This window comes from Beta vulgaris, chromosome 4, assembly GCF_026745355.1.
Source record: "Beta vulgaris subsp. vulgaris cultivar EL10 chromosome 4, EL10.2, whole genome shotgun sequence".
NCBI classification, from domain to species: domain Eukaryota; kingdom Viridiplantae; phylum Streptophyta; class Magnoliopsida; order Caryophyllales; family Amaranthaceae; genus Beta; species Beta vulgaris.
Window position 1 is genome coordinate 13,573,063 of NC_079205.1, and position 143,843 is coordinate 13,716,905.

The 143,843-nt window shown below is 36.2% G+C and overlaps 15 protein-coding genes and 3 long non-coding RNA genes across 25 annotated transcripts; 7 read left to right on the forward strand and 11 right to left on the reverse strand.

The window, feature by feature from the left end:
• Positions 1-5,485: 5,485 nt before the first annotated feature.
• Positions 5,486-7,012, forward strand: LOC109134712 (uncharacterized). Its single transcript, XM_019248769.1, has one exon. The coding sequence runs from the start codon at positions 5,486-5,488 to the stop codon at positions 7,010-7,012; it is 1,527 nt and encodes a 508-aa protein (XP_019104314.1).
• Positions 7,013-9,935: 2,923 nt separating this feature from the next.
• LOC104891528 (uncharacterized) lies at positions 9,936-12,067 on the forward strand. Its single transcript, XM_057393959.1, has 4 exons — positions 9,936-10,176; positions 10,318-10,854; positions 10,971-11,474; positions 11,571-12,067. The coding sequence occupies exons 1-4, from the start codon at positions 9,936-9,938 to the stop codon at positions 12,065-12,067; spliced, it is 1,779 nt and encodes a 592-aa protein (XP_057249942.1).
• Positions 12,068-20,357: 8,290 nt separating this feature from the next.
• LOC104891527 (uncharacterized) lies at positions 20,358-21,020 on the reverse strand. The gene has a single exon (XM_010677235.1). It carries the CDS (start codon positions 21,018-21,020, stop codon positions 20,358-20,360), a length of 663 nt encoding a protein of 220 aa, XP_010675537.1.
• A 248-nt stretch (positions 21,021-21,268) lies between these two features.
• On the reverse strand, positions 21,269-22,925 carry LOC104891526 (protein FAR1-RELATED SEQUENCE 5-like). The gene is made up of 3 exons (XM_010677234.2): positions 22,823-22,925; positions 21,750-22,766; positions 21,269-21,630 (listed from the first exon to the last, which is right to left on the reverse strand). The coding sequence occupies exons 1-3, from the start codon at positions 22,923-22,925 to the stop codon at positions 21,269-21,271; spliced, it is 1,482 nt and encodes a 493-aa protein (XP_010675536.2).
• A 2,403-nt stretch (positions 22,926-25,328) lies between these two features.
• LOC104891457 (histone H3.2) lies at positions 25,329-26,023 on the forward strand. The gene has a single exon (XM_010677155.4). It carries the CDS (start codon positions 25,437-25,439, stop codon positions 25,845-25,847), a length of 411 nt encoding a protein of 136 aa, XP_010675457.1. The 5' UTR covers positions 25,329-25,436; the 3' UTR covers positions 25,848-26,023.
• A 2,583-nt stretch (positions 26,024-28,606) lies between these two features.
• On the reverse strand, positions 28,607-36,934 carry LOC130591231 (uncharacterized). 2 transcript variants are annotated; one of them, XR_008968964.1, is made up of 3 exons: positions 36,553-36,925; positions 33,915-33,971; positions 28,607-28,995 (listed from the first exon to the last, which is right to left on the reverse strand). It is a non-coding gene; the product is annotated as an uncharacterized LOC130591231 (long non-coding RNA). The 2 variants fall into 2 exon arrangements; XR_008968963.1 differs by lacking the exon at positions 33,915-33,971 and having other exon boundaries at positions 36,553-36,934.
• On the forward strand, positions 29,045-33,327 carry LOC104891455 (uncharacterized). The gene is made up of 2 exons (XM_048641965.2): positions 29,045-31,577; positions 32,477-33,327. Exons 1-2 carry the CDS (start codon positions 29,093-29,095, stop codon positions 33,145-33,147), a joined length of 3,156 nt encoding a protein of 1,051 aa, XP_048497922.2. The 5' UTR covers positions 29,045-29,092; the 3' UTR covers positions 33,148-33,327.
• Positions 36,935-38,821: 1,887 nt separating the features above from the next.
• On the forward strand, positions 38,822-48,386 carry LOC130591232 (uncharacterized). The gene is made up of 3 exons (XR_008968965.1): positions 38,822-39,060; positions 39,153-39,204; positions 46,896-48,386. It is a non-coding gene; the product is annotated as an uncharacterized LOC130591232 (long non-coding RNA).
• On the reverse strand, positions 42,845-46,897 carry LOC104891453 (uncharacterized). The gene is made up of 2 exons (XM_010677149.4): positions 44,793-46,897; positions 42,845-43,946 (listed from the first exon to the last, which is right to left on the reverse strand). The coding sequence occupies exons 1-2, from the start codon at positions 46,738-46,740 to the stop codon at positions 43,246-43,248; spliced, it is 2,649 nt and encodes an 882-aa protein (XP_010675451.3). The 5' UTR covers positions 46,741-46,897; the 3' UTR covers positions 42,845-43,245.
• Positions 48,387-64,556: 16,170 nt separating the features above from the next.
• LOC125496492 (uncharacterized) lies at positions 64,557-65,474 on the forward strand. The gene has a single exon (XM_048641966.1). The coding sequence runs from the start codon at positions 64,557-64,559 to the stop codon at positions 65,472-65,474; it is 918 nt and encodes a 305-aa protein (XP_048497923.1).
• A 4,156-nt stretch (positions 65,475-69,630) lies between these two features.
• LOC104891525 (uncharacterized) lies at positions 69,631-72,786 on the reverse strand. The gene is made up of 2 exons (XM_048641967.2): positions 71,486-72,786; positions 69,631-70,489 (listed from the first exon to the last, which is right to left on the reverse strand). The coding sequence occupies exons 1-2, from the start codon at positions 72,732-72,734 to the stop codon at positions 69,837-69,839; spliced, it is 1,902 nt and encodes a 633-aa protein (XP_048497924.1). The 5' UTR covers positions 72,735-72,786; the 3' UTR covers positions 69,631-69,836.
• Positions 72,787-81,521: 8,735 nt separating this feature from the next.
• On the reverse strand, positions 81,522-85,391 carry LOC125496493 (uncharacterized mitochondrial protein AtMg00810-like). The gene is made up of 4 exons (XM_048641968.2): positions 85,124-85,391; positions 84,427-84,520; positions 83,744-83,911; positions 81,522-81,879 (listed from the first exon to the last, which is right to left on the reverse strand). Exons 1-4 carry the CDS (start codon positions 85,131-85,133, stop codon positions 81,522-81,524), a joined length of 630 nt encoding a protein of 209 aa, XP_048497925.2. The 5' UTR covers positions 85,134-85,391.
• A 3,971-nt stretch (positions 85,392-89,362) lies between these two features.
• Positions 89,363-90,077, reverse strand: LOC104891452 (histone H3.2). The gene has a single exon (XM_010677148.4). The coding sequence runs from the start codon at positions 89,976-89,978 to the stop codon at positions 89,568-89,570; it is 411 nt and encodes a 136-aa protein (XP_010675450.1). The 5' UTR covers positions 89,979-90,077; the 3' UTR covers positions 89,363-89,567.
• Positions 90,078-91,687: 1,610 nt separating this feature from the next.
• LOC104891451 (uncharacterized) lies at positions 91,688-98,465 on the reverse strand. The gene is made up of 7 exons (XM_010677147.4): positions 97,973-98,465; positions 95,134-95,361; positions 94,760-94,833; positions 93,965-94,124; positions 93,742-93,861; positions 93,532-93,640; positions 91,688-92,338 (listed from the first exon to the last, which is right to left on the reverse strand). The coding sequence occupies exons 1-7, from the start codon at positions 98,255-98,257 to the stop codon at positions 92,157-92,159; spliced, it is 1,158 nt and encodes a 385-aa protein (XP_010675449.1). The 5' UTR covers positions 98,258-98,465; the 3' UTR covers positions 91,688-92,156.
• A 2,804-nt stretch (positions 98,466-101,269) lies between these two features.
• LOC125496494 (uncharacterized) lies at positions 101,270-102,352 on the reverse strand. The gene has a single exon (XM_048641969.1). The coding sequence runs from the start codon at positions 102,350-102,352 to the stop codon at positions 101,270-101,272; it is 1,083 nt and encodes a 360-aa protein (XP_048497926.1).
• A 766-nt stretch (positions 102,353-103,118) lies between these two features.
• Positions 103,119-114,187, reverse strand: LOC104891450 (vegetative cell wall protein gp1). 3 transcript variants are annotated; one of them, XM_057394200.1, is made up of 9 exons: positions 113,895-114,187; positions 112,826-112,911; positions 112,699-112,744; positions 112,428-112,584; positions 108,001-108,076; positions 107,854-107,905; positions 105,892-106,035; positions 105,694-105,813; positions 103,119-104,791 (listed from the first exon to the last, which is right to left on the reverse strand). In XM_057394200.1, the coding sequence occupies exons 1-9, from the start codon at positions 113,946-113,948 to the stop codon at positions 103,436-103,438; spliced, it is 2,091 nt and encodes a 696-aa protein (XP_057250183.1). In that variant the 5' UTR covers positions 113,949-114,187; the 3' UTR covers positions 103,119-103,435. The 3 variants fall into 3 exon arrangements, with proteins under 3 accessions (XP_057250183.1, XP_048497927.2, XP_057250184.1); XM_048641970.2 differs by having other exon boundaries at positions 112,699-112,759; XM_057394201.1 differs by lacking the exons at positions 112,699-112,744; positions 112,826-112,911; positions 113,895-114,187 and adding an exon at positions 110,368-110,478 and having other exon boundaries at positions 112,428-112,568.
• A 10,565-nt stretch (positions 114,188-124,752) lies between these two features.
• Positions 124,753-128,443, forward strand: LOC104891449 (uncharacterized). Of its 5 annotated transcripts, none has more exons than XR_007273269.2 (7): positions 124,753-125,219; positions 126,147-126,193; positions 126,274-126,321; positions 126,413-126,592; positions 126,691-126,881; positions 127,568-127,814; positions 128,221-128,443. It is a non-coding gene; the product is annotated as an uncharacterized LOC104891449 (long non-coding RNA). The 5 variants fall into 5 exon arrangements; XR_789794.4 differs by having other exon boundaries at positions 126,691-126,705; positions 126,798-126,881; positions 127,568-128,443; XR_008968966.1 differs by lacking the exon at positions 127,568-127,814 and having other exon boundaries at positions 126,691-126,705; positions 126,798-126,881.
• A 10,469-nt stretch (positions 128,444-138,912) lies between these two features.
• Positions 138,913-139,635, reverse strand: LOC104891523 (uncharacterized). The gene has a single exon (XM_010677230.2). The coding sequence runs from the start codon at positions 139,633-139,635 to the stop codon at positions 138,913-138,915; it is 723 nt and encodes a 240-aa protein (XP_010675532.2).
• Between the last annotated feature and the right edge of the window lie 4,208 nt (positions 139,636-143,843).

Consider the following 143,843-nt stretch of genomic DNA (forward strand, 5'->3'; position numbering starts at 1 on the left):
CCCTAATTCATACTTTCACCCTAACCCTAGATTATGAAACTACTCACTAATCATGGAGTTAAAGCAATCAAACAATAAATCTATGACTAATCTAAGGCTAAACATGATTAAGTAATGATTAAACTAATGTAAATTGCAATTATGGGAATAAGAGAATAAAGATCTAGAATAATCAAAAGCAAGAACAAAGACGGAAAGAATGAAATAAAAACTAAAACTTTGAATTGAATTGAATGAAAAGTACCTTGAATGTCAATCGAATCACAAACTATGATCACTAATCTCAATTATCAATGGAAACTAAAGTGTTTTCTCTCTAATACAAAACCCAAAAATATTCTGTAAAAACTAGAATGAAAGCGTCCGTCGTAAACTAAAAAAGAAAAAGGATTTAATGAACGAAATTTAATTTCCGGAACGCATGGTGCGGGCGCACCATAAGGAGGTGCGGGCGCACCTGAGTCTTCTGCCTCATGGTAAAAATCCTCCGTAGCTGGTGCGGGGGTACCATTGGTTGGTGCGGGCGCACCTGACACAGGTGCGGGCGCACCTTGTGCTTGGTGCGGGCGCACCAATGTCGTCTGTTTTCTGCTCCAAAATCGGTCGATGGTGCGGGCGCACCAGTAGCGTGTGCGGGCACACCATCGTGTGCGGGACATACCGAGCGCACCTCATGCTCCCTTTCATCCTCTAGCTCGTTCCCTTGTGCCATGTCTCGCATTACTCGGCCCCGAAAAGGGTCATACCTGCAATAAAAACACGAGCAAACATGGTGAAAGCATATGCGCTAGAAATTCGATCAAAATAGATCGAAAATCTAGCAAAATGTCACTATGATCAAGTATGATCAAGTGAATGAAATAGAAGGGAAAAGTGAGGAGAAAAATGGAGCTAAAACAAGCCAAAAGAAAGTCATAAAGTGCGTTAGGAACGCACTTATCATTGCTAAGGTGCTTCAATGTGGTATGTTTTGGGCATCATTCCGAAAGGATGCTCGGGAGTTTATTTTGAGTTGTGATAAATGTCAAAGTAGTGGTGGCATCACAAAAAGACATGAGATGCCTCAACAAAACATCCTCGAGGTTGAACCATTTGATGTTTGGGGAGTCAACTTCATGGGTCCATTTGTTCCTTCTTTGGGCAATATGTACATTCTTGTTGCGGTTGACTACGTAACTAAATGGGTTGAAGCCATTGCCTCCCCCACCAATGACCACAAGGTTGTGACCAAACTCCTGGAGAAGATCATCTTCCCTTAGTTTGGAGTGCCCCGAGTATTGATAAGTGATGGCGGTTCACACTTCGCCAAGAAGCAACTAGAAGCTCTTTTGAAGAAGTATGGGGTAAATCACAAAGTCGGTCTTCCTCATCACCCCAAACCCAAGGCCAAGTTGAAGTCTCAAATCGCGAAGTAAAGAACGCCCTTGAGAAATGTTGGCAACAAACTCTCCTTATTGCCCTAGGGAAGCTGGAATGCAAAAAGACCTCAAGACCCTAACCAAGGAAATCAACAACTAATTAGCAAATTAGTAAATTTAATACGTAGGAAATAAGTACAAAAGCTAAACACACAAACTTACCCTCATCCTGTCACTAATGAAGGTCCAATAATCTCTTGCACAACCTTCTTGTTAAAACGCAATATGAAGGTCTTTGAAGAAGTAGGTCCAACTTTCAATGCTCTCGGTGTCCACAACGCCATAAGCAATCAAGAAGATTTCATTATATCTATCATTCCTAAGGCTCACAACAAAACACCTTGTAATACCCACGCAGGTGGGCCCTTTTAATGCCTACAACAGGCCTACACCCTCTTAGAAATCCCCTGAAATGTGCAGTAAAGGAGAAAAATAGGCCACAATCTTAGTGGCAACACTTGCAGTGTTCCCAGTCCAAGTCACAAGGGAATAAGAGCTAAGGTTGGTTTCTTTGGTCTATCTGACCAGCTCCGCATACCTTAGCAACAGTCCACAAGAGTCCCCAAACCCCCCATAGATGAACTCCTTTGACATCACTTTCACCTTAATACAACAATCTTGTTTTGACCCTCACCCTAAACCTCTCCAAAGCTAATTTATGCAGCCCATCAACTGGTACATCTGGGTTTGCAGATATATGATCAGCAAGGTGTTTGCAGAGCTACACAAAGCTCACCATAGGATCATCCTCTAATCTCCCACATGCCTTGTAACACCTCGTATTTTTATATCTGTTTAATAATTAATTATATTATGTGAGTTTATAAAAGTAATTCAAAATATATTTTTTTATTAAATGTATTTTGTTACCTCATGTTGACTCCACCTTAGAAAGGGTCAAATAACTAATTTATAGATTTATAGGTTAATTACCTATCTAAGTTACTTAACAAAGTACAAAAAAAAAAAAGAAAGGAAGCAAAAAGGGTTCAATAGTTTCCCCGGTAGCCCATTCCCCTTTTATTTTATTCATTCTTCCTTCTATTCATCTTTTCTCCATTTATTTTCTTTTAATTCTTGATTCAACCCCCTAAATTGACAAACTTTGTTCAACCTTTATCACAATTCAACCTTCATTCATCTATCTTCCACGATATTTGATATTGTGTGTGTTTCAAAGGTTGAAAATTTTGGGTTTTATATTGCACTTTTTGGGCGGAATTCGGATAAAAAAAGGGGAGATTTTTGGATCTTTCTCTTGAGTAATTTCATCTCTTTATTCAAGTAAGATTCAACCTTGAATTTAATTTCAGTTTTGTTTAGTATTTTGGATTTGTGTATGTTGTTAAATTAGGGTTTTTGAGTAAATCAAATTAGGGAAAATTTATGTTATGTGAAATTTGTTTAATTGGCTATTGTATAATGTATAATTCGAGTTGATGAACATGTTTTTGAGTTTAGGTTTCAAAGTTTATTACTTTCAAAACTTAATCTGAATTATTAGTCATATGTTATAGTTGTTTGATAAATAAAAGATTTTTTATATATATTTTGCTAAGAATTCTGATTATAAGTGATAGTTACCTTCTTAGTTTGATTAGGCAATGTATTGATAATTATTTTTCTAATTTGTTAGTTGATTAGTAGTTCACCTGAATAGTACATTAATGTGGTTGTTTGATTAATTAAATTTATTAGGATTAACATGAGTGCTATGTAGTTTGATGTTGTGTTATGAGTAGTTAGCATGAAAATTGCTATGTCTGATTTGTTGTTATGTGAACTAAGTCTTTTTTACCCAAAAGGGAATGAGTTCTCAAATTGTATTCATATGCTTCATGGATGCAGTGTATTGTCTCCTCAAAATTGTTCTTTTTTTTTCCAACTTAATATTGTGGGTTATGAATGACAGTTAACCTTTGTCAAGTTGGTAATAATTAAAATGGCCTTATTACAGAAAATTAACACTGCATATGTATATAATACGTCTATGGTTTGTTTATACTGGATGATATGGAACTTTATTAACTTCTTCAGTCCAATAACACCTTAAAATCTGGGTAGTATATAATTATATAAGAGTTGTATTGTTTTTCTTATGAAGTTATACAATGGGTAAAATGCTTTTTAAGGATGAATCAAAATACTTGCCTTGCGAGAAAATAGAATACAATAGAATGAATAGGGAAATATTGTTATTGTTATATGTGGTTGTGCTCTTTTGATGTACTTGAGTCGTGTTAGAAAAAAAATCAATTAAAGCTCTTTCACTAGGTAATATAATTTATTGGTGAATTACGTGAAGTATAGGCAATTGACTTGTACTATATTATTATATTGTAAATTGCGGGTTCGAAAAGGAACCTTTTTGACTTGAGATTGAGATTTGTTAACTTTGGTTGCTGATAAGGTAAGATTTCTTACTAAACGTGTACAATTATGTTTTGTATTTATTTAGCATTGTCTTTGTCAAAGTGAAATCCTTTTACTTATGATGCTCAAATATTGAGATTTAAACCATTATCTACACTCGTATTTGAACTAAAAAGTTAATGAGATTTATATTGGAAGGAGGAAGTTCCTCGCCCTTACGAGGGTTTATAGAGTTTTATTGTAGGGTTGCTGGTAAGCGGTATTCCCCGAGTTCGGAAGTATGTTGAGTTAACAGTGTCTCAACAATATATTTTAGTAGTTGGGAGTATGTTAATCAATACTCTTGCCATTTGTCTTCCTTCTTGGTACGTTATTAAGTTAGGGGTATGCATACTAGGGACTTTGGTGTTTGTCTTGTCTAGTGAGCCTAGCTAGCTCATTAGATTCTTATTACTTCCTACTCACAGATTAACGAAAGGTTATATTTAAAAGTTTTACAGAATAGTTGAGAAAGAAATAAAGATTGGATTTGAGGTTGTTAGAAAGTTAATATATTTTATAAATAATCTGTACAACTTTTAAATGAATTTGTAAGATATTCCTATATATCTTACGTGCACATTGAATAATTTTGTTTTATTATAGTATTAAATCTTGCTCAGCCTTTGGCTGATATTACAGTGTTTAATGTGCAGGGACTTGAAGATAGTTAGCTCCGGTTGGGTTAAAGAGTGTGTTGGATCTCTTTCGATCTAATAAGACTTTAAAAAGACTTCCGTTATTATTTATATGACTATAAGATTTATATTCTGGTTTGTAATAAATAATTTACATACTATTTAGTTAGTCTGTAATAATTATCTAAAACTTATTGTTTATTGTTTTAATTAGAATCATTGGCCTTGCGGTTATTATTACTAATTATCGCGGCGTAGCACCTTTAGATTTTCGCGTTTATTTATATTAAGTTGTTTTTAGAATTATTGGAAATTCAGGGTTGTTACAGTTAGTTATCAGAGCTTTAGGTTACTAAGATTTCTTTAAGAAGATTTAAACAAGAATAGGTAAATAAACTTATTAAAATTGAAAATAAAGATGTTGTGAGGAAGTGTTATGGGAAGGCAAGGAATTATACTATTATGAGTTGATGATATATACTTCTCTTTTCATGTTATTGCTTGATTTATTTATATTTCCTTCCTTTCCCTTCTTTTGTTAAGAATTATTTGGTAAGAGTGAATCATTTTTGGTTTATTTTTGTTTCGATTGTGTGTTTAAGATGATGCATAGACACGCGCGTGCCAGAAACTCAAGCTCGAATCGTATAATGCGTGGGATAGCTCAATCCACTCGAGCCCTAACTGATGCTATGGAGAAACTTGCCGAGGCTCAAGCTACTGCCCTTAATACTCCCGTTACTCATGTTGCTGGCAATGTTAGTTCAAAAACTGCTGTGATTTCTAAAGCAATTGACCAGAAGAAACCTTCTTCTTTTGATGGTAAGGGTGACCCTATCAAGATGGAGAACTGGATTAGAAAATTTGACAAAAAAATTTACCACTCTCCAAGTCCTTAATGAGATGAGGGTTGATGTTGCTGCCTATTATCTGGTTGAGGATGCTGATATTTGATGGACTCACAACAAGTTTGATCTGACTACTAGGGTGATTGTGGATGAGGAAGGAGAAGAGCTCATGGAAGAGAGAGAGTTTGGTTGGACTAAATTCAAGAAGGCGATTCGTGATGAGTTCTTTCCAGCCCATACGAGGAAGAGGAAGAGGACGGAGTTTAATGATCTTGTGCAGGGAGATATGTCAGTTCATGAGTTCTACGTGAAATTTCAGGAGATGGCTCGTTTCGTTCAGGGGTTAGTTCCTGAAGAGCAGGAGAGAGTGGTGAAATTCGAGGAGAAGTTAGACCCTGATCTTCATTCTAGGATGGGAGCTAGTGAGTATACTACAGTGAAGGAGGTGTACACTCGTGCTTGTAATGCTAAGAGGATTGAGGAAAAGAGACTAGCTGCAAAGAAGTTGAAATCTGCTCCAGCAGGGTCTGCTCAGGCGACAGAAAAGGGTGATACATCTGGTTCCACTGGTTACAACAAAGGTAGAAAAGTTTTAATAAAGATCGAAACTTTGGGAACCGTGATTCTAGTGGTAACTATAACAAGGGAGGTTCTAGTCAACAGTATTCTAAGTACAATCAAAACTTCACTTCTTCTTGTAGCCAGCCCCAAGGTCAGATTCAGAGGACTGATCGAATTTTTCTATTACAAATGTTGTAGTGAGAACCACCCTGGCAAGGATTGTGATGGTAATTTGGTGGAGTGTAATCACTGTGGGAGGAAAGGGCATCGTGCTTATGAATATTTTAGTAATCCTAGATCGAGGAACTTCAAGCCTGAGATGAGTTCGAGGAATGGGGCACAAGCAGATAAGAGACCCCAGAATGGTAATAACAGTCGTCCTGCTCTTTCTACACCAGGGAATGTTGCACCTAATCGCAATGGAGGGACTGCAAATGCTACTAAGGGACACAGAGGTGATGTGAGGAGGAACACTGGGCAGGTTCATGTGATGAACCATACTGAGGCAAACACTAAGGGTAACGTGGTCACTGGTACTTTTTCTATTCATTCGATGTCCGTTTATGTGCTATTTGATTCTGGTGCTTCTCATTCTTTTGTGTCTGAACCTCTTGTGAAAAAGTTAGGGTTAGAGAACTCTAAAACTTGTGATATAGACATCTTTATTCCTTTTGGTGTGATCATTACTTGTAATAACTTGTATCCAAATGTCCCTATTATGTGTGGTAGTACCACCCTAGTAGCTGATTTGATAGCTTTTCCTTTGCATGATTTTGATGTAATTATAGGGATGGATTGGCTTAGTAGGCATAAAGACAACATAGATTGTGAGAAACAAAAGGTGTCTGTAGTTGGTCCTAGTGGAGTCCATGAGTTTTATAGAGGGTCTTCTTTGAAAATCATTTATGCTTTGACTCTAAAATCCGATTTGCGGCAGGGTTGTCCTATGTATTTGTGCCATGTTCACGACACTAGTAAGGAAGAGTCATGCGTTGAAGATGTTCGTATTGCTAATGAGTTTGTAGATGTTTTTCCTGATGATATTCCTTGCATGCCTCCGAGACGTGATGTTGAGTTCAGTGTTGACTTGATGCCTGGAACTGGACCTATTTCTAAGCCTTTCCTTACAGAATGACTCATGCTGAAATGAAAGAGCTTAAGGCTCAATTAGAAGAGTTGCTTAATAAGGGCTACATTCGGCCTAGTGTATCTCCACGGGGTGCTCCTGTTTTATTTGTGAAAAAGAAAGATGGGAGTCTGCGTTTGTGTATTGATTACAGAGAGCTCAACAATGTTACAATGAAAACACAAGTACCCCTTGCCAAGACTAGATGATTTGTTTGATCAGTTGGTGGGAGCTGGAGTTTTCTCGAAAATTGATCTAAGATCTGGATACCATCAACTTCGTATTACAAAGAATGATATTCCTAAGACAGCTTTCATAACTTGCTATGGGGACTATGAGTTTACTGTTATGCCGTTTGGGTTGACTAATGCTCCAACAGTATTCATGGACTTGATGAATCGAGTATTCAGACCGTACCTGGATAAGTTTGTGGTGGTGTTCATAGATGATATACTGATTTATTCAAAGGATGCCATCCTCATACAACCCTATTAAGTGACACAAGTTAGTGTCTTTAACCCTCACATCAAAATCCTCACTGTTACAGTGAAAAAACAACCAAACAGATGTCATCCTAACCAAATAAACAACATCAATAAATTTCCAACACACATAAGCATAATACATTTGAATGAAAGGAAAAAAAATTTCAATATTTTGTTATGATTAACTAAAGAAATACTTCCATAAAAATCGAAACAATAAACAAACCCTAACCCAAAAAATTCTAAACACAACAATTGTCAACAACACAAACAAAGGGAGAAAGAACCTACTTGGAACGAAAAGTAAGAGCCTTGAAATTTTTGAAATTCAAACCAACTTCCGCAACTCAGCAAGTCGGCATTTTTCTCCCTCCTCAAGAAAACCCAAGCAAAAATTTTGCACCAACAATGAAGCTCTTACAATTGCGCACAAACCAGTGTGCAAAAGTTCAATATTGGTTAGCGATTTTAGGTTTCATGGATGTCTAAGCTCTTATAAAACATAGCGTTAGAGAAGTTGAGAATGAATAGGCGTTTTTTTTCAGTTTTTTCACCAAGTACCCCCGAGTTTTCAAAAAATTCACCTGGTACCCTCCAAGTTTTCAAAATTCACCTGGTACCCCTCAGTTACTGTACAATATCATTAAATGCCTTTAGACTTAACGGACGTTAGTGTTCCGTTAGGCCAAATTTACAACTTTGCCATTAATTTTGTGGCGCCATAATGATAACCTCCTGTCAGACATCTTTAGTTCACTTCCAAAAAATTCGTCCCCTCATCTTCCACTCCTCTGTTTTGGTTCATCCATGGAACCCTAAAACTGGGGATTTTTCTCAAAATTCCACATCAATTTGGTGCGCATTAGGAAGCTATCTGGGTCAGATATTTGTGAACTTGAAGAATCTGATCAGAAGATTGAAGGAAAAGTGCGATTTTGTGGAATTGCGAAGAACTTGAAAAATTGCAAAGCAACGGTTTTTAAAGTGCGAAAAGGTAAAATTTTTCTTCATTTTTTTCAGCCTAAATTGATTTGAAGTTAAATCACTTCCATGTATAATTTTCTGCAAGTTTTAGTAAGTTAGGGTGATTTGTGGTTGTTTTCTTTCAAGTTAAATCAGTTGCATGTATAATTGCGCTTTGTACTTAGGTTTTCTCTACTTTCTTTTTTATTTTGATCTTATGTGCTTATTAGGATGGCTGGTGTGTGGTTATTGGTGCATTTTGGTAGTCATGATTTTGATGTTAGGGTAGAAGACACTGATTTGTGTCATTTAATGGGATTGTTTGAGGATTTTCTGGAGGAATCAGTAAAGCAGAATGTGTACTTGCCTAAAGTATTTAAGGTGTTAGTTGAGAATCCTAGGACTAAGAAGAAAATAGAGTTGAGGACTGACTCTGACTTGATGAAAGTCTGGGTGTGGGGCTTAGGCATGGATACCATTGAGGTATGGGTGGAGGAGACTGCAGACCCTTGCCATGTATTTAGATCTGTTCTTGCAAAGAAAGATAATGAGGAAAGGGAGAAGCTTGAGAACATAAGGAGAGTACAAGAGATATTAAGGAGGGAGAGAGAGCAAGAGGAGGAGGAAAGGAGGAGACAAGAAGAAGAGAGAGCAGAGGAGGTTGGAAGAGGAGAATGAATATGCTACTGGATTATGTGTTGCTATTGAGGTTCTTGTGCTGTCTGTTGATCTAGATGTTGTTGAGTACATGAGAGTATACTCAACACATGATGCTGATGAAATGGTCCCTGGGTTTTCACAACCTGAACCTGAGCATGGAACCCAAGAGAACCCCAGCCCAAGTGAGGCACAACCCAAAACAACAACACCCACAAAGGATCCATAGCCCACTGAAACTACTAAAAGAAATGATTCACAGCCCACTGAAACTACTAAAACAAATGATGATCAGCCCAAAACAACATCACCCAAAAAGAGAACCCCAAGAAAAAAAACCATTGCCACCCCCAAGAAAAAGAAACTGACCCCAAGGCCCAAGAAGGCTGGCCCTAAATAACCCACCCCCTCTCATCCCACTGAGGCACAACCCACCCCCTCTCAGCCTACTGAGGCACAACCCACACCCTCTCAACCCACCTCCTCTCAACCCACTAAAACACAGCCCACACCCTCTCAACCCACCCCCTCCCAGCCTACTGAAACTCAGCCCACCTCCTCTCAACCCACTGAAACACAGCCCACACCCTCTCAACCCACCCCTTCCCAGCCACTAAAACACAGCCCACACCCTCTCAACCCACCCCTTCCCAGCCACTAAAACACAGCCCACCCAAATCATCCCCTCTGAGCCCACTAAAACACAGCCCACCCAAACCTTTGCATCTGAGCCCGGTGAAACACAACCCACCCAATCACCACCTATTTCACAACACACCCAATTTGAGCATACCCCATTTGAGCCCACCCCAACTGACCAAGGTTCTATGGTGAAAGGAAAGGCAAAGAAGGTTAGGCCCTCAGGTTTTAGAGTGCCTAAAATCACAGCTAAGAGGGAGGGCACCTATGTCCCTAAGCCTAAAGGAACTGGGAGGGAAGGCACTGGAAGGAGAGAAAAAAAGATGGTCTTTGTTGATGATGATATAGATGATGAATCAGTAAATGATGATGAAGACTTAATTGCTGAGGAGGATGAATCAAAGATGATGATGTCTTGGGGATTTCATTGTGGACGAGGATGATGACTCATTTGCATATGATGATGTTTCTGAGAAGGCTTTTGAGGATTTCTTAGATGGTAGCTCAACTATGGACAAGTTGTATAGGAATGGTAAGATATGGAATGAAGAACCATTTGGGTCCATTAAGCTAGAGCCCTGGTTGATCTTCCCAACAAGAGAGGTGTTTTTGGAGGTTCTGAGGGATTTTTGCATCCAAGAAGGCTTTGTCTTCTTGTATTGAAGGCTGATAATAAGAGGTTTACAGCTGCTTGCATAATGGAAGCATGTGAATGTAGGATACATGCTTCCAGATTAACTGATAAAATCAGTTGGGCCATCAAGACCATTAAGGGGGAACATACCACTTGTGGGATGTTAGAGGAGAACCCCATGGTCTCTTCTGCTTGGTTGTGCAAGAAGATGTTGGATGTCATTAAAACAACCCCTGATATACCTGTTGAGTCTTTGCAAAGGGTAGTTCAGGAGAAGTTTAGGGTGACAGTTAAGAAGAGATTGTTTTACAAGGTAAAAACAATGGCTAAGGAGGAGATTTATGGAGGGTTTGCTGAGGCTTATAGCTTACTCCCCACATATGCTGAGATGATTAAGTCAACAAACCCAGGGTCATATGCCCTTATATCATGGACAGGCAACACAGGTCAGGAAGCTCCAACTTTCAAGGCCTGTTTTTTTCATTTGCTGCACAAGTGAGGGGCTTTTTAAGGGGATGTAGGCCTTTGATAGGCATTGATGGAGCACACTTGAGTGGCTATTATAAGGGGATTTTGTTGTCTGCTCTAGGTATAGATGGTAATAATGAAATCTTTTTGATTGCATATGGGATTGTTGATACTAAGAGCACAAAATCATGGGAGTACTTTTTTAGGAACTTAAGGTTGTGCTTTGAAAAAGAAGGTTGCAACAAGGAAGATTGGTGCTTCATTAGTGATAGGATGAGAAGGGTTGATGTTGTTGTGCATGGGGTGTTTCCCAAGGCTACTAGGAGGGTCTGCTGCCAGCACTTATATATGAACTGCAAGAACATGGGCTGGAGTGGATCAGCCTTCCACAAACTATTCTGGTTGCAGCAAATGCCTACAAAAATATGTGTTCAACAAAGCAATGGGGAAGATATTGCTCATGATAAAGATGCTGCTGCCTATCTAGATAACACCACAGAGCAATGGTCTAGGCATATGTTTGACACAACAATCAGTTGTGATCACAACACCACAAACTTTGTGGAAAGTTTCAATGCCTGCACAAAAGCTCACAGAGATCTACCTGTGCTCAACCTACTTCAAGGTATACAATTGCAAATTTTATTTTTTTTTTCAATTTTCCTTTGATCTGTACTATTATTGCTCGAACAATTTGCTTCACTTTTTTTCGCTATAAGAGAGTGGTCAATGAAGAGGATTGGTGCAAGGTTTGACAAGGCTATTGACATGGAGCCTGGGCACCTCACTGATTATGCTACAAAGGTGTTGGAAAGTAGGAGCGGGGATTCTAGATTCTGCCATGCAACATCATGTGGAGGAGGGGAGTTTGAAGTGACAGATGGTAATGTCACTTTCCCAATCAACTTGGCTAGGTTAAGTTGTGGGTGTGGCAAGTGGCAAGGATGTGGTATCCCTTGCAAGCATGCATTGAGAATTATGTACAATGAGAGAGTTGACCCTGTGGCCTATGTCTCTGATTATTACAAGGGGGCAGCTTACAAGGCAACTTATGCTGAGCATATCCACCCCATGCCTGATCAATCTCAATGGCCAGATTTCAACCTCCCACTGATTCATCCTCCAAACAAGAAAAGAGGTGCTGGCAGACCTCCAAAACAGAGGAAGAGAGGTGTGAATGAAGCTAAGAAGGCCAAGAGACACAGCTCTGTGAAGTGAGCAAGTGCAAGCAGATGGCCATAATGCAAGAACATGTGGCAAAGGAGATGCAGGAAAAAAAAGATCAAGACCACAAGCTGAGGGTGAGGCTCACCCTAGCACTTCCAAGAAGACACAGAAGAGAGCAAGAAGGCCACCTAAGCAACATACTAACATTTGCAACTTTTGAACATAATTTTTAGGGAAGTAACTAAAAGCAGTTTTTTTGTAAAGCTACATTGTTTGTTGGAAAACCAGTTCTTTGTAAAGCTACATTGATCTTTTTGGATGCAATGATAATTATGTTAAGCAAATTTTTTTTCACTATTGTGCCCAAATTACAATGACAAGCAATACAACCATAAGTAAACCTAACTTAATTGTAAGCCTAACTAAGCTCCTTTGTTCTTTAAGCTTCTTTTTCATTCTCTTCAACTCTTCTTGCATATTTTCATTCTCTGACCTTCCCATGCTCTGTGCCTCATTATGGATGCCTCCACTTTGCTCCACCCAACCTTTGCACCACCTAAAAGTGTCACAAACATCACACTTAAAGTACAATCGTTGTGGGTTTAAACTTGAATCAGAACTTCTAATTGCAAATTTCCTCCCACATCTACACATTCGATTTGGAACCCGAACATATGTTGACTCTTGGGTTGAGGATGATGTTTTAGAGAGAGAACTCATTTTAGAGAGATGGTAAAAAGAGATAACTACTAAAGATGTCAAGAGGGGGATCCGCAATATATAAATAAACTTAGTAAAGGCACCTAACAGCTAGTTTTTTAAAATCAGAAACTAGCCGTTAACTTGCAGGTTGTATTTGGTAACATTTAGGGGTACCTAGTGAAAAATGTTTATATTTAAGGGTACCTTGTGAATTTAAGTTTGGTCTAACGGAGCTCTAACGGAAGGATGACAGTAGGGGTATTTGGGTGTATTTACACAAAACTGAAGGGTACCAGGTGAATTTTGAAAACTTGGAGGGTACCAGGTGAATTTTTTGAAAACTCGGGGGTACACTAGTAGAATAATTGCTATTTGCTGCGGTGATATTGCTGCGGTTTCACCCATACGCAACAATATATCACGTAAAAAGAAAAGAAAAAATATAAAATAACCATATTGCTGCGGTTTCGGCCGAAAACCGCAGCAATATGGTTTCAAAGGAAATTTTTGAAATTTTTCTGAATATTTGACCAAACATATTGCTGCGGTTTATTTCCTTAACCGCAGCAATATACTAAAATAACATAAAAAAATATTATTTTAGTATATTGCTGCGGTTCCTTATAATAACCGCAGCAATAGGGTTAATAGGGTTTTCTAATATAGACGAGGAGCCCGCCGTTTCACTTTCTTCCTCACGTTATCTATCTCTCCTTCCTCTTTAGATCTTCTTTCTTTCTCTTCACCCACGACATCTCTTCCCTCATCCTTCCTCTCATCTCTCCTCTCTCTCCTCTCTCTCCTCTCTCTTGTCCTAACAGTCGTTTTTTTTCTTCCGGTCTCGGCTGTCGACTGTTTGTTCATCGTCTCGGCCAGAAGTAACTCGATTCCTTCATGGTTGTCGTCGAAAACAACTCAAATCATTCGTGGTCGCAGTCGACCGTTCGTTTCGTCGCTCGCCATAAACCAACTCGAGTCCTTCGTGGGTTACGGCAACCGTTCCTTCGTCGTCTCGGCCATAAATAACTCGAATCCTTCGTGGTCGCCGTAAACAACTCGGATCCTTCGTGGTCGTCGACACAGCCATTGAATGCACTAGCTGGGTTTTCATGATCCACCGGTGACACTGCCATTGAAGATGTCGATAGTATCACCCTGACGAACATTATGCCAGTTAAACGTCTACTTCTCCTTCATCACGTTCTGATTGTAGATGAAGAACTACTGTTCATATTTTTTTTATAATTCCTTTTTATTTCTTTTTATTTAATTTTCTGGTAATTTTACTAGATCTAAATTTTTTTTGTTACTTCATATCATTTCATATTCTGTTAATCTGTTTGTTCGTCTGTTAGTTATTGTTGTGGATTATAAGTTATTGATTACATTTTCTTATAAGATGCCAGTTTGTTGTTTTCTTATAAGTTATTGATGCCAGTTTGTTGTTTATTATAAGTTATCGTCTTCTAAAAACTGAAATTTTTCCAGTTTGTTGTTTATTATAAGATGTTATTTCAACTTTTGTTCGTATTTGAATTTGTTGGATAGTGGATGAATTAAGCCTAGTTTTAATATTTCAAATTTAATTGCAAAATGCGAAAATAAATTTTTTTTTTTGCTGTACCGGTAAATATTGCTGCGGTTTCAGGTTATAACCGCAGCAATATGCGTATTTTTCATTATTATATACCGCATATTGCTGCGGTTTTAGGAGAAACCGCAGCAATATCCTTTATTATTATGATATAAGATACATATATTGCTGCGGTTTCTACACTAGAAACCGCGGCAATATGTTCAAATATTGCTGCGGTTTAAAACCGCAGCAATATAATTAATACCTATTGCTGCCCCCTTAATTGCTGCGCGCCCAAAACCGCCGCAATAGGCAACTTTTTGACCGCAGCAATTAGCATTTATTCTACTAGTGGTAATTGGTGAAAAAACAATTTTTTTTTTGCAAACTGTTAAATTACTCCTTTCCCAAACATAACCATAATGGCGCCATAACTTAATGACAAACTTGTAATAAAATGCTAACGGCGACTTAACGTCGTCTGTTAACAAAAAGGGCAATAAATGCTATTGTACGGTCGGAGGGTATATGGTGAATTTCAAAAGTTGAAAGGGTATATGGTGCAAAAAAAAAATTCGTCAAGGTTATATGGTGAAAAAATCGTATTCTTTATTATCTTCAAGATTATTGTTGTTAGAACTATAATATTAAATTTGAATGTATCCCATCTATAAATATATTTAGATCTAGATATTTTCAAAATAAAAATACAAATTTTGGTCCGGTCCAAAATAAGATATTTTAGACAGGATTTTTCTAGTCCGCCCGGTTTTGGACTATTTGACATCATTTTATTTATTACCGAATTAACGGTGACTAGTTTGCTTAACTTACAATTTATATAACTTAATTGAACTCACCTTAACTTATTTGAATTTATTAAATTTAATTCTAAGGGTGTTACATTGTTTAAAATTATCCAAAACGAATTTGTTTATACTGGACTTATCTTAACTTATTTTGTCTAAAATAAGACAATATAAGAAAAAAAAAAAGCTAAATTGAATGAACTTTCATAAGCTGCTATGTTTCATCTAAACTTACTAGAACTTATTACTTCTTCCGTTTCGTTTTAAATGCAACAGATGTCCTTTTTGGCCATTTCAAATTAAATGAAACAAATTCTTTCTTACCATTTATGGTATGTTTTTTTTACATGAAATTACCAAGATATTCCTCATAAAACTAAAAACCTCATGTTATATACCCTAATAAATTATTAACAAAATTAATGTAATCTTTATTACACTAATCTCCTCCACCTATCACACACACTCTCTTCCCCCCTCTCTTACCACCTACCCTACACTCTATATCATCTTCTACCACCACCATTTCCACTTAACAATTTCCAACAATAACTTCCACCACAACCACCACTTCCTCCACCATTATCGACTCAACCACCACCATGAGCCTTGCAACCACCGCTGAACATCTTGAATTTCACCGCCTCAACCAGATCTTATCCCAACCACCAACAATTCGATCTTCTTAACAACCGCCACACCTCTTCTTCTTCTCTTTCTATGGTTGACCTGGGGTTTCGAATTTCATCGCCAAACTCTGGATCTCACTTCTTCATTTCTCGAATTTCGCCACCATGAACAAATCTCACTTCTTCATCTCCCTTTCTTCGATATCTTCACCGTCACCTCTTTTTCTTCTCTTTTTTTTTTGGTTGATTTGAGGATCGAATTTATGTGGTTGGAGTTGTGGTTTACGAAAAGTGGAGGTCTTTTTAGGGTAATTTGGTGGATTTCGGTGGTGTTAGTGGTGAATTTGAGGTTTGGTGGTGGACTTCGGTGGTGTTGACAGTGAAATTAGGGTTATTTGGTGGGTTTTGGTGGTGTTAGTGGTGAAAATAGGGTTTGGTGGTGGATTTCAGTGGTGTTGGTAGTGTTTTTGTGGTGATGGCGGTGTCTTGTTGGTTGTGCTGGATTATGTGGTGGTGGCAGTAGGTGGTTAGTGTTGTAGACTCATAATAGTGGTGGTGGTTGCTGGTGATGGCGGTGTTTGGCAATGTTGGTAGGAGTGGTTAATGGTGGTGGTAGCTCCCAAAAATAATTTCCCTTTTTATTTTCTTTCTTTGTGGGCGCACTTTCCTCTCCAATTAAATATAATCACATGCTTATTCCTTCTTCTAATCACCCCTTACATAATTTTAACTAGTAGTTCGTGTCACTACAACTGTTGCGTTTAAAACGAAACGGAGGAAGTAAAACATAAATGTAATTATTTTTTTTAATTAAATAAAAATAAGTTGAATTGAATAGAGCCTTAATTATGTAACGCCGTTTTAGAACAATACCAAAATAAGGTATGTTCTTTTCACCTTATTTTTAGTCTTTTTAAGAAAAATTAAATTTAAACAAGATCTATCAATGATTAATAAACACTAATAAGTAAAAAAAGCAAAAATAAAATTTGCAACACTTAAAAATAAGATTTACATTTAGATAAAATATACTCCATCTGCTTTTATTTATTTGCTACATTCTTGTTTACACAAAAATTTAGGAGATGTCCCTTTCATTCTTTTTTGATGTACTTTTTGACTCCTTTAGCATTAAATAAGGTGGAAAAAGGGAAAACAGTAGTACTTTTTGGTGGATGAAGAGGGGAAACAAATGGAAAATGTTTGGCTAACCCTTAGGGTTGCCAACCCTCATGACATGGCACATGACATGGGAAGGTTTATGATGATATGACAAGTGAATTAATGTAAGGTATATTTTGAAACACTCATTCATTCAATGTTAATGCAACAACCAATGTGATAATGTGAATGCAAAAACCAGTAATTGGATTGATGAACTTAATAACTTTTCTATCATATGTTAAATATTTTGGGCTTTGGCAAAGTTTATGACTATCAGTCCAAGTTTACGTCTATATTTTACAGTTGTGAGGAGAATATTACTCTAAAGCTATTAAAAATGAAAAAGTGTTTTTTTCACTAAGCTCTCAACCGATAATTTGGCATATACTCCCTCAATATTTTGCTTACTAAGCTCTCAACCGAGACAATTGGAAGTTACTCTCTCGATATTTTGCTTTCCTTTTAAAAATGAAAAAAAGAGCAATATATCATTCTATAGCTTCCAATATATTTTAATATTAATGCTCATCCATTTTTTTTATAAAGTTGGTATGAATTCTTCTGCTGTTGTATTGCCAATTTAGCATAAGTTCATATAACACCCTTTATGAAGAAGTGTAACAACAGATGTAAAATTTTTTATACCAGCGGCAACTTCATAAAGTTGGTAAGAATTCTTCTGTTGTTACACGTGTGCTGTTGTATTGCCAATTTAGCGTTCAAAATTTGTAACAGATCAATTTTAGCGTTGATCTGTTGTATTGCCAATTTAGCATTGATAAATGGGAAGCTGCCACAATTTAGCATTGTATTTTCACCTTGACAAGAAACAAAGCAGTGATATAGTGGTAACAGATCAAAAAAATTGAAGCAGATCAATGCTAAATGTAGATAGCTGTTAATATAAAACTTCATATATTATATAACAATATGGATTGAAATCTCATTTACATCTCAAATTCTAAACTTCTTCACATATAAAGAAGAATTAAATAAAATAAAAAGTAAAGCAAGAAGAATTAAATAAAATAAAAAGTAAAGCAAGAAGAATTAAATAAAATAAAAAGTAAAGCAAAAAACACCATAACCGACATCATACTGATAAGGAAAACTTAAACCCACAAAACAAAAATCCTTCGAGAGAAAACCACATTATCACCCAACTTTTTTAATTATCATCCGACTCTACAAGGATAAATTCTGCAGATTTTGGAGGAACACTTCTACTCTTCTTGCTCGAGGATGGTGGAGTTCCTTGAAATAACTTCTTCTTCAACTTAGGGCTTTTAAAGTTAGGAGATACAACCATACCTTGAGGATAAACCATACCTTTAGGAGAAGAGCACAACATTTCTTCTCCCAACAACTTCAAAATATTCCCAAGTGGAACATCATGCAACATAGCATTTTTCAGAGTAGGACCAAATCCTATTCCAACAATGTGGTTGAATAGCTCCTTAACTTCAACCGTTTGTTTGTTATATTCAAACATTATACTCTCATACAAGTTTTCAAGCCTTGTTGAAGTGAGTTCAATATCCATTCTTTTCCCTTTTCCCTCCATTGTTTCAGTATTTTCTATTAGTAATTTGTGAATTTGTGATGGGTGTGAAGAATAGTTTGATTATGTGATTGATTTATATAGAAGAGATTATGGGTTAAATTGGATGAGGAATAGAAATCAAAATCTGGAAAATTGGCCATGGTGTATTCCGAAGAGTTTTTTTACAGCAAAACCAAAAAATGAATTGGGAATAGAAGAAAATTTTAATGGCGTTCTTTGTTCTAATTCCTCCTTCTTTCTCTCCAACTACCCATATTAATTGTCAGAGTGAATGGAGTAATTTTATTTTATTTTTTGACGGGGTGAATGGAGTAATTTATGGCTGAGTATCTAAACCTTATTTTCCTTTCAAAAAAATATCTATATCTTTTATATTTTTATCTATAACAATTATGATTTTTTTTTATCTGTATAGCTTTTTATTGTTTTTTATATATATAATTGTAATATGTATATTGTAAAAGAATAATAGAGTATAGTTAATATATTTTTGTTTATATTTGTTTGATATTGTGATCACGTGTAATTTATGGTTATTATTTCACTAACGTTTATATAGGGTTAGTTGCCTTATTTTGTGATTTGATTTTTTTGTAAATAAGATAAGAGAAGATTCTATCTTATATTTTGTATACAATGGGAATTATATGTTGCGGCAGTAGAAGGACCTACATGGACTAAAGCATAGTTATTTGACAAAGTTGATCAAAACATGATAAAACCAATTTGAGTCATTGATCCAATATGCACCAACACATAGTTAGTCGAAACAAATCAAAGTGAAATAGACTAGAACATAACATTAAAAATTTTGCATCAAAGTGAAACGAACTTAAATAAGGTTGGGTAAACCAAATCAAAGTAAAAATTGATTAAAAAAAATGTTACCGAACTGAAACAAATCGAACTTGATTAGAACTGAAACAAATCTAATTATTACTATTATTATTAGGAGGAACATGGTTTAGGTCAAAGCACAAATAAACCCACGTTTTTTAGCCCATAAACCAATCAAATCGCGTCAAAACGGTTTATGATGTAATTTTCGCGGTCCAACCCAATCATTTATTTTTATTACTAAATATTATTATATTATTAATCTAATTATTAAAATAGTAATATTTAATTTAATTTAATATTATTAAGTTCAATTCAGTTCAGTTTAGCTGTTTTATGCCGAAGAGAACAAACCCTTAAACAAATCAAACTTGATTTTAACTTAAACAAATTGAACTTGATTTGAACATAAACAAATTGAATCAAATCAAACTTGACTTAACTTACTAGAATAAAATCGAAGTGTAATGGATCAAACAAATTTAATTCAATTTGATCAAACTTGAAATGGATCCAATCGAAGTTGATTGAGCCAAATCAAAGTGAAGTGGGCCAAACAAATCCAAATTGAATCAAATTGAATTTGAAATAGATCCAAACAACGTTGATTAGGGTGCGTACACCTCAACTTCCTAGCCTTGACCTGATATGACCTGATCTGACATAGCATGACAGTCCTTACCTAATCTAACCTCACGTGACCTAATTAGCCCTTATCTGACCTTACATGACTTGATTAGCCCTAATCTGAACAGGCGTGATCTGATTAGCCCTTATTTGACTTGACCTTACATTACCCGACCTTACTTGATTAACCCTAATTATATTAGAGGAGTTGGAGCTTATTAGAACTGACATGACTTGATCGAATTACCCCTAATTAGTTTTGAAAACTGATAACATAAGCTGGAAAAAAAAACACTCTCAATCAAATTGAAATGATATGATATGAACTCAAACCAATCTGATTGAATCAAATCAATTGTAATGTAGTCAAACAAATTAAGTTGATTGAATTAAATAATGTAACTGTAATTGAATCAAATCGAAGTGAATTGAATCAAACAAAATTAGGCAGGGGAGTATTAGGAATATTAGAAACGTTTGATGACTTTTTTGCTCTTTTCCCAGTGCGGTCATGATCATTATCATAGCTCTTCCGCTTAGTTGGCGGTCTACCTCTACCTCTTCGATCGCTAGGATAAGTCACCGGTTCAAGGTGGTTGTTTGCGGTATCATTTTCATCCAACTCAACACTTTCATGAGTGGTTTGAGTTGTTCTCCTACCATAGACTTTGCCAACGTTGTTCAAATTTTGTGACATGAGCCCATGACCACAATCGATGTTGGATTGCGACTTCAAATTCAAGTTAGAAAGGGCGTTCATCACTTCATCATAAACTGCATTGTTTGACATTGCTTTTGTTGAGATGGGTTCAAAAGTACTACGCATTTTTTCATACCTTTTCATCTCCTCAGGCTTCTTTTTAAGCAAAGAATAGTAAGGAACCGGAACCTTTAAATGTTCCCTAGGCAAATCTTTTCTCCATCGGTCTAGAATGTATCTCTCTGGAACATAATGCAACTCCTCTTCATGAAATACACGTAGAGAGTGGCTACACATGATTCCTTTGAATTCAAAATTCTTGAAACGCAACTTATAGCCAAACGTTCTCTGTCCAAGGTCACACGAAAAACCTTGCGTCTTGTTTGGCCAAGCCATTGCCTCCTCTCAATAATGTCATACACACATTGCTTTTCATCATCACAAAACTTTGTCGCGTTGTTGTACGTCATGTACTTGACTTGTTTTTGTAATTCCCGAAATTTCCTTGATGTGTATAGCTTTTGAAACACATGCTCAAAGATGTGATATGTTGCACATTAAAGTGGTGAATCAAAGGACTGATACGTCTCCTTATCTTCTTTATTCACTCTTTTAACTAATACAAATCCAAATTGCTCCAAAAATTATTTAAGAGTTGTGTTAATATTGACAAATCCTTTGAAAAAGAAGTTCATGCCCTCACTTCTCTGAGTAGAGGACATCCCTGCCCAAAACTCATTTTTGAAGTACACGGGAACCCATCGTTCCCTTTTATCATACATCTCTTGACACCATTTGTATTCCTCAAGGCTAAATGTGTGAATCCACTCATGCCAAGCATTTTCAAACTCAGCAATAGTAAGTGAATCATGGAGAGTATTTTTCAATTCTTTCATGACATCTTCATATTTTGAATGCTTATTCAAATTATTCTTTGCATTTTTCATTATATGCCAAATGCACCACCTATTTTGTGCATCCAAAAACACCTCTGCTATAGCTTTACCTGTAACGCAAAAAAAAAAAACAAGTGAATCAACCAGAAGATATAGCAAACAAAATATGTATGAAACCTGATATGAGTAATGAGATGACAGTAAGGTGCAATAAGCTAGAAATACTAACCAATGGATTGACATTGATCAGTTAGGATAGCCTTTGGAGCCTTATCGAACATGCATGTCATCCATGCTTTAAATAACCACACAAATGTTGAAGCTTCTTCTCCTGATAAGAGTGCACAACCTAATAAAATAGATTGACCGTGGTTATTAACTCCAATAAAAGGCGCAAATGGCATCCTATACCTATTTGATACATAAGTAGTATCAAATGTGATCACATCTCCGAAATCCTTGCAAGCAGCTCTACTCCTTCCATCAGCCCAAAATACATTCGTTAATGAACTTTTTTCATCAGTGTCATACATGTAAAAGAAGTTTGAGTTGCTTGATATCATCTCACAAAAATGCCTCCTCATGGCAACAAAGTATCCTTCTTCCAAGCTTAGTCTCCGGGTTTTACTAATCAAGTTACGACAATCCCGCTCATCGAAAGGAATATTATCATGGCCACCATATTTAACCACAAAAGAATTAAAGTTCTTCGCAATTGGAATACCGGCGGTGTCATTTTTCAAAATTCTCTTCTTGTCATCCTCACTTATGTGCTTATAGTTCCCCATGAATTTGACATTTTTTGGCTCACAAGGGTGGTTATGGTCTAAAATAACCTTTGTTAGCTTCCATAAGCCATCTTGACATAATGACGCATTCACTTTGAATTGGCACCCCGTAACGGCAGTGGTCGCTGGTCGTCGAGGATTATTTGATTTCGAAATAAATTTTCCCTCTTTGGAACATACCAACCTTAACCTTACACAATCACTATAGTCTATGATGTTACGATTTCTTTCAATGCCATTCTCCTTTGTTGTGTTTTCACTTTCCTTCTTTCTGTCAGAGCTTCTAATTCTAATTTGGAATCCACTCTCGCGTGCATATTCATGACAATCATTAATAATTTCATCAGCTGAACAAAACACCTTACCCACATATGGAGGGACTATTTTTTCAATATTACCAGGTTCAACATCTTCAAGGACTCGATTGACCAATTCATCACCCACTCGATCACCATCCCCTTCATCAAAACCATCAATTCCCTCATTAAATAAAAAATTCCATCATCATCCTCACCGACATCGAGATTTAGGTCGAACTCATCACTAGAATTATCAGAGTCATGGCACATGCTAACCCCTTCACCATTTTCTTCCAACCCAACATTTAGATCAATCATCTAGAGTAAACTCAAACATTAGGAAAGTAGAAAATGTATTGCAGATTATTGACAACATATTTATCACCACCCAAGTAGGCATAAAATAAAAATACTAATCAACAATAAAAGAGTTACATACAGCCAAGTAATTTAAGTACATTTACATGATTTACAAAGGGGATTGAATGTCATTTTACAATGCCAATTTTCTTTCTATCGTCATTTTACAAAGGAAACACAAAAAAAATAATTTTCTCTGTTTCGGGAAATTACAGGGGCCAATGAGAAGATTGACAGTGTCAACATTCACAAAAAGATTGATGTGTTTTACCTTGGGTCAAATGATAACCCATGTAATCTCATCACACCAATTCAATTGAAAGGTAAGAATTATGATGATGGTCACTAAGCTTTTTTAGAAGGAAAAACACAATACAGGATTGTCACTAAGCTTTTTTAGAAGGAAAAAAAATGATACAGTACTCGTTAATAAAATCTTTAACAAAAAAAATTGCAAATATATCATAATTCAACCACAAATCTCTAAAAACATTCTATTTTATACATTCAGAAACACATTTTTTTAACATACATATACAAAAAATTGGGATTGTAATTGTATATCATAATTTTACAGAAAATTTAATTGAAGATAAAATTTGAATTAGACAACACAAAACTTCAAAATAAAAAAATGATACATAATTCTTGAAATTCATACCTTTCTATTAGGGGTGTTCGCGGTTTGGGATATAACCCAATCCAAACCGCAAATATACGGTTTGACATTTTTCCAACCCAAACCGCACCACACTTTTGCCCAAACCAACCCAAACCGAATCGCGCAAAACGGTTTGGTGCGGCTTGGTTTGCGGTTTAACCATTTTTTCCTCCGCGACATTAATTTTGTAATCTAAGACTACAAAAAATTGTTAATAAGAGTCCAAATAGATATGAAGTTGACTTCATAATTAAACATAAATAATAATTTATCAAAAGTGTTAAAGTTCTTTACCTCAAACTTCTTTTTTCAGTTTTATACTTGTATGCCGCCTTGTCAATTGTATTTTAATTTTTTTTTTTAAATATAAAATTGCGGTTTGCGGCGCGGTTTTGGTTTACAAAAATTAAAACCCAACCCAAACCGCAAACCGCGGTTTGCTTGAAATCCTAACCCAAACCGCAATTTCAAAACCGCAAACCAACCCAAACCGCAAAAAAACGATTTGGGTTGCGGTTTGGTGCGGTCCAGACCGCACTCTGAACAGCCCTACTTTCTATGGTATATTATGATTTGAATAGACAAGACCAAAGAAATTCGATCAAGATGAATACACAATTTGGAGTACTTCCTTGTTCATGGTGTTCTTCGTCGATAATAATTTTTCATCTTCTTTCCTTCTTGTTGATTGTATTAGAATTGCTGATGGTATTAGAATCTTCCATTGATGATTAGTGATAAGCCCAAGAGAAACGTTGAAAGTTGTAATTGGGACAGAGTTAATGCAATATATTACTGAGAGACAATTGCCTTGATTAGGGAACCATCTATTACTCATTTACTCTAATAAATTTGCAATTTTTTTTCTTAAAAAAATAACTAACATCAGCTGCCACCTAAGAAGGGTTGGTGACCCTAAGGGTTACTCAATCATGGTCCGAAACAAATATAATACTACTCCCTCCGTTTCATTTTAATCTACACACTTACACTTTTCACGCATGCCAATGTAAAACTTTGAGGACATATATCTTTAGTTTTGTATTTGTAAAAATTATAAAAAGTACATATTAATAAAATACATACTAATACGAATCTAACAAGATCCCACATGACTATGTTTTTATTCATGTATAAATCACAAACGAGAGTCACAGTGCAATTTGTGAATAGTGTAAAATGTCAAAATGTATAGATTAATATGAAACGGAAGGAGTATTACTTTTCGGTGGGTCAAGTCTCATAATAAGGAAATGTAAAAAAAACAACCTTTTTTGGAAAATATAGCACATAAATAAAGACAGAGGGAGTAATAAATTTAAATAACATTTACTAAATTCAAATAAACAGAAATAAAGTTAAAAAGAACCAACCTTATTATTTGGAATAAACAACACGAAACTGTTTTTGTTTGGTGACATTGGAAGGCACAATCCCATCAAACAAAATTTCCTTTCCATGAAATAGCGGCGTTGCTCTAATTTTTTTTCCGTAAAATTCAAACTCTTCAAAAGTAAAGCGGGAAAATACATCCACGTCATCGATCCGCAACACCACAATCCGTGTACACCACACTCTAATCAAATCTCCACCTTCAATTAACTCCATCATCAACGGCTCTCACCTACTTCTTCAATCTCTTCATTTCCACCACTCTTCCCTCCTCACCCCAAAATTCCCTATATAAACCTCATTCTCCTCCAAACATCTTCATCCCGCCTCATTTCTCAAACTCAAATAATATACTCTCTCTCCCAAATCTCATCCTTCATCTTCCCTCTTTTTTTCCCACTCTCTCTCCTCAAACAATGGCTCGTACTAAGCAAACCGCTAGAAAATCCACCGGAGGAAAAGCTCCAAGGAAGCAACTCGCAACCAAAGCTGCCAGGAAATCAGCCCCGGCAACCGGAGGAGTTAAGAAGCCTCACAGATTCAGACCTGGAACTGTTGCTCTTCGTGAGATCAGGAAATACCAGAAAAGCACTGAGCTTCTTATCAGGAAGCTTCCATTTCAGAGGCTTGTTAGAGAAATTGCTCAGGATTTCAAGACTGATCTTCGTTTCCAGAGTTCTGCTGTTGCTGCTCTTCAAGAGGCTGCTGAGGCTTACTTGGTTGGTCTCTTTGAAGATACTAACCTTTGCGCTATTCATGCTAAAAGGGTTACTATTATGCCTAAGGATATCCAGCTTGCTAGGAGGATTCGAGGTGAAAGGGCTTAATTTCAGAGTCTAATGGAATTGGATTAATGAAATTAGGGATCTATGGTGGTAGTTGTAGTAGTAGTTGTATGTTTGTTCAGTTGATTTATCTCAAATCTAAGCTGGGTACTATTAGTATTACATATTGGTATATGTATTGTGAATTTTGATGAATGAAAAAAATGTTTGCAGTTTTATATTGTTTGTTGATGCTATTCTAATTGCTTATGCTTTGTTTAATTTAAGATCTATGTATTTGGTACTTCGTGATTGAGAACTGATTTCTCTTCAATTTTGCTTTATCTGATTTTACATATTAGATCTGTTCTTGTTTTCTCTAATATATTTTGAATAGTGAGTAAATTTGTATTCTCTAGATGATGAAGTTTGTATGAAAACCAATATTGTGAAAAATGGGGTTGCAAATTAATTTAGGGGCTTTTAGATATTAGTACTGGATTGATTTGTAGTTAATGCTTAAGGGGTGTTAAGTAATTGTTTTCATGTTTAGCTTCATGACTGCAGAAATTTAAGGATTCATGGCTGGCTCAAATTTGGTTGTTGATGTTGGATATGTAAACCTAGTTATTCCGTGACTTAGGAATTATGAAATTCTTAGAAAATGAAAGATTTTTGGAGTTAAAGTTGTCTAATACTATATATGTATTGATGCTCTTAATACTGTATGTACTAAACAAACAAAGGATGCTATGCAATTTGCAATTGGAGTGTATATATTGATGCTCTTAAACATGGGAGATAGGTTGTCAATTGGAGTTTGATTGTAATAGTGTCATGCTTGGAATTTGTTCATAAATAGCTAATGTTTTATGAGGAATAAATTTCAGATTATGGAGATAAGCTATGAAAAGGGTGGAAGATTAGAAGACGAAGAAGGTAGAAATTGGAGTTGGGTTGTGATTTGTGAATTGGGGTTGAAGTATGACATAATCTTATACTTGGTGAATGGATTTTGAATTAAAGTGGTGACTGTTGAGTACATATTAAGGTTTCTTGTGAGTTGTGAATGAGATTGTAGGAATTTTACCTGCTATAAGTGAGGAAATTAAACCAATTATTCATGCTAAACCAGTAGTTTAGTGTACTAGTAGTACTATGTAGAAATATGATCTCTTCTCCTGATGATGATTGACTAAAATTAATTTGCTAGGGATAGTATCATGATCTAGCTTGTTTGGTGTATGATCTTTTAGGTTCATTTAGTAATGGTAGCAAAGTCCAAATACATTTAAAGTCTAAATATCTATACGTCAATTCTAGAAAAACATCCTAACCTCATAATATTATATAAATGTCATGTCTTAGCCCGCTTTTAGCCTCTTAATATGACATAAATGCCAACAGAGTTAGATTGAAAATTATAGTTAAAGTATATGATGAAGTTTCATACTCAAAGACAGCTGTGAAATGTCTTAAATATATAGTATCACTTAAGGCAGCAACGAATGTAACATATTTGAAGAGAATATGCACTCGAAGATAGTTGTCACATGGCTTTACACTTGTATTTTTCACCTATTCCAACAATTGACCTACTACAATTTTACAGCTTTTCTAACTTGTACACCAAGAGCATATGATATATTAAAAAACACTATGAAACTCTCCTTATCGAGTGTCATTTTCCTTCATTTAACAAGTTTAATTTCACGTGATTCTCATATAACTAAAATTGAATAAATATGGTGAATATAAGACTCAATCTTGCAAACTCAAATTTGTAACATTTACACTTGTCCATTAATAAAGTTACTGTGAGTCTGTGACAACCTAAAGGGAAAATTTGAGAAGATTTAGACATTTATTAATAATTTTAATTGTTGAATAGTCTAAAAACTAGTTTTTGTCTCATAACTAGTTATTAGGCCCGGGTTACGCCCTGGGCAAGGAAAATTTTCATTTATTAAAATTATAATTTAAGATGATAACACTAAATATTATTTGGTCTAGTGGTTAAGATTTTAGTGTATGTTCTTGAGGTCCGGGTAGGGGTGAAAGTTTGGTGTGCGGTTTGGATTAGGGCCTAATCCAATCCGATCCGAATAAAATTTGGATTTCAATTTTGAATCCGAATCCAAACCAATTAGGTTTTGAATCCGATCCAATCCAATCCGAATCTTCATACTCTAGATTGGATCCGATCCAAAAATCCGATTTTTTTAAAACTCTAGCTTTTTGATGAAATGAATTAAGTACAACAACTTAGTAGATTTAGGAAATGAGGAATTAAGTGCACTTAGTGTTTTTAGGAGAAGGGTTGAAGTGCTATGTGTATTGGGCTATGGAGTAGGTTTTTCTTTATAAAAAAAATCCAGATATATAATACAAGGCATATTACTATTTGGTTATATTGGATTTTTGGATCTGATTACCCTCAATCCAATGCGATCCGAAAATCCAATTTTTGCAAAAAATCTCAATCTTAATCCAATCCAAACACAACTCAAATCCGATCCGAATCACTAATTCGGATTGGATTGGATTGGATTTTGGATTTTATCCGAATAACTTTCACCCCTAGGTCCGGGGATCAAACCTTACATTATGCAATTTCTAATTTTTTTTTATTGTTGTGGATTACATGGAGTAAAACCCCCTTAGAGAGAGCGCCACGTGGCCCGTTTCTGACTTAGACACGCCTTTTAATATATTAGTATAGATTATTGTTTAGGACACATCACACACTGGGATAAAAAAAAAAAATAGAACCTAAAAAAAGAAATCAAACCCATTGCTTTCTCCAAGCCCAAAGTCTCATGTAAGATCAACAAATTATCAATAATAAAGTTTAAAGAGAATTGTCAGCCCAAAAGAGCAAGCACAAAAACCATTACGATAATCACAATATCTAATAATACAATTATAATCAGACTTATACGAAGCAGATAAAGTTTGAGAAAACTACACCATTACCATTATTAGACTTACCAATTAAGGCAGTGGGGAAAATTTTCCCATATGAAAAGGACCTTAGAAAAAGACTAGTATAAGAATGACCAAATTTTCAGCAATTTTATTTTACAGGAGAAAAATTGTACATGCTGTACATGAGGAAATCATTAGTGGTCATATTCATGCTTGGATTGACTCTTGTTCGACACAATATGCTGCCCACGATTAATGGAGTTCAGTGCTACTCCGGTGTCGCCTGCAAACGTGCAAACAAGTAACTCCATGTTAATCATTTATAAAGCAATAAACAAATCCTTCATCAAACTGCAAATTTCAGTATAAAAGGTTATCAAATGTTTGATAGCATTATATCATTCAGCTTCTCTGGGCACCCATCAACTACAAACATGGGTCTCAATCGTCTCCTTTCTCTGTCCACTCTTCTCTGTTTGTCATGCTTGGCTATAGCTTCTGCTAGTGAGTACCGCTCTGTCGATGTGGCTCCTTCACCAATATACACACCATCAATTGAGTCTTACACCCCATCATCAGAATACGAGACTCCATCTTACACTTCGACACCAGTATATAACCCTACCCCTTCTCCCGAATATGAAACTCCATCTTATACTTCTACCCCAACCCCATCATACAACCCATCAACACCAATTTATACCCAATCTCCATCTCCTGCAAACGAAACTCCATCTTACACACCAACACCAATTTACACTCCTACACCAATTTACACTCCTACACCATCACCTGAATATGAAGCTCCTTCTTATACTCCAACCCCAACTTTTACCCCATCTCCCGAATATGAAACTCCGTCTTCCACTCCAACTCCAACTTATACCCCATCTCCTGAATATGAAACTCCGTCTTACACTCCAACCCCAACTTATACCCCATCTTCTGAATATGAAACCCCATCTAACACCCCAACTCCAATTTATACCCCATCTCCTATAAATGAAACACCATCTTACACTCCAACCCCAACTTACACTCCATCTCCTGAATACGAAACTCCATCTTCTACTCCAGCCCCAATTTATACCCCATCTCCGGAGTATGAGACCCCAACTTACACTCCAACCCCAGTTTATACCCCATCTCCGGAGTATGAGACCCCATCTTACACTCCAGCCCCAGTTTATACCCCATCTCCGGAGTATGAGACCCCATCTTACACTCCATCCCCAGTTTATACCCCATCTTCGGAGTATGAAACCCCAACTTACACTCCAGCCCCAGTTTATACCCCATCTTCGGAGTATGAGACCCCATCTTACACTCCAACCCCAGTTTATACCCCATCTCCGGAGTATGAGACCCCATCTTATACGCCATCCCCAATTTATACCCCATCTCCGGAGTATGAGACCCCATCTTACACTCCATCCCCCACTTACAACCCATCTCCTAAGTACGAGACTCCATCTTACACTCCACCCCCAACTTACAACCCATCTCCTAAGTATGAAACCCCATCTTACACTCCATCCTCAACTTACAGTCCATCTCCTAAATACGAGACCCCATCTTACACTCCATCCCCAACTTATAGCGCATCTCCTAAGTACGAGACCCCATCTTACACCCCATCCCCAACTTACAACCCATCTCCTAAGTACGAGACCCCATCTTACACTCCACCCCCAACTTACAACCCATCTCCTAAGTACGAAACCCCATCTTACACTCCATCCTCAACTTACAACCCATCTCCTAAATACGAAACCCCATCTTACACTCCATCCCCAACTTATAGCGCATCTCCTAAGTACGAGACCCCATCCCCAACTTACAACCCATCTCCTAAATACGAGACCCCATCTTACACTGCAACCCCAACATACAACCCATCTCCTAAGTACGAGACCCCAACTTACATTCCATCCTCAACTTACAACCCATCTCCTAAATACGAGACCCCAACTTACAACCCATCTCCTAAGTACGAGACCCCATCTTACACTCCATCCTCAACTTACAGCCCATCTCCTAAATACAAGACCCCATCTTACATCGCATCCCCAACTTACAACCCATCTCCTAAGTATGATACCCCAACTTACACTCCATCTTCAACTTACAACCCATCTCCTAAATACGAGACCCCATCTTACACTCCATCTCCTAAGTACGAGACCCCATCTTACACTCCAACCCAAACTTATAGTCCATCTCCTAAATACGAGACCCTATCTTACACTCCAACCCCAACTTACATCCCATCTCCTAAATACGAGACCCCATCTTACCCTTCAACCCCTACTAATAGTCCATCTCCTAAATACGAGACCCCATCTTACACTCCAACCCCAACTTATAGCCCATCGCCTAAATACAACACTCCATCATATACACCAACCTCAGTCTATAAACCATCTCCTAAGCACGAAGCCCCAACTTACAGCCCATCTCCTAAATACGAGACCCCATCTTACACCCCAACCCCAACTTACAGTCCATCTCCTAAATACGAGACCCCATCTTACACTCCAACCCCAACTTATAGTCCATCTCCAAAATACGAAACCCCATCTTACAATCCAACACCAACTTATAGCCCATCGCCTAAATATGACACTCCATCATATACACCAACCTCAGTCTACAAACCATCTCCTAAATACGAGACTCAATCGTACACTCCAACCACAGTTTACTCCCCATCTCCTATATACAAGACTCCATCATACTCTTCAACCCCAACTTATACCCCATACGATGAGACAAATTACTATCGTCCTAATGCCCTGCCAACTATTTATGGTATTCAAGGTGTGATCTACTGTAGTTCATGCTATGACTTCACACCCATCGAAGGTAAGTTCTTCCTCCAATGATTTTTCTTTCATTTTATTTAAGGATGGGAATTAAGCATATAAAACACAGGTCTTTATCTTTCATCCTTCATATGAAACAAGTTACAAGTAGGAGTAAATGAAATAGGTATTGACGTCTTGTGGTGGAGTAATGAATTGTGTTAATAAGTACGGTATGGTCCTAAGATACATAAGTCATATCCACATTCCCATATTTTCCACTTAAATTTCTGGACTAGTTTCGCAACATGAAGTTGCAAGCTAAGTAATCCAGATTCTAAGAAACTTTTTACAGCTAAATAACCCATATTCATTCAACTCTTGAATCTTTGTGAATATGTTGACACTTAAGGTCTATTAATATAATTTATTAAGACATCAGTTCATCATGGAACATTACTCATTAAAGTTTGACTATCCGAAAGTAATAATAGCACATTCTATTTACCATTTCAAAATTATTTTCAAATTTAATATGTAGTGTATAATTCTGTGTCTATCACTAAAAGTCTAAGCATTAATCTTGCACATAATTACATGAAACTCTGGTATCACACGCCAAAGAAGAAAAACATTGATAGAAGTATCATTTACTAAACTTGTTACCTATATTAATTCAAAATTTAGAAATTTTTTAGTGACAGATCTAAAGAACACTGCTAATTTCTGTTGCATATGCTCCTCATCACATCCTATGACTAGTGCATTAATACTAGAGTGAGTTAGAGAACGAGGGTAAGAATTTTTACAGTCATAAAACTCAAAAAAACGGGTACAAAAACTGATGCAAGCATCCCCCACCAATGTCAATATAGCATTCTACAACTTGAACATTAATTAAATATGCGACCTACCGTTTAATCACACTATATCTGATCTATGAAATGTATTTGCGAGCAGGTGCGGTTGCCAAAATTTCCTGTGAAGCAAAGAGTACAGACCAGTACAAGGCAGCAAAGTTCTCAATGCTAACCCCAAAAACTGACAAGAATGGTTACTTCCTCGCTACATTTACTCCTGAACAACTTGGAAACTCTTTGAAGCCAACCGATTGTAAAGTTTACCTTGAAAGCTCTCCATCATACACTTGCAATGTTGCAACCAACATTAATCTAGGGGTAACCGGAGCTCGTCTGACTTATTCACGTGATTTTGTGGAGTACAAAAAAACATACGACTTAGAGTTGTATTCAGCTCAAGCTTTTGTTTACACATCAACGTCAAAATGCGAAAAGCCAACTTACTACAAGACACCAATTTACACTCCAAAAGCAAGCTATAAAACTCCAACATACACCCCAAAGTCAGGTTATGAGGTTACAAAATATACTCCATTAGCCTACACCCCAAAATCGAGTTACAAGGCTCCAACATACACACCATCAACCTACACCCCAAAATCGACTTATGAGGCTCCAACATACACTCCACAATCAAGTTACAAGGCTCCAACATCATACTCTCCAAGTGAGAAACCTGCATCATACAGTCCAAAGTCCAGTTACGAGGCACCAAGTTATGTTCCAAAGTCCGAGGATAAAACCCCTGCCTACACCAATTATGGCTACTAAGACAAATCTACACCAATTATTGCATACTAGTTCCCTATTCGTTGAGCTAGATACAAGTCCAAGAGACGATTGTCTTTAGTAGTATGTTGATTACTTAATTTTCACTATAAAACCTAAGAGACTATTTCCTATGTTTTATCAAACGAATTCCTATGTTCTATGAGAATTATGAAAAAAGAATTTGTGCTTGTTTGCTTATAAGTAGGAAGTATAACTTCTTAGGAAATCCTAATGCCCATGAAAATATATTTCTTGGAAATACTAAATTTTGTTTGGTTGGATATGGGAACTTCTAATTCCCACGGGAATTTTCACTTACCTAGGGGGCCTAGGTAAGTAATTTCCTACATTTTATAGGAAGTTAATTCCCATAGGAATTTGTATTTCCTACATTATTGTCAACCAAACAAATGCACATGAATATAATTCTTGGGAAATACAACTTTCCATGAATTTATATGGCAACCAAACAATACCTTTGTTTATTTCATTACACATAATGTCTTGTCTCTCTAGCAACTTATACTGCACATGTTCGTCTTGTTTGTCATTTTGTAGAGTGTGTCATTTGATCAAAATTCTAGGAAAGCACAATTGCTTTACAAAATTTAACCCGAGCAATTCTCATCCTATAAAATGCTAACACTTCAGCAATTGTGATATATGTTTCATGTTATCTTGAAAAATAATTTGCTACATCAAATGGTTAAAGAGAACATTAGAAGCTACTATTATCTGTCTGGTAGCAACATTATGCCTCTGCTTACCTCTAATGATCCATCAATGCCATCATCTCCGAACTTCTCAGATTCGTACAACAACCTCTATTAGCATAGAAAAATGAAATGGTTACACTCAACAATTTACTTCTGACGTTAGTATTTCTATTACAGTAGAACTTTACATGCCTTGAGGGTTGAGACTTGAGACTATACGACAGATTATGTGGAACAAAATTTCCAAATATTTATTTCAGATACTCCTTTTATACAGGAGACAAACCCCCTCCCCCCAACACCCCAAAAAAGAACCAAAGAGAGGAGAAAGAACTGGTGCTAAATTTGCCTTGGCTCACACGAAAATCATTTCTAGACCCTGACCACTGTCTCAACTATGTGCGAGGAAGTGTCCACGTGTATCTGTGAGACGCGATGCTCACATCTAACACCCCAAACTGGTACCAAATGCTCTAGCAATTGGTACAAAAAAAAGCCTAATTGGTACTCAACCCTCTTTTTGGTGCCAAATAATTATTTTCTTGTACCAATCCATATTTTTTTTCATTTTTCTTTCTTAAACAAGTAATAAAAGATATGCTAGAGTGAATTCGAGGATGAAGGTGAGAATATAGGAGTGATAAGAAAAACTGAGGCAAGCAAACACCCTCACCACCCCCCCCCCCCCCCCCCCCCCCCCCCCCCCCCCCCCCCCCCCCCCCCCACCAACAAAAGAAAAAGAAAAAAGAAAGAAAAGAAACACGAAAACAATAACAAGAAGCCCCTAGGAATTATAGATATTAAGAAACAATCTGTCGCCTTAATCAGTTAATTGTATCCCTTCTAAACCACTGTATTCCTTGCAAAATCATTATGTTATGTGATTTTATTTGTTTCTAGTTCTTCCAATTTTCATCTAAATATCAAAATATGGACTATTCCACTTGTCTCATGTTAAAAAACACCCACCACATCATTACCCTATGCCCAACCCCATATCAGTATAGCATTTCACAACTTCAACATTAGCATAAACTTGAAATATAATTTTATCTCATTTTTTTAAGATTCATGAAATGTATTTGAGAGCAGGATCGGTGGCCAAAATTTCCTGCGAAGTAAAGAGTACAGATGAATACAAGGCAGAAAAGTTTGCAATGTTCACCCCAAAAAGCGACAAGAATTGTTACTTCCTAGCCACACTTACTCCAGAACAACTAGGAAACTACTTGAAGCCAACCAATTGTAAAGTTTATCTTGAAAGCTCTCCATCATACACTTGCAATGTTGCAACAAACAATAATCTAAAAGTAACTGGGGCTCCTCTGTCTTATTCACATGATTTTGGGGAGTACAAAAAGAAATACAACTTAGTGTTGTATAATGTTCCAGCTTTTGTATATAAGTCAAAGACAAAATGCGAGAAGCCAACTTACTACAAGACACCAGTTTCGTACTCCAAAAGCAAGCTATGAACTCCAACATACACCATTACACCCCAAAGCTAGATTACGAGGTTACAAGTTACAACATTACCCCACCAGCCTACACCCCAAAATTGAGTTACAACTTACAAGGCTCTAACACACACACCATCAACTTACACCTCAAAATCGAGTTATGAGGCTCCAAAAATACACCCAAAAATTAAGTTATGAGGCTCCAACATATACGCTATTTACCTACACTCCAACATTGAATTACAAGGCACCAACATAGACACCATCAACCTACACTCCTAAAGCATGGCTCCAACATACACACCATCAATCTACGCTCGGGGATCAAGTTATAACTTATAATAGTCCAATATACAACTCATGAACCTACAATGATAAAATCAAGCTATGAGGCTCCAACATACAGTCCACCAACATATGAGCTAAAATCAAGCTATGAGGCCCCAACATACACTACACAATCAAGTTACAAGACTCCAATATCATACAATCCGAGGGACAAAACTCCATCATAGGTCCACCTGTCTATACTCCAAAGACCAAAGTCCAGTCATGAGATACCAAGGTTCCAAAGTCCGCAGATAAGACCCCTGCCTACACCAATTATGGCCACTAATAAAATCTTTTATGATCTGATTCTCTTCATTATATACTAGTTCCCCATTGATTATGCTAGAAACAAGTGGATTGTCCTCATGCCTATATTGACTTTAGTATAATTCCAATAGGCTAACTATTATGGTTAATTACATATACATCATCTCGAGTCTATCTTGTAGCACCTTATAGACATGTTGCTCTTATATGGTATGATGTGGATGGTGTCCTTTTCTCCATATCTATCGAAAGGCGAAACCCGTATTCTTTACTAATCTTTACCCACTCAATCACCATCCTTGAACAGCAAAGCACTCATGAAACCAGGCTCATTTGTGTCACAATCTTCTTGATAAATAGCTAGCTATATCATATTATAAAAGAGAGCACTAGAAGGCAATATTTATTGTTTGGGACATAGTTGAAGCAGAATTGAAAAATGTTTACGTTAGGAACACAGGAAAACCTATCAATTCTGACAAGTCAACAGTCTTGGGCAAAATCTAGAACAATAAGCAAACAACAGAATTCTGACTTTCGTTGTGAGTATGATCAAAAGCACAATATGAAACTAAAGTAAAAGAAACAATGTGATAAGAGAATAAAAACATGTAGAGAAGAGGAAGACTGACCTTCACAAGGCAAAACGTCGAACAACTACTATATGTAATTTCTATTATAGGATCTTTGCATCAACGAAATACGAAATGCTCACGTTCCACCATATTAATATTGGATAAACAACTAGGATTAGAACCTTTCACATATTATTTACAGCACCTTAATTTTAACTATTAGGCCAAAATATCCTTCATATTTATGCATTGAAGGATAGGTAGGAGGAGGATTAGCATTTACTTACTGGCTACTAGTGCGGGAATACGGCGGATAATGGATTGAAGAAAGAGAAGTCTAGTGGTATTCGGAAGATGGACCTGAAAATTAGTAGAAGGTTTTCTATGATTAAGATTTTTCGGTTTCCGGTACTTTTTTGTTTGGTAGGAAGGATTTGGATGAAAAAAAAGGAAAAGAAAAAAATAAACTTTCTCATGTTTGGTAAAAGAAAATAAGAGAAATTTGATTGGAAAGGACAGGAAGTGAAAGAAAAATAATACTCTTAAATCCTTGCTTTCCTTTTCTCTCAAAATCGGAGGAATGTGACTGGAAAGAAATCTAAGAAGCCTTTACCTATGTTTTGTTTGAGTTCACTCATGGTACACCCGAGTGTACCATGAGCATGGTACATCTAGGGGTATTTTTGTAATAAATTAGAATTTCAGGTGCTCATTTAACACCAAATTTGCTCATATGGGCATTTTGCTCATTTACTCACTTGCTCATTTTGCGTATTTTGTAATAAAGTGTTTACTCATTTTCTTAAATGAGTAGAAATGTTTGTTCATTTGTTTATTTTGCTCATTTGCTCATTCACTCATTCTACTCATTTGGAGAAAATAGTCTTAGGTGTACCATGAGCATGGTACACCCAGGTGTACTATAAATATTCTCGTTTTCTTTGTTTCTTTCTCCTTTCCTTTCCTTTATTAATGACAACCAAACATGTGATTCATCTCAAATCCACCAATTATACCAAACATTAGAAACTACAACTACTTTCTTTTCTCTTTCTTTTCCTTTCTATTATTTTCTCTTCCTTTCTTTTTCCGTCCTTTATTGAAAAAAATACCAAACACAAAGTTACTGAATTTCCACTATATGTCCTTGATAAATTTTTTACTCACCATATATTCTTGTACTTTTCAAAATTTATAAAAGAAAAAATTGACATAAATAATCTCAACTTTCACCAGTCTCTCAAAATAATCCTAAATTTAAATTATTTTAGAATAATCCTAATTTTATGGGGTATTTTCTCAAAATAATCCGAACTATTAATTTTCAACATATTATAGACGTAAAACGTATTAGTACAGACAAGGAAAAAGATAGTTTGGTTTACTTTGAGAAGGTCCACTCAAAAGTTGGATTATTTTGGAGTAATCCAAATTTGAGATTATTTTGAGAAGACGAGTGAAAGTTGTAATTATTTATGTGAAATTTTTCTTTATAAAATAATAATCGAATCACTAATCAAATCGACCGAAAGAGAGATTTATAAACACCCCTAATAATTACTGTTGCGAAGTTGAGAGAAATAGCATGTTTAGAGCAACTTCAATGGTAGAGCAAAATAAAAATTGGCTTAGAGTGCCACATAAATTTTTCTAGCTAACTCCATTTTAAGCCAAAACTTCTCCAATGGCTAGCCAATATGAGTAGGTCCCACTTAAAGTAAGATAGTTTTTTTTTAGAGAAGAGTATACAAATTGTTCACCAAAATTCCCACATGGGCCCACAATTTTAGCTCAAGCCAATTGGCTTAGTTAAGCTACATTGGCTAGCAAATGAAATTCTAGCTACTTACTCCAACGGGGCGTTTCGTACGAGGGATTGGGAGTTTGGGGATTAGAGGATGGGATTGGGAATGGGAGTTAGAAGGTGGAAATTTATTAAATATATCCCAATCCCTTGTTTGGTATGTTAGTGGGATTAGGTAGGGAATATATTGCTAAATTACAAATTTACCCATTTTAATGAAGGATAGCAAAAGAAGAGCAAACAATATTAGTGAAGTATATTTTAATGAAGGGTAAATTTGTCTTTTAACATAACCAAAAATAATCCCCCTCCCTAATACCTGCTCCCCCATGTCTTAGGGGTTTTAATCCCATTCCCCTTCACATGGGAATTTAGATATCCCTTCAAACAAACATGGGATATCTACCCATAGGGATATAATATCCCATTCCCACCCCCTAATCCCCCTAAACCAACACCCCGCAATGGTTGGGCTAATTGTTTAACTTTTTATTTATTTGCTAGCAAGTTCCTAATATTCACCATTGGAGTTGCTCTTAATAAGCTCCATCAAGAATAGCCAAACATACATGTTTTGAATTTTGAAGCTGCTAAATATGTTGCCATATTGGGGGTTTTCCACTTACAAATTGATTTTAGTTGTACGATAAATCTCTAAATCCTGCACTATATTCTGTTCTTTACATAGTAGCTAGATTACCCTGAGTCCTGCCTTCGAACTAAACCTACTCCGCCTTCACCATATCTTCGTGCGCTCGTTGGTAAACAATCGTGTCTCTTTCTCATTTCTTTCAAAATGTTCATCGAATATTTATGGCAATAATTGTGTAATTATCATCTTTTGCTCATGTAGGGTCAACAATATTGATTATGCCGATTAACTGTTCGACGGTTTGCCTTTGAAGGTAATCGTACAGTTTCTGATTTTCTGTTACCTTTTTTTTTTTTTTTTCTTATTATGCTTGCTTCATTCTAATATTATTGGAACATTTGCGCTTTTGCAGTCTCCAACGAATTATTAGGCTCAGGCTATGAAAAAAAAATTTCATTTATTAATATAATACTTTATGATAATAGCACTAAATACAACTTGGTTAAAACTATAGTATATGTATTTGAGGTCTTGGGATCAAACCCTATACTATGCAATTTCTTAATTTTTTTATTGTACATGGATTACATGAACTAAAATTTCCTAGGGTGAGCGCCATGTGGCACAATTTCTTGTTTTCGCACGCCTTTTAATATATTTGTATAGATGCACCAGACGTATTCCATATTTGTAACTGTTATAAGTTATAAGTTGGAGATTTAGGGGAACCCAAAAGAAAAATGGGGGTTTTGGGAAAATTGTAAGAAATGTAAGACTTTTATGTGTGTTATAACTTATAACCATTAGAAAATTGTGAGTTGTTCAATGCACTACTTTGACCGTTACTATCATCAATTACGTATTTGTAACAAGGATGAAAATTTGATATTTAAAAAACCACTCATTAAGATGCATTCAATGGGATCCAATGGGATCCAATGGTGAGGATCTTTGGTGAAAAAGTTTGACTTTAAGAGTGTAAGCGTAAACTTGAATGTGGAACTGAGGAAGTATTATTTCTAGTATACACTATACACAAACCTCAAAACCTGTTTAGTTGGTTCATGGTGTAATTTATCTGTCTGTGAATTGTTGTGTGTCCCTCCTATATAACGTGCTGTTGTATTGATCTGGTGAAGAAGGATGCTAATGCATACTTCATTACTCTCTTTACAACCTTACCTTCATGAATTTGAACACTGGTCGTTGTCTAGATTGGCTTAACTTTTAAGAAGTGTTGGTGCTGAGACATGAAATGTAGTGAGTGATGGAAGATTGATTATGGATTTAAGGGAGTGATATTGCTGAAGTGTGTAATTCAGTGTTCTATGCTGGAGAATGGAGAGTGATTGCAGGTGGTAGGTGGACGATGGAGTATCAAGAATGACGAAGATTCATAACTGGCTGGTGCACCCTAAAGTGGGGTTAGGGTGTATGATTGGGTTTTGAACTTTGGTCATAGGCTCTTAATCAAGGCTAAGATGTATGATGGATTTTCACACTAAATAGATGAGCTGTAAATTGAGGTAAGGGCGTTAACATTTTGCATATGGCATGTGAATCGGGTTTTGGTGTATGACAAAATCTAATACTTGGGCAATGGGGGGTACATAGAGGTTGAGTGTATAGTGTGACTTGTACTTTTGAGATATTGTAAATGGGGCTGGGGTTTATGAGGAAGTGTTATACAACGGGCTGTAAACTAAGGTTTGGGAGTTATTGACGTCTCATACTTATGGTCATAGACTCTAAACTAAGGTTTGAGCTTTTCGACATATCTTGGATTATATACTTTGGAAACGAGATGTAATTTACTTTTAGGGGTATATGATGGACTCTGACAATGGGTGATAGGCCATAGATATCGGTGGTTTATGTATGATGAAAACTTATAGGCTATTCACTAGTATATCAACTATGAACAAATCTCACATTTTGGAATTAGTTGGTAATTGGACTCAAGGTCTATGTTAGGGTCTTGTGAGGGTGGCTATAAACATGGTTGATAGGTTGTAGATTGGTTACTTATATAGTATAGGTTCTTTACCTTGGTAGTGGTTTGTAAAGTGGCTGGAAATAGCTTGTGGCTGGAAATAGCTTGTGGCTAGAGGTGAAGCAAAAGTTCTCCATTTATCCTACCATTTTAGGTAATGTATCCGGTAGTGTGGTGTATGCTGCCCTCATACTTTGAGGTGGAAATTGGGTTGTAGTTAGTTCACGGTGCGCAAATTAGAGTCTTAGGTTGTGATACTGTGGTGATGTATTGTAGTGTTGTATTCAGTTGTTGATGGGGCTCATGTTGCGTGCATGTAAGTTGGTGTTGATTATTCGTGTAAGCTCGATTTAGAGTCTGAGCTCTGATGATGCCTTTAACTAGGACTGTGTTGTGGGTAGATTATTGTGCTTAAGCTGACTTTCATCCTATATCAGCTTCCATCCATGGGAGTCTTAGATTTAGTGTTCGAGTTATAAACCCAGTGTCTTGTGTTTTAAGTTAGGCGGACATAGATAACTGCAGAGCACTCCTGTGTCAATGAGTATGTGAAACGAATATAGGTGTAAAGTTTGTGTTTACTCCTTAATTGAGAGCGAAATAGGAGAAACGAGAAAAGAAAGCGTTAACAGAATCATGTGACCTGGACGTGAGTATTACCTCAGTGGCATGTTGAAAAGGAGGCTATTTCTCTGTGAAGGCTGTCAATGGAAGTTATTTCAAAACAACAAGTTATTGATATAAAAAGTCATGATTTGGCTATTGAAGGCGAATCCCACCATTTCAAGAAAAGGTGTTATGGCTTTTGATTGTGGGTGTTGTGGCCTTTATTTGTAGTGTTGAGTTGAGTGCGATGTCAATGCTCCATTTACCTTCAATAAAATGTTTTAAATATGCTAGGTATTGCAGGGTGCATGCACAGTAACCTATTATGAAAATACTAATAATGTTTATTCTAAAGAAAACTTCATTAGTGTAGTTGCATATTATCAAATAGGAAAATGTGTTGAATTCAATGTTTTATGCCTTATTCTAATGTAGCTCTCCTAAATTATCTATGATATATAAAGTAAAAAAAAGCTGTCTATATATTGCATTTTGTAAAACTAGTTTCAGTGAATTACTTGTGATAAAATCTTATAGAAAACATATACCATAAACCTAGTTTTTGTATAACGAAGAAAGTGCCATGACAATGAATCAATGAGACTTCTGCCTCAATGTCCCCTCATATTTCACAAATCACAACATAACACGCACTCGCACATACTTATGGTAAATTTTGTGATGTACTATTTTATCATCTTCGTGTTCGTGTACCTATGTCCAAGTTTACAAAGTTGCCCTGGGTGCTTTTTTTTTAAAAAATTTACGGTAATGTATTTGTATTCATTTGTGACACCTTTACTCGAGTCCACGTTACTTAGCTTGTGTCCGCACATTGGAGCTTTAGGCTCGAGTTTCATACTCAATGGTGGGGGCTTTAACTCCATGATGGTGCACAAACTAGAGAACACTGAAGATCATATCTATTCTGGAACAAGAGCTCAAATTAGGATTGGATGGGGATGTAAGCTGGTATTGGTGGTGAATACAAAACCCTTGCCAGAGTCTCTTTTCTATTGCTGGTGGGTAAACTGTTGTGGGGTATTGTAGCTTGGTGCTGCTGCATATGGTATTGAATAGCATAACATACAGGGGATGGTGTTTGTCTCCTGTATAGAGGGATTTATTCCAATTAAATGTTTGGGACTTTTGCTTCTCACAGTATGTCACATATTCCCAAGTCATCCAAAGTTCTACTATATAGTAATTGTGGCATCTGGAGTAAATTGTTGTTTTTAATCATCTCATTTTTCTATGCTAATATGAGGCTGTTGTGACAAATTTTATTACTTGGCCATATGGGAGATGATGGCGTTGATGGAACATTAGGGTTGAGGAGAGGTTTATGTTGCTGCCAAACAAATAATAGCTGCTTCTGATGTTTTCTTTAACCATATAATGTAGCAGTTTTATCTTTCAAGAAAATATGGAACATATGTCATTGTTGCTATATTGTTAATGGATAAGAATTGGTTCATCAGGAGAGGTGTGTTTTCCTCTTTTTTTAAAGTTTGATCAAATGACACCATCTATATAATAACAAACAAGATAGACATTTGGAGAAGTTACCAGAGAAACAAGACATTGGGTAAATCAACAAATTTTCTCTTTCATAATTCTCATAGAACATAGAAAATCTTGTGCTAGGCTTTATAATTAAAATTAGTATTATATTAAGGACAACCCACTTCGATTTAGCATAACCAATGGGGAAGTTGTATATAATTGAGAGAATCAAATTATAGCAAATATCTCTTAGTAGCCATAATTGGTGTAGGCAGGGGTATTATCCTCGGACTTTGGAACATAACTTGGTGCCTTGTAAGTGGACTTTGGAGTATAGGCAGGTGGACTGTATGATGGAGTTTTGTAACTTGGACTGTATGATGTTGGAGCCTTGTAACTTGATTTTGGAGTGTAGGTTGATGGTGTGTATGTTGGAGCCTCATAACTTGGTTTTGGGGTGTAGGTTAATGGTGTGTATGTTGGAGCCTTGTAACTCGATTTTGGGGTGTAGGCTGGTGGGGTATATGTTGTAACCTCGTAATCTAGCTTTGGGGTGTATGTTGGAGTTTTATAGCTTGCTTTTGGAGTGTAAACTGGTGTCTTGTAGTAAGATGGCTTCTCACATTTTGTCTTTGATGTATAAACAAAAGCTGGAACAGAATACAACACTAAGTTGTATGTGTTTTTGTACTCCCCAAAATCACGTGAGTATGTCAAAGGAGCCCCTGTTACTCCTAAATTTACGTTGGTTGCAACATTGCAAGTGTATGACGGAGAGCTTTCGAGATAAACTTTACAATCGGTTGGCTTCAAATTGTCTCCAAGTTGTTCAGGAGTAAATGTGGCTAGGAAGTAACCATTCTTGTCACTTTTTGGGGTTAGCATTGAGAACTTCGCTGCCTTGTATTGGTCTGTACTCTTTGCTTCACAGGAAATTTTGGCGACCGCACCTGCTCTCAAATACATTTAATAAATCAAACATAGTGTGATTAAACTCATATTTCATAGTTCAAATTCACGTTTAAGATGTAAAATGTTATATTGACGTAGAATGTTAAACCTTAGCATGGAGATCTATCACCGATCTTTTTACAAATATTTAGTTTGATTTGATATAGGTTTAGCAAATGAGATCAATATTTAAATTCTTTTGTATATGATATACCTGAGTTTTCTAGTTCAGTAAACTATGTTCAATTAATGCTAACATTTCAAAAATCGGCTTAATTATATTCCCTATACTAAATTTTACAATAAGTTTAAAATTATAAACGAAATATGGTATATTTTCAATTTGGATAGATAAAGTATAATGAGTGATTTTCCATGATGCTAGTTTTCATGAATTATAGTTAAAAGACACTTTTTATTTATTTTTGGTGAGAACACTTGAATACTTCAAGAGTTTAAGTGGACATCTTAGATAAGAGTAGGAGTTTGTTATATTAGATTGTTGCATCATGCAATCAAAATGATTATTTATAAACTTCTGACTGAATATATTAGCTGTAAAAGCTTAGAAAGAAATAAAGAAAAATATCTTGCAGCTCCATGTTACAAGGCTAGTCTTTTAGATGGTGAAGATGGGAATATGGGTGGCACTGATGTATCTTTAAGAGCATATCCAACCCATTATTAGCGCAATTGTAATTTATTACTCCATAACAATACCCATTATAGTTACTCCTACTTTGTGGTTTCTTTCATGTGAAGTCTTAATAATGAATACTTGTGTTTACGTGTCTAAATGTCATCTGCATATAAATAAATGATATAGCATTGGATGAAGAATTTACCTTCGATTGGTGTAAAGTCATAGCATGAATTACAATAGATGACACCTTGCACACCATAAGCAGTAGGCAGGGAATTTTCTTGATAGTAGTTTGTTTCATCATATGTTGGGGTATAGACCGGGGTTGGATAGCATGATGGAGTCTTATATTTAGGAGATGGGGAGTAAGTTGTTGGAGTGTATGATGGAGTTTCATACTTAGGAGATGGTTTATAAACTGAGGCTGGTGTATATGATGGAGACTCATAGTTAGGCAACATATTGTAAATAGGAGTTGTGGTGTACGATGGGGTCTCATATATAGGCGATGCGTCGTAAATTGGGGTTACGGTGTATGATGGAGCTTCATATTTTGGGGATGGTTTGTAGATTGGGGTTGCGGTATATGATGGAGCTTCATAATTTGGGGAGGTTTTGCTAACTGGGTTGTAAATTGGGGTTGGCGCTTTAGTATATGAAGGGGTCTCATATTTTGGAGATGGGCTGTAAGTTGGGGTTTCATATTTAGGAGATGGGTTGTAAGTTGGGGTTTCATATTTAGAAGATGGGCTGTAAATTGGGGTTGCTATGTAAGATGGGCTTTCATATTTAGGAGATGGGCTGTAAGTTGGAGTTTCATATTTAGGAGGACTGTAAGTTGTGGTTGGAGTGTAAGATGGGATTTCATATTTAGGAGATGGTTTATAAGTCGGGGTTGGAGTGTAAGACGGGGTTTCATATTTAGGAGATGGGCTATAAGTCGGTGTTGGATTGTAAGATGGGGTTTCATATTTAGGAGATAGACTGTAAGTTGGGGTTGGAGTGTAAGATGGGGTTTCATATGTAGGAGATGGGCTGTAAGTTGGGGTTGGAGTGTAAGATGGAGTTTCATATTTAGGAGATGGGCTGTAAGTTGGGGTTGGAGTGTAAGATGGAGTTTCATATTTAGGAGATGGGGTATAAACTGGGGTTGGAGTGTAAGTTGGGGTCGGAGTATAAGTTGGGGTTTCATATTTAGGAGATGGGCTGTAAGTTGGGGTATAAGATGGGGATTCGTATTCAGGAGATGGGGTATAAGCAGGGGTTGGAGTGTAAGATGGGGTTTTATATTTAGGAGATGGGTTATAAGTTGGAGTTGGGGTATTAGATGGGGATTCATATTGTGGAGATGGGGTATAAGATGGGGTTGGAGTGTAAACTGGAGTTTCATATTCAGGAGCTGGGTTGTAAGTTGGAGTTAGAGTCTCGTATTCTGGAGATGGAGTATAAACTGGGGTTGGAGTGTAAGACGGGGTTTCATATTCAGGAGATGGGGTGTAAATTGGAGTATAAGATGGAGATTCATATTCTGGAGATAGGGTATAAGTTGGGGTTGGAGTGTAAGATGAAGTTTCATATTTGGGAGATGGGTTGTAAGTTGGAGTTGGAGTCTCATATTCTGGAGATGGGGTATAAGTTGGGGTTGGAGTGTAAGACGGGGTTTCATATTCAGGAGATGGAGTGTAAGTTGGAGTATAAGATGGAGATTCATATTCTGGAGATGGGGTATATGCCGGGGTTGGTGTATAAGATGGACTTTCATATTCAGGAGATGGGGTGTAAATTGGGGTTGGAGTGTAAGCTGGACTTTCATATTCAGGAGATGGGGTATAAATTGGGGTTGGAGTGTAAGACGGAGTTTCATATTCCGGAGATGAGGATGGGGTATAAACTGGTGTTGGAGTGTATGATGGGGTTGGAGTTGAAGTAACAGATGGAGTTTCATATTCAGGAGAAGGGGTAGGGATATATACAGGTGTGGAAGTGTAAGATGGACTCTGATATTCTGGTGAAGGAGTGTAAGACTCAATTGATGGTGTGTATACTGGTGATGGAGCAACTTCGACAGAGCGGTACTCGCTAGCAGAAGCTACAGCCAAGCATGACAAACAGAGGAGTGTGGACAGCGAGAGGAGGCGGTTAAGACCCATGTTTGTAGTGGATTGGTGCGCAGGGAAGCTGAATGATATAATGCTACCAACATTTGGAAGCCTTTTATACTAAAACATGCAATGTTATGAAGTATTTGTTTATTAATTAGTTTAGTAGACATGTTCATCATTAGAAGTTTGAAACTTTGAACCAGTGATTTACATGTTTGCACGTCTGGAGGAAGATATCAGAGTAAGCACTAAGCTCGTCTAATTCGTGGGCAGCATATCATGTCCAGCGAAGGAGTCAATCCGGCTTGAATGAGGAAACAAATGTGACATAATATTATATTAGCACTTTTTATGTATGTGTCAATGCTGAAAGATTAATGTTGCATTCTCCTACTAGTCTTTTCCCAGGGTCCTTTTCATCATCAAACCCCTCCCTTATTAGGTAATCTGAAGAACCTTTTGGCCGAGACGTGTGATCATCACTCATCAGTCCACTGCCGTTTGTGGTATCTAATTATTTTTTTGTCAACTCTCTTTGCTGAAGGTACTTTCATCAGTAATTTTTTGTGATCCAGGAAATTATACTTGCTTCTCGAACATTCCTAAATGGCTAATATAGGTATCCAAAGGTAGTTTCAGATGCATCCTGTAGAGTCGACTATGTTTAGAAATTGTAGCTTATATCTTCAAGACCAATCTAAGACCACTAATAATATTTATTGATGTATCATTAAAAATCATAGAAATGATTATGAAACTAAACATCGAGAGATATTTTATAAGATTTCACATTATACTCTTTTTTTTCATCTGCTAGTGACAATAAAATGTCATAATTTATAAAATTTGACCCTTAAGAAATAGACATAACATGAAATTAGGATGAGTATTATTACTCAACATTCAACAATTATTCCTTCTATTCTCAAGATGATGTCTCACTTTTCCGTACATGTCACTCATGTCTTTTTTTGATCCATATGAGTTACGAAGGCAGTACAAAGTACAAATAAGGAGAGGGAGGTTTGAACCTGTAACTTATCGTTCACTGCACCTCAATTTTAACCATTAGGCCAAGACATCGTTGGTATTTCAATCATGTCTTTGAACAATAGGTTTTGTGTGAGATGCGTCACTAAATTTGATGAATATTTGCAATTTTATCTAGTACAAGCTATTTTGTGTCATTTTAGCATGGACTTATGCTAGTTTTCAAATATTTGATGTCATTACTCAATTTAACATGAACATATATCCTTTTTTTATAAGTTATTAATTATTAAGCATATGCTTTGTAAGTTCCTAGTTGTTTAGCTACTTTTATTTTTCTTGGTAAGCAAGATAGGATTATAGTACACATCAAAACAAGTTTTTAAGACTTAAAGATATCTAAACTTGGAACCTTCTAGAAAGGTCTTAACCTAGAGGGACTCAACAATCCCTATTATAACCGAAGAGATCATTACAAACGAATTTGAATCATTTCCTATCTCGGGAGTTGTTTTTTCAGGGTATATTCTATCCTATTTTGTACTGTATATTCTATGGTATTCTCTACATCTGTAACTTGAAAACTAAAAAGCGCATTATCTATTTCATTCCATATGTTGTAGATAACACTGAAGATTAGGGGTAAATGTTATTCGGATTCGAACCAAAATTCAATCTAATTCAATCCAAATCGAATTAGTAGCTCGGACTTGACTTGGACTATGTTTGGATTGGATTCAAATATAGTGTTTTCTATTTAAAAATTTGGATTTTTAGATTGGTTTGGATTGAGGGTGATTAGATCTGAAAATTCAAAATAACGAAATAGCAAATAAGCCATGTATTGTGTATATGCATAGTTGATATTGGGCTTAAGTGTTGCCCAATAAAATTTATGGGTTTGTATGAATAATTAGTTGTTACCGCATTTTTATGGGATTGTGCAAATTGCTTTTATTTAAAACGTTTTATTTTGGTGCTTGTACTTGAATTATTTCAGCAAAAGAATAGATTTTAAAATTTGGATATTTTGGATTGGATTCCATCTAGTGTCTGAAAATTCGGATTGAATTGGTTTGGAATTGGAAACTTGAAACCCAAATTTTGTTTGGATTGGAATCGTACACCTACTTTCATCCCTACTCAAGAAAGCAACAACATATACACCTATATTTAAACTTGCTTGTTGCACTTTAATATCCCTATCGCTATTTACCGTCCGTATTTACTAAAAATTGCTCGTATGTTTTTCAAAATTTTCCTAAACTACCCTATGTATACTCACCTTCTCTCTTCCTCCTCTCACTCTCTTTCTCACGTTCTCTCGCCTCACTTCAACCACCACCACCACACCGAAACCACCATCGAAACCACCACTACCGGAACTACCACCACCGATATCATATCCAGCGAAATCACCACCACACCGGAACCACCACCATACCGGAACCACCACCGCCATTTTTTTTCGTTTCCTATACCGAGGAAACGAAATTCTATCTCGTTTCCTCCATGGAGGAAACGAAAATTCACTTTGTTTCCTCGGTGTAGGAAACGAAAAAAAAAAAATTGGCGGTGGTTCCAAAGTTGGTGGTGGTCGTCGTTGTTGTTGTAGTTTCGGTGGTGGTGGTTCCGGTGTGGTTTGGTGGTGGTTCAAGCGGTGGTGGTTTTCCGTGGTGGTTAGGGAGAGGTGAGAGAAAGTGAGAATGAGAGTGAGAGGAGGAGAGAGAGAGAGAGTCAGTATATTAAGGGTTAGTTTAGAAAAATGTTGAAAAAAATACGGACGATTTTAAGTAAATACGGGCTGTAAATAATAATGCCCTTTCATATTCTAACTCAGTCTATCATATCAGAAAGCTCTTTCAATCTTTACTAGAACTCTGAGTCAATTCTACATAACTTATGGATCTTAAACTCGCTTTGAATCAAACTTTGGACAAACCCTAATGTTGAGGAAAACATGAGACCTGATTGCTTTCATGGACAGGGGATTTGACAAAGAAATTGATGGATTTTGTGGTTCTTGTATAGTATTGCAATGAAAATGGTAGGATAGTAACCTTATGATCACTGTGCACAAGGGTGATTATTGTGACCACGACTTAAATTAATCCCGAAGAGCACGACATGAGTTTGAAGGAACTAGACTTCACCTTTTGCAGCTCTTTTTCTATCTACTTGCAATAAAAGTTCAATATGAACTTCAAGAAATTCGACTTAGAATATCTATACAAATATATTAAAAGATGTTTCTAAGCAGGGAATCGTGCCACGTGGCCTACCACAATAATCATGTGTATCTTTTATTCTTTTTCAAAACTTAATTCCCAAAACCATTCGATCACCTTCTCATTTTTTGGGAAACTGTTGTGCATGTACATGTTATGTTTTGATGATGAAAATTAATATAGTATGTTATAGTATGAAAGTGTGTAACAGTTGCAACAGATGCATGAAGAAAGGAATTAATAAATGAAGACTTTGAAGAAAAGAAGAATCAAGATTGAAGTCAAGTTTATATGTTCCTAAGAATATTTACTTTGGATTCAAATGTAATATGCTCGAACTTGGTAATATGCTATGTGCTAAATATAGAAATGTAAAGTTAGTATAATTATTATTTTCTTAGAGTTAAGAAAATAAATAATTGTATTAATATTATATCTCTATATAAAAAGGAAATTAGTTTTCGAAATAAGAAATAAAAAGAATTTTAGGAAAACGTGTTTTTAGAAAAAGAATTTAATAAAACCGTGTTTTATAAAAGAATTTGATAAAAACGAGTTTTAGAAAAAGATTTTACAAAAATCGTGTTTTCATAAAAACGTGTTTTTTAAAATAAAAGATTTTTTTATAAAACAGAGTTTTACTAAAACGTGTTTTCAGATTTTCTAAAAAGATTTGGAAAATACTTTTTGATAAAAACAGAATTTGAGTTGAAAAAAAAATCTAATATGGAAAACTTATCTTTTTGAGATTAAAGATAAAGATGGAAAAAGATAAAGTTTGTTTTTCTAAAAAGAGAGTTTTATCCCTCAAATTAAGGATTAAAAGATAAAGATATTTTTGAAGGATTTTCATCCAAACCAAGTCCTATAAAAGGGTTTTGTAATTCACTTTTAGATCTCACGTTTTCAGAGAGAAAAATCAGAAATATTAAGAGCTGAAAACTATTTTCTAAGGCACTGAGCATAGCACTGAGCGAGTCAGATTCAAGTTACTATTATACGATTGTAATTGTCCACTACTTGCTTAACTAAGAAGCACATAATTGAGGATCGTTTTCTTTCTGTAATTTCACTATTATAGAGAGTTTCAATTCTTAGAGTTAAGGGTTGATTGGCACTACTAGGGTTAGTAGTGGGGGAATCTTTTTTTTTTTTTTTTGCTCGATAAGTAAATTTCATTCATTCAAAAACCACACAAACAACACCGTTCAAAGGTTCTAATTACAAACCACCAAATATAATTGCCTCAACCAATCTCTTTCCTTCCTTGAGCATTTCCTAGGCAACACACTATATATTATGTCAATTACATTCCATTGGATTCTACACACAGTTTTATCTACCTTAGAAACCATTTGCAACCAAAAAACTTCATTCCTAACACACCAAATCTGACAGACACTTGCAGCAAGGACAACATAGCATATCCGTTTCCTCACTCTAGACATTCTCCTATGTTTTATGTATCTGTATATGCCTTGGACACTGGTGCTTCTTGTTCTCCACAGCATCCATCTCTTAATTCTGTTCAAAACATCACAGCAATATACACAATTGAAGAATAAGTGATCCTGGGATTCCTCTGCTAAACCACATATCAGACACATGGGGTCCCTGCTTACTCCAATGGTGAATAGTCTGGCTGTTGTTTGCATTTTGTTCTTCATGGTCAGCCACATGAAGAACCTATGCTTGGGAGTAGTCAATCTGTTCCATACCAGTGAGTCCCAGTTAACTCTCTCATGATTACCACACAGCTTTTGATAAGTTTGTTTTACTGAGTAATCTGCCATTTGTAATTTCTCAGCTTCACTCATTCTACCTTTGATACTCTCTTTCACCTCACATATCTTCCTCTAGTACCAACTACACCCTGCTTTAGGGACATAATCCCACCAATTCACCTCTTTTACATACAGTTCATTCACCCATTTAAGCCATAAGCTGTCCTTTTTGTTTGCAATGGCCCAAACATAACGCCCTAGAGCTGCAGTATTCCACACTTGGATGTTTCTTAAGCCCAGTCCACCAGCATGATGAGGTGAACATACTTGAGTCCAAGCCACATAGCCAGCTTTTCCACTGTAATATTCACCTGACCACAAATAAGCTCTACATATACTGTTAACTTCCTTCAGAACACTCCTAGGCAAATTAAATACATGGGCCCAATACACATGCAAGCTTATCAGCACAGAGTTTATTAACTGTAATCTCCCTTGATAGGACAAATGCCTGCTACTCCAGGTGCGAATTCTAGCAGTCATCTTTTCAATGATAGAGCTACAATCCTTTGCTGAGATCCTTTTATAACATATGGGCACCCCCAAATACTTGAAAGGTAATCTTCCAAGGCTATAGCCAGTAACATAAAGAATTCTCTGCACTTCTGATCTTTTCATTCCAGCAGTATACACCTCAGTCTTCCTTTTATTCACCACCAACCCTGAAACATCTGAGAAGTGTTGAAACCCCTGAAGTAATGTATAGACAGAAACAAAATCTCCCTTAGAGTATAGGATTACATCATCTGTAAAACAGAGATGATTGAGTTTCACACCCATACACCTTGGGTGAAAATGAAATTGAGGCTTCTCTGCCACATTTAAGAGTCCTTGACAGGTACTCCATACACAACACAAAGAGAAGGGGAGACATTGGATCTCCTTGTCTCAACCCTCTCTTTCCTTCAAAGAATCCATGTAGACCACCATTTATCTGAAGTGAGAAACTTGGTGTACTAACACACTCCATTATCAACATAATCATCTGCTCTGGAAAATGTAATGCATGCAACATGTTCTTTACAAAGTTCCAATCAATGGAGTCATAGGCTTTCATCATGTCCATCTTGATTATAACCCCAAGCCTTGCACTTTTCCTACCATACTCCTTAACAATGTCCTGGCAGATAATAATGTTATGAGCAATGAATCTACCTTGAATAAAAGCACCTTGATTGTCAACAATTAACTCTGGAAGCACCTGTTTTAATCTCACACACAACATTTTTGTAATACACTTATATATTACATTACAGGAGGCTATTGGTCTGAACTCAGCCACACTTCCAGGGCACTTGACTTTGGGAATCAAAGCCAATACAGTTGTGTTTATCTCCTTCAGCAATTTCCCAGTCCTGAAGAAGTCACACTAGTGGAAAAATGAAAAAGGGCTGCGCTGAAAAAGGCCTGTAGGGCTGCGCTTTTTCATAGCACCCCTTTCAATAGCAGCCCTTCACTTTTTAAGTAGGGCTGCGCTAGAAAAGCGCAGCCCTTCACAACGAAGGGCTGCGCTTTTTAGGTAAAAGCGCAGCTAGAAGGGCTGCGCTTTTACCTAAAAAGCGCAGCCCTTCCTACCAAAAAAAAAACAAATTTTTTTTTTTGACATTTTTTTACTCATAATCTCACATTTTCTGAAATTATACAGAAGAGAAGAGAAACGAAAATACTAAACCCAAAACAAAAACTAATATACAAAAGAGAAGAAATTATAGATCTGAAAATACAAGAACATTAAACAAAACAAAGAGAAGTATACAAGAACATTAATCAAAACAAAGAGAAGTATATAAGAACATTAATCAAAACAAAGAGAAGTATACAAGAACATTAATCAAAACAAAGAGAAGTATACAAAAACATTAATCAAAACAAAGATTAAGAAATTATAGATCTGAAAATACAAGATTTACCTCCAAACATTAACCTAATAATGTTTAAATATATAAAACAAAACCCTAATACATAATTAAGGGAAAAAAAAATTCTGAAAAACTTAAAATGTCTATTTGGAGGCTTAAACAAACTCGGATGGCTTAAAAAGCCTAAACATCACAGCATAGCAGTGAGTTTGACTCGTTGGCCCGTTCTGCTTCCGAAAAGGTATCACAATAGGCAATCGGACTCCGTCAGCATGATTCGTGCAAATCATTTCAGGGTTTTTGTCGCGCTTGTCGCATTTCTGGGAGTTTTTGAGAGAGAAGAGAGGATGAGAGAGAAGGAGGAAAGGGAGGAGGGTCGTGAGAGAGGAGAGAGAAGGAGGAAAATGGATGAGGGACGTGTGAGAGGAGAGAGGAGGGATAATATATTTGAAACCCGCTCAATATTTGAAAGCCCGCGATTTTTTTATTTCAATTTTTTTTAAGAAGGGCTGCGCTTTTCCTTCAAAAGCGCAACCATACTTAGTCAGAAGGGTTGCACTTTTTATAAAAGCGCAGCCCTTCACTTCGTAGGGCTGCGCTTGTAGAAAAAGCGCAGCCCTTCTGAAGTAAGAAGGGCATCGCTTTTTTCTACAAGCGCAGCCCTTCACTCTGAAGGGCTGCGCTTTTGTACAAAAGCGCAGCCCTTCTGTTATGTAGGGCTACGCTTTTATCAAAAGCGCAGCCCTTCCTCCGCAGCCCTTCCTTTTTTTTCCCCTAGTGTCAAGAACTGCTCTGATAACATCATCACCCACTACAGCCCAGCTTTCCTTATAGAAACCTGATCCAAAACCATTTAGACCAGGAGATTTATCCTCAGGTATGGAAAATAGTGCTGTTTTCACATCATTTCCAGTGAAAGGCTCTAAGAGCTCCCTCTGTTGCTCAACATTTAAAACAGGGCCCTGATCAATGATTGCATCAGTGTGGGAATCTTGTTGTATCAAGAGTTTAATATTTTAGGGTTCAAAGAAATAAAGAGTTTTGTTTCGTGTGGACGTAGATCTCAGAGGTAAGATTGAACCACGTTATATCCTGTGTTTTCGTATCAAATCTCACATACTTTTAGTTTATTATTTGCAAAAACTCAAATCAGCGATTTACGAGTGTTTGGCACAGTGCCAGGCACTGAGACATAAAAGAGATTTTGGAAAAAATCGATTAGATTTCACCACTCAATTCAACCCCCCCTTCTTGAGTGTCACCTTGTGTTCCAACAAGTGGTATCAGAGCAGGCTATTCTCGTAAGACTAATATCTAGAGAATAGAAATCATGAACACGCAAGATGACTATCGTGACAGGTATTCCAAGTGTCCTATTTTCAACGGAAAGGATTACGGATGGTGGAAGACTAGGATGAGGATCTACATTCAAGGTTCTGATTTTGAATGCTGGAGAATCATAAAGACTGGACCTCTCCCTATTCAAGTCAAAGATACTGAAGGAAAGCTGATCGACAAGGATGAAGATGAGTACAATTCTGTTGACTATGGAAAAGCCGAAAAGAATTACAAAGCTATGAGTATTCTCCAATCTGGAATTGGACCTGATGAATATTCGGGAATCTCGGCATGTACTACTGCTAAGGAAATTTGGGACACACTGGAATTGGCCCATGAAGGTACAAATGAGGTAAAACAGTCTAGGATAGATTTACTAGTCCAACAATATGAATTGTTCACAATGAATAAGGACGAATCTATTAAAGATATGTTTACCAGATTCACACTAATAACTAATGAACTAAGATCTTAGGAAAAATCTATTCTTCTGAAGATTTAGTTAGAAAAGTGTTAAGAAGTTTGACTAATAAATGGCTTCCCAAAACACTGCTATTCAAGAGGCTAAAGATCTAACAAAACTCTCACTAGAACAACTATTGGTTCTTTAATGACTCATGAACTTGTTTTAGATTCTAAATCAAATGAACCAAAGAATAAAGGGTTGGCCTTAAAAACTGAAGTAGAAACGGATGATAGTGAAAGTGATGAAGAAGTAGCGTTTCTAACTAGAAAGTTTCAAAATTTCTTGAAAAAGAATAGGAGCAACAACTTCAGGAGAAGTGGAAACTTCAAAGGTAAAGGCACTACTTCTAACCCTAAGAAAAGTGCTACTAACTCTGGTTGTTTCAAGTGTGGTGAGTGTGATCACAGGATTAAAGAATGCCCTCTGTGGGATGAAGAAAAGCCTAAGAAAAACGGAGCAGTCGAAGAAAGAGTACAAGAAAGCTATGATTGCGGCAGTCTGGGGAGACTCGGATTCTGACGAGGATCAGTGCCAGGCACAGTGCCACGAGGCCAAATTATGTCTGAATGCTGTACAGACAACTCTGAATACGACACTGTGCCCTGACGACTCACATCTATGCTTAATGGCTAAAAGTTCGAACTCTCTCGAAGAGGTAGAAGACAGTGAGGTAAGCCTAACTTCCTTAAAACCTTCAATTCATCTTCTTTCAAAAAGTCAACTTGTCACTTTGCTTGGAAACGTAATTGATGATTGTCAAAACATGAATGATAATTTTGATATCATGAAAAAGGAAATAAAAAACTTGACCAGGCTAAAAATTGGATTAGAAACGGAATATAAGGATTTATTGAAAGAAAATAAAACTCTGATGAAAAGGATTGACGAGAAAGACATAGAGATAAACACACTAAAACACGAAAAGACTCTAGTTGATGACCTCGTAAATGGCTCAGTGCCAGTCATTGAGTTCGAAGCTGAAAAATCTAGTCTTGAGAAACAAACTGAAACACTAAATCACGAGTTGGTTGAACTTAAGAACTCAAGACAAAAATTTAGGATTGTTCCACTAATGCTGCCTAGTGATGCAAAGATAAGAGAAGAGCTTGATAAAGTTAAAAGAGACTTAGAGATTTCCAGAAAAAGAAGTAGTGATTTAAATACCTCAGTTGAATTTTTGGAATCACAACTTTCTATTGCTCGAAAGATGCACGAAAAATGGACTAATGGAATGAATGCTCTAAATTACTTAACTAGCACCACAAACAACATGAACAAAACTGGATTAGGATATACTGACCAGCAACCCAGTGCCAGGCTCAGTGCTAGAACCTTCGAAAGAGACTTTCGAAAGAGAAAATACGTGGGCCTTCCTGAATATCTAATTTGCAATTTTTGTGGAAATAATGGTCATCTAATTGACGACTGCAACAAAAAGAAAAATCGAATAGCAAAGAATATCAAACATGTTACTCAAATCTGGGTTAGGAAAGACATACTAGATGCTCAACTTAAGAAAAAGGGACCCAACCAAATATGGGTTCCTAAAATTAACAAGTGATTCTTGTGCAGGTAAACGTGAGAGGAGGCAACCTATGGTATCTCGACAGTGGTTGCTCGACACATGACTGGTGACAAATCTCAATTCCTCTCACTAGTAGCCCACAACGGAGGGTGTGTTATATTTGGCGATAACAAAAAGGGATAAATTGGTATTTGAAACGTCGGCAAATCCTTAACACACTCCATAGAGAATGTGATGGTGGTAAGTGGTTTGAAAAGTAATTATGTGATCAAGTTAATTATGTTGAATGTCATGCATGAACTTTTTACAAGATAACTCGTGGCTTTGGGATTAATTTCTGGAAATTAGTTGAGTATTATGCCTATTGTCCTCCTTTGAATATGTTAGTTAGAGTGTTATTGATGCATGTCTTGGTGAAGCTTTGTGAGTAAGGGTCCACTTGATATAAAAGGACTCGTAATGGTCTAATGATGCTGTCCTTATCTCATGATCCTAAGTTGCCGAACTAATAAGCTATATGATCCTAAGTTGCCGATTTTTTGAGCTATGAAATGCAAATTCTTTCTCCTATAGCAAGCTTGATCTTTAGCCCAATATTATGATTTTCTATTCATGAAATTGACATTTGTGCCTCATTATTTCTTTCTTTCATATATCCCACCTTATCTTCATTTCCCTATTATTATCCTTCTTTTCTTCACACATTCATCGTCCAAAGTTCAACAAGTGCTTTTAATCTTGATTCATGGTATATGGAGCATAGACATATTGATAAGATGGTGAAAGAAGAAGACGCATTAGTTAAGGGGGAACATGAAAAGGTTGGAAGAAACTAGGGGTGTTCATGGGTGGTTAACCGTCCCGAAACAATATTTCGGTTCGGTAACCGGAAGTTTCGGTACGCTCTTTTTGCGAACCGTAACCGTAACCGTTTAAACCGGTTACCGCCTAAGCGGTTAACCGTTTTTTCGGTACGGTTTTTCGGTTAACCATTAACCGTTGTTTAAGTTATACTATTATGTTTTACTTAATGTACATACATATTTTCAATTTTTTTTTGCATATATTTTAATATTATATATACTCTAATATAAAATGTATTATAAAGTGGATAATAAATCAATTGGAAAACATAACTAACACTAAGAATTCACTTCATTTCCTAATTACAGTGTTTATATTAGTACTAGAGTTTCTAAATAATTACATACTTCCTCTAATTGTTGTAACTTAGCAACAAATGTTAGAATTAATGTAATTGTTTGAAAATGTTTCACAACAATTAAATAGAGAAAAAAAGATTTCGGTAATTCGGTTAACCGTTTACTCAAAAATCATAACCGTAACCGTACCGTTTAACCGCTAATTTTTTCGGTTCGGTAACCGTACCGTTCAATTATTTTTTTTGTCGGTACGGTAACCACCCATTTAGACCGGTTTTTCAGTATTTCGGTACGGTATTTCGGTTTCGGTTTTTTATGAACACCCCTAGAAGAAACCCTCATGCTTGAAAGAATGAAAGTACTGTTTCACATTGTGCAGGGAACAATGCCATGAGATGTATCTAGAAGAAAATGAGGTTCGAATTAACTTATTTCACCTTTGATATCTTATTGATTGCCTCTAGTAATATTGTATGGTCTGACTCTCTTTAAAAAAAAAAAAAAGGGAAGAGAAGAAAAGAAAGAAAGAGTAAGACACTTGTGTTAGATAAATCTTAGAGTTCAATTCATAGATGGAAAAAATATTATCAAAGTTTTGAAGATCATCATTTTGGATTCTAGTATATCCGAAGATTGGGTATATTTGAAAGGGAATGGATTGTTCAGTGGTGGCACAGTGGCACACACAGTGCCACAGTGAAGAAAGTCTTATGATGTTGATGTGCGGAAGTTGGAAATTTGAGAAAAAAATGGTTTAAGCACTTGTTGAGCCAATTGCCATTTCAAATCTTTAAGCTTGCTTTACCTATCTCCATCTTACATTCTTAGCTATTAACCATGATCCTTCATGATTATTTCTTGCTTCATAAATTCGGATTGTGAGTTGGATTATATTTTTGCTTAATGACTTCGGATTGTGAGTTGGATTATGACATAGCACCAGCATCCTTAGTATTTATTGCTTGAGCTACTTGAATTATTTTACTGACTGTATCTCACTTGGACTCGCTAAACATGTTGATGCTCTCCTTTTTGATAATGTCAAAAGGGGGAAGATGGGTATATAATACTTAGACTATTGAATGAAATTATCTTGGTTACCAAGTTACTTGTGAAAAAGTATGTGAATGATATTATGTTGCTTTCCCTAATATGATCAATGATGCATACTTTGAGGGGGAACAAGTGATTTTAACAATATTATATTTATGGTTTGTCATCATCAAAAAGGGGGAATTTGTTGTGCATGTACATGTTATGTTTTGATGATGAAAATTAATATAATATGTTATAGTATGAAAGTGTGTAACAGTTGCAACAGATGCATGAAGAAAGGAATTGAAAAATGAAGACTTTGAAGAAAAGAAGAATCAAGATTGAAGTCAAGTTTATATGTTCCTTAGAATAGTTACTTTGGATTCAAATGTAATATGCTCGAACTTGGTAATATGCTATGTGCTAAATATAGAAATATAAAGTTAGTATAATTATTATTTTCTTAGAGTTAAGAAAATAAATAATTGTATTAATATTATATCTCTATATAAAAAGGAAATTAGTTTTCGAAATAAGAAATAAAAAGAATTTTAGGAAAACGTGTTTTTAGAAAAAGAATTCAATAAAATCGTGTTTTATAAAAGAATTTGATAAAAACGAGTTTTAGAAAAAGATTTTACAAAAACCGTGTTTTCATAAAAACGTGTTTTTTAAAATAAAAGATTTTTTATAAAACAGATTTTACTAAAAACGTGTTTTTCAGATTTTCTAAAAAGATTTGGAAAATACTTTTTGATAAAAACAGAATTTGAGTTGAAAAAAAAATCTAATATGGAAAACTTATCTTTTTGAGATTAAAGATAAAGATGGAAAAAGATAAAGTTTGTTTTTCTAAAAAGAGAGTTTTATCCCTTAAATTAAGGATTAAAAGATAAAGATATTTTTGAAGGATTTTCATCCAAACCAAGTCCTATAAAAGGGTTTTGTAATTCACTTTTAGATCTCACGTTTTCAGAGAGAAAAATCAGAAATATTAAGAGCTGAAAACTATTTTCTAAGGCACTGAGCATAGCACTGAGCGAGTCAGATTCAAGTTACTATTATACGATTGTAATTGTCCACTACTTGCTTGACTAAGAAGCACATAATTGAGGATCGTTTTCTTTCTGTAATTTCACTATTATAGAGAGTTTCAATTCTTAGAGTTTAGGGTTGATTGGCACTACTAGCGTTAGTAGTGGGAGAATCTTATTGTATCAAGAGTTTGATATTTTAGGGTTCAAAGAAATAAAGAGTTTTGTTTCGTGTGGACGTAGATCTCAGAGGTGAGATTGAACCACATTATATCCTGTGTTTTCGTATCAAATCTCACATACTTTTAGTTTATTATTCGCAAAAACTCAAATCAGAGTGTCACCTTGTGTTCCAACAGAAACGTATTCACCTTATATAATATTGATTACTCTTAATTCAAGCCTCTAATTATCACTTGAACATAATTTTTTAGTCCATATTTTCAATTAACATCAAATGGAACACCGAAAAATATGGTTTAAACTGGAAAATTCGTCTATTACCTATTTATTTGCAACTCGTTTCCACTTACATTTATCTTTAATCATTAAAAAATGTTACTCAAATATTCTAGTTATTTGGTCTATTTTCTTTTCACTATCTGACTATATGAAGTGAAAAACCATGAATGAATGAGCTATTACATTATTGAATTCTTTAAATATGAAATACTTTTACATTCCTTTTTGTCGTTCTTTTGTGAAAAATCTTTTTTGTTTATTTGCTAGTGTTTTTGGAATTTCACATTATAATTTGTACTGTGGGTTTTTGGGCTTTTATAATGTTGATATTATCTAGTATAGATAATTTAACTAACTTTTTACGTTGACTTTTTTTTTTTTTTACCTATTTATTGGTATTGTTCCTGAAATGTCTTTAAAAAGTAAGATACTCAATTTGGAAAATTTAGTAGTTTTACTTTAATTCTTTTACTTTTTAACGCATAAAATAATGTCAGTTTTTTAAATTTAAGACTATACTCTTGAGTGAAATCTTTATAAGCAACTCCAATTAGAGTTTACAAAAGAATACATAAAATAACAATCAATTTGCTAATCACTACTTCTTATCGCGTGATTCACACGTAAAATAACTTCACTCTAAATGAAACACTCATCATAATTCGTAAACAGGAAGTTCCCTGATACTCTGAATGTTTATAAGTTATTTAGAAATTAGCATTGATATTTTTTTTATTTTTTTGAACTTTTTCTAATGAGCATTATTTTGATAATTCACACAGCCCCTCTTTATAGTTCGAAATGATCCTGTCCAAAACCCAAATGCTTGATGCATGTTTACGTTGAGACTTGAAATGCAAAAAGGAGTGTGCATTATTTTATACATGTTAAAAGAAAATGAGTGCACATTATTGAATATTTTTAAGAATCTACTTTTCGAAAAGTGAGTTTGTTTTCTTAAATTAATTTCCCTAACAAATCCTTTTTTCCCCTAAATTTTTTTAATGTTTTATTATTTTTTCCAAAGCTAATATAATTTTTTTTCTATACTTTGCACAACTTTTTGGAACTACTATGATGTTTTTGAACTTATTTTAAGTTTTTGTGAACTTATTTGAACTTTACATGTCGCGGGTTATATAATAAACTAGTTATTAGGCCCGGGTTATGCCCCGGGTAAGAAAATTTTCATTTATTAATATTGTACTTTGATATGATAGCACTAAATACTACTTGGTCTAGTGGTTAAAACTTTAGTACATGAACTTGAGGTCACGGGATCAAAACCTATACTATGCAATTTCTAATTTTTTTATTGTACATGGATTACATGATCTACAACTCCCTAGGGAGAGCGCCACGTGGCACCGTTCCTGATTACGCACGCCTTTTAATATATTAGTATAGATGTAGTTTTTATGTCCGGCCTATACCTTATGTAATCATAACTTTCATTTATTAATATTTTATTTTAAAATTATAACACCATACATTACTTGATTTAGTAGTTAAGAGTTAAGTATTTAAGCTTAGCGTCATGGGACCAAATCTTATAACATGCATCTTTTAATTTGTTATTGCACGTGTGTTTGCTTGGAGTAAATACTCTAAGTGAGATCGTCACATGGCATAGTTTGTTCTGTAGGATGGCTAGCTGTTAATATATATTTTTATAGGTGATGGGCTAAAAATGATGCTTATGAAATTATGATGAGGGGAGAATTGAGAAAGCCCTATGAAATAGTAGACTTGTTTGACAATCCCTTGTTAGTGCTTATTTGGTTGTAATGGAAATTATTTTTCCATAAAATTTAATTTTTTAATGAAATTCCTAGCAATTAGTCATGTTATTTAATAGTCATAAGGAAAATTGTAATTTATAGGAATTTATGTAGGAATTGTGAGTGACCAAGAGCAAAGTAGGTAAATCAATTCCTATATTTTGTGGGAATTTCAAATTCCCATTAATTTCAACTCTCTCCATTTTTGCATTTTAGTATCAACCAAACAATAGTCATATTATAGATTTTCGTGAATTTCATTTTCCACACAATATAAGGTCAACTCAATAATACCTTAATATATAGGTATAAATTTATATATCGGGTCTGTTTGAGAAAGTATTTTAGAAACCTTAATAAGGTACTAATATATTGTAGGTGCTAAAATGATACTAGTGTTTGGTAAGTACCTAAAATAAATTTTCAATTGGTTAAAATAACTTAAATGGTAAGTTAAATTTTTACCTTTTCAAAATCAGGTGACTGAAATTTTGGAAAATCTTTTCAAAACTTTGATATCAACTAATTTTTCCAAATTGATTTATCAACTAAAGCAACTAATTTTGTCAAACAGTTAAGTTAATTAGCTATCTTATTAGTTCCAGTACCTTATTAGTTTCACTTTTATCTTACTAGCCTTCTATTCAAGCGATGCGTGCGTGAATTATTTTGGTGATTATTCTTAAATTTCATCTAAATTTAATTTGAAGGATGTAACTTATAATCATCATTAGGACTCATTAATAAATTATCATGTTGTATAAATACAAAATATAGAAATACTTAATGTGAATAGGAAAGCAAAGAAAGAAGATTGTATTTAATGTTAAAAATTATGATGCGGATTTAGATGTAAAGTTATATTGTCAAATCAAATTTGTGAGAGATTTTTCTTTTGTATAATTGATTATTTTGTTCTTTATGTCAAAATTTCTTTGAAGGTTGTATGCTAAGTTGTTTTGTGATTGCTTAATTGTGAGAAATTTCCATAACTTCTATTTCGATTGCATATTACTATGCAATGGAATAAAAAAATCACACATGATAAGATGCAATGACATTAAATTGATATAATTGACTTTTCATTTATTAGTAATAAATATACAGGGTGGTTATATACTGTAATTTTAAGTAAACACCACATACATTTGTATCGACTTATATAATATAGACGAACTTTTTCTTAATAATCATTGCATATTCTCCTAAAAAGTAAAATGATAAGATTATTTTAACCGGCACAAATAAGAACTACAATTCCCAAACTAATTAAAGGACAAATTATAGTAACCGACACACATGACAATTATTGACCCTCGAAAAGTTAAAAGCTAAGATTATCCTCTTTTTTTTCTCGGTATTTTTATGACTTGTTAATGGATGTTGGTATTGCTGTTCAATTCAAAAAGTTTTGGTAGAATTAATATTGATGTCTTTGGTTTTGTATTTGATTTGAAAATTGCTTTAGTTATGTTAGTTTATTCTTTAATAATAAACTTTTCCTTTCGGCTTTCACTACACATATTTCTATGACAGTTTATTTTACAGCTTTGAACATTCTTTATATACATATAATATACTAGGAAGAGCGATGATCGAGGGAAATCTTAATAGGTAATATTTTTTGCTGAATTAAGAGTTAAAAAGTCTTTTCAATGAGGGGACACCATAGCTCTCCGGCTTATATAATAGAGATCAGTTTCAGTTAACTTATTATTGAGCAAGTAGCTCTAATTACACTTAAATAGCTTAATTACACTTAATAGCTTATTCTGTAAAAGTGAGTGTGGTATGGCTCCATGTTCTAGGATGATACTCTGCTGTACTAGACTGCTAGGGCATTATTGTTTTTTGTCCGATCCTTTTGTGATCACAAACTCTCATGCTATTGGTGTAAAATTGGCTGAGTCAATGTCCTTGTAACGGACAGGTTTTCTCTCCTATTTAAAGGAGTTTCTTGACACATTTCAAGTAATGAGAATGAGGGAAAAATATCTCACAACTTGAGAGTAAAAGACTGCTTTCTAGGAAGATTATTCATGGCTATTTTGTCTTCATGGTATCAGAGCTGCGCATCAGGTTCTTCAACTTTCCCTCATTAGTATTAATCTAAAAATATATCTTGTTGACACTGTAAGAACCTGGTTTGCTTTTTAAACCTAGAAAATTTAAAACCTAGTGTTCTGTCATCCTTCTTAAATGGCTGGAGACAAGAACTCTGGTAACACAATAGACATAACTAGCCCCTTATACTTACATCCCTCTGATGGAAGTAGTTCTATTAATATAGAAAAACTTGTGGGTGCTAGCAATTACAGATCATGTAAAAGATCTCTTGAGATAAGCCTAGCCTCAAAAAGAAAAATAGGATTTGTAACAGGAGCAGTGAAGAGAGATGCAAGCAATAGAATGAAACAAGAAGCCTGGGACACATGTAACAACATGGTAATCTCTTGGATATTGTTCAATGTTTCTGAACCTATTAAAAAATCTGTAATGTTTGTTGAGAATGCATCTCAAATCTGGAAATTTCTTGAACAAAGGTTTCTAGTGTCAAATGGGTCTAGAAAATACAGACTGAACAAAGAAATCTATGAATCTAAACAGCAAGGTAAAAGCATAACTGACTATTACACTGAAATGAGGGGTTTATGGGAAGAGTTGGATGCCTTAAACCATCTCCCACCTATCAGTGCTGTAGATCCTGAAATAAATGCATTTGTTCTTGCTCTTAACACTCAACAAGAAGAACTGAAGCTGTTTCAGTTTCTTAATGGCCTTGATGAAATTTATGGGCCTCAAAGAAGTAATCTCCTGATGATGAGTAGTTTGCCAAGTGTTAAAACTGCCTGCAGTAGTCTTCAACAGGAAGAGTGTCAAAGGGAAATGTTGAAGCCTGTGAAAGAAGAAAATGAAGTAATGGCCATGTACAGCAAAGGAAGAGAAGGGGGGTGCAGTGTATGTGGAAAGCCTGGACATAACAAGGATGTTTGTTGGTTTGCTGTAGGATTTCCACACTGGCATCCTAAGCATGAAAAAGAGCAGAAAGGCAAGGTGAAGGAGTACAATGGCAACAACAACAGACCTCAGAAATGGAAGAAAGGGGGAAAAACATGAGGTCTAATGTGAAACTTGCTGCAAATATTCAAGGTGAAGGATCATCATCTGGTGGTAACAATGCTGCTGTTATCACTCCACAACAATTAGAGCAACTTATGAAGCTCCTTCCAACACCCTCAAGAAGTGGTGCCTCTGAAACTGATGATGAGATGGAATGTTCATATGCTGGTATGATTACCTGTTGTTATGCTGAAAGCAAAACCAGTGAGTGGATAATTGATTTAGGAGCAACTGTCCACATCACTGGATGCTTAAATTTTATCATTGATCCTATAGAAAGCAAGAACAAGCCTCAACTCAACCTGCCTACTGGAGCCACTTCCATGATATCCCACAGTGGTGATGTTCAACTTCACAACAATCTCTTGTTAAGACATGTGCTGTATGTCCCCAGCTTCAAACATAACCTGATTTCTGTGCAAAGACTCATAAAAGATACAGGATGTAAAGTGAACTTCTATGATTCATACTGTATGATAGTGAACTCTGAAGGAACAAGAGTCAAAGCAGTAGGGAAGGTAATGAATGGATTGTATTATCTTGTTAATGAAGATCTTGCCAAAGTCCTGAGTGATGTAGCAGGGAGTAACAAGACAAGGATGATGTGTGCAGATGTTGATAAGAAAACCTGAGTGCAGCATGTGAGATAAGCATGCCTAATACCATATCTGGTGTTCCACACAGTTCTACCACCACACTGTGGCACCAAAGATTAGGTCATGCACCTATAGCAAAGCTTAGTTGCATTCAAGGGCTGAAAGGCTTTGATAAGAATAGCAAGGATGTGTGCATTACTTGTCCCCTGGCTAAATTCACAAAATTGCCCTATACTCTAAGTGAATCAAGAGCTATAGGGATCTTTGATCTCATTCATATAGACATATGGGGGCCCTATAGGGTGAGCACTAGAGGCAACCATAGGTACTTTCTCACTATGGTAGATGATCATAGTAGGGTATCATGGGTTCATCTTCTGAAACATAAATCTGACTCATATGCTGCTATTGAGAATTTGTCAACATGGCCAAGACTCAGTTCACAAGAGAGGTGAAACTAATTAGGTCTGACAATGCACTGGAATTTGAAGACAAGAAGTGCAGGGCTTTCTTTGATAACCTGGGTATCATACATCAGACATCTTGTGTGGATAGGCCACAACAAAATGGGAGAGCTGAAAGAAAACATAGAAATATTCTTGAAATGGCAAGAGCCCTCAGATTTCACTCAGGTCTTCCTCTCCAGTACTGGGGTGATTGTGTGCTAACTGCAGTTCATCTTGTCAACAGGCTGCCCACTCCTATCTTACAACACAAGAGTCCATATGAGGTAATGTTTCAAACCAAACCTAACTATAAACATCTTAAAACATTTGGTTGTCTTGCAATGGCTAGCAATCCTAGCAGAGTCCATGACAAATTCCTTGAAAGAGGAGTCCCTTGTGTGTTTCTTGGGTACTCTCAGACCCAAAAGGGGTATAAACTACTCAACCTAACCACTAACTCTGTGCTTGTAAGCAGAGATGTGAGATTCTTTGAATCTATTTTCCCATATAAGGTCCTGAACATCACTAATATACCACAAACTGAACCTACAAACACACATCCTATCACCACATCACCAAGTAATGAATGTGAACCTGAGGCTTCCTCACAATTAGATACATGTGAGGATACTGCTCTTGCTCCTAATGAACCATCTCACCCTACTGAACCTACAACTACACCCACTCCTACTCCTGCTCTCAGAAAATCCAGTAGACCTCACCAAAAACCTCACTGGCTCACTAACTACCATACTACCAATCTCACCTTCACCTCTCCTGTTCAAGCCCTACAAAAAGTGACCAATACCCCTGTCACATCCCAGTTCTCTTGCTTTATGAGTCAAGTGGATATTCATTATGAACCTAAAACCTTTAAACATGCCATACAAGAGCCCAACTGGGTCCAGGCCATGAATGAAGAGCTTGATGCTCTTGAGGCCAATAATACCTGGGAAATTACTACACTTCCTGCTGGCAAAACAGCCATAGGATGTAAATGGCTATATAAAGTCAAGTATAATGCTGATGGTAGTATGAACAGATACAAATCAAGGCTTGTTGTTCTGGGAAATAGGCAGAGATATGGGGTGGATTATGAGCAAACTTTTGCTCCAGTAGCCAAAATGGCTACTGTGAGATCCTTACTTGCTGTAGCATCTATTAAAGGTTGGTTTGTCCATCAAATGGATGTTAAAAATGCATTTTTGCATGCTGAATTGCAGGAAAGGGTCTTCATGAAACTTCCACCAGGCTACACTGGGTATGGCAGTAGACTGAAAGTTGGTTCGCAGGGGGAGCTTGTTAGTCCTACAACAGGTTCACCTAAAGTATGCAGACTACTCAAGTCTCTATATGGGCTCAAACAAGCCCCTAGGCAATGGTTTGCCAAGCTAAGTAATGCCTTGAAGAGTAATCACTTCACTCAATCAAAATCTGATTACTCTCTCTTTACAAAGCAAGAAGGGGATAACTTCACTACCATCCTGGTATATGTAGATGATCTGGTGATTGCAGGCAACAACATGGCTGGCATTGATCAAGCCAAGGCCTTTCTCTCTTCTCAGTTCCACATGAAAGACATGGGAGAACTCAGGTACTTCTTGGGCATTGAAGTAGATAGAAGGCCTGGAGGGATTTTTCTTTCACAAAGAAAATATGTGTTAGACCTTCTGAATGACTATGGCATGAAGCAATGTAGACCCTTGAAACTTCCTATGGACACACATCTAAAGCTCACTAGTGAAGCAGGTGATGTTCTACCTGACCCAGAAGAGTATCAAAAGCTTGTTGGCAAGCTTATCTATTTGACCCTAACAAGACCTGATATAGCTTATACAGTCCATGTATTGAGCAAATTCATGCACAGACCTACCACAATCCATCTTCAAGCAGGGAAAAGAGTGCTTAGGTATCTTGCTGGTGCTCCAAGTCAAGGCATCATCTTAGCTAATCACTCTCAAGCTCAGTTGTCTGCCTACTGTGACAGTGACTGGGCTGGTTGTCCTTCAACCAGGCGTTCCACTACAGGCTTCTGCATCCTTCTAGGTGCCTCTCCCATCTCCTAGAAGTCCAAAAGACAATCTGTTGTTGCTCGCAGCACAGCTGAAGCAGAATATAGGTCCATGGCCATGACAGTGTGTGAAGTCATGTGGCTGCAGCAATTGCTCAAAGACCTTGGCCTTAAGCAACTTACTCACACTCCTCTCTACTGTGACAACCAAGCTGCCCTTGCTATAGCCTCTAATCCTGTGCATCATGAGAAGACCAAGCACGTGGATATTGATTGTCATTTCATCAGAGATACAACTACAGCAGGCATCATCTCTCCTGTCTATATTCCTTCAACTCACCAGCTAGCAGACGTTTTCACCAAAGTGCTTCCCACTAAGCAACACAATTCCCTTCTTCACAAGCTGGGAGTTCAGTCTTCTTCACTCTCAGCTTGAGGGGGAGTATTGAGCAAGTAGCTCTAATTACACTTAAATAGCTTAATTACACTTAAATAGCTTAATTACACTTAATAGCTTATTCTGTAAAAGTGAGTGTGGTATGGCTCCTTGTTCTAGGATGATACTCTGCTGTACTAGACTGCTAAGGCATTATTGTTTTTTGTCCGATCCTTTTGTGATCACAAACTCTCATGCTATTGGTGTAAAATTGGCTGAGTCACTGTCCTTGTAACGGACAAGTTTTCTCTCCTATTTAAAGGAGTTTCTTGACACATTTCAAGTAATGAGAATGAGGGAAAAATATCTCACAACTTGAGAGTAAAAGACTGCTTTCTAGGAAGATTATTCATGGCTATTTTGTCATCACTTATCAATGTTAGTTTCTTTTCAACTAGTTTTGTGAAATAGAGCTGATATGCCTTGACAGGAACTTTGCATCTAAGCATCTTTCGGAGATGGGTCTTTATACATTTTTTCGAATATTTGATTAATATACGCAAGATTAGGGAAGTCTTCTCTCTCACAAAAAAAAACAAAATTGTTCTGAGAGGAAATTAAAAGTTTGCTCCAATTTAATCCATTTGCCATGATGAGATCTTTCGTTTCTCTCGAAAATTAAATTCTTTTGATAGATAACCAATATAAACGTAAAGATAGAATATATGTGTAGAGTCTTTCATCAACCAATTAATAGCATAACCAACCTTCAATTAATACAAATGGCACAATGGTAGCGGCCATCTCATTAAACTTGTATTGTAATCAAATATATATGATTATAAGAGGTAGTCAGGTAGCATATGATGGAAAAAGTTTCAAATCGAACATAATCCTTTTATCAAAAAAAGAAGCATAGTATTTTTAATCTTAGTATCCATAATCGACGCCGGCCGGGGTTTTGTCCTCTGATTTTGGAACATAGCTTGGAGCGACATAACTTGATTTTGGAGTGTATGATGGAGTTTCATAACTTGGAACATAGGTTTCCTTGACGTATTCTGGAGCCTCTTCGGATTCTGGAGTGTAGGTTGGTGTGGTGCATGGTAGAGCCTTGTAAGCTGCTTCTGGAGTGTAAGTTGATGGAGTGTATGATGGAGTTTCGTAGCTTGATTTTACAGTGTAGGCTGATGGGGTATATGATGGAGCCTTATAGCTTGATTTTGGGGTATAACTTAGTTTGGGCTTGTATTCACATTTTGCACTTGATGTGTAAGCAAAAAGTGGAATAGAGTACAACTCCATGGTGTATTGTTTCTTGTACTCGGCAACATGTTGTGAATAAGTGAGCTGAGCACCAGAAAGTCCTAGGTTCACATTGGTAGCAATATTGCAAGTGTATGATGGAGAGCTTTCAAGATAAACTTTGCAATCTGTTGGTTTCAAATAGTCACCAAGTTGTTCTGGAGTAAATGTAGCTAAGAAGTAACCTTTCTTGTCCGTTTTAGGAGTCAACATGGAGAATTTTTCTCCCTTGTATCCATCCTTGCTCTTTGCTTCACAAGAAATTTTGGCTACAGCTCCTGTTATCAATAACATTCAACAAATATAATTAGTGTCATTGACTAACGTTTATAACCTAAATTTTTAGCTTTTAGGATTTATAAAATACAAGTTCATTCATCATACGCACGGGTGTACCATGTGCATATTACACACAAGACTAGTCTTACCTCATTTGGAACTTCTTTAGTACATTTTGCTCATTAAATGATTTTAAATGAGCAATGAGCAAAAATATAGCCTTTGGTGTATCATGTTCACGGTACACCCGGGTGTATAATAATTTTTCTAATAGAATGCATATTATGTTGAAATATCATAATAATAGATTACATGGTCTAGGATTTTACTAGACTCAGAAAGCTGAAATTATGATCAATCAAACTAGGATGACATAAACCTATAAGACAATATTTTTGTCAAAATAAAAACATTACTGTGTGTCTAATTCCACTTTAACCCGTTTGAGAATACTTTTCACTACAAGATAATAATGACAATAAAAAAACATACTAATAAAAGTACTTAATTATCAATGATAATTTTATATATAATAAGTCTCAAATAAACATACTTTGGCCAAAAATATTAGCAAAATTAACAAACAATGATATTGATCACAAATTTAAGCGTGACCAATTATTTATAAGTCATAAGTGGTTGTATATTTTGAAACCTCAATATCAACACTTTTTCGTTTTGATAATTTTAATGCAGGCTATTTTAGTAATCTTGGTTGTGAGTTGTAACTATTACAAGGGCTTCACGAAGGCAGAAAAAAGTTGTAGTTGTATAGCTAGTTATATCATTCGTTATAACCATAACTTTCATTTTAACCCGCCCTATTCAAAATGTTGAGTGTAAGAACGTCAAATTATGCATATAATTTTTTTTTACATCAAAAAAAACGTACAAGAAAAAGTAATAGGCATATAGAATTTTCATCTTTAGATAAAAATACGAATACTTATATTGTGTGTGGGGGGTTGGGGGGGGGGGGGGGGGGGAGAACGTACCTTCAATTGGTTTGAAATCATAGCATGAATGACAAAAGATGACACCTTGCACACCATAGATAGTCGGCAAGACCTTGTGTTTAGCGTAGTAGTGTGTGTGTCCATATGTTGGAACGTATGATGGGCTCTTGTAATCAGAAGATGGAGTGTAAGCTGGAGTTGGGGTGTATGATGGTTTGTAAACATTGTTTGGGTAGTATGGAGTCTCATATTTAGGTGATGGACTGTATGTTGGAGTTTTGGTGTATGATGGAGTCTCGTACTTAGGAGATGGCTTGTAGACTGGAGTTTTGGTGTATGTTGGATTTTCGTATTTAGGAGATGGACTGTAGACTGGGGTTTTTGTGTATGATGGGGTCTCGTACTTGGGAGAAGGGCTGTAAGATGTGGTTGGGGTGTATGATGGGGTCTCGTACTTAGGAGATGGACTATAGACTGGAGTTTTTGTGTATGATGGGGTGTCATACTTAGGAGAAGGGCTGTAAGATGGGGTTGGGGTGTATGATGGAGTCTCGTATTTAGGAGATGGACTGTAGACCGGGGTTTTTGTGTATGATGGAGTCTCATATTTGGGAGAAGGGTTGTAAGATGTGGTTGGGGTGTATGATGGGGTCTCGTATTTAGGAGATGGGTTGTAGGCTGGGGTTTTTGTGTATGATGGCGTCTCGTACTTGGGAGAAGGGCTGTAAGATGGGGTTGGAGTGTATGATGGGGTCTCATACTTAGGAGATGGGCTGTAGACGGGGGTTTGTGTGTATGATGGAGTCTCGTACTTGGGAGAAGGGGTGTAAGATGGGGTCTCGTACTTAGGAGATGGATTGTAGATTGGGGTTTGTGTGTATGATGGAGTCTCATACTCGGGTGAAGCGGTGTAAGATGGGGTTGGGGTGTATGATGGAGTCTCGTATTTAGGAGATGGACTGTAGACTGGGGTTTGTGGGTATGATGGGGTCTCGTATTTAGGAGAAGGGTTGTAAGTTGGGGTTGGGGTATATGATGGAGTTTCATATACAGGCGATGAGCTATAGACTGGGGTTGGAGTGTATGATGGTGTCTCATACTCGGAAGAGGGAGTGTATGATGGACTCTCATACACTGGAGATGGAGTCTCGTAAACTGGAGATGGATTGTATGATACATTTTCATCAGAAGGAGATGGACTATAAGTGCGGTACTCGCTCCCGGATACCATCACTAGTGATGACAAACAAAGCAAAGCGGACAGGGCAAGGAGGCGCATGGGAGCCATGTTTGAAGTTGTTGGATGAATGCCTAAATGAAGACAAAGTTTATGTAGTACTACTCAACATTTGGTATCCTTATATATTGTAGCTTGCCGCTTTGATGATTAATTCTTTATTAAGTACTTGGACAAGTCTTTACTATTATTCATTAATAAATAAGTTACTTGGTTGCACGACTAATTGTGGAGCTTTAGAATGAGTACAAGTGATCATTCGTGCGCATCATGTCGGTATTTGAATTTCACATGTATTACACTTATGCGTGCCATGTCTTGTTTTCTGCTTTGGAAATGCATAAGGAATAATAGACGAGTCAAATATTAACCCCACTCAAAATCAAATCTAAAACCGATACAAAAACATGCATTGAGTTTTAAATACATTATTGTGACACAATTACAAAAATTCGGTAGTTAACCGAATCTGAACAATTCAAAAAAAAAAAAAATAGGGTCAAACACAACCAGACCTATGCGGAAGTTTTTACATTTATAACGAAAATGCGAGATTGTTCGATTTTTTTTGGCAAAAATATCATTAACTACATTTGCCGTTATTATAAGTGTTCCAATTTATATGGGACAATGAGTATTTTCAGTTGGACCTTGCTGCAAGTCATTTGGATTGGGTAATTTTGGATTGTTTAATTATGAGTGTACTCTGCATTTGAGCTGTGTAATTATATTGAATAGGCTACTAGGTTATGCTATTTATCTTCAGGTTAATATTAGATTAATTAGGTCATTTGCTGGATAGGGCATATTTTAATCAGGTGGTTATCCAGGTTGGTTAAACCTTTGATATTTTTGTTTTCCTGGGTTCATGTTTAAATTAGGGTCATATCTAGTTAGTCGGTCAACATTTACATCTTCAAGTTTTTTTGGTTTATTTGAATCGGGTTATTACGGGTTAGATCTCTTCAAATTTTAGACCTTTGATTTTTTTTTCGAGTTGCAATTGGATCATTTCGTAATTTTATGTCATTTTAGAAACAAAAATACTTCCTATTTAATTATCTTTACTAAATGAGTCAAGTCAAGATGGGTTAAAAAGGATCTATATCATATGCTAACATGACATTTTTTTTGTTATGTATTGAATGATTTTGGAATCACATTTTCTTTCTTTTTTGGTATTACTCCTCCATATTCTAAAAGTATGTCTATTAATATATCAAGCAAGACAAAGAGGAGAGAGAGAGTGAAAGTAAGTATTTTTTACGGTTATTTCACCAAGTACCCCTGAGTTTTCAAAAAATTCACCTGGTACCCTCCAAGTTTTCAAAATTCACAGGGTACCCCTAAGTTTCAAACTAATACACGGGGTACCCTTAAATGCCCTTAATGACTAACGGCGTTAACCGCCGTTAGTCATTAACTCTAATTTTCTGTTTTCAACTCTAATTAACCTCTAACCCTAACCCTAACCCTAATCCTATCCCTAACCCTAAACCCTAACCCTAAACCTAACCACCCTTCCCCCACCCTCCCACCACCCCTACCCCCTGTCCCACCCCAGCAGCCCCCCCTCCCCCACCCTCGCAACCCCCACCCCCACCGCAGCCCCCCACCCTCCCTCCCCCACTCCACGCAATTTTCGCAGCCCCTGAAATCTCACCCTCCCCCACACCCGCACCCCCCACCCCCCGCCAACAACATACACCACCTCGCTTCCATTTTCGCACCCCTCCCCCACCCCCGTTGCACCACCCTCCTCCAATTTTCGCAAAATAAAGTCCCCCCACAGCGGAAAAAAACAGAGTGAAGAAGAAGGGGTTGCAGGCGGCGCAGGGGGCGGGCGGTGGGGTGCGAAAATGGAAGGGGTGGTGTTGTGGTTGGCGCGGGGTGGAGGAAGGTCGGGGGCGCGCGATGGGGAGGGAGGGGTGGGGGGCTGCTGAACTGAACGGAGAGGGGGAGGAGGGCGGCGCAAGGGTAGGGGGGGCTGCGGGGGGTAGGGAGGGAGGGCGGCGCGAGGGCGCGAGGGTGGGGGAGGGGCTGCGGGGGGTTGGGGAGGGGCAGGGGTGGTGGGAGGGTGGGGGGATGGGTGGTGGGTGGTGGGTTAGGGTTAGGGTTTAGTGTTAGGGTTAGGGGTAGGGGTTAGGATTAGGGGATTAATTAGGGTTAAAGCAGAAAATTAGGGTTAATGACTAACGGCGGTTAACACCGTTAGTCATTAAGGGCATTTAAGGGTACCCCGTGTATTAGTTTAAAACTTAGGGGTACTGGGTGAATTTTGAAAACATGGAGGGTACCAGGTGAATTTTTTGAAAACTCAGGGGTACTTGGTGAAAAAACCGTATTTTTTATTTATTTAAATTGGATAGAGCATGTGGTTGTGAAAGAGAGAATTTAAAATTATGTGGATCCAACAAGAGGAATAAGGTAGTGGAAAAAGGTAAAAAAATCATTATCAAATCTCTATTATATATATAAGCCAAGGAGGGAACAATGGTGTCCCCCTTTGAATTTACATTTTAACCCCTCCACAAAATAAAACCATTATACACATAAATTTACCAAAAAATATTCAACCAAATCACTATTAAATCCAATCAACTCATATAATTGTCAACCACATAAACTTGCCAATAAAAAAGATTCAATCAAATTAAATTTAGATCCAATCAACTAAAAAATTCCTAATCAAGAACTTACTAAAAATTAATACCACAAACAATAAAAAAGATGACATTCTCATTACAAAGACAACTTGTTGTAGCCTAAAGATCAACGGCTAAAACTATGACACGTGGCTTCATCCAGCCCCTACACGTGTCCCATCACTATTGTAGAAAGTACAAGGTCTAAAAAGATGTATGTCCTAAAAGTACAGTTTTTCTAAATACAAGAGTTGTACTAGCCCTTCTTTCCAACCCAATTTGTACTTTAGCTCAGCATCTACAAAAGGCATTATTGAAAGATGGATGATGTGTACTCACCAATCAATGCTTGCCATGTGTCATATAGTTACTGCTCAACCAATCAGGTGCTCCCAAATTAGGGTGACCTCAGGGTACATCAATTACTCCAGATACTATAAGTAGTCCTTGAAATCAGGAGAAAGTTACGTTTTTCAGAGCAGTGTACTGTTATTCTGCCATAAATTCTTTCTCTCTACTTTCTCTCTCTTAAAAGTTTTCTTTCTACTCCTGATACCTGACTTAAGTTTCGGAGGGGGAAATACCACCCAAACCTCCAGGGTGGGTCCCTTTTTGCAGGTCCAAAGGCGGAGGAGTTTTAGGTCCAGGCATTGTTGCATAAGTCTCCTATTATAGAACCTATTGTTGTGAATAGTAGCACTACGTAACATTTGGCGCCGTCTGTGGGGAGACGCAACGATGACTGATTGTCACTCATCTAATGTGGCTAGAAACAGGAGTTTCGAGATTCGAATGGAGGATACGATGGACGATGAAAGGCCACCAAGAGGAAGAGATAGGCCTCTTGTTGTTGCTGTTGTCAACCTCTCTGGACGAAGCAGGGAGCCTGTCATCCAAGAAAACCTTGAGTGTCCGGTGATAGTTGCCCATCTGGAAAATGTTTTGAATGATAATTTTCAGACTAGGATGGTTGCTGTCGTTAAGGAGCAAATCAAGAATAACATGATATTTTTTTAGGCCAGTCCAGACCCAGCTGTTGTGAATCCACCTAAGGGACAGTCCCAAGAAGGCCGACCAGGGACAAGTAGGCCTCCCCGGCAGGAAGTATCCAGACGGGTTTCAAGAGGAAAGCAGCCGACAATTAGTGAGCAGCGGAGGAAAATGGACTGGAAGTTGGTGGTCCACCCCGGGGACAACTTACCTTCTAGTGGTCATAAGATGGAGACGGATGCTAGGGAGTGCTTAGAGGCAAAGAAGGCAACAACCCTACAACGCTCAGCCTCAGGGTCTACACCTTATATGAGAGATCCTCCATTAAGGCTACCATCCAGAACGACAGGAATGAGTCAAGGACCATCTGTTGTCCGGCCAAGGCAAGAAAAAACTGTATTGACATTTATGGTTGTTAAAATAGGACGAGTGACTTTGGGACTTGGTTGTTAAAATTGTATTTTGGATTTAATTCGTCCACGATAATTTTTCCATGATAATTCGTCCACGGAAGTAAAATTGTATTATAGTATTTTCCGGGACGAATCCAACGGTATAATTTTTATTTATCATATTATGAGAGATATTTGTGATCAATTTTTTTTCGTAAAACGTGAATGTCTTATATTTTGAAACGGGTGGAGTAGTGTTTTCCACATCCTTGGATCTTCAACTTCTTATGCTTTTCGGAAAAAACCTTCATTAGTTTAGTGACTAATATTCTCACTAAAGATAGAAGTTAATAATAAATGGAGTTTAATTTAACAATATATTTACTTCCTCCGTTTCTTTATACTTGCATCCAAAGGGTTTGTACAGTATTTGAGAAATAGGACATAGAAAGTAAAAGGGGCATGTGGTCTCTTATTTAATCAAGTTAATTACTTATCCCAAATTTTAACCTCATCCCTATCAATAAATAAACCACCACTACCATCACCAGAAATACATCATTGCTGCCACCACCACCACCATACCACCACCACTAAATTAAATTTTTGTTCCTTGACTTACTTTCTCATTTCCCATCCCCACAAATTCCACCCTTACCGACACCCACCACCCACACTCAGCCTAATCACCAGCACCACTTGACCATCGCCAATCGATCACAACCACAATAACCATCATCAAATTATATTTTTCAATGAGATCAACATCAAAATCCAAATGAAAAAAGGATAAAGAGATAAAAACACATTTTACAATAGATCTTGCAAGAAAATGAAGAGATTGTGAAAGAAATTCAGTGAATTGTGATATAGTGTGTTTCTATGTATTATAGTTGATTGTACAATTGAACCATTATAGAAGATTAGGATAATATTGTCAGTTTTGAAATAATGTGTTTGTATGTGGTACAATGTGTTTCTCTGTGCTATAGTGTTTTTTTTTGCACGAACTATAGTGTTTCTTTGTGTTATAGTTTATTTATTTGTGATATAGTGTATTTCTCTCTTATATATATAGTGTATATGTTTGTGATATAGTGGGTTTCTATGTATTACAGTAGTGCTCGTCCCGATTCATGTGCGTGAGCCTGATGCACACTAATTTTACTGTGAACCAGGTCCACACAAGTCGAATTGCATTTGTGTAGATCAGAGCAAGTTACAACATCCAGATTCATATCTTTGAACATGGATCCGAATCTGACCTTAATATGAGCCGGGTCTAAGAAAGTCATATCTAGATATATATCTATTGGATCCACATATCTACAGATCTGGATCTACATGAATCTTTTTTACTTGAAAAAAAATAAAACACCAAAAAAAAATTATTGTAGAATGAATTGTCAATCACTTAGTTCATCTTTAGATTTTACAATACAAAAACATTAACGAAATATTTTAACTATTATAAAAATATAGTCTCACTTAATTATATAATTTCTCCGTTTTTATTTACTTGCAACACTTGCCATTTTGGGTTGTTTCAAATTACTTACAACATTACCCTTTTTTTAAATATTTTTTCTCTCTATTTCTCTTCTCATCATATAGGTCACCTTTTTATTTTCTCTCTTTCCTTGGCCTAAATTAACGTGTATCCCCCTTGTGGCAAATAATTCAGAACAAATTTCACAATGAATACAGATCCATATGACGGATCTAGACCAAATATTGATCTCAAACATAAGATCCAAATCTAACCCGCCATCCGAACATGCTGGATTTAGAAGTTCAAGAATTCGAATCTTATAAAACGAATATGAATCCAAGGATTTAAAACAGATATGTGATCCATTTCCATCCCTATATATAGTTCAATTTTATAGGATACTAGCGAAAACAACCAGTACACTATAACAGTCATCTCAGTCTCAAAGACGAGCACTAATAATCAGGATTGAAGGGGAAAATATAGCAATTATGCACATTAGATTTGCTAAAAAGACAAAAATGCCATTGATTATAAATCATTAGTAGTGAGTTTACTTAGGTGGGAGAGAGAAAAGAAGGGTCATGCTATTAATTCTTGCTCTCTCTCTTCTACAACACGGACTATTATAGAAAAGAAAAATACATATGGGCGATTTTAGTAGAATGCAGATGGCAAATAAAAAAAACACCCAATATTAAACAATACTTCATCCGTTTCTTTTTACTTGCATCACTTTCTTTTTCGAAAAATGTTACAATACATGCAACCAAGCTCAAAATAGAAACTATTCTATAATAAAATGACACATATACCCTTACTTAACTAATTAATCATAACAGTTAATTACTCATACCCCACCCCAACCTAAATTCCTACTATCTCTCCTCACCCCCTCAAACCTGTGACAACTCCCAACCACCAACAACACCACCACCCCTCACAAACACCACAATCGTTATGCCTATTTTTCCGGCGACTACCCATCTACCCCCTTCTTTTTTCGACCTTTTATTTTCCGACATCTCAAGATGTTCGATAACGGTAAGCCTTGATGGTGGAATTTTATCATTAAAGCTGCAGATCGAGAACTTTCATGGTAAAGTTCGACCATTAAAACTCCATGACTACCATTAATCTTTCTCTCTCTCCTCCCTCCTCTCCCATCACCACCGATGAATTTGCATATTTTGGACAATTTTGACGGTGAAATTGCAATCTTAGATCGACAAAAAAAATAATAATCTACAAACAGATATACTATATCAAAAAGAAATACACTATATCACAAACAAGCACACTATAGCATAAAGAAACACTATCACAAATAAACATATTATAGCACAGAGAAACACACTATACCATTGAGAACCACACTATACCACACACAAACACACTATATCAAAACTAACAATATAATTCTAATCTTCTATAATAGGTTCAATTGTACAATCAATTATATCACGAAAACTGAAAAACTGATCGAGTAAGAACTTGAAGAGAGGGAAAATGAAGCAATTATGAGAGAGAAACTGAAAAGGCAATGAAATCTAAGGAAATAGAAAAACAAAATAGTAGAAGTTGTAATTATTACAATCTACATAACTCTATTGGGTGAATACACCGTGTTGATATGATTTTTTTAACACAAATTTGGGATTACTTTGAGGGGCGGATCTAGGATTTTAATTTTGGTGGGACACTAAAATTATCAACGTATATCATATAAGAGAATTCATCATGTTATTTGTTAATTATTTTTTGAAAGGAAATTAGAATATCTCTTTCATTTGTTCTCTTCATTTCAAATTTATTTTAAAACTTTTGTTAGATCATAGTTTTATCAATCACTTCATATATTATAATTATAACGTAATGATATAATATTAAAATAATACAATTCGTTTTTTTTTTATTTACAAATGTGTATCATCAATTTACATTACTTTGCTAATTTTAAAGTAACAATGAACATAATAATTTATAATTTGCACTACAAACAAACAATGAATATTAGTTGAAAATTAAAAAAAAACAGACTTCGACTGGCAATACTAATTCAACATATTTGTAGCAGAAGTTAAAAAAAATTACACCAAAACTATCAAAGAATGACAAACTCACAAGCAAGAAACTTACAATTACCATGGGCGGGCCCACCACAATTCAACTCATTTTAAAGTCTAACAGGTAGAATAGACTGACAGTAGTTGAGTGGTAGAACTGCAGCAAAAACAGTAGGCAGTAGTAGCCTACTAGCCTAGTAGGCTTCCATAGATGAATTACAGGGCACAGTAACAGTTGCACCAGCCGTCAGGCAGGACTACATTTAGGTTTTGGGAATTAAACATCATGCAAGTAGCATTGTCACAACGTATATGTGGGCCGCGAGCAAACTGAAAAAGAAATTTCAAAGCTTAAATGCACAGGTTTCTCTCTGATAAACTTTCAGAGGCTTTTCTCTTTCTTTCTTGTATTTCTCTATCTGTGTTTTGTTACACAAAATGCCATGAGAAAACGGCTATGAAAGACTACAGCTATATATATATACAAAACATAAGGAAGATACCTAATGATTAGGTGTACAAAAGGACAAAGTATCTTTCTAGGATCACTAAAAAACAAACATACATAACAACAGGCTATTGCTCCCCACTACTGCTGTGTTATGAAAAAAGTGGAGCTGAGGTGGCAGAATCATATTCTTTACACCCCCCCTTCAAGGTGGAGCTGAGGTAAGGATGCCCAGCTTGAGAGAGAGATGATTATGCTGTTGCTCTCCAAGAGCCTTAGTCATCAAGTCAGCTAACTGAAGAAATGATCTGATGTGAAGAGTATTGACAAAACCATCCAAGTAGTGATCTCTGACATAATGACAATCTAGCTTTAAGTGCTTGGTTCTCTCATGAAACACAGGGTTATGAGAGATGTAGATGGCAGCCTTATTGTCACAGTAGAGATTAATAGGCTTAGGAACTATGAACTGCAAATCTTCTAAGATCCCATCAATCCAGACTAGTTCACTAGTAGTCTGAGACATACATCTGTATTCTGCTTCTGCAGATGATTTGGAGATGGTCTTTTGTTTCTTGGTTTTCCAAGATACAAGATTCTTCCCAAGAAACACACAATATCCTGTGAGGGATCTTCCACTAAAAGCACAAGTTCCCCAATCAGCATCACAATAGGCAGAAAGAGAGACATCAGAAGGACTCTGATAATATAAACCCCAATCAAGGGTCCCTGCAAGATATCTAATTACATGAATAGCAGCTTGTAGGTGGGGTTTTCTAGGACATGCCATGAATTGGCTGAGTTGCTAGGCAGAATAAGATATGTCAGGTCTTGTAAGATTAAGATAGAGAAGCTTTCCAATTAGGCTTCTGTAGAATTCAGGATCTGGTAAAACTTCTCCTTCATCAATTGATAGTCTTAGACCTCTAGGAAAGGGAAATTTGCAGGGTTTACAATCCTCCATTCCTGCATTGCTAAGAATGTCCAAAATGAACTTTCTTTGATTCAACATGGTGCCTTGTGCAGTCCTTGAAACTTCCATCCCAAGAAAGTATCTCATCTGCCCTAGATCTTTGCAAGTAAAGGCTGCATCCAGTTTGTGCTTTAAAAGTTTAATTCCATCCTCATCATCACCACTAATTAGTAGATCATCTACATATACACTAGTGGAAAAAAACATCAAGTGCTCCGGTTAAAAACCGTACAAGTGCTCCGTGTTTGACCCGTAGCAGACGCCATACGAGCACTTGAGAATTTATCAAGTGCTCCGGTTGAAAGCCGAAGCACTTAGATTCACAAGTGCTCCGGTTGTATTAAAAACCGGAGCACTTGTGAATATTATATGCTCAAAATAATTCAAGTGCTCCGGTTGATAAGAAAAAACCGGAGCACTTGTGAATCAAGTGCTCCGGTTTTTTCTTATCAACCGGAGCACTTGGCTATATTTTTTTTAAAAAAAAAACCACTGCTACTGCTAGCATGCAAGCTAGCAGCAGCGAGTAACATAATATAGTAATTAACTACTAGGCAAGGGTTGGAGGATCAAATGATAGTAAAGAAGAAGATGAAAGGTGAAAATGAACTGTGAGAGAAAAGTCAAGATATGCAAAAGTGTTCATAATCAAATTATAAAGGGTATGACGTTCAAGACAGAATATATGACGAGAGACTTTAGAAGGTAAAAAAAAACTATAAGAGGGTGAGTTAATTACAATTCCTCATTGCCCAAGGTCAATACATAAAAGGTCTCTAGATAATCAACCAGTCATGCACTACAAGAAATTATTGGGGCTTTGACACTTTAATTCAACTGTCACTAACAGAAGACTAACAGAAGGAGCAGACACCAAGCTCAGCATGTCCTTGAAACAGGTTTGATCAGAATGATCGATGCAACTTGAGCCACATCACACTTTCATTCAAATGATCGATGCAACTTGAGCCACAGCACACCCACAATGATTGCCTTTTGAGTCCAGAATCGTAATGTTCAGATCATCAACAAGACTATCCGGAAAGAGCTGTCAACAATATCTATAAGATCAATAGAGATCTTTACTAAAAGAAAAATCAAAATAGCAATGATATATACATACAAAATATGAGTTTCACCAGAGCCCGGTTGCATCTGTACTGCATCTTTATTAGAAGAGCTTTTCAGACGCACCATACAAATGTATGTTTCTGACAAACATCATTATAGTAAGTTTGGAGTCATGAAACATCTCAGGCATACACATTAATGGTTAAACACAATAGAGCAAAACCTAAAGAAAAATAAATAACACTATGATTAATACTGTAAATAGCAAGACAAGTCCCCATTTTAAATTCCATATGTAATGTAATAAATACTGATAATGCAGCCTGAAATTTGGGCTAATTACATGTGAGTGAAGAGTGAAACACTGGAAGTTAACTTAATGATCTATAAATAGAGAAACATTGTTCACAATAAGAAAGGAGTACTGATAACATCGTGACATAGAGGAAGTGGTAACAAGTCATCGAGATGTGAGAATCTAGAGGATTTAGAAGCCTATTACAGCATTGAAACAAATATAAGTGCTTAGATGAGAAGCGAACATAGAGGGCAGATGCTATGCAGTAATAAATAATTCAAAAGTAGCAATTGCTACAATAAGAAAGGGGGTACTGATGCATCTTGACAAAGAGGGGAGGAATTGATTTTAGTCGATGAGTCATGAAATTCCAGAAGACTAGATACCTATCACAGTATTGGAACAATTATACATAGTGCATTGGACTGCATTGCCAAGTTAATCATAAGTGCTTTGATAAGAAGACAACACAGAGGGCAGTTGATGTGCAGTTATAAACAATGTACCCATTGGACTACATTGCCAAGTTAATCATATCCAGCTTGTTGAGCAGCAGCAATGTCAGCATTATTTTCAGTCTTAATCAGTTTTTCTTTCTCTTCTTAGGTATCAGCTATGTCAAACAGAATTCTATGTAAAGTAGCTCAAATTTTAAAAAATGATCTGATCTGCATAAAATAATCACATTGAGAAGAAAATAACCTGAAGCATCCTAGAACACTCTCTTGCAGCAACTGCCATCTCACGTGCACCAGTTTCTTTAGCTAGAGCCCATAATTGAGCATCCTTGTGAAATAGAGTGCCAACACGCTGGCCTTTCAGTACTTTGACGATATTGTCTGTTGCCTTCCCACTTCCAAAAGATTACAGAAAAGAATCAGGTCAAGGGAACTTTGTAAGATAAATCAAGAAGATAAATTTACTCAGGAAGTAGCAAAATATTTCAATTTGAATGTTACATATTTTTGTGTGTATTTATATATACAACGAAATTAAGCATGCCACCCTTTATATAAGAAATAGAATGAAAGTTTAAAACCAGGGTCTAATCATATTACATCAGGTTATGGCAAACTTTTCATGAATATTAAGAGACTTACATAGCTATAGTATTTCACTTGAATAGAATCTAATGACGCTATATGGAAAACTGTTTGATGATAAACATGTGAGAGGGAACAATTTGGTATATTTACGTGGTATGCATCTCACACTAAATCCTCTCATGTTTACTGGTGAACTTATCACCTTTTAGCCTTTTTCAAACTAAATTTACAAAGCAAACAACGAAAGAATATATATCAACCAATACACTAAACAATAATGAATCAATATGTCAAAGGAAAGGGTAAAAAAATAGGCTCCAACTTTTCCAAATGGCGGAGATTTGCCCTGGAGTTTTCAGGGCCGGATCGAGCAAATTTAACGCTATCCTGAAACAGCACCATCTCAACAGTGTTACCTAAACATAAAAACCAAAATGCCCGACGTTAGAATTTATTCCATGAAGCTAAATGATGGTATCGTTCATAAGAACTATATAAAGATCAGTATAATGGATGGGTAAAAGATGGTAAAATTCTTATAAACTGTGCTATATGTTTCCAATAGATCCCATTGAAAGTTAAAGCTGCAGTTTATTTTGCATATCCTTCAGACAACCTTAGGAGACAAATACACTGTTTGCAGACCTTAAAAATCAGGTTCTGTCACTGATAACTTAAAAAACATTCTATCTTGAGTATTATGCAAATTGCAGAAGTTTTTAACATGATTTCAGATAATCAACTTGCTAGAAAAAGGTTAACAACAACTTAATGTATACATATGCATCTGCAATTCTGCATCATGCAATAATACAAAGTCTGAGTGCTAAATAGGTACCTCTAGCATCTTCTGCAGAAAACGCAGGTACGGATCAGATGATTGCGCAGGTACAATTTCGACAACAAAGAGAAGATCTTAATCTTAGATCTAAAAGTAAGTCAAATTCGATTCATACACAATCACAAGAATCTGGCAAAAACCCTAAAAATCGAGAAAAATAGATTAAAAAGAAATTTACCTGCCACCATGAGAGAAGGAGACGAGGATGCTGGTTGTGTCTGTCACTCCATCATCAAGGAGTCGTGGCGGTCGTCTGCTCTCGCATTAGGGTTTTGAGTTGGGTCTTGGGAAGAGGACGATGTGTGAATGAGAGATACGAGAGTGACGAGGAATAGGGATGGGTTTTTGTTTGCTGGTTGTTTCCGTCACGACCCTGGGAACCGGAGAGGGGAACCCCATGAATGGAAGAGAGAAGATGGAAGGGGAGAGACTGAGAGAGAGAGAGAGAGGGGGGTTCAAGTTCAACGAAGAAGTTAGAGAGTAAATGCGGGTGCAAGTTCAACGAAGGGAGGGAGTTTTGGGGCCCAAAAGAAAATTCCATGCTCCGTTTTTCGGCCCAATCGGAGCTCTTGAGATTTTTTTTATTTTCAAAAAAGAAATGAAGACCATGTGCTCCGTTTTCAAGCTCAACCCAAGCACTTGATAAGTAGCACAAGCATTTTTTTCCACTAGTGATACAAGTGCAATCACTTGTTTTCCATCAATCTTCTTTGTAAAAAGAGAATAATCTCTCTTACTTTGCACATATCCCTCTTTAATAAACAGCTTAGTGAGCTCTATATTCCACTGTCTAGAGGCTTGTTTGAGACCATACAAGCTTCTTTTTAATTTGCACACCTTCCCACTATGCTCTGCTGTGTGCCCTGGAGGGGGATGCATATACACTTCTTCATCTAGATATCCATGCAAGAAGGCATTGTTGATATCTAGATAATGAAGTTGCCAATTTTGAGAAGTGGCTAAAGCAATGAGAGTCCTCACACTTGTGAACATTTGAAATGAGTTTCAACATGTGCAAAAAAAGCAACTAAGATCCCCTTCACCTGTTCTTTATTAGACATCAGATGTGTCCATGTCACCCTAGAGTGATCATCTACAATGGTAAGGAAGTAAGTAGCACCTGTCACAGCTTTCACACTGTATGGGCCCCATAGGTCCACATGTATCATATCAAAAACATTCTCAGCAATGGAAGAGCTTGGCATAAAAGGTAATTTGTGATGTTTAGATACAGAACAAGTGTCACAGAAATAGTTATTCAAACCCTTACAATCACAAAACTTCAAATGTTTCATCTTAGACAATGACACATGACCTAGCCTAGCATGAATTAACTTTAGGTTCTTGTCATCATCTTTCATTGTTCCTGCAGCCAACACCTTTCCAGCCCTCTCAGCACAGTGATCCTTCTCAGCTTCTTTCTCTTTCACATCCAGCACATATAGATCATGATGGTTCCTTCCATGAGCTATGATTTGCTCATTGGTAAGGTCCTGTACATAACATCCATTTTTATCAAACATGAACTTCATCACTTTGTTATCTTGCAAGAATTTGCTGACAGACAACAAATTGTGCCTAAAGTCACTCACAAATAAAACATTTTTCAATAAAATTTCATCAGATATTCTGATGTTTCCAAATTCCTTCACTTCTTTCACTGTTCCATCAGGCAAACCAACTCTAATGGTCCCTTTTAAGGCTCTTATGTTGTCAAATATGCATCTATTTCCAGATATGTGATCACTAGCACCCGAATCAATTATCCAAGACTTCGAATCAAAACCATTTTTATGTGAAATAGCATTAGAAATGATAGTTTTACCTGCAAAATTGCTATAAGCAATTGCATTTTTTCCTAGTGCCTTCATGACTTCTTGGACAACAACTGAGATCATCTTCCCATCATCCTTCATCTCATTGTTTCCTTCTTGAGAACAGCTGGCTTCAAAAGGTGTCCTACTTTCCATCTCAGTTTCTTCTTTCACCACATTTGTTGCTTGTCTTTGGTAGTTTCTTGGTTTTGCATTCTTGAACCTTTCTGGATAACCATTCAATTTGAAACATTCGACCTTCAAGTGACCCTTCATACCACAATAATCACATTTCTTTGCATCCTTCTCCATCTTCATCCTTTTGTAATCTTTTCTCTGAAAATCCTTCAAAGGTCCTAGGTATTCCACCTGTCTGTTGACATTCAAGGCACTCATCTCATTACCAATACTCATTTCACTAGTGATTTGCTTCTGTTTCTCAACTTGTAGCACCAAGTTGTAAGCTTTGTTCACTGGTAAAAGAGGATCCATCCCTAACAAGTTGCTCTTCATCTGCTCATATCCCACATTAAGCCCCATGATGAACTTAATGATCTTGTTGTTCTCCTGTATCTCCAGCATTCTCTTCAGAAGGTTGCAACTGCACTTTGTCATTGCCCCACAGCTGCAATTAGGAATTTCTTCAAGCTGAGCAATTTGATCCCAAAGATCCTTAAGCTTGCAGTAATACTCTCCAACACTTAGATTATTTTGTTGAAATTCCCATAATTCCTTCTTCAGATGAAAGAGTTGGGGGGCATTTGCCTGACCATATCTCTCTACAATTTCTTCCCATAGTTGTCTTGTAGAATGCATTGAAACCAAACTTCCTGCAATCTCTGGCTTCATCGTTGCCAATAGCCAGGACCTCACCATGTAGTCACATCTCACCCATTTCTGCATTTCATCTCCTGGTTCATTGGGTTTAGGGTGTTTTCCTTCAAGGAAAGCAATCTTGTTCTTTGCTCCTAGAGCAATTTTAACACTCCTGCTCCAGTTTAGGAAGTTGTTTCCATCAAAGAGAATACTTCCTAGAGCAGTGGCAACACTCTCATTTATAGCAATGAAGAGTGGATCCTTATAAGGATTGTTTGAGTTAGTTTTCTTAGTTTTCTCAGTCATTTTAACTGGAAGAAAGAAAGGGTGGATTTTTTTGAAAGAAAGAAAAAATCATGAGCTTTGAAATCTCTAGGATTGAAGTTTTCACACCTGAAACTCTGATACCATGAAAAAGAAATTTCAAAGCTTAAATGCACAGGTTTCTCTCTGATAAACTTTCAGAGGCTTTTCTCTTTCTTTCTTGTATTTCTCTATCTGTGTTTTGTTACACAAAATGCCATGAGAAAACGGCTATGAAAGACTACAGCTATATATATACAAAACATAAGGAAGATACCTAATGATTAGGTGTACAAAAGGACAAAGTATCTTTCTAGGATCACTAAAAAACAAACATACACAACAGCAGGCTATTGCTCCCCACTACTGCTGTGTTATGAAAAAAGTGGAGCTGAGGTGGCAGAATCATATTCTTTACACAAACATATGTACTTTTTTATCAAAAAAAATTCAATTTTTTTTAAAAAAAAAATAATGGTGAGGCACGTGTCACCCAAAATTCCATGTGGATTCGTCCCTGACTTACTTCGAAAAAGGGGTTAGAATTTTTGCCAACAAGAACCTTTGTAAGCTAATAGAAGTACTACATGACTTTTCAATTTGAGATATCCCAATTTAAATGGATGAGATCTCATCAAATTGATCGTAATCCTCTTTATCAACCATATAAACAACAATAAGAATTTGTCTTACTTTAATTATCAATAGACTTACGTATTAGCTTGGTAAATTGGTATATACACTACTATCTTATATGACCCATAATAATTCCAACTTTGACACCAGTAAGTCCAAATGTTGTTAGCATGGTTTATGATTTAGTAGTATTTTTTTTCTTCACTCTTTTAAATGCCAGTCTATTTAAATGTGATAATCATAATATAGTCTATTTTATCAAAAAAATATCCCCTGAATTTTCCATGTAGCTATCCATCTTCTGCATAAACTATCTTACAAAGTTACAAAGTAGATAATCTTCAAAAACTGTAAAATCATAATCCTTTAAATACATTCCCCACATTAATCTGTCCTTCCAATTCATGCTACAGTTTTAGACTACCATAAAGAAAAACTAAGATAACTCAATTTTCATAAATAAGCCTATTAGAACTAGGCGTATAATAATTGTTCCAATTAACAAAATTTGGGCATGCATTCCCAATTTTGCATATCAATTGCTCGATGTTAATACAATAATCTCAATTCATTTAGTAGCCACTGAACAACCTACCAAATTCAATTTGAACCAAATTTATTTCCAATAGAAATTTCCAAAACTAACATATTGTATTACTGATGAAAATTCACATCACCAAACTCTCTAACATCATCAGACTTCAACAAAACAAAATCAGAAATTCCACCTGCAAATCTAAGCTCTCTCGCCTCAAATACAATCCCCCATTTAAATAGGATAAACATTCATGAACTAAATAAAACAAATACTACAAAAATTGAGAACAGAACATATCAATAGATAAAAATTGTCACTTTAACTTGTATTGGAACTTGTATAAATCTGCCAATTCATAAGAAATCAATACATAATACTACTACCCTTCTTAAATCAGCAAACAATTTTAAACTGCAAAAAGTTTTCATTAATCAAAATTCACAGCACATATACCCATTACATAATGATAATAATACTAATACCAAACTTAGATTTAAGACAACCAACTACATAAATTAGGCTCTTTCACCTCGAATCCTCCTAGCAAGCTGGATATCCTTAGGCATAATAGTAACCCTCTTAGCATGAATAGCGCAGAGGTTAGTATCTTCAAAGAGACCAACCAAGTAAGCCTCAGCAGCCTCTTGAAGAGCAGCAACAGCAGAACTCTGGAAACGAAGATCAGTCTTGAAATCCTGAGCTATTTCTCTAACAAGCCTCTGAAATGGGAGTTTCCTGATAAGAAGCTCAGTACTCTTCTGGTACTTCCTGATCTCACGAAGTGCAACAGTTCCAGGTCTGAATCTGTGAGGCTTCTTAACTCCTCCGGTTGCCGGGGCTGATTTCCTGGCAGCTTTGGTGGCGAGTTGCTTCCTGGGAGCTTTTCCTCCGGTGGATTTTCTGGCGGTTTGCTTAGTACGCGCCATTGGGTCTGTTCGGCAAAAGTAGTTGATTGAAGATTGGTTGTTGAGAGTTGAGAGTGGAGAAAATTGATGAAAGTAATTGTTGGGTGTGAAATTAGAGGGGGAGTGAGGAGGGGAATTTATAGGAGGGAGTTTTTGAAAATGAAGGGATCTAAAGCGTTGATTTGTGGGTTTAATCGACGGTAGTGGGTTGGGTATTGAGTTTAGCACACGGATTGAGGGTTGTTTTGGTCTCCTAGTGTTGGAATTAAAAGATTTGAAAGTTTTTGTTTTGGCGCGAAGTTGAATGTTTTAAGTCTTTTAGGAGGGGACGTGAAAATTTTCGTGTTTGAATTTGGAAACTGTGTTTTTTTTCACTTTCGAATATTTTTTTGGATGAAATGTTGAATGTGCATTTCAAGTTTGGTTTAACACGCTTGTCAACATTTTTGTTAGAACTCAAAAAACTAGAACTTGTATTGGGTTGAAGATTGTTTAAATACTGAAACAGATTTTTAAATAAGATTCAATTATAGTATAATTATATTTTTGTAACTTCGGAAATTATTGTTATGATAGATGAACAACAATGTATTCTTATCATTTTTAACCTGTGCATTTGATGTATTAAAAAACATTACCAATAGAAGAAATATAATATTATAAGAAAAGGTAACTCCGAACAAAGATGGTATCGTTTTACAATTCTGGGCGAGTTTAGCGGATATGAGGCATGTGAAGATAGGGCTAGCTAGGCAATTAGATATCAGGGTTATGAGACTCACGAGTCACGACTCATGCTACCATAACGAGTACTAATCTTATATGCACGCGATGCATACGAAAATAAACTAAAGGTTAATTGCATAATAATATATACGAAAAACTGTTCATAAAATTCATTGTATATTTTTCTTCTATTTTTAAAGCCAATAAATCAAGGATGATGTAAATATTTTGTTAATTGAGGATAAAATGATAAAAGATTGTAAATTTGTATTTTATTACTTAAGAGTATAAAAAGATTTACTATTTTTGGTGTTCCCCTCCTCTTCCATTATATAATAGAGATAATAGTTGACATCCACCAACATTATGGCCCTATTTGGTGATTAGAGTTTAGAGTTTGTGGTTAGATGATTACTTTTTTGTTCAGAGGATTTAACTGCTGATTTAAATAATTGTTGTGTAAAGGTGTTTGGTAACACTTAGCTGATTGTTTAGAGTTTTGTACTTTTTAGAGCATGTAAAATAACATTTATGGACATATGTTTTTTTTAAAAATAAATTTTAGTATTAATTATATGGACAAAATACTCATTTGTTTTTTCTCTCTCCAAAACTGTTGTGAAAAAGCTCCTCTATCCAGCTCTTTCAAAAGAGAGTTTTGATCAGAATTTTCGATACAAAACTCTTTAATCCTCTCTCTCACCAAACACCCAAGTTAGAGTTTTTACTGGTCAAAACTCTAAACTCTCTCCAAACCTCTAAACTCTCTATAAAACTCTCTCCCCAAACACCCCCTATATCCATATGGGCAATTGGAGCACATAAAGTTTTGAATCCACCAACTTATACGGTTATACCCGACAATACAACATTTCCGTCAAAATTCAGCAATTTATCAATCTAGGGTCCTATACTCCTATATCCTATTCATATACTTGAGAAAATAGCCGAAATCTACAATCTGCAAAGACACTAACCGCAAAACAAATCCAACAGCCACAACAGGTACAAAATTAGCATACTGGTATTCAGAAAATAACGTCTTACATAGATCCCCTGTCAAACCATCAGCTACTTTATTTGGTTTTCCAGTTATGATCTGTCTACAAAAAAATTTGAACGGAAAATTAACTTTTTTTAAGTTCTAACAAAAGCCTTCTCTTTGGAAGTTTGACAAAATCACAAATATTATTTACATTTGGCACTGAATATACAAACTTCACTAGCAGAGTATCCAGTATAGTGCTATAGTTTTGACACTCCAGGTCCCTGCTGTCTCCATGTTTAGAGAGAAGTGCATTTATTTGACCTTCAAACAGATTTGAATTCTGAGTATCTGTCCAAACACAATCGAAACTACAGAAAGCAAAGTCCGCGTGCAAATTTCCTTTAGATTTTCTGCATACCCGGGTCGGAAGAACATGCACAGCTGAAAGCTAGTTAATTGATCACGAGCAATGTGTTCGTCTCTTGTCAATCAAATTCAAGCACCACTTTTCCCGGAATTGTCCTATTCTCTTTTGCCTCATGCGCTTCTTTCACTTGTACAAACGGGAAAGTCTTTTCAACAGGTACTTTCAGCTTCCCATGTTCAGCCAGCCTGCGGATTTCTTGTAAACCCTCAGAATCAGCTCTCATGTATGTCCACCCATACACTGAAACCAAATAACAGTTTATTAGAAACCATAGACCTGATAATTTCAAACTGGAGCTAAAGCTGAGCTTTTTTCTACCCCCTAAGTAATTAACATGCATGTTTGTATTTTCCCCAGAGTGACGAAAAACAAGATTCCTAGCATATAATGAACCCCTCCTCCCAGAAAAAAAAAAAACTGATCAAAATATAGGCACAAAACATCTTTGAAAGCCAAAGCTGACAATACCCAAACACCCACAAGGCCACAATATGGTGACAGCCAACTGAGAGCAAAGAAGCTGCAACTCACAGCACCTGAGGAGCCGAAGCTTACAACACAAGGATTGCTCACGACAACGTTAAACACATGAAAAACAAGAACTTGATAATGGAGGACCTGAACTCAATAAACTGATATTGGAGGACCTGAACTCAATAAACTGATATATGTGTAGAACCTTATAAACACATATAAGTAGATTTGAATATCCGTAACCAACTATAGAGCCTAAAGAAACAAAAATAATTGAAGACCTTCGAGCTAGAGCCACCACAGTCAGAAACCGGAAACTTCGCTAACATCTCAGCTTGCTAACAAAATCAGAGATATGATAACCATGATATAAATTTTAAACCAGTAGAGGTGACCTGCACTTGATAGTCTACACAACAATTCTTAAAATAATTAAAAACCAGGGAACGTCCCAAAATCCCCAACTAGATTCAAATATTCCATTCTTCAGGACTGTGTACGACTGAGCTTCTTGCACCACTTTGAATATGTGCCATTAACGCATGTGTTTCTTTCAGAAAATGGCCCGAAGATAACAGAATCTAAGCCATAAAGTGATCTCAGATCTGAATCCTTTGCCTTTGGAACACCTGGCAACGACATAGAAGCCTCTCCTGATCTCCTCTTTAACAAAATCTCTATGTGATCTTCATGTTCCAGCTGAAAATCCTGGCTCAAAACTTCTGGTAAAGATCAATGGAGCTTGAGCTTTACCACATTTCTCAAATCTAGTCACTGATATTAACAAACTAGGATTTGGAGGAGAAGCTACCAGGAGTATCCCAAGGCGTTTTGTCTCTCTTGGTGATTGGGATTTTAAGTACTTTGTATTTTCTCTCTGTCTCTCTAGTGTAAAACAAACTAGTGAATGTCCAACTAAAATAAAATTTATTATGATGAAAATTTGCAATATATCATACCTATTCCATGTGAATACCTATACTGAATTTGTTTCTTTAACAGAAGAGCTGAAGCCATTGGAAGACCAATAGCCAAACCATATTGATCAGACAAGGATGCTGCCTCTCCCTACATCAAAAGAAAGTCATAATTCAATTCAACAAAATTAGAAGAACATGAGGAGATCTGACATTGCAGGAAAAATGTGCTAGCAAGCTTTGATATTCCACCTGCAAAGTCATGTAATGTCCGCCTTGCCTCAAAACATTTACACCTAGTCTTTCAGTCTCTGGTATACCAATGGTATCCAAAACAGCATCGAAATGACCTTTAATTGCTTCTTCGCAATCCTGCAAGTCACGGCATCAAATCATTGATAAAAAGAACTTTTGAGTAATAAATGAGTCAAATGTATGCATGCACCAGGATGTAACTTGAAAAACGACTACTAACCTCAGTGGTATAGTCAACAGCCTTCTCAGCACCAGCTGCCAAAGCACGTTCAATACTCTCCCCACCAACAGTTGTCGTCACATGGCAACCAGCTGCCACTGATAGCTGGATGGCAGAAAAACCAACTGCCCCTCCACCTCCAATTATCAAAACCTTTTGCCTGCAAAGACACTACACATGAAAAACTATGCAGGGAAAGGAGCTAAAGGCTGGCACGACATCAAGGAAAGGAACACAACTAAAGCATCAAGACAGACCGGTAGATTTACAAAACCGGTAGAGAAAAGTGCATGAAGACACTCTGCAGATGTATCAAAAAGCAGTATTTTGACTTTTGTACATCATACAGCAAACAATTAATTACATGCAGTGTGCATAAACCTTCTTCTTTAACTCACACTTTTCCAGCTGTCTAGTTCCAACTAATGTCTGGCTGATGAGTGGAGCTAACCATCACAGATCTTCTTGTGCCAGTTGACTGAACTACAAAGTCGACTACTAAAGAAACTACCAGAAGCTGTAGCAAATCTAGGAATTGCTAAAACAGCATCAACATTTCAACTTATAAAAGATGTTATACATAATAGCACAGCTGACAAATCTTGTCGCCTAAGCTAAATTTTGCGCATTGGCTCCCATCCATCCATGCTATAGTTAGATCACATACAATTCTCTATAGCTGATAAAATATCAAATTTAACACAAATATTGAATGCAAATAGTAATAAGTTGTTCCAGATTCATTTTATTCAGAATATATATAGAAGAAGAATAAAAAAATGTTAGAGAAGATACCCTGAAGCAATCCTTGCAGTACTTTTGAGTGCACGCCATGCAGTAAGTGCAGCAAAGGGAATCACACAAGCGTCCTGCACAATACAATAACTTTCACAACACTATCCAATCAAATCATCAACAAAATACAATCAAAGCATATGCCATCTAGAAAATAAGTTCTACATGGATGCTTGACCCACATAACTACTTGACCTCTCTATGACATATCATGAGCTGAGCAGCAGATGGATACAGAGGAGATACGAATCGTGTAAAGACTAATGATACTATACCAAGAAAGGGGGGAAGCAAATTAAAGAAGACATAATAATTTGTGACGGAAGGCCTAGCTTCTGATGTAAAGTTGAAGCTTCTCGCTCCTTGTGACTTACCACATGACTCATGGCAGCTGGTTTTTTTGTAACTTCTTCGACTGAAAGGATGGCATAGTCAGAATATGTACCCCTGATAGCGGTCGGATGCAATGCCCCAAAAACTTCTTCACCTACACTTAACGATCGAACTGAACTTCCAACTGCTGCAACTTCTCCACTAACATCACGGCCCAGAATGAGGGGAAGTAGAGGCCCAAACACAGATCGGCCATAGCCTGCTCGCATCTTCAAGTATTACAGCAAAACAAATCTAAATTAGGATCTTATTATTTGAGACACGTATAGATTGAGTTGCATGAAAGTAAAAAGAAGCAAAGATCCAAGATCAAAATAATGAACTACACAACGCCATAACATTGAGTTCAACACATCCAAAGTCTAATAAGTAATAAAAAAAAGTATGACATGGTTCCTCTGGTTATTTTCCTTGATTCTTTGAGAAGCTCCTTCACTCCTTGTGTGATATTTAGGTCTTTATTAGGTATTGATTTTTTTTGTTTGTTTCTCTTTGATGAATTTTTTAGATTATTGAGTCATTTGGAGAGATGAAGGAAGGATTCTAAGAAGAGTTAGAGTTGACAAGAACTGGTCTTTGTTCCTTGTTCCTTGTTCCTTGTTCCTGTTAGAAAAGACATCTTTGATAAGGAGATACTATGGACTCCAAGAAAAGGCCTTGGTAGATATATATGTAGTGGACCTTGACCTGGTAGCTGAGAATAGGATTTGTTCACAATTGCTGGAGCAGGAACTGCTGTGGAGGAACTAGGCACTGCTACTTCCAGAGGAAAAATCCTTTTGTGCACAGGGACCTGGAAGCTACGACTGTGGTGGTTACTTTTTGGATTAATTCCTGATCTAGGTTAAATCCTACTTTTATTGTCCGTTGCCTAGGGTTGATGATGTACTTCTAGTATCCAATACAATATTTGAGAGCTAAATTTCCATGCTCGTAGTATTTAAGTCAGGCATGGTTGTATTTGTTAGTCATTACTAACTAAATATATCAAAAGATAGGGATACTTGTTCCTACCATCAATTTATTCAAGGGATAATTGAGATGTCAAGGATCTAGATAACATTGGTTGAAGTAAAAGGATCCAGTGAGTATTACTATTTCATAGATTGTTCTACCTTATTGCTTGTTTCATTATTAATCTATGTAGAGCCTAAAGGCAAAGATAACGGAATTACTAGTTTTGTGTTGGACATAATAAAAAAACCTCACACGTAGTCCTTTGCTTTTCATTCAGATTGGTGATAGTAATAGCTTTTTGGGGCGAGTTGGGATGAACCTCAAATAATTTTTTTACCTCCCAGTGTAATATATAGGATCAAGAGGTCAAGTGTTTAAACAACCCCCCCCCCCCCAGACAACTTCTTCCAAGAAAATTGGCTAGCACTCAAAGCAAATATTCAAGATAATCAATTAGGAAAGTGATGATTATTTCCTAGTTATTGGGAAAGAAAAAGAATAGACAGGGCAATCGTAGATCTGACAACAAGAGAGCAAATGTGATATCTACAACCTAGTTCCTTTACAGATTATCAGTTTGGTTAATCCCCATGATTGTAAGAGGGCAAGGTTGTAACATTATCAATTACCAGAAGAATAAAACTTGCAGCACCTATCTCCCACCACCAATATGACTTCCCATAATTTACTAGCCATATTTTTTTTTAATAAATAAAATTCTGTATTTGTTCTCCCCCTTATATACTAATTCATAAGTACGTGTATCACATCTTTTATGTATAGATCTACTTTTATTATATGTTGCTTCTCTTCTTCATCAACTTGCCTCAATGTTTGACATATTCCCAATATCCGATATCCTCACTTGTTCAGACAAGAGTACGGCAAAATTAGCAACAAAATCATTCATGAAACTCTTTTGAAATTCATAAAGGCTTTATACATACATGATGATGATCATTTGACTATATGAAATGGCTTATTCACGGAATCGACTCATCTTGAAAAGCTTTCTACTTGCAGAAAAAAGGATAAGTAAAACCTATAAAAGCCATCCCCCCACATTAGAAAATTAACAAAAAGTAGACACAGGAACGGCAACTCTAATATCGAATTCACATTCATCCAACATCCCAAAATTATCGATCAAATAGATAGCATGAATCAAATTACAGACCAACTATACATATGCCACAATGAAGGCGGTAAAATGAATATGACAAAAACATGAACACATCACCTAGATTTGTTTAAGTCAGATGGATCATCCAATTACAATTACATAATTGAATTTCCCATCATGAATGTCACATTTTACTCAAAAAGCAATTTAAACACTATCATATTAAAACATTCGATCACAAAATGACTTTTTTGAGCTATTAACACTCATCTCATTACCCATACATAAGTACTTCCTATTTTAGGATTTAATACGATTCACAAAATCAAATAACCAGATTATATCATCAATAGCAACAGAAAAATCATCCAACATCCCAAAATTATCGATCAAATAGATAGCATGACTCAAATTACAAACCAAATATACATATGCCACAACGACAGCGGTATTCTTGAATATGACAAAAACATGTACACATCACATAGATTTGTTGAAGTGACATGGAACGTCCAATTAGATAATTCAATTTCCAATCATGATTCAAAGCACAAGATGACTTTCGGGCAATTCAGAATCATCTCATCACCCATACATAAGTACTTCCTATTTTAGGATTTAATAGGATTCATGAAATGTAATAAAATAACAACAGAAAAATAAACTCCTAACAAACAAAAACCAACTAAATTGATTCAATTACTAGGAACAAAAACCAGTTGAGGAAAGAGATTAATTACCCGAAGATCGAGCGGGTTAACGGAGACGGCACGAGCACGAACAAGGACCTGATTAGGCTTGAGATGAGGGACACTAACATTGTGATGAAGCTCAAGAACTTCAGGCCCGCCAAAACGCGGCAAAAGCACCGCTCTACAGTGCGTAACAATATTCCTACGACTGAAATTATACCCTAACCCTAGCCCAGATTGGACATTGTTCTTCAAATAAGATGATGAAACCATGAAATTCCTGAAATTAGAATCATTTGATAAGATGTTATTCAATGATTTAACGAACCGCATTTTGGGGCGCAATTGAAGGGTTTCTTTCTTTGTGATTGAGCAGTGATTTATAACATCAGGATCAGGAAATAGAAGAGAGAGAGAGGAGAGAGAATAGGAGGTCGGAAGAGGGTTTAAGAGAGGGAGAAAATGGAGGAGTGTCTGTGTGGGTTTTGGGAGTGAGGAGACGTGTAAAGAGTTTTGTCCGCAGAGTTCAGTCAGCAAAATGCGGACACTATATTTCCCTTTTATATGTGTGACAGTGTGGTAACTCGTGTTGTTTTTAGGAAAAATGAATCAGAATACCCCCAACTTTGGCCCGTCCGCTTTTAATACCTCCAACTTTGGATTATTTTTAAATACCCCCAACTTTGGGGGTGGTCCGCCAAAAATACACCCAGATGACTTGTAACCTGTTAACAAGGTAATTTTTTTATTTCTCTTTTATTTTTAATTTCGACTCCTACCCACCACCACTTCAACCACCCTCCCCCACCCCAGACCCTCCCTCTCCCCTCCCCGGCTGCAAACCCTCATGCTAGCCCAACCATCCCCCACTCCCACCACCCCAGAACCCCCCCACTCCCATCCCCTAGCAGTCCCGGCCCCCCACTCCCTCCACCCTCGCACCCCCTCGCCACTCCCAACCCAGCAGCCCCCAATCCCCCACCCCCACCCCCACAGTAGCAGCCCCCACTGCCCTAACACCCTTCCGAACCCCCTCCCCTAACCCCCGTCGAAATCTCCCTCCCTCCCCCTCGATTTTCGCCACCCCTCGCCACTCCTAACCCAGCAGCCCCCAATCCCCCACCCCCACCCCCAACAGCAGCATTCCCCCCCACTACCCTAACAACCTTTGGAACCCCCTCCCCTAACCCTCGTCGAAATCTCCCTCCCCTCCCCCTCAATTTTCTCGGTTTCTGACCTCTTCCTTCGTCACAGTACTGAAGTCTTTCGGTGGGGGTTTGCTGGAAATCGAGGGAGGTGCAGGTAGGGGTTTCGAAGGGGGTTAGGAAAGGGGGAATTCGATAAATGGTGGTGGTCAGGGAAGGTGGCAGTGGGGGGTGGGGGGTGGGGGGATGACGAGAGGAGAGAGAGAGATGAGCAGAGGGGGAGGTTTTTTGGTTTACCAGTTCATCCGGTCATAACAGGTAAATGGTGCATTTTTGGCGGACCACCCCTAAAGTTGGGGGTATTTAAAAATAATCCAAAGTTGGGGGTATTAAAAGCGGACCGCCCAAAGTTGGGGGTATTCTGATCCATTTTTCCTTGTTTTTATTACAAAAACTCTTAACATTTCTATTTAGGTAGGTAAGATGACGTGTCCTATTCAATAAAAAGTCTCGAATTTCTTATACTTCATCCGTTTCAAAATAGATGATACATTTTGACTAAAACGCTTTTCGATGCACTACTTTGACTACTAATATCTTTAATTATGTATTAGAGTAAAGTATAAAATTTTGATTTTCTGAAAATATACATTAAGACCAATCCAACAACATATTACATTATAACATTTGATTTTACCTAATAGTAAATAATGCATGGTCAAACCTCATTCATGAATAGTGGAAAAGTCAAAATGTATCATCTATTTTGAAACGGAGGAAGTAGGTAATTTCACCATCCCAGCTATACAAGAAAAGACTTTTACGAGTTGGAGCAAGGGTAAGGAAAATCAGTACGCTAAAAGTATTTTTAGTGAGGTTTGAGTTTGATTACACAAACTAAACACAAAGAAGTACATCACTCAATTTTAATTAGCTACATGTGAGATAAAGTTGTCCCATATTCCACATTTAATATATATGAAAAATGTTCGTCTAGAATAATGAGATAAGTTCTTGATCTGATATATCTAATTTTTTTTATCAGTTACATATAAGATACAATTGTCGTGGATTCCATATTTAGTGTATCTTTAATAAAATGTTCTTCTAGAGTCATATGTAATGAACTGATAATTTGAGCAGAAATATTAAGGAAGAAGATGATGATCTTTGATTGATAATAATGGAAATAATAGTAGAAAAAGATAGTTTATCAAGTTTTCGAGTGACTTGACACACTCCCAAAGCTAACAACTAAAATGAACTCTCCAATATTTTTCTTGATGATCTTTTCTCTCTCTAATTTCCTCTAATAGTCTACTTGCCTTATTACCTAAGCTAACATATTAACTAGCGTATATTACTAAAATACCCCTGCCCTCTAGGCTAGTCTATTACAATACCGGCCGCCCAAATATTCACCTTGTCCTCAAGGTGGATAGTAATTTGCACTCCATTCTCGGCCTTGGCAGCAGTGGTTACTACCATCTTTGGAACATTGTTCGTCTTGTCGTTTGAGTTCCTCTGTATCTAGCATTGATTTCAGCAACTTAAGTGACTTGCACATGGTTGAAGAATTCAGCAGCTCAGACAGTGAACATGTATGACTATGAGTGAAGTGGGTAGAAGTTGGATTGGGAAGAGGAGTGTGCGAATTGCAGGGAGTTGAAAAGAAGTTTGGTGGGGAGGTAGAAAAGCTGGGCGGCGAGAGTGATGGAGCTATGGGTTTAAGAGATGAAAAATAGGGGTTGAAGAATTGGGTGGGGTGTCTGGGTTTAAACTTCAGTTGGTCAGATTTGAGCACTTTATCATTGTACTCAAGTGGGCTGTAACTTTTTGGGCTAGAGAATTTAAGGGGGTATTCTTGTGAGAGATCGGTGAAGGAAATAAAAGATGAGTGAGGTTCAATGGTGGGGTTTAGGATTGATGCTGAAGAAGTGGATTTAATATTGAAAAGCCCAACCCCAAAGCTGGCCTCATGAGTTGAAAGATTGGAGGGCCTAAATAGGTGGGCCCCAACTCTAAACCCTACCAGAGTCATAAAGGAAGAACTAGATTTCAACAGAATTGGAAAATTACACGTGCCTTGCCTAATTATGCTGTCATCCTTTAAAGCTTTGACAAGAATACCCTTACTTCCCTCTTCTAGATTTCTCCCCATTGTGAAGCTTCTCCAGTACTCCACAAATCCTAAAAACATCTACTGCAATATTCTCCTGCCGGCAATGTCACCAGTGTTTGCTTTGGCTACACCACCACCCGATCCACCAATAATTCTACTTGGACCACCCACGAAGTTGTTGGGTGCACTACCAGACCCACTGCCTCGAGCAGGACCCACACCACCGCGCTCAAACAACTTGTTGGCGAGGATTTCAGATCCACCACCTTTAGCGCCGCCGAAGCCACCTCCAGTTCCAACGTTCCCAATCTTAGAGAAATCACAAGCAACACCACTGAAGCTAATATCATAGGAGCCACCCCCTTCCGAATAATTGGGTGCGATGGAATGTGGACCACCGTGGCAACCCTCACCTCCTCTAGTGGCGACGAGCCCTAGACCACTACCTCCGGCTCTTTCGAACCATAAAGTTGGTCTGCCGACTATCATACTCGCCTTACCACCTAATATACCACCACAAAAACCACCTCGATCTCCACCGATAAATTTGTTTGCACTATCACCTTTTATTTCACTACATTTGCCACCAATCTCCAAGGTGTTGCTCTTCCCTAACCGGTGTTCTTTAAAGCATCCTCCACCATGACAAAGTCTGGTAGCTACTCCTTCACCACCACAAGATCTGCTTCCCCTAAATTTATCTGGTGAAAGATCTCCAGATTTACCACCCCGAGCACCGCCGGCCAAGGAGCCTGGGCCTCCACCGGAACCACTGCATTCAGCCCCTCCCTTCTCAAATAATTTTCTCTTCCTTCCACCGAGAACAACAGAGGCAGAGCCCACTGCCTTGTAGCCATCAAAAGGACTACTGCCCTCCTCACCAGAAATTCTTCTCGTCGATTTTTCTTGCCTGCTTGCTGGAATTTCATCTTCTTGTTGAATCTGCTCCACTGAGAACTCCTTCTCCTCGAGGGCCTCTTCCTTGAGCTCCTCTTTAATCATCTTTATTTCACGTTTGATTGGAGCCAATGCCCTATCAACTATGCGCCCTATGTCCTCGCACAACCTCTCTGTCAATTGCTTTGAGATCTCGTCCATCTTTTCACTGAAGTTCTTTTTGAACTCCTCTATGTCAAAAACTCGAGTTCCGGTAAACTCCATTGCAGACTTTTTTTTTTTTTGAAATAAAAAAAATCAGCAACTTAACCTCCCTGAATCGTACTGCTCTGATACCATTTGTAATGAACTGATAATTTGAGCAGAAATATTAAGGAAGAAGATGATGATCTTTGATTGATAATAATGGAAATAACAGTAGAAAAAGATAGCTTATCAAGTTTTCGAGTGACTTGACACACTCCCAAAGCTAACAACTAAAATGAACTCTCCAATATTTTTCTTGATGATCTTTTCTCTCTCTAATTTCCTCTATTTATAGTCTACTTGTCTTATTACCCAAGCTAACATATTAACTAGCGTATATTACTAAAATACCCCTGCCCTCTAGGCTAGTCTATTACATCATAAGAGAAGATTTAGTTAACGAAAATTTGGCCAGACACTTTGACTCTTATCAATAAAGTCATAGAAAAGGACCTATCCCATGCTCTAATTTCTACTTATTCGTATATACGGATACAAAAGTTTAGAAATGTGCATTGATAGTTCTGAAAATGCGAAGAGTATGAATACAAAAGAGATGGAGAGAATAGGGAGCAAACAGTTTACGAATTAGGTGTGTGCTAGCACAAACTTGGGTGCACCTTAGAGTGTAAACATTGCATCATGTCATAATCTTACCTTTTCACTCTAGCGAGTCGTCATGCAAAATTAAGGAAATTGCCAGCAGTTTCTATCAGGCTACTTTTTTTAGGATAAAAAAATTATGAAAGATTTGGTTCACCATACAATCTCTTTGGGCAGGACATTCAGAAATAGCATTTGCTATTGTGTTAATAAATCAACAAATGTAGCTAATTTTGTCCAAGAAACAAAAATCCTAGTGAAAAAGAAAAGCTCTTTAATTTTTTTAACTTGAGCATTCCCAAGTCCCAGCCTACCCTCTATTGGCCTATAACTAAAATAAAGGGCTACTCATGAACAAGAGGACGAATATACTGTATCAGTATTACTACATACACTATTACAGTCAACTAATGCTTGCTTTCAAGAAATGTGGAGAAAGACTGAGATAACAAAAGGAAAAAACTAATTTAACCTAAGCTAAACTATATAACTACTGCTTCATTCCTTGGTATGCTCAGCTGAGACATTCACATTGCTGCTCTCTTCCATTTTTGACACAGTTGGATCACCATCAGTTATTGCAGTACTGACTGGCATTGTAGGTTCACTTGGTTCACTACTTCCAACCTTTTCTGCTTCAAGAACAGTTACTGTAGGATTATTACATGTTTCTCCCTGGGAGCTGCTGTTTCCTATGATCAAAGAATTTTCTGGATTACTGCTCTCTTCCTTCTTAATTTCCATTATTATGCTTGTGGCACCGACATTATTATTAGAATCCTGAGCAGAAGCTTCATCAGCTGATGTTCTTGGATTGTCACTTTCTATTTTTTTCAATTCTGGAGGTGCACCTGGCATAGAGATCGGAATTGGAGTAAGAGCTTGAGGTGGAGCTGAAGATGGAGCTGGAGCAGAAATTGGACTCGGCATTGGAGTTGGAGATGGAGTGAAAATTGGAGCCGACAACTGAGCAGATGGAGATGGAGCAGAAATTGCAGATGCAGATATAGTTGGAGCAGAAATTGCAGATGCAGATGTAGTTGCAGCAGAAATTGCAGACAAAAATGGAATTGGAGCAGAGCTCAGAGTTGTGGGTGGTGTCGGCGCAGAACTCAGAGTCGCAAGTGGAGTTGGTGTAAAAGTCGGAGTCAATGATGGAGTTGGAGGGGTAATTGGAGCCTCGGGTGGGAAACAAGTAGAAGTCGGAGTTTGAGATGGAATTGGAGCAGGAATCAGAGTTGGAGCAGAAACCGGAGCTAGTTCTCCAGCTAGAGGTGGAGCTGCAGTTGGAACACCTGGAGCTGAAGTTGGAGCTAGAGCTGAACCTGGAGCTGGAGCAGGAGCAGGAGCAGAAGCAGCAGCTGGAGCAGGAGCAGGAGCAGGAGCAGGAGCAGGAGCAGGAGCAGGAGCAGGAGCAGGAGCAGGAGCAGGAGCAGGAGCAGGAGCAGGAGCAGGAGCAGGAGCAGGAGCAGGAGCAGGAGCAGGAGCAGGAGCAACAGCAGCAGCTGGAGCTGGAGCCGGAGCCGGAGCTGGAGCCGGAGCCGGAACTGGAGCTGAAGCCGCAGCTGGAGATGGAGCTGGAGCCGGAGCCGGAGCTGAAGCCGCAGCCACAGCTGGAGCTGGAGTTGGATGTTGGACAGCAGCAGCATTCATAATTATTGGAGCAGGCATTGCAGAAGCAGCACTGGGGTTAAGATTACCCACCCGCAATGTGCTGCTCGAAGTAGGGTCAACTGCAGCCTTTTTGGACTCTGCAGAAACAGATGTAGATGCTGATTCGTTTGCAGCATGAAGCTGCTGCAACCTGTAATCAGTTTCTGGTCGACGACAGACTTTCCTTAGGGGCACAATTTCCTAGAAGTAGAAACAAAAGAATTAGTAAGAAACTGTAAATCTGCAAGTGAATCTCTTAGTTAGAATACAGGGTATGACATATTTATGGCAAATAACATCTTATTACTCACCAAAATAAAGAGGTTTTACGGAAAAAGTTAGACCAAAGAGCCAAATACAACACTACAAAACCAAGGGGTATGACAATTACAGAACATAGAAAAATATGTAAGTAAATATAGAAAGTGGTGAACTGTGAAATTGGTCTTAGCCTATAGCACGAATTTAGTTCTTGAGGAAAGAATAGTAGCTTCTTCAGGTGTTCACTGTGTTCAACGATTTTTAGTCACTTTGTCCACTAGTGCATAATAGAGTAAACTGAAATATTTTTGTACCTATCACGTGGTAAAACTTCCAGATACGAACAGAGGACTAGAAAAGGAAACGAACCCCTAAACCATACTCATACAAGTCGAAATTAAAAGGTTGAAGTTTAATGTCTAGTGATTGCATGCACCAGACCCAAACCCCCTTAGGGGGTCAAGGGGGGAAGCTAGGGGGTCACCGGGGGGATTTATCCCCTTGCCTCGCCCATTACCCAACTTCTATATTTTTGGTTATCTTTGTCTTCCTAAGAAATTCAAAACTTCAAGCCACCAAATTGGTAATCTAACAACTGCACCCAATTATAGCCAGAACTTGCATTTAACAAATGGTAAGATCTATCATTCACCTTCTGTTGCATACCCATATAAATAACATGATTCCTGCAGGTATCACTCAATCCGTTATAAATGTTAGAAAAAACTGTAATATCTATAATTTGGCGCCACTTTTTTGCAAAGATATAAAGACCCAACAAGTCTGGATCTCCATGTGCATGACGCATAGAATAAAGAAGTTGCATGGAGGTGGTGCTGTACCTCAGATTGATCATGATCGTAACGGACCAAAAACCTACACCGGCACCCTCTTAAATCATGCCTCCTTCTTTGAGCATCAAGGACATGAGCATCAAAGTACAGAGCCTGCTCTTTACCTTCCTGGATAATATTTTCAGTTCACAAGTGCACATTAGAAGATATCGCCACCTCTATGTAAACAAAATGACCAACTCTTACCTGAAAACAGAGTATGAGATCCCCAGGAAGAACTGCAACACACTCTGATGATTCACATGGGAGAGACCGCTGTCTGACAAGTTTGCGAACATTGACCCACTCATCCTCTTCTGGCCCGAATCCAGCAAAGCGGACTAGAACTTCCTGAAACCCATGAGATACATAAAATGATACAGATCGTATGGGAAAGGTATTGACCATCACGATATAGCAAGATCTTGCCAATTCAAATATTTCTCAGCAATATCAATCAAAAGCTAATAAATCATGAAGAAGAAAAACATTATCCCGCAATGAACCACATATGAGCTTAAATTGTACACAAGCTTAACCCTAAGCCAGTCAAATTCCAACTTACTAGAATCCGAATTAATAAAGAAAAATATTATCATGGGTCTTTGTAATAGCATCAAGACCAGCTATATTACTAGTTGATCAAACTTCAAAGTACCAAGCTGATCTCAGTTCATTCGTATTTCCAGCTTATTGACTTTTAAAGTATTATATCTACATAAGAAAACTAATACTTAGTCACCGGATCTTGTTAACTTGGTCTTAGTATATTTTTCTTCATCAGCTTTTTATAATCTTTACTTTACATAATTAAAGATATTAATGTTCAAAGTTAGGGATTGGCAAATGCACCAAGTCCTTCGGGTAAAACTTTTTTTTTGAAGGAGCATATGATTCTGGTATTCGTTTAAAAGGAGTCTGGTTTTCGGCAGTTTATTTGTGATGATTATTCATGATTTTCCAAGGTAGTGAAGAATGTCGAAATGATTTAATATAGAAGTACTATAGAAAATTCTAATTATAACTTACTTTCATATTTTAGTTTTTTTTGGTAAGCAAGTATATGTATATCCATACTATATATTCAGAAAGATGTAGCTTTTCACAAGACTCTACTACATATCACTTGTCATCTATACAATATTCAAAAGACATCATTTTACATGACTTGGCCACATGGCATTTCCAATGGAGGTGATATGGCACTACGCTACACATGATTTTGCTCAAACCCATAACCTTTTTTTATTTTTATTCCTTTTAGAGGAAAAAAACATAATACTCTAAAAAATATAAGTTAACTACTCTTGATAGAAAAATAAGTCACTATTTTTTCTCAAAAAATACAATAACAACATAAACCACCATTATGACACAATAATTTTCACAACCAACTTGATAAGTCTCCTCAAATGCCCTCATAATTGTAGCAACCAATCCCATTATGATATCCAGACATCACAATAGTATATTTACATCACTTTTATGCTACCATCAACTTATTCATCCCATCATCTCTTGCCAAACCCCATGATACGGTATTAGAATCCTTTTATATGTAACAAGTGATGTTGAAAAAATTGCATGGGATTTTTTTTTTTTTTTTTTTGAGGGAAAAAAAAAAAAAAAAAAAAAAAAAAAAATTGCATGGGATTACACACTGTTAAGACTTATGAAGGTATATGGTTTAGAACTTGTCAAAGGATTTCTCTAGATCCTAAAATTTCCAGCAGAAGTGATTTAAATTTTGATCGAGCATCTAGGGATGGAATCACCATCATCCTGTTCGCCTCAAGAATCCAGACCAAATCACAAGTAGTGAAGGAATGGAGCAACTGTGGGGTGGAAAGACGGCGGTACAGCAATTCTTTCTTTTATAAGAAAAAAAGATGAATATGGGAACTCCACATGCCATATGTGCTCTAGGAGAGAGAGGGATGCAAAATGGAATGAAGTAAAGGGAAATGGGAAATAAATGAACAAACGACACAAAGGAAAGATCCTCAAACCCTCTTATTTTATTTATAAACCCTCAACCAAGTCTTTCTTGTACTCCTTTTCTATTTGACAGTGGAACAAACTGCAAAGCCATGGATTTATCAAACTTCATTAGTTTTAGTCTCTAGTGAATTATAAAAAAAGAAAAATGAGGGACCACTGTACACTTACAGGATTACCAGTCTCAAGGTATCTATGCGAAAGAAATGCTTGAACATCATACCTAACAAATAGAAACATCAAGCATCAATTAGAGAACAGCTAATAGATGACTAATTCAACCTTAATAGCTACCAAATAAAGGGAAAATTGACTTACCATGCACCATCCCTAGCAGATTTCGCTTCGAACTCCATTGGAGGATTCTCAGAAGCATTTCTTACTACATTATGACCTAACAAGCAATGCTAGACTTGTTAAGGGGGAAAAATGCAAAGAACATGTTATTGTAAATGTCTTCGAAAGTACAACTCCTACAGATACCAGGTAAATCACTTGTTGACACAAATTACACATAGAATAAGCATAGAGCATTCAATAGACAATATATTGCAAAGATATACCAAAAATATATATATTTATGGTACAGGAAAGAATAAAGAACAAGAAACATGGAGCACATTAGTCAAAAGAAAGTGAATGAAAAGTTTAATACATTAAACTACGAACTGAAGTTCAAAACTATATATCCGCAGAAAGGTTTTCCCCCCACCCAAATTGCACACTAACTGGCTTTCATTATATCACAACTCAGAGCAAATTTATTGATACATTCAAGAAACTTTCCAATTGCCTCCCAAAGCATCAGACAATCAGGCTAGATTCATACTAGGGGATATAGAGAGGAAAGGAGGAGAAAAATCAAGGGATTTTCGGCCCTAACTTGAGTAGCAAGTGGAATTAAAAATGGACAAGAGGAATCGACAATGGAACGAGCACATATCCCTATTTCACGGTACAAATCACTCAACAGGGGGATATCAAATGAAAGATATCACTCAAGCTGCTGGGTTTTCTTCTCAACCGAAAACCTTACCAATTTTAGGCATTGGGTTTTTCTGCACACACACAGATTGTTTCATGTCACCAGATCTGATGGTAAGCAAAGCCCCAAGGTTTCCTTCAAAGGGAGAGAGGCATATAGAGACAGAAAACAGAAGGTAAAAGAAAAGGTGAAAGGGGAAACAACAAAAATCGGAAGCAAAATAAAGGAAGACAAATCAGGAAATAAATTTGGCCAGTATTAAATATTCGGGATTTCATTCCACCATTTTCCTTCTTTCCCTCTAATCCAATGGGAGGAGGGTCAAAAGCCTGCCTAGTGCCTTATATATAATCCCTTTGCAGTTCCCCTGCTGAACAAACCAGCCATTGACTATTTTTTACTGCTTAAATTAAAGTGAAATGTTTTTCAAATTTTGCCACTTTGTCAACTAAACCTTCCACAATTCAGACACACACTTCTTATACAATTATATCATAGTTGACGAACAAATTCTGTAGAGGATGTGTAAAACAAAGACAAAATGCCTTTATGCTAGAGCATACATAAAATATACCCCTTCACTAGAAATGCCAAGACACAGAAGCAATTGTACAGGAAAATTCAAAGAAGATAATAGATTAGGCTGGTACAGGGAAAAAAAATGCGCTCGCGGTCGCGGTCGCGTTCCCGGGAACGGTCGCGTTGTCGCGGGAACGGCTTGTAACGGCGAAATAGAACGTTTCGCGGCCGACGCGGCGTGAATTTTTTTAAAAAATTCACATTAATATGTTTTAACCTTATTTGCATTTTTTTAGTTTATGAAGCATTATTACAACATAATATAATCAAATCTAATAGAATATCATGTTTCCTCAATATATAATTAAATCATTAAAAAAATTTGGCCAATGTTTGAAAAGAACGGATGTAACGGGGATAAAATCGTTCTAACGCGGCGAGTTCGCATTACGGAACGGACAACGCGGCGAGAAGTATGTGAATTTTATTATGGCGTTCCGTAACGGGATTTCACGGAACGGCAAATCCAAAATCCGTTACAGAACGGCCGTTCTGTAACGGAACGGGAGAGTTTTAATTCCCTGGGCTGGTACTACTTTAATGACTACTATACTACAAATAATACCACCATTACTCATCTTTCTCACTATTGTTATTTGTTAATTTCATTGGAGAAAGGTTCTAAATTTATTGTATAATTTTGTATCAGTCTCATAAATTCCCTTAGGTTAAGATAGGCAAGGGGTAAGGCTACATACAACTGGATCATCCAAATCTTACCTAAAATGGGATCCATACTGGATTGCAATTGTTGTTGTACCAGCATTTTTAAGCAAAAGAAATAGTGAATTGATCACTGTAAAGCAGGAAACAACAAATTTATCCCTCATCTTTCTTGCTCAAAATCTTCATCTATATATGTCAATCTTCACTTTCAACCAACCCTCATATACTACAGCAGGAATGATTTTGTCGACCATATAATTTATAACACTGACTCTTCTCATACTCAAGCAGCACAAGTTCAGTAATTAAATAAAATTAGAATCTTATTATACTAAATATGCAAGTTTTTGCAGAAAAGAAACAATTCCTCAAGATCTTGAGGGTAATTTAGAATTTTTTTTTTCGTGTGTGTGTTTGGGGGTGGGGGTTTACTTCACGTTGGGAAGTTAGATTACCAGATCTTTTTCTTTCTACGGGCAGATTATCAAATCTTATCCTTGTCGAATTATATACTTTTTTGGCTTGATGTATTGTTTGTGTTGCAATTTCAACTTATGCGGCTCTGCCTGAAGAATAAAAGCTGTTACATCATCTTTTCAGCATTAATGTTACTAGAATTGAGTAATAACTAGTTAACTAGCCCTATCTACAGAATTCTTTTTGCTAATCTTGCTCTTCAACAAAATGGTCTGCTAGTTTGATTTTTAGATCTCTTTTATTCTTTTCAGGAACTCTATAGCAATGGGCAAAGAATATTATAGTAATTATCGTTTCCTTCATCATGAAGGAGGTTGACATATTTCAACCTGGTTCCCTGATATTGTCAACCATAAAGAGAGCACCATAATATTTATTCAGGATTATCAAGCTCAAACCATGCGTTCTCGAACAAAGAAGCACATATTCAAAAAGGATTGACAACAAAGGTACTTTAATTGAATTCTTGAGAGTAAAAATGATGCCATGTTTGTAAAACCTCAAATTCCAATGCTATTTCATGCTTATAGTCCCTCCGTCCAATTCTTTTTGTCGCAGTTTGACTTCACTCAAACTACAACCAATAAATGGTCTTAATGTGTAGTACATTATAGTATAAGATACTATTATCTGTTTTCTTTTTTGTTCTTCCCACTTTCTCTTTTGGGGTGTATTTATTTGTTCTTCCACTCTAATCTTCCTCCCACAATACTACCCTAAATGATCTCATGGTTTAAGCCGATATTTGGGGGTACAACAATGCATCATCCTAAGTTCCCGCATCACCGTGACTATTACCGCGATCGTGAACGGAACCGTATTTTCGAACTATGGGGAGAACTAATGAGGAAGTATAAAAGTGAGAGAGAGAAATTAACAGGTGGGTTAAAATATTAAAAAGTGGATGCATAGGTGGAAAAAGAGGAGAAAGTAGATGAGACATATTACCAGAATAGAAATAGCGACAATGTGTAGATTAAAAAGAAACGGAAGGGAGTACAATTTACTACTCCCTTTGTCCCATATTATAAACACACAATCAGAAATTTTCAAACTTCAAGAAAGATCAAAAATTTGTTTCATTGTATGACATGCCAAAAATGGCACTGTTTTATTCTAATTTCTAAATTGTATTATCTTAATTGAAGCATGTGTCAAACCAATCACTTGAGGAAATGTAAGGTGATATAGAAAACTAAATGAAAATAATGATAGTAAGTTTTAACTACTTTAAGTGGAAATTAAATTGAGGCATCCAAAAAGGAAAAGTACTCATTATTAGAGGGAAAGAGACAGTAGAGAAAATTTAAGAGTGCTTCCACATAATCCACACTATAATTTAATAGCATTTTGAGCAAATTCACGGACAAAGTTCCTCGTCTTAAAGGTCCTAAATATGCAACTAAAAAAGAATACAGTAGTCTTTCAGTAGCATTCAAATTTTTGGACTGAAACGTGCTCCAAGTCCATCAATATTTCATATGCACTCCAAGTATGGAACCATCAAAGGATAGCACAGTGTTCAAACATCACTATAGGCCATGACACGCCTTTTTCTGGATGCTACTGAGATGTAATAAGTAACTGCAGATTCCTCTATTATTTACCTTAGTATGGTAATATGATGTCGATGTGGGATGTCATTATAAAGTATGCCATCCTTCAGTGGACTTACCAATAACTGCCAAAATCATCAGTATGACTACAGGTCTAGAGCACCCATGTACACGTTTCCATCCACCCATCAAAAACTGATTTATCAATGTAAATGTATGTATATATATTGGTGCTATGTAGAAAGCGTGAATACTGCTTATTAGAGTGTCCAAGAAACACAGCTACTTTACAAGAGAGAAATATAAGAAGTTTGCCATCCGTCAATTTAGAACATGTTTATAACATGATGCCAAAGAGGGCACGGGAATATCACAAAAGAAAAGACATGAATATTTTCTGGCATAGATCTAAAAAAGGTGCCTACCACCATAGAGTAACAATATTAAGGGTACAGCATGCTTGGTGATCTAACTGATCCTACCTGATGGTACAAGTGTCTGTTGGGGAGCAGGAGGCACCATTCTCAATGGAGCTACAGCTACTTCATCTCGAGGATTAGGTGGCATATCTCGAGGATTAGGTGACTTGACCAATTTTGATCTAAGGGCGTAACGCCTATTTTGGAACCAATTCCAGACCTTGAACAGGAATCAAAATGATTAAACATTGTCCTATAAGCGGAAACGATGATTCCCCCCACCCCAAAAAAACAATGATAATTGTGCATTGATGGCTAAGAATCAAATTTATACCTGCTTCATTTGTACTGTGATTTTCCCAGCTCGCTCCGGCGAGTTACTACACTCAATTAGGCTGCCCACAGTAAGATAAACCAAACATACAATTAACAGCTAATCTTAATTGATAGAAACAACAAACCTGAATTTCTGAGCTAGTTCCACAAGATGCTCCCTAGCTGGAACATGACCACCGTGATCTCGTAAAACAGCTTCCATGTGTGCAACCTTAAAAAATAAGCAAATACCATATAATATTATCTGTTCTGCATCCCTCTTCCATAATTAAGATAGGTGACTCACAATTGAAATTGGTGAAGTAATACAAACAATAGTCATGGTATGTTAAAGATTGAAATTAAAGCATATAAGAATTTTCCTGAGAACGTCCACTAACAAGACAAGGTCAATTTCAGAAGAGCATATGCTTCAAACAGAACAGTAAACGATACTGAAATTTGTGAAATCTCAATAATCCTATTACCAAATGCAATAATCATCTATATTAACAAAGAAACCAATGACAACAAGTCAAGAATACAAAGAGTCCAATGTTGGCATAAATACAACAGAAAAAGCATAAACCAGCATCAATACCTGAGTACATATTCTTCGCCAACCGCCTTTAGGAAACAAAAACACAAATATTTACATGAAAGCCGAATGCATCTCCATTAGAATGCCAGAATTGTTCATTCAGTTATCAGTACTAAAACTCGAAAATTCGGGCAAACAGTGAAAACAAAGCCCATGTATAAGGAAAATCTGTGATTGAACTACAGACCCATGCACAAAATACAAGAATTGAACCCTTTAATTTTTCTCCACGTCGCATCATGTGTTGTCTCATCTCTACCAAATTCAAAACCCAAAAAAATGTCTTCTTTAATTCCTACAAAATGTACATTTCACGACTACCATATTTTCTTATAACACATACAAATTTGACAAAATAAAAAAAAAATCTTGAAGGGCACAGTTTGATCAAAATTGCAACAATAGAAAAATTAAACCAAGAGATAAGAACACATAATAGACAACAAATATCCAAAATCCAATCATCCAATTTACTTGTCAACCAAAATATAAAACAAAGGAAAATAAATCATTCAAAAGTACAAACAATTAAAAGAAGATAAAATTAAAAGCGAATAAAACCCCAGAAATGAAATTCGATATAAACCCAGAATTAAGAGGGAGAAAAGAGTGACCTCAGCAGGGTGAAACCGGAAAGAAGGTGCTCCATGGGTGGGTGGTCGACCCATGAGTGACTAATTGAATCGTGAAACCCGACCCTTTTACTTGAATTCGGTATAATGTTGGGTGTTTAGTGAGTCTGTTATGTTGAGAGTTGTATATATGAAAGAGATGGGTCGAATTGAAGATATTCCGGCTTAATTTTGAAGCTGATTTGCCGTCTTATTATCTGAGTTCATCAACTCCGGCAAAGTTTCTCACTTGTCGAGGTCCAATTTTGTTTTGAGCTCCCCTTTTTGCCGAGTGTTTCATCTTATAATAAAAGGTAAAGTTGTGAGGAACGGGTAACAAAATTTACTTTATTACTCCCTCTGTTTTTTTTTTAATCTTTCTCACTTGGAATCTTGACATTATTCATACTTAGAGAGAATCTTCTCAATTTTGTTCAATTTATAAGAAAAAATATAGTCATGTGGGGTCTTGTTTGATTCCTCTCAATTAGTAGATTATTAATATTCAATCGTTATAGTTTTTACTAATATATAATGAAAGATATTTAAGTTCAAAGAAGTGCACTGGGAGACGCGCACAGAAAAGTGAGAATGATATAAAAAAACAGAGGGAGTACTTTTGTTAATAACTACCCTCCGTCTTATATTATAACACTTTCTCTGTTTCATTTTAAATGCAAGAAATGAATATTTTATATCTCATAAATAATATTATCATTTGTTGCATTTAAAACAAAACGGAGGAGTACATAATTTCATTTTTGTACGTATATTAAGGTTAATAGAATCTAAACAAAAGGTAAAGAGTGTTTATGTATTGAAAATAAATTTTAGGAAAAATTATTTTAAATAAGTCAACTTTGCGAAATGTTTCCATTTTAAGTCTACCTTTTGATTATCCCTGATTGAGTTAGTTTTTATGTCTGCTTTCGTCTATTGAGTTTTAACCTGTTTGTGACTTGTGTAGTAGGTTACTTATGATACGTGTTACAATCTCCCACCCCCACCCTTACCTGTTTTAAAGAAGGGACGTTGTAACACGTATCATAAGTAACCTACTAAATAAGTCACAAACAGGTTAAAACTCAATAAAAAAAACAGACATACAAGCCTAACTCAATCAGAGATAGTCAAAAGGTAGACTTAAAACGAAAAGACCGCACAAATGTTAACTTATTTAAAACAATTTTTACTAAATTTTATGGCATAATAGCTGATTTTAGGAGATAGAGTGACAATTAGGGTATGTTCTCCCCCAACTTATTTTCAGTTCAGTTCCGTTCCGTTCAATTTAGTTGCAATCAGTTCAGTTCAATTACTAATTTATTTATCATCATTACTATTAGTTGTAATTTGATTCAGTTGAATTCAGTTGCAATCAGTCCAATTCAATTCAATTCAGTTCATTTGCAAATCAATTCAATTCACACTAGGGGAAAAAACATAAAGGGCTGCGCAAGAAGGGCTGCGCAGGAAGGGCTGCGCTTTTCGTAAAAGCGCAGCCCTACTAGTGAAGGGCTGCGCTTATTTAAAAAAGCGCAGCCCTACTAAGCAGAGGGGGCGGCTTATTTAAAAAGCGCAGCCCTTCACTAGTAGGGCTGCGCTTTTTTAAATAAGCGCAGCCCTTCTGTAGGTAAGAAGGGCTGCGCTTTTACGAAAGCGCAGCCCTACTAAGTGAAGGGCTGCGCTTTTTTAAAAAGCGCAGCCCTTCTGCTTAGTAGGGCTTCGCTTTTTTAAAAAAGCGCAGCCCTTCCTGAAAAAATTTGAAATTTCGGAATCGCGGGCTTTGAAATATTGAGCGGGGATTCGTCAAATATATTATCTCTCATTCTCTCTCCTCTCTCACGTCCCTCATTATTCCTTTCCTCCTTCTCTTTCATCCTCTCTCATCCTCTCTTCTCTCTCATCCTCTCTTCTCTCTCAAAATCTCCCATAAACATTTGCGACAAAAACCTTGAAATGATTTGCACTAAACATGGCGACGGAGTCCGATTGCCTATTGTGATACCTTTTCGGAAGCGGAACGAGCCCTTCTAGCTAGCGCAGCCCTTCTGGGCTAGAAGGGCTGCGCTTTTTCCTAACTAGCGCAGCCCTTCTAGCTTAAGGGCTGCGCTTTTCTAGCGCAGCCCTACTTAAAAAGTGAAGGGCTGCTACTGAAAGGGCTGCTGTCAAAAAGCGCAGCCCTACATGCCTTTTTTAGCGCAGCCCTTCTTCATTTTTCCACTAGTGTCAGTTTAGTACTTTTATGCCGAAGAGAACAGACCCTAATTCAATCCTTGGGCTGAATAACCAAAGCAAAAAACTATTTCCAATAAGCAAATAAATAATGGTGGCACAATTTTTCTAGGAAAATGATGGAAAGATGTAGAATCAAAAAAGGAAACAAGAATTACATTTTGGGATACTTTAAAAGGAAAGAAGCATAATATGGGACGGACGGAGTACTTAAAAATCCAAAATTTAGGGGTCGTTTGTTATCATTTTATGTTTCTAGTTTTGAGATTTATTTGAAAACCCAAAACTAAGGGCCCGTTCGTTATCGTTTTTTGTTTCCAGTTTTCATTTTTTTTTAAAACTAAAAACTAAAAACCAGAAAAAGTGATTTTCACTTTTCAGTTGTCAGTTTTCAAAATCATCATGTTCCCAATAAATTTGACTAATTTTTATTCATTATAGGGCATATTTCATATGATTTCGAAAATCAAAAAACCAAAAAACAGAAAACCACAGTAATACCAAACAGGCCCTAAGATATGAAAACTAGAAAAAGTTGTATCTAGTTTTCTAGGTTGTCAGTTTTCAAAATTGACATGTTTAGTATAAGTATGACTAATTTTTAATTTTATTATACCTTTATATCATATTACTTTTATATTCATAAAACTAAAAACTTAAAGTGATGATAACGGGCCCTTAATTTATGCACTCGGATGCACAATGTTCGCTATGCATTGTGCAGCTAAAAAAAATATGTTCATTTAAAAGAATATGGATGCAACAATTTACCTAATTTCCATTTAAAAAAGAACATAAACCATAGTAAAAAAGATACTATTTGAATTCGATACTCCATATGGAATCGAGTAAACGAATTTGATTTTTTTTTGGTTTTTAAATTGTTTCGTATTCTTTTTCGTATTAGGTTATATTCTTCTTGTATGGATCTAAAAGGACTAAAGTTCCATATGTTCTTCTGTTCTATTGAGTATGATATAGTCAAAAGAGCATAGGTCATATTGAGAAGAACATACACCAAAAGAACAAATTGTTGAAAATTAAATAACACGTGCACGGTTTATATTATAGAGGTTAATGTTTTCAATCGGGTTCAGAGTCTGCAATGTGCATTTAAGTATCTACACTTTTCATGTAACTCCTAAACTTGTAAAACATGGTTGAATGAGATATACGTCATGGACAACATCATTAAATGATAGAGTTCTATCTAAAATCCTTTCTCCTTCACTTTTCTTGTGATATTTTTAGGTCTGAATTTCTTTTGTTTGAATCGTTGTCCATAAAATTATTATGCTCTTATGCCCTAATTGTAGTCATGAACATGGAGCGTCGGACATGTATGCAAAGATCAATATTTCGTCAAGTCTTATACTCCATAAAACTAGATATGGGTCGATTTTGTATTACAGTGAAAATATTGCTTTGTTGTAGTTTCATATTATTATATGATGGTAATTAGGACAATAAAGGTCAAGTCTTTTGAAACTATTTTCTAATAGAATTATAATTATGTCCAAGTTTCATAAGGTCGACCTAACAGTGGCCTACTATAGTGGTATATGCTCCCATTGTTTTATATATATTCTTCATTTTGACTTGTACATTTGCCAATGAACAATTTTAACCATTAATATGATAATATCGCTAATAGCTCATTACTAAATTCTTTTTAAAAAAATTATATCTTAAAATATTTTGAGACAAATTCAACGTCTTATATCTTAACACCAGTTTTTTTTCCCGGGCAATGCCCCAGTTCAGTTACAATAAATAAATATATATTTTAAAATTTCATAGTTTATTTTGCTACTTTTCTTTTTGGTTGTCCATTAATAAATTGAAAAATTCACGTCACGACATGATAAATAAAAAAATTAAAAGGTTTGAATTTGAAAACAATACTTTAAAAAGAATTGTGGTAAGAGAATATGACATCAATATTCTCTTGTAAGTTACGTAATAGGAGTGTTAGAGATATATATACTTGTTTAAGTCTTTTTAGTTAATTATAATTATTACAAGACTTCATCATATTATATTTGAAATATTACACAACAAAGTCATAGTGTATTGATAATTAAGCTCTTACTTTTCATTTCAAAGGTCACATGTCTTGCACTTACACTTTTTTAAAAGTGAGGACTGAGGAGTACACATAAAAATAAAACATTTCCATTAGAAATTTGAGGAGAGTGCCACGTGGCACATAGGCTTTCTTTCGCACGCCTTTTAATATACTTGTATAGATTGGTTTTTATTCGTATACATATATAGAAAAATATGGTCAAAATAGAGTTTTCGATCGTGCAAAAGTCAAAATGGAAAATCCATATAAAAATAGAGGGAGTATATAAGGGGTGTTCATAAATCCTAGCCCGGTAATTTATGCCGTTAGAGATGACAATGGGTCCAAGACCCTACCCTAACTCTTAATTTTTTGGACCCTATGGGTAAGGGTAGGGTATGAGTTTTGACATTATCGGGTATAAGTCTTGATATTATCGGGTAAGGGTCCATATCTCAAATACCCATACTCTACCCATACCCTACCCATAGACCCGCCCAAGCTAATTTATATATATATATATATATATATATATATATATATAATTGTTTTTGAATTAAAATAAACATATATATTAGATATATAACAGATATAAGAAACCCTTCTTGTCAAAATAAAACCCTTAATCCCTTACCCTAGCCTCACTCTTATAGTCTCATCTTACAACTTTCTTACCCTCTACTCTAAACTATGTTCTTTATTTCATATTTTGGACATGTGATACTATTCAGATGCGAAAAACTATGTATTCCTATATAATTTGATTTTTTATGTGCTAATTGTCGGCTTTATATAATGAATTGTTCTTAATAATTATATACACACAAGAAAATTTAAGAGGGATTTTTTTTTTGTATTGGACCCATTCTAGACCCTAGACCCTACCCATATCCTATCGGACCCGACATGTACGAGTAAGGGTCCTTAAATTTTTTACCTTATGGGCACAACAAGAATCCGTGCTTTTAGCGTCTGAATTTACCATCCGGCCCCATCAGACGCAAATAAGCGTCTGTTTTTGTAAAATTAGTGTCCGTCTTTGAACGGACGCTAATTAGCGTCCGTTTTTGTAAAATTAGCGTCCGACTTTGGAGCGGACGCTAATTAGCGTCCGATGTTCAAGTTTACCGTCTAACATGACGGACGGTATTCGATGGTCATAAACAAAAACACGACCCACGTTATTCCAACCCTATCTCTATGTATCCTTATTCTCTCACCTCTTTCTTCGTCTTCTTTCTCGCTCTTCCTTTCTATTTTTTTCTCCTCATCGTCGATGGTATTCAATGGCGATCTTTTCTTGCTGTCTTTGCTCAGTACGAAATTATTAGCTTTCATTTGTTGCAATTTTTTCCGTTAATTTATATGTTTCGGCAAATTTTCAATTCGTTTAGTAATTTTTGTTTTTTGATTGAATTCTTTGAAGATATGGCGAAATGGTGGATGTTAATCTTGTTAGAGAAAGTCCAAAGGTTTTGCATTTGTGGCGTATGAGGAGATTCGATCGATTTCTGAGCCAATCACCGTCGCAGGTATTCGTTTTAGGGTTAGTGATTTTTTTGGGTTTTTGATATAGGTGTGCGTAACACGTGCCTAGAGTGAGCTGTCCCTTCCGTTATTTTATTCTGTTATGTTTGTCTTTTAGTAGCAGTTGCTTTATTTGCTTTAAAATGCCAGGGGGAATGTAAGGAGGATCTAAGAAATGAAATAACAATCATCTTCTCTCTCTAAATTCTATCTCTCTCTCTTCCTCTCTCTCTAAATTCTGTTCTCTTCTTCTTCTTAACTCTATCAATTTCTATTTTTCAAATCTATTTCTGCAATAATATAGCTACAGAACTAGTAACTATATCATTGGTATCAGAGCAATCGGATTCTCGGACCTCAGTAATGGTGTCCTTGTGAGTAAGTTGAGCTGGAAAAAGTCGGCTGACCAGTTCTGGCTCCGAGAAATCAAGCTCAGCGGCTGTCAAACATGGAAAACCAGATGAAGGAACTGGAAGATAGAATGAATGCGATGAACAATAAGGTGGAAGAAAGGATGGGTGATGTTAATAGGAAGATTGATCTGATTTTGGAGAAACTGGGCAAGGAAGTGGAGATGCCAAGAATGCGGGAGTCTCCGGCGGGTGTCCCGAAACCTCTGGGTTTCAATCCCAAAATCGAATTTCCGAAATTCGACGGCACCAATCCCAGAATCTGGATCAAAAAGTGCTGTAAGTATTTTACTCTGTGTAAAATTCCTGATGATCAGAAAGTGGATCTAGCTTCCTTATATATGGTAGAGAAAGCTGAAAGTTGGATTGCTAGTTATTTGTCTGTTAGAAAAAATGTGGAATGGACTGATTTTGTGCTAGCCTTAGTAGCTCGGTTCAGGGATAATATAGGGGATAATGCTGTCGAAAAATTTAACAAACTATGTCAAGCTGGAAATATAGAAACCTACATTGATGAGTTTGAAAATTATAGGTCCTTGATGACCCAACAAGGCCATAATTTATCGGAGGAGTATGTTCTGGACAGTTTCATTGGTGGGTTGAAAGACTCCATCAAGCCATTTGTAAAAGCCTTCAAACCAACCACTATATCTGAAGCAGTAGATTATGCCAGATTTCAGGAAGATACTTTGAATTCTCTGAACCTTAAGCCTCATAAAATTTACCCTACCACTCCTTTATTTCCCAAACCACAAGAGAAACCAGCCTTGCTCCCTTTACCAAACATTAAACCTACACCACAACCCTATTCTTCTAGTTTCCCTAAAAACAACAAAAACTTCAAATATGTCCCAGCTGATGTGAGGGCAGCTAAGATAGCACAGGGTTTATGTTTCTATTGTGATAAACCCTTTGAGAAGGGGCATAAATGTAGCTTTAAAGAGCCCCAGTTGTTTACAGTAGAGTTTTTGGGGAATATGGAGGATGATGAAGAGGTAGCAGTGAAGGGTGATGCTGGAAACAAGAATGTAGAAGAGCAAGCAGCTCTTAGTGATGAAGAGGCTTGCATTTCAGTGCATGCTTTGACTGGAGAGAAAAACTACCACACAATGAGAATAGTGGGCATGGTTAAAAAGAAGCATGTGCATATTCTGATTGATTCTGGCAGCACACACAATTTCTTGGACTTGGAGTATGCTAAAGCATTAGGGTGTGAGTTAGAGCAAATACCACCCCAGGCTGTATCTGTAGCTGATGGAAATCACATAGCTTGTCAACATCAGTGCAAGGAATTCAGGTGGAATGTGCATGACAAGCAATTCAAGGCTGACATGATGCTGATCCAACTAGGAAGTTGTGACATGGTGTTGGGAATACAGTGGCTCAGGACACTAGGAGAAATAAGTTGGGATTTCCAAAATATGGTGATGAAATTTAAGTTGAATGGTGAGAGCATGGTGCTCAGAGGAGTGATAGCTAAGAAGATGAGAGTAATTGAAGGAGCCCCCTCTGAGAAGTTGTTTGAGGACTCTATACAATTTTGTTTGTTGCAGGTGCACCAAACTACAGACACTACTGTACCTCCTCTATTGCAGTGTGCTGGAAACAAGGAAGTTGATGTGAGTGAACCTCTGAAGTACTTGAAGCAAAAGTTCCATATGGTGTTTGAAGATCCTTTGCATTTACCACCAACCAGGGGTGTCTTTGATCACAAAATCCCGGTGGTGCCAGGGGCAAAACCAGTTAACATCAGGCCCTATAGGTACCCCCTGAAACAGAAGGACATTATTGAACAATTAGTTCAAGAAATGTTAGACAGAGGAATCATCCAGCATAGTGACAGTCCCTATGCTTCACCTGTAGTGCTTGTGGGGAAAAAGGACGGTAGCTGGAGGCTTTGTGTAGATTACAGAGACCTAAACTCTCAAACCATCAAAAACAAATTTCCTATTCCTATAATTGATGAACTGATAGATGAATTGTCAGGAGCAGTGGTGTTCAGCAAGTTGGATTTGAGGGCGGGGTACCACCAACTGAGGATGAATCAAGCTGATGTATTCAAAACTGCGTTTAAGACACACACCGGTCATTTTGAATTCCTGGTAATGCCCTTTGGGCTTACCAATGCACCTGCTTCATTCCAAAATTGGATGAACCAAGTTTTTAAAATTCTTCTAAGGAAATGTGTCTTAATCTTCTTCGATGATATTTTGGTTTATAGCAAAAATCTGGAAGAGCATTGGCAACATTTAGCATGGGTCTTTGAGTTGATGAAAGAACATCAAATGTTTATTAAAGCTAGCAAGTGTGTCTTTGCCATAGATAAGATTGAGTACCTTGGCCATTTCATATCAGCCAAGGGTGTTGAAACTGATCCCAGCAAGATATCAGCAGTGCTAGCTTGGCCAGTACCCAGAACAGTGAAGGAGTTGAGAAGCTTCTTGGGGCTGACAGGATATTATAGGAAATTTGTGAAGTCCTATGCTGCAATAAGCAAGCCTCTTACAGATTTGTTGAAGTTAGGAGCCTTTGGTTGGAATGTAACAGCACAGCAAGCTTTTAACCAATTGAAAGAGGCTTTGGCTTCAGCTCCAGTATTGGCTATACCAGATTTTGAGAAATCTTTTGAGGCAGAAACTGATGCTTCAAAAGGAGGAATAGGAGCTGTCTTGATGCAACAGGGGCATCCCTTGGCCTATATAAGTAGGACCCTAGGTCCTAAGTGGCAAAAACTCTCTGTGTATGAAAAAGAGTTGCTAGCAATAGTCTTTGCTGTGCAAAAGTGGGAACAATATCTTATGGGACATCACTTTATCATAAATACTGATCAAAAGAGCCTTAAGTGGCTGCTTCAACAGAAAATATCAACACCCTTTCAGCAATTCTGGTTGTCAAAGCTCATGGGCTTTGATTATGAGATCCTGTATAGAAGTGGATCTGAAAATGTTGCAGCAGATGCATTATCTAGGGTACAGGGAGCAGAGATATTATTTATGGCTCTTTCTATTGTTTCCTCTGATTTAAAGGATAAAATTGTGGCTAGCTACCAGTTAGATGCACACCTCCGGGATATAATCCAGAAATTGCGGGATGGGCAACAAGTTCTTCACTATACCTTGCAATCTGAGCTGTTAAGGAAGAAGGACAAGATAGTGGTTGGTCCAGATCAGGTTCTGAGGCTTGGTATTATCAGCTGGCAGCACACCACCCCTGAAGGGGGACATTCAGGTCGAGATTTGACAGTGAAGAGGCTTCGAGGGTTTTTCTACTGGAAAGGGCTAGCCAAACACACAAGACAATTCATCAGGGAATGTGTGACATGCCAAGCTTCTAAATATGAGCCCATGGCTTCCCCTGGCCTCATGCAACCCTTACCTGTTCCAGAAGAAGTATGGGTTGATATTTCAATGGATTTTATTACGGGCCTTCCCAAGTCCAATGGAAAAGAAGTGATCTTTGTAGTGGTGGATAGGTTGAGCAAGGCAGCCCATTTTATGGCCTTAGCTCACCCTTTCTCTGCATTGCAAGTTGCCCAGGTGTACTTGGATCATGTATTTAAATTACATGGCTGGCCAAAGAGCATTGTGAGTGACAGGGATTCTGTGTTCCTTAGTCAATTCTGGCAAGGTCTTTTCTCTCTACATGGAACTGCCTTCCATCTCTCTTCAGCTTATCACCCTCAAAGTGATGGGCAAACTGAAGTAGTTAATCGGTGTCTGGAGATGTACCTCAGGTGTATGTGTGGGGAAAATTCCAAGGACTGGTGTATGTGGCTTCCCTTGGCTGAGTGGTGGTACAACACTCATTACCACACATCCACTCAACTGACCCCTTATGAAGTGGTGTATAACCAACCCCCACCTTTACATCTACCATATCTAGCTGGAGAATCCCCAGTGGCTGAGGTTGACAGAAGTTTGTAGAGAAGGGAAACTATGATTAGGCACTTGAAAACTCAGCTGACCAAGGCTCAGATTCGCATGAAGCAGCAAGCTGATAGTCATAGAAGTGAAAGAATATTTCAGGTAGGAGATTGGGTTTGGTTAAAACTCCAACCATACCGCCAAGTTTCTGTCCAAACCAGAACTAATGCTAAGCTGTCACACAAATACTTTGGCCCTTTCCAAGTCTCTGCTGCCATTGGAAAAGTGGCTTATAGGTTGGAGCTCCCTTCAGTATCCAAAATACACAACGTATTTCATGTGTCACAGCTAAAAGCCTTCCATGGGGTCCTTCCTCAAGCTGTGCATATTCCAAGATGGATGCAAGGCAAGCATACTGAGGAGGTGATGATACCAGCAGCTGTCATTGATAAGAAGGTGGTTAAATTTCAAAACCAGGCTCAGGTGCAATATTTGGTTCACTGGGTGGGCCGCTCCCCTGATGATGCTACATGGGTTCCTGCTGAGACCTTTGAGCTTAAATTCCCTGACTTTGTGATTCAGGATGTGCCTGTGGGCTGAAACTTGGGGTCAAGTTTCTTTAAGTGGGGAAGTATGATATAGGTGTGCGTAACACGTGCCTAGAGTGAGCTGTCCCTTCCGTTATTTTATTCTGTTATGTTTGTCTTTTAGTAGCAGTTGCTTTATTTGCTTTAAAATGCCAGGGGGAATGCAAGGAGGATCTAAGAAATGAAATAACAATCATCTTCTCTCTCTAAATTCTATTTCTCTCTCTTCCTCTCTCTCTAAATTCTGTTCTCTTCTTCTTCTTAACTCTATCAATTTCTATTTTTCAAATCTATTTCTGCAATAATATAGCTACAGAACTAGTAACTATACCAGTTTTTTATGTGGATTGTTTCAGATCTAGTTTTTTTTTGTTAATTTCTCAATTCTCCTTCAAAACCCCATATTTATCCTCTCTTTTTTTCGATTTTTATTTTCGAATCCTTTTTTTGTATCACTTTCTCAAATGGCAAGTTCAATTGCAGCTTGCTTGATTAGGATGTTCTACAGAGATAGTGTTTTCCTTATAGCTTAGAAAATCTCGAGTTTCAAAAGGCAGTGATTTTTCTAGGAATAATCGAATGGGATGAAATATTGTGGAATTATAACTTTGGCGATTTGGAGAATTGGAAAGACTGATGTAAGTGACTTAGTTGTCGAATTGTTAACTTATCACCTTACAATCTATGTTGCTAAAATTTGGAAATGGAAAATGCAATTGCAGAAAAAAAAAAAGGGGAAATGTGGAACCACACTCCAGTTTACTAGGGATTGCAGAAACACAAAAACTGAGATAGTAAATTATCCTTTTGGCGAGAAATTAAATTTTCTTTGTTTGTTATTAACAATGATATAAATGTCAAAAATACTAGACTGAGTTAGTGCAGGTTTAATTGAGGAAATCATTAGAAATAAAGTCTTTTTGATACCTAAAGACCCACAAGATGCAAAGAAATAGTTTGTCACTAAGAAGAGGTTTCCTACAAGTTTCTTTTGAGTTTGAGTTCACAAGTTTTCCACAAGGGGAAACGTGGAAAGCTTAATGATCACCAGTATTACTGTGCATTAGAACATGTTGTAAAGCCTAGTCGTGGACTAAAAGCTGTATGAGCTGATTAGTTAGCTGCTCTTAACTCATCATTGCAATTCTGAATCATATCCTGCTGCGCTTTACTTATTGAGCCTGTGTGTTATTTTTATGTTTTATTTATTTATATTTAATCATACTTTGGAACTATTGCCTTAGAGGTCAATTGTATGTGTTATCTTGTATGAAGAATTGAGTCCCTTGGAGCGTTTGAAATTTACATTGGTGTGTTACGCATAGAACTATATAAAAAAAATAATCAAACAAACAATATGGAAAGCTTTTGGTGTGGTTAGCCATTAGCCTGAACTACCTTGAGGCACTTGATTATCAGTCCTTGACATTGAGATTTCTCTACCTCTCAGTCCCTCATTTTAGTGTTAAGTTTCAAACTTCGTTGTATAACCATATCCTATTAATTGCAGATCTAATTTCTATTTGATCTGCTTGTTTTATTTACATGTTTCTTCTTGTACGCAGACCTACCCCAACCCTTTACAAGATAATCCTGCATATTCAGTTGTAAAGTAAGTACACTTCCATTGTTTGACAAATGAATTTATCTTATCACCCATGAGTTGATAAGATGTTGAACTTATATCTTTAGGATTCACCGAGAGGTATTCATTTCAGGCGTGCAGGACCAAGGCAGAAGGTACTTTCTCTCCTGCCTTTTAGTCACAGATGTTGTGAGAATTTTTTCTTCTGAATGCCATTACTAATCATAATCTTATATCATAGCTCAGGTGTACTTTGATTCTGGTGCAGTTAATGCGTACGAGCTCTGTAAAGCTTAAGTCTAAATTATCTTAACAACTAGCCTGTAAACCAACACAAGTTCCTCCTACGCTACATTGCTCAGAAATCCACGCTCACCCACTACTACTTATCCATGCATTCGAGCTCTTGATCTTGATCAAAACACAGTATATAAACTTCTCCCCATTTCATCAATTTTCTTACATATTTGACTCATAATTCTGACTATAGCAGCTTTTGATTTTTATTTTTATTTTTATTGCAGATAGTAGCAATTCCAGTAGGTTTTGTCAGCGTTGCTATTGGGATTGGCATTCCTGTCTTTTATGAAACCCAAATTATAGCAGCTTTTGATTTTTATTTTTATTGCAGATAGTAGCAATTCCAGTAGGTTTTGTCAGCGTTGCTATTGGGATTGGCATTCCTGTCTTTTATGAAACCCAAACTGACAGTGCTGTAAGTTTTTTACTGTCAAAAAGAAATTGTGCGTGTTAGAAATGTTTCAGTATCCATGTCAAATCTTCTACACTTTGATTTGGGACAAAATTATGGAAAATATTCATGAAATTGAGCGTTGCGGACACTTGATAGTATACCCGTGTCTAACATGGTACCTAAGCCGAGAGACATGGGCCTTATTTATCTTTCGGACTTGCATAATGTGGAATTTGGCGCCATTCTTACTCTGACTAGTGACTCGATCATTTTCATTTTTCTTGCGATATTTTTTGTTGATTTGCACATATTGTACTGCCATTCTGTATTTCAGTGGATGTTTACTCTATGGGGTGTTTATTTAGAGGGACAAGTATTTTGGTTGAGATTTTATCATATGGGGATCTTATCATACACATTCTTTGTACCAGTTCAGTTGGTTTATAATGATTATATACTATCTAATCTACATTTGAAACTCGATGCTTCTGCTTTTAAATTTTAATATTCACAAAGTCAACGATTACTAAAGAGTAAAGACCTGCACTATTTATCTAACAGTGCGATTGCTAACACTATGGAGAAGCTTTCAGTAATGTTACGCTTTACAAATAAGTATTTTTCATTACAAATAAGTATCCTATAGTTTACAATGAGCATTACGCTTTACATGAATAATTTTGTTGTACATGGACAATATTTTACAGGTTGAAGTGATAAGTTGCATTAGACACCCAAACATGGTTCTACTATTAGGAGCTCGCCCAGAGTATGGATGTCTAGTTTATGAGTACATGCATAATGGTAGTCTTGAGGATCGCTTATTCTGTCGAGGAGGCAGTCCACCACTCTCTTGGCAACATAGGTTCCGCATTGCTGCAGAAATCACGACAGACCTCTTATTCCTCCACCATACAAAGCCAGAGCCTTTGGTGCATCGAGACTTAAAACCGGGTAACATCCTTCTAGATCGCAACTTAGTTGCCAAGATTAGTGATGTGGGCTTAGCTAGATTAGTTCCCCCATCAGTCGCTGATGAGGTTACGCAATATAGGATGACCTCTACAGCTGGTACTTTCTGCTACATAGACCCTGAATATCAACATAGACCCTAAATTTAAGATTGAAGTGCTGAACATCTAAAATTTTAATTTAGGCTTGGTTTGGTTGGACGTTTTCCTTTCGTTTGGTTCCTCAGGTCTTTTTATGATTTGATAATTGATACGACTTGTTATAGTGATAGATTGGGGAATATGAAATGGGGTATGATTTGATAATTTTAGTTATTCATTTAATTCCTGTTAATAATTGTTTTTTTCTGGTTAATTTCATTAATTTCTTTGTTTTTGTTGATTTGCAGGGTTATGAGATTTGCGTTTGAGTTCCAGGTTTGAAGTTGGTTTCTATCCAGATACCAGATCTAAAGTCCATTTTGTTCCAGATTTTTGTTGTGGAGTTTAAAGTGTACATGTAATTATATGAGATTTGTATTAGATTTTGTTCTAAGTATATTAGAATTTAGTTCTAGAATTAGTTTTTCACTTGTATCTACATTTATTATCAATAATAAGTGAATTGATTAATTTGTTTGCCTTGATAAAAGAAGTATGGTATTTTCATCATTTCATATCTTATCACATTAAATATCAATTAATTAAAAGAAAAAAAGCTTCCAAGAGTAGCGTTTGTCCTCTAAAAAAAACGAGTAGCGTTTGTGAAATGGTCGCTAATTAGCGACTGCCAAGGACACGGTCGCTAATTAGCTAAATATGCGGACGCTAATTGGAGAATTAGCGACCAAGGGTTTTGCATCAGCCATTTAGCGTCCGTTGGCGGACGCTAATATATTTAGCGTCCGATTCCGTGTTTTTAGCGTCTGATTTTTGCGGACGCTAAAAGCTAACATTCTTGTTGTGGGGTATGGGCAAGATATGGATCTAAATCCAAAAATTAAGGTATAGTTAAGGGTTTAATCTTACCCTACCCATACCCTACTCATTGCCATCTTTACCCGTCGTCATGCATGAAAGAAACGGGTAATATCATTGATTTTTTCATTGATAATGGCTCGGGTAAATATTTAAGTTTACATATTAGTTTGATTTAGATTGTCACTTATGTTCTTAATTCAAGTATTAGTTAGTTAGTAGTTTGTTATCGTAATTTTTTTTTTGAGGGGAAAAACAAAACTAGTATTAAGATAAGGACAAATTGTCCATGAGTACATAAGGAGTTATTTCACGGGGAAAATGATTTTCCCATATTTTTTCAACTTCGAAAGGCACTAGTTTTGCTAAATGATGAGTAACAAAATTTCCTTCTCTTCTAACATGAGACCATCTAACAGATTTAAAAGTGGAACTTAAGCTTTCACTACCCTAAACCAATAGCTTGTGTGCAAGCCTTACCACATCAAAATACATCAATGCCATGCAAAACAAAAAAAGTGACAAAGATCAAAGTGCAAAAAAATAAAACAAAAGCAAAAGAAAACGCACATGACAAAAAAAATAAATGCAAAAAGGAAATGCCAAAGGCAAATAAATAAAATAATCAAGCTAGGGGGCTTGCACACAAGTTCTACCTCTTATTCAAATCCCTTCGATTCATTAAATCTTTAATCTATATAAACCAAATCCATGATCCTCCATTAGCTCAACCAGTTAAACCTTCATCTAAGCTTCAAGCCTTACATCCGTCAACCTTTCATCAATTCTAACTCCTTCAAGGCATTTCAAAGCCCACTAGGTTGAAAACCCGAAAGGGCGGCCTAGGCAAAAGTAAGGCACAACAAAAATAATAATAAAAAATCAGATCGAGAACTACTACTGATCTGATTCCGCAAGGATACGCAGGAATCCTCATCTCGAGGTCTGATCGCTTCAATAAAACAAATTAATCATAAGTCTAATGATTTGATTTTCTAGAATTTAGGAGCATAATATCTTTCTGATTCCAACATAGACTCGAGTCTGAACCTAGCCTCGTGAAAACCTTTTCCCACCTACATTCTTTTGAGTCACAAATTTAAACCTTTTTTTTTTCAATCCAAAAACTTCTTTTCCCCGAAGGACTCTCCAACAATTCCATGGTTTCTGGCGATATTTGACTTTACTTATATAACCTTCCCAAAGAAGAATCCCCAATGATAGCTTTCAACGTTCAAGACAGATCAACTACATTGCAATATTAGATTAAGTACATGACACATTCAAGGCAAGCTCACTCAAAGTGGGGGCTTCCTATGGGTGGTGGTTCCTCCAATTCAAATCAAACTCTCGAAAAGTCGTAATCTGCGGACCTCGTTTACATACCCCGATTATTTACAAAAACTGTTTTTGAAAACTATTCTATCTATTTCTAATCATTCTATCCATACATATCCAGATATTCTAACCTTGCCAAAACCCTGACCTTGCATTGCATTTCATACATTCTAGTTTTGCATAACCTTACCCTTGCATGATGTGTCATCCCTTAGATTCGTATAACCTTAATCCTTCCATAGCATCTCATGCATCCTTCGAGAGTCTAAGTTTGCATTATTGCATCATTATGTGCTTATCTAAGTTATTTGCACCTATTTGCTAACATATTCTCCTACAGGTAATCAGATTGCTTGTAGTTATTGTCTAGCATACTAACTTTTTTTGCAGAGACCGGCATATATATCAGTTCTAAATTGCAGAGCGTTTAAAATCGTTCTCCATCCCGACACCGTATACTTTGACTTTCGATTTCCTGAACCTCAGTCAAAGTGGGGGCTTCTGCACACATATAATCGTGTCTCCCCATTTAAGGATCCGATGATGAAACATACCGTGGTCTTAATTGGTCCGACCTAAGGACAGAGCAGTCTGAAAAGCCATTCAAAACCATTTCGAAAAGTGTTAAAATCCTATTTTAAAGCCTAATTAATAATTTATGTTAATTAATTGTATTTTGAGCCCAATCCTTTGAAAAGCCCAATTAATTGTTTAATAATAATTAATTATTTTATTTAAATAAATAAATATTTTCAAAGATATTTTCATAATCGGATTTTATCCCGTAAAATCAAATACCCGTAGTTAAAAGATGAAAGAAAATATTTTAAAATGCATATTTATATAAAAAAAACTGTCAAAACGTGTAAAAAAAAATAAGGCCGTGCGCAGCAAAGTGTGCTGAGTGCACCTGCCAATGCTAAGCGCATAGCCTACAGCAAGCGCACCTGTCCTGACACGTAGACTCCCACGTAAGCCTGCGTCAAGCGTAATTCTCTGCGTGAGACGCAACTTTTCTTTCTAATCTTTTTCAAAATACATACCACGTGTATGCTTTCTACTAGGCATGCCACGTCAGTATGCGCCAGGTATAGCTGGCGCATGAGGCACAAATTTGTTTTTCCTATAAATAGGCCTGATTTCCATATAGATTTCAAGAACAAATTTTCCACACTAAAAACACTTCGAACTCGACGAATACTTTACGAACGTCTCTACGAACTACAAAACCTCCCTACAAAAACTCATACCTTTCAAACACAAACACAAACAGATCTACATACACATACATACTTTCATATTTTCGGGCTTCACGATTACTCGTACGAAGGCACAAAATCTCACAAACCCAAGCCACGGTATAAATTTTGATGGTCCTTAAATAAATTCTCTATTTTTATATTGAAGTTATTAACTATTTTCTTTCCTGGTGTAGATCTTTAATATAAAATCGTTCTACTACTGTATATATTCTAAACCTTTATCTAGTCTTTTTATTTATATTCATACATTATTATATGCTTGCCTGATTGTTCTATGCATGTTTTTTTATCACCCACATATTATTTTTGCTAATCAAAACCTAAACTACTATTCTAATATTAACCAGTTAATTTGGACAACCTGCTAGGTTCCATGTAAATTGATTGCCTAATAACATATCACTCAAAAGTCTTTTAATGTATTTTCTAAACCAACCTATACTAATTATTTTTAGGGTTTTAAAACATTATTGGGTTATTCTATTGCATAAACATTGACATGAATCAATATTTAATAGAGGCCAGCAATGAGAAACATGGTTCCTGACCGTATTTGTACCCTCACCCCCGAACCCAATTTTTGATTCATTTTGACCATCTATGGAGTCTGGACGGGGAAATCTACATTGAATAAGTCCCTAATTTGTCCATACGATTAATTAGGTTTATGAGTCTTCTTTTAAAGACTTGCTGGCGACTTCAAAATATTTTTAATACAAAACCTTTATAGTGGGATAGTCAAATCTAATACGCGCTCACACTGCGTAGGCGAATTAAAAACACACCTAAAAGTCCTAATAATTGTGATTAATTGAATGATTTAATGAGAAATATGGGTGTTTTTATAATAGCAAGCTTAATTAAAACAGGAAGGGTAGGACTATGGAAGATTTGCCAATTTTATTTGAGACTTTTAACTTATGGGAATTGAAAGAAGATGGAAGTCCCGAGAGGAGTAATAATTAATTAAGAAAAGAAAATTGATATTTAAGGGACTACAAAGTTTTAGCATTAATGAAAGATTAGAAGATATAAGGAAGGAAGCATTATTTTTGCTCAACACTCTTTGAAATTTGGACCCTTCGGCTTTTGTGGGCCATGTGCTGAGGACCAGGGTGCACATGGTGTTAGCCGACCCTATTAACGGTTTCCTCTTCTACTTGTCATGATTATTTTCCTCCCTAAACAAGAATCATGACATGGTATCAGAGAAGGAACATCCTAACTTTTCACTCTGCAAGATTTTCGTTAAAAAATCCCTAATTCTCAACTTTTTCCCAAATTGAAAATTTCTCAATTCAAGCTCAAAATTGAGAAATCAGTGCTTAATTTACCCATACACCTTCTAATTGCACTCACATATCGTTATGTGAAACTTGAATGAAACAATTGTTGATTCTTGAAACTTTCTCTATTTCATCTAAGTTTACAATTTTATTGGAGGAAGACTGAAGATTATGAAAGTTCTAAAATTCAAATTCGAAATATGAGAATCTGGGTTTGATTGAAAAAAATTTCCCGCTGTAATTTTCAATTTCCAAGCTCAAGAATTTGGAACTGCATCATCTTGTTTTCGCATACTCTTTGAAGAGCTCAAATAATTCTGGTATATTTGTTTTATTTTCAGTGTACTTTTGGTGAATTCTTGTTAATCAATTAAATTTACCGTCAGGACATAATATTTTGCTTTATTTGGAGATTTTGGGATGTTATTCTTGATGATTTTCTACAAATTTGTGTTTTCTCATGGGACAATTTTGAGAATTGCATCAATGACAACATACTCAATGTTTTTATGGGTTTGCTCTGTTTTTTTGGTGGATGAGTTTAATGGGTTCTTTGGTTGTGGTATGCTCGTCCCTATAATGATAGATTGTTTATGAATGATTTGGTTCTGCTATATTCTTTCTATTGATCGTGTTCTTAAAGCTGGTTGTAATACTTTGTATTTTTAGTAGTTATTAATTATAATTTAAAAAAGGTTTTATTTACTAAAACGGATTACTATTTGGGTTTCTAAATAGCCTTTTATAAAAGGTTATGGGTATATTAAATAAGTTATATCCTAAATTAAATGTTGAGCCTAAGTTTTCTAGTTCTAATAGTAGTTTGTTTAAACAAAATAATGATTTTTTTTTAAAGAAATCCAAAAAGATTTACAAAAAACATTCCGCGCAACAAACCTCACGCCAGTCCAGTGAGTTGAATGCTTATCAAAATTGGTTATTTTTACTTCATTTTATCTATTGATTGATTTTAGCTTCTATAATTATATATCTTAAGGGATAATTGATTTTAATAATATAACCTTTTGACGATTAATTTTTAATAAATCAACCTTTCAATTATTCCTAAATAATGAAACCTTTATACCTTATTTACTTCTAGTGAGTCAAAATGACTTAAGAGCATAAAATATTAACTCTTTACCATATAAGTAGGGACATGTAGACAAGGAAAGGGAAAAATGGACGAGTTGGCAAATGTGGTTTACCAAACAAAATGATTATCTAACGCGTCAAAGCCCATTAAAAGCAAATACCTCAAAAGGTTGCATTATTTAAGAATAATTAAAAGGTTGACTTATTAAAAAGTAATAAGTGAAATGTTGTATTATTAGAATTAACTAGTTTTTGGACCCGTGCAAAAATACACGGGAACTTTTTTGTTTAATAAGCATGTTTATATACCAACTACAGTAAAAGCATATAAAAGATTCTCTACGTCCACTCGATTTAATATACGCTTATGTACTACTCGAAACTGAAGATAGTTTAACCTATACTAAATTAATAAACTTTGGACGATGTATTGAAATACAGAATAATCCTATACATATTTAACCAAAAACAAAGCATCAATGATGTACTTTACACAGAAAGACAAAAAATGCTCCTTTATGTTAATTATGAAGTTGTTTTGCAAATACATGACACATAGGTTGTAGAAGACTTATTTATATATGTCATTAGCTATAATATTAGACATATCATGTTCTTTCTTACAAATCAGTATTATTATAAACTTTCTACCCGTGACTTTAGAAATGACCACATAAAATTGGCTATGGCTGAAAATCGAACTTGGGAGTACAAACCCATATGTGATAGGGATATCTTTGACTTTTATTTATAATCATTGCAAAACACAATTCAATGGAAATTTTGTTCCATTTGACAGAATGAGTGTCATACGGGGTATAAATATCATACTACTCCCCTTTCCTTGACATACTCAAGCCCCCTTTAAATGATTCCCTAGAAAATACCAAATATATGTTTTCTACTATATATAGTTGATATAGGATCATTTTCCTTTCCCCAGCTAAATAAGTAACGTGATTAATTTTCTTGTTGCTGGCTCCTTGAGCCACCCCGTGTCCTTGCCACCGCCTGGTTGGTTGTTTTTCCATCTTTTTTTATTCTAATTTTAGTAGTGTAGTCTCCTTTTATTTGGAGCCCCTTAGCTTGAACATGTCTATGACCTCGAAGATGAATGTTCGATTATCCATGTACCACAATTAACCAAATTTAGTAGAAGAAATACGCTACTATTGGTAGAAAATATGACTTGTTTTGTAGAAAATTAAATAATTCATAATTTATGTTTAATAAAAATGCACGGGATGAGATAGCCCGTGCAATAAAAAAACTCAAACGACATGAGTTAAATACATCACGTTGATGTCATTATTTGTATAATCCATGTCATTTTAAAGTATTAATTTTACTAATTATGGTTTTTCTTTTAAATTATAAGAGAATAACATAAAGAATTATGATTACCATAACTATCATAACTTACTAATAGAAAGTGGTCCTACTCGACCAAAATGCACACCTCTATTATGCAACTTAGTAAAATTAGAATTTAGCATATACTATTTTTCATATTGTTTTGCCCTACTCAATGTAAACCAACCTTAAATAGAAACCACCCTCATCCCTTTAATTTTATTCCCATAGCCACCCCACTAATCATACAATTAACTTCAAATTGAACAAAAATATTCACTTCAATTTATACTTGACATTCACATATCGCCTATCTCTAGAACAAAGGGGTATTATAGACATGTATTTAGTTCCACTATAAAAATCATGATCTGAATATATAGGTGTTAAATAAATTTAACACGCCAAGTTTGGATTTGTTAATATTTAAACTTATAGTATGATTAATACGATTCGATAATGTTTCAATAAAATAAGTAACCCATTTCTTTACATTTGAAAATTTCATGTGATAGAATAGATCTAGTTCGATCTTGGTTATGCATTAGTTCTAGGTGATTATCTCCACTTATGATGAAACTAATTTTAATTATGTTATATATTAACATATATTTATTGAGATATAAAGAGTTTTCTAACTTTCTTCCTTCTTTAATATATCATAATTGCATAAATGAAATCTCCTAATCATCTACAAACTTTATTTAAGTTATCAAATAGTTACCTATTTTTCCTCTCATTGAGATCTAAAGAATTCCTTAAATCTGAACCATAATGTTATGATGTTATCAACTGAACTTTCCTTTGATTTTTTTTTTTTTTTTTTGACTAAAATTATCTTCATAATCTTTTGTGTTCCTTCACCAAGTGATATGTGTCTCACCAGTGTATCTACATTTTGTTTGATGACTCAATTTTTAGCTTCATTGAAAAATTCTCTAACTTCATACCATGTGGCTTCAAGGATTTTGTTTTAGATATAGAGATATTATAATTCAAAAAAAAAAATTAAATACATACTTTATTTAATGGTTGTGTACAAATTTTAAATTTTTTGATAGTCATTATTAACATCCATTTCAACCAACAATCACGCATGGTTTTCAAAATTATGAGTAGATAAAAGAAATGTTAACTCAACAATCTATTATATTTATAAATGTGATCAATTATAATGAAAGTGAAAATAAGTTGTCTATGGACTTTACCTACAAAAAATAAGAAAAAATAATAATAATTGTATTACATATCTATACCTTTACCTACAAAAAATATGCATACTTACATTCCCACCTTTTTTCGCTATCATAATGTTAACTTTCACCAAACAAATTTAACGACAATCTTTCATATGGCAAGTTAAGTTCTCCCTCTTTTACAAATTATGCAACTTAGACCCGAAATTTTAGTCAGAGTAGATTAACACCCCCCCCCCACACACACATCTTATTCAATGCTCAATATGATTTAACCCAATTTTATTATATGAACATTCAATATATTCATTTCTTTTTTGTAGAAGATTAAATAACAGATATATTTTATGGATTATATAATTGTAAGACATAACTATACTTTTACCCATGAAAATATGTATATGTATAATATACATAATACACTTTCAAGTATTTTCTCTCTGCAACATGAACTCTCACCCAAAAATTTATGGTCATCTTTCATGATATTTTTCATGAATTTCGTGATTGATAATGTATCATATGATTCACCATATCATAAATGCTTTAAAGTTTAGGGTGCGTTCTCTCAACCTGAATTCTCCTAAACCTAACTGAACTTCTCTTCACCAAAACACATTTAACATTGAAGTACGTGATGCATCCATACTTGAATTCCTATATACGATCATTGTATGAACTTTCAATGTTGTACTATGATTCTGTAACCCAAAAATATGATCGTATATAGGAATTCGGTAGAATACATTTCATTCATTCGAAGGGTTTTTGCGTTCGTTAGCTACTGTATCACGTCTTGATGGTAATACTTTGTTAAACAATAGATAGTAACTTTTAGGTATATTATGTTGTGTTTAGTTCTCGATATTACAACTTGCATATTACATAACCTAGAATTTTTTAGCAATTCTTTTTCATATTATTATACCTTTACAGATGATGAAGTGTAGGGGAGCCACTCAATTCGTTATCAAAACTGATATGCAATTACTATCATTTCTAAATATACTTATCTTATTAATTGGAAAGGATGATAGATTCTAAGGGTTGTTTTTCATTATTTTATACTTGATTTATGGAATAGGAATGTGAAGATAAAAAAGCAACAAACTATGAAATGTTGACACAAAATTTTTCTGGAATGGGGTAATAGACTGATAATGAAGCAACAAAATATGAATGATTTACCAAATGTTGCTGAGATTTATATAATTGTAATAACTTAATCAATGCCTCATATAATGTGATAGCATATGTGTTAATTTGACTAATGGGGAAAAAATTGAGTACTAATATAGTTATGCATATCTCACAATACTATTTATTATAAATTTGTAAATACTCAATTTAGAAGGTGCATTAGAGTGTATAGGATTGTATACCAAGTCCTAAATGCAGCCTAATCTATAAAGTTAACTGAATTAGATGATAACGTAGGAACCGATTCAAACTGATTGGAATTGAACTGGACTATTTACAACCGAATTGAATTGAATCGAACTGAACTGAAAATAAGTTGGGGAGAACATACCCTAACTATCATAAGTTTTACAGCACAACCATCCATTTAAAGTCTTATATTTATACCTTCCATTTTTATTGTAATTTTTTGAGATCTAATTTACTTCAATAGTATAACTAATTTCCACGATTTTTTCTCTCTCTTGATCTACCTAATTACAAATTATTTTGCTTATCACTGTAGAAAGCCGTATTAGTTAGTTTCTTCTTTTTGTGAATTGTGATTCCTACAATCACATTTCAACCTCCATTGATGATTGCCAAACAAAATCAAGCGACGGATGATTAATGTCCTTCAAATTAGGGAGAGATTTGATTATTGATCAGAAGATGATATTGATGTTTATACTGATTCAAATTTGGAAAATTTATCAATCGTAGTATTATATGTTTGATAAATCTAAAGTCAACCTTATCAATGGTTGAGATCTATCAATTGCAATAGCTATAATGCTCTAGTGATACTTGTTTCTATTTTCTCTTCTCTTTTTTATTATCTGTTATATCAATTACAATAGCCTGACCTTTGTTCCACAAAAGTTCAAAACCAAAAGTGCAAAAGTTTGTCTACAAATCTCGAGGATTAAGGGCGGATCCAGGATTTTGAATGAGGGATAGCGTAATATTTATTATGATAGTACCCGTTAAAAAAAAAAAAAACTATTGAAGTACAAATTAAGTGCTTGTTTAGTCCAACATCTGAAGTAGCTTTTTCCAAAATTTTAGTTTTCACATGAACTTGTATTTTGTAGAAAGTGTATAACCTTATCTTTTTTTTTTTGATAAGTTATAATTTTATTTCATAGAAGAAATCCATATGAAGGCGCCTCTACTCAAAACAAAGTAGCCCCCCACTAGGTGGGCGACATTTTTATAGTGTAAACACACACCCTATAGAGAGGAGTCCACCTTCATAGCACAATTACATCCAGTTTATAGTCCATCTCAAGGAACTCAAAATACAACACCCTGCTATATTACAATCATGCAACATCGAGTGCACGCAGGCACCATAATACATCTTAATAGTTCCAAGCTGAGCAACATTGACTCCAAGTGCACCAATCCGAAACTTATAGCCACGCAATGAATTCATCTTGACGCCTAAGCCCTTGCTTGGCAAGAGAATCCGCAACAAAATTGGAGCTTCGACCTTTGTGGGTTATCTCAATGCTTAACATTTTCTTCCGGCAGCTTCTAATGAAGTTTAGATAGTACTTCATATTCCAAGGACCACCATTGTCATTGTTACACCAGATTACTGCGTTAGAGGAATCCGATTCTAGGAGAAGGCTCGCTGATTTTGTTAAGCTGCTATGAGAAGAGATGGATATAGCTCTATGTATGGCAAGGATCTCAGCACAATTTATCTCCATATATGGAATGGGAGACGAGAAGAGGCACACAAACTTTCCTTCATGATTTCTCAGAACTCCACCGATAGCTGCACATGAGCTGGATATGACCACGGATGCATCCACATTCCATTTTAGAACATTTTTGATTGGAGGAGACCATGGGATGTATGATGGCTTGATGATAGCGGAGTCTGCTGCTCGAGATACACCATCCCACTCCAAGCACCATAGATTTCTTTGAATGTCCGTCGGAGAGTATGGAAACCCCTCCTCCCATCCACTAATCCACCATCCCATTCTGAGAAGCACCAAGTCACGAAGTTCCTTTACAGTGGAAGATGAGGCTTGAAAAATTCTGAAGTTCCGTTCTTTCCATACCGTCCATACAATGATAAAGAAAGAGGCTGCCCACACTTTAACAAAAAACTTTTTCCTCATTTTTATCAATTTCCATTGCGTAAATGCTTCTCTTAGGGATTTGGGAAATACCCATTTGAGATCCCATAAATTAAGCCACCACCCCCATAGTTGCCTTGATACCTCGCATTTTGAGAAAGAATAAGTAAATTTCTCCATTTTGAGAAAGTTTTAAGTTTCATATTTTTTCAACCAAACAATACACTTTGGCTTCTTCTGCTTCCAAGAAAATCTCACTTTTCATGTTTTGTTTAACCAACAAATTAACAACACAAATTTAAAAAATTACAAAAGTGTCTTGCTTATAACACAAATACACAAAAAATTTACAATTCACAACAGAATTATACAAAAAAAAATCACAATTCCCAATATATTAAAAAAAAAAAATCAAAAATTCACAACTTACAATTCTTGCCTATAGGTCTACAAATTTGGGTCCTTTTTTTCCTCACTTCAAATACAAAAATAATAACTATTGTTTCCCCTCAATAAGTACCGTACTTTTAATTAGTTTCAATTTACGTCAAAATTGCACGGGTTATTATTTACGTCACTAATAAAATACTGATTCGCTTAACCCCTCCAAAAAAAAAACTCAATAAAATATGTCTAAAGGAGGGAATGCAGATAAAGAATTGCTTATATGGACATGCAAAAACTTACTAATCCCTATTTATTCGTATGGAATATGGAAGCATACAAACACTCATCTATTTTATAGGTCATGGAAGCATACAAACAGCACAAAAATGCTCTGTCACTACCCTTGCTACTTTAAAGAAAGAATTCTAAGTCAAAAAATAATTTAGCAAATACTATAAAAAATACTTAGATAAAACAAATTGATCTATCTTTTAAAGAGTTTAGACAATGCTTGAATAATATTATTAACTTTGGTAGTTTATATAGTACAACATATAGCTATACATGAAGGAAAGCTACCTAAAATAAAAGATTACAAAGAAGCTATACAGCTATATGTAGGTAACAGTACATTATAGTTACAACAAAGAATAATAAGGAAGATTGGCATGCATGATTGTCGTGATTGTCTTGCATGATATATGGGATTATGATTATTCGTTGCATGATCAATGGCAGATTGTTAGTTATCCTTTACATCTTTACCATCATAAAACCTTGTAATCTCTCTCTCCTCTTCTAAGTTTGTACCTGCTTTAGATTTCCTTCAACTTGCACTTGCAAAAATGATACTGAAAAACAAAAACAACAATTGTAAATCAATTTTATTGATAAACTTATATTGAAATCATAATTCAGCAACAAATGAGGAGAGCTAAGAAAACCTCGTGATTGATATGACCCCAAAAAACCCTTTTCTTCACTTCAACTCCTCTGTTTTCCCGACCACCATCACCAACTGGTTTTCTGTCGTGCATCACGGCAACACCGTCGCCACCGAACAACATGCAGCCAACAAAAATATGTCCAGTATTAATTCGAGAATTCTACAACACAATTTAATAAAGCAATAAAGCAAATCTGATTTTCTTTTTGAAATAACTGTTTCCTTAATTTGAATGCATCAATTACATAGATTACGTGATTACATAGGCAGTCCTGAAACCTTTTGTGATTCCACAGATGTACCGGAGTTCGATTCATTCGATTCATAATCCATGGAATATAGGGATGTTGGAGTTAAATTAAGTTGGGAACCTTGCTTGAGCTTCAGAAGAGTAGCTTCTGCAACAACAAAAAGTCTAGCAGCTTAAAAATAAAGCAAACATACCCATTGAAGAAATCAAAGGATTTCATAATTCTAAACTTAGGTAAATGGTTCATTTAACGTTGCTTCAAAGATTTTAATTTGTCACCAACCAAATTAAAATTGATGAATCTAGTAAAAAAAAACCCTAGATTGGATCCTTGATTAAAATGTTGCCCAATTTTAATTTTCAATTCTTTTTGAATAATGGAGTTCCAAATGTAAGAAATTGAATAATTGAAGAAATGGGCAGAGAGAGAAAGAAGGGAAAATAGAAAAAGATGAAGAAATAATGGTACCGTAGATGGAGAGAGAATCGTCTTTGAAAAGCTTGGAAGGTAGGCGCTCTAATTCCAACCATTCCACCGGCGATGGCGACGCTCTTATTCTGCCAAACATTTCTCTCTCCTCTTTCTCTCTTCTCTCTGTAATTGTGTGTGAAAAGTAGGAAGAGAGAGAAAGAGCAGTGAAAGAGGGGGAAATCGAATTGGTACAAATGCACAAAGCGGGAAGCTTGCAGTGGAAACTTTAAAATTTCTGATAATTTGTGTTATGGTGTGGTGTGGTGAAACAAAGGCCAAAGCATCATTCATATTTATACTACTTATGGCCGGGTATAATTTAGGTTTTATATTTAATTTATATATGTAATTTACTCATAGTAAGGAAAAATTATTTCCTTAATATTAGCGTGGTTGGTTGATTTGGTAACTAATTAATTATTGCCTTAATTGTGTCGATTTCGTATCAATTACAACCGTGATTGATATTCAATTTTTTTTTAATTTTAACGTGCAATTTGAGTGTATCAATTACATAGATTAAGGCGTGATTAACTGTTTCCTTAATTATATAGATTACGTATCAATTAAAATCCGTAATTGACGTCAATTATATAGATTACTGAATCAATTATATGCGTGATTAAGGGAAGGATATGCGTGATTATGGGAATTTCACACTCTTTGATTACCTCGCCACGTGAACACTCTAAATGAGCTGCGAAAAAATACTGATCAACGGAGCATGCCACATCATGCCACGTGGGATTGAAAGCTCTAGCTTTGCGACACGTGGCCTAAAGGATTCTTCTTTAGATATATATATAGATTATTCCTAATTTTTTTTTTCATAATCTTAGTTGGGTGATCATAAAAATTTGTTAAATCTTAGCTAGATTGATTTATCTTTTCTCTTAAATCCATCTTTTAGTTTCTTATTCCTATGACGACTCTACCTATCCAACTAGTATAAATAGAGGCCTCCGCCCCTCAAATTCTTCACACCAAATTTGAGAAATACATCTCTTTTCTCAATATTAAACTATCTCTGATCTCTCTCTCTCTTGGCTTACCCTTTTCTCTTCTCCCTTAGTCGTTATTAATTTCCAAAGTGCGTGCATATGTGCACCTTTAATGGTTGCATACATAGTATCATGTTTCTAGGATTAGTATTTTTAGATTGAAATACATGTTTTTATGAGTTTTATTATGAAATGAGTTTTCTTCATGAATACGTTAAATTTATGAACTTAATATGAGCATGTTATTAATTCTTCTTATTAATCTAAAGTGATATCACTTAACTGTTTTTTTAATAACTTGGAAGTACACTTACTTGGTTATTACGAATTTAGCAATACATCTACTTAGTTTGGAATCTGTTATTATTCTAAAAGTTAAATCATGTACATACTTATAATACCTGCTCATAAAACTTCACTAGTGGAAAAAAGCGAAAGGGCTGCATTTTTTGAAAAACGCAGCCCTGTTAGTGAAGGGCTGCAGTTAGTCGAAAACCGCAGTCCTATAAATAATAAAGGGTTGTGGTTAAGGGTTGCGGTTAGTCAAAAACCGCAACCCTATAAATAATAAAGGGCTGTAGTTTTTGGGCTATCCGAAGCCCTTTATGGGCTTTTTATAATTATTTTGAAAGGAATTCAAATCAGGCGCAAAGTGGGCTTAAAGGGTTAAGCGGGCAGCTAGGGTTGTATATTTGTTTTCACGGAGTGGGCTCTCTCCTCCCTCAGCGACAAGTTTTCTCTCTCCTCTACCTTCTCTTTCTCTCTCCTCTGTAATTTCCGACGAACTACATTTTCACGAAGAAGATCTGCACAACATCTTTCACGACAACGACGAAGGCGTTGTTTTCGCTGCTAAATTCATAATTTCGATAAAGTTATGGCGGATTTCAACTCTAAAATTCCAACCTATTTTCGGATTTGGGCACTTTTGTTTCATATTTTTTATTTTTTTCATTTCAATTTCATGTTTTCTTAATTAACCTTCAGATCTGGGTTTTTAACTTTTGTTTCAATTTTTTATTTTTTTATTTTAATTTGTGGAATTTATTTGATGTTGTTAATTCATGAATTACTGCAAACTGACCTTGAAAATTGGTTGAACACAAACTAATCTTGTAACTGTTGATGTTGTTTATTTTTAATTTGATGTTGTTTATATTTTTCACTTTATTCAGTCGGTAATTTATGTATGTT

Coding starts and splice junctions, on each gene's coding strand:
- LOC109134712 (XM_019248769.1), top strand. CDS start 5,486: ATGGAAGAGAGAGAGTTTGGTTGGACTAAATTCAAGAAGGCGATTCGT.
- LOC104891528 (XM_057393959.1), top strand. CDS start 9,936: ATGGTGAAAGGAAAGGCAAAGAAGGTTAGGCCCTCAGGTTTTAGAGTG. Junction 10,177..10,317: donor GATGTCTTGGGGATTTCATT/GTGGACGAGGAT, acceptor GGGTCCATTAAG/CTAGAGCCCTGGTTGATCTT. Junction 11,475..11,570: donor TGTGCTCAACCTACTTCAAG/GTATACAATTGC, acceptor TCGCTATAAGAG/AGTGGTCAATGAAGAGGATT.
- LOC104891527 (XM_010677235.1), bottom strand. CDS start 21,020: ATGGCTTGGCCAAACAAGACGCAAGGTTTTTCGTGTGACCTTGGACAG.
- LOC104891526 (XM_010677234.2), bottom strand. CDS start 22,925: ATGATTGATCTAAATGTTGGGTTGGAAGAAAATGGTGAAGGGGTTAGC. Junction 22,767..22,822: donor CGACCTAAATCTCGATGTCG/GTGAGGATGATG, acceptor GTTTTGATGAAG/GGGATGGTGATCGAGTGGGT. Junction 21,631..21,749: donor TGATCAATGTCAATCCATTG/GTTAGTATTTCT, acceptor TTTGCGTTACAG/GTAAAGCTATAGCAGAGGTG.
- LOC104891457 (XM_010677155.4), top strand. CDS start 25,437: ATGGCTCGTACTAAGCAAACCGCTAGAAAATCCACCGGAGGAAAAGCT.
- LOC104891455 (XM_048641965.2), top strand. CDS start 29,093: ATGTTTGATAGCATTATATCATTCAGCTTCTCTGGGCACCCATCAACT. Junction 31,578..32,476: donor TGACTTCACACCCATCGAAG/GTAAGTTCTTCC, acceptor ATTTGCGAGCAG/GTGCGGTTGCCAAAATTTCC.
- LOC104891453 (XM_010677149.4), bottom strand. CDS start 46,740: ATGGGTCTTAACCGCCTCCTCTCGCTGTCCACACTCCTCTGTTTGTCA. Junction 43,947..44,792: donor TGACTTTACACCAATCGAAG/GTAAATTCTTCA, acceptor ATTTGAGAGCAG/GTGCGGTCGCCAAAATTTCC.
- LOC125496492 (XM_048641966.1), top strand. CDS start 64,557: ATGGCTGGAGACAAGAACTCTGGTAACACAATAGACATAACTAGCCCC.
- LOC104891525 (XM_048641967.2), bottom strand. CDS start 72,734: ATGGCTCCCATGCGCCTCCTTGCCCTGTCCGCTTTGCTTTGTTTGTCA. Junction 70,490..71,485: donor TGATTTCAAACCAATTGAAG/GTACGTTCTCCC, acceptor TATTGATAACAG/GAGCTGTAGCCAAAATTTCT.
- LOC125496493 (XM_048641968.2), bottom strand. Junction 83,912..84,426: donor AATCTCCGCCATTTGGAAAA/GTTGGAGCCTAT, acceptor ATCTTTTGGAAG/TGGGAAGGCAACAGACAATA. Junction 81,880..83,743: donor CAGGTTATTTTCTTCTCAAT/GTGATTATTTTA, acceptor TTTTTCCACTAG/TGTATATGTAGATGATCTAC.
- LOC104891452 (XM_010677148.4), bottom strand. CDS start 89,978: ATGGCGCGTACTAAGCAAACCGCCAGAAAATCCACCGGAGGAAAAGCT.
- LOC104891451 (XM_010677147.4), bottom strand. CDS start 98,257: ATGCGGTTCGTTAAATCATTGAATAACATCTTATCAAATGATTCTAAT. Junction 94,834..95,133: donor CAGCTGCCATGAGTCATGTG/GTAAGTCACAAG, acceptor TGTATTGTGCAG/GACGCTTGTGTGATTCCCTT. Junction 93,862..93,964: donor CTGTTGACTATACCACTGAG/GTTAGTAGTCGT, acceptor CGTGACTTGCAG/GATTGCGAAGAAGCAATTAA.
- LOC125496494 (XM_048641969.1), bottom strand. CDS start 102,352: ATGGAGTTTACCGGAACTCGAGTTTTTGACATAGAGGAGTTCAAAAAG.
- LOC104891450 (XM_048641970.2), bottom strand. CDS start 113,948: ATGGGTCGACCACCCACCCATGGAGCACCTTCTTTCCGGTTTCACCCT. Junction 108,077..112,427: donor ACAGACACTTGTACCATCAG/GTAGGATCAGTT, acceptor ATTGCTTGTTAG/GTCATAATGTAGTAAGAAAT. Junction 107,906..108,000: donor TCTGCTAGGGATGGTGCATG/GTAAGTCAATTT, acceptor TCTATTTGTTAG/GTATGATGTTCAAGCATTTC.
- LOC104891523 (XM_010677230.2), bottom strand. CDS start 139,635: ATGAGGAAAAAGTTTTTTGTTAAAGTGTGGGCAGCCTCTTTCTTTATC.